Source organism: Carettochelys insculpta, chromosome 1, assembly GCF_033958435.1.
Source record: "Carettochelys insculpta isolate YL-2023 chromosome 1, ASM3395843v1, whole genome shotgun sequence".
Classification (NCBI taxonomy): Eukaryota; Metazoa; Chordata; order Testudines; family Carettochelyidae; genus Carettochelys; species Carettochelys insculpta.
The window spans coordinates 61,775,990-61,897,885 of NC_134137.1; the positions used below are offsets into that span (position 1 = coordinate 61,775,990).

Consider the following 121,896-nt stretch of genomic DNA (forward strand, 5'->3'; position numbering starts at 1 on the left):
AGCCCCGTGCTGCTCCACTGGGTCCTAACCCAGGGCCTTGGCAGTGAGGTAGTAGACAGCTACTCACTCTGCAGGGTATCCCACCGCAACATGCTGAGCTCCCAGGTGGGAGACCACTCTCACCCCTCTTTGGGTCACCTCTGACCCACTCCAGCATGCAGTTGTTTCACTAGGCTCCAGGATCCTCTGCTTCTACAGCACTCATTTCTCTCTCTGTCTCCCCTGTCTCCAGAGGTCCAATGTAGTGATACATGTCTCCAACTCCCATCTCCAGCTGGCCTGCCTCAGGAGCTCCTGCAGCAGGACCTTCCTCTCTGGCTACCAGCCCAGACTGAGCTATACTGCCCCAACATTTGGGGCATTGTCAGTATGGCCAGGAGTGAGATTTCATCTGCCCTCTAGGGATTAACGCCCACCCACAGCCCAATGCAGAGTATGCACGCCCCATCACAGGGCCACACACAGAATCCCAGTGGGCCCCATACAGATAGCTTGGATCCCTCTTTAGCAGTTGACATTATATCACTGGTAAGCTGCAGCCAAAAATAGACTTAGTTAAGAGATTATGGGAGTTGGTAGTTTGACATTTTTATGACAGAGGGATGGGTTAAAAAATGACCAGGGAGGAAACCACAAACTTTATCCAGAGCAGTTGGACAATAACCAGAATGGCTGATGCTATCAATTTATCTCTGAGGTTTTTTTAACAGTTCAACATTTCACAGCATGCTTCAGGCAAAAATTGATTTTCTGTTCAAATAACATCTCTGCAGTATATACACAACTTTAATCTTAAATGCTGCAGCACAATAGTATTATAATATTACAGTTTTATCTTAAATGTCAGAGACAAACAAGTATTATTTCTGATTAATGAGCCACTGCAAGATGTTTGTAAATTTCAAGGCCGTGTTCATTCTAAATGGAAAACAAACTCTACACTCTAAAGTTTCCTTCTAGTAGACACTCTGTCCTGAGCTTTTCTACGCTTTTCCCACTCAGCTGTTATACATAAAGAGATTCCTGTTGCTCCATGAAAACTATTTTTCAGGCTGGATTTCTGAAAACAGGGGTTGGAGCTGATAATCATGTTTCTTTGCATTTACACAGCTCCATCAGATAAATAAGGCAGCCAAAATAACCAAGGTTTGGTCAATAGGTGGCACAACCAAAATGTTAGACCTAATCTGTGGAGCAGTGGTTTTAAAATAAATCGCATAAATCTTTGAAGTATACATGTCCTGTCATGGGGAGAAGACATTATTTGGTATGCTATGGGACAGAGAACTTTTTTCCCATAAATCTTTGAGGTGTAAAGCAGAGGCAGTGGTTGTTGGGCCTGTTCTTTTCTACTTGTTCCCAGGCCCAAAAATTAAACCATTCACCATAGTGTTTAAAAGAGCGGGTGAGAGCTTTCTTTTTAACCTTCAGAATGGCTCTTTCTTTTACATCAACTTCTAAGTGAAGGTCACATGTTATTTTAATTTCCTTCCCTCCCTCTGCAGCAACAGACTTCACTGGACTTCTCAAAACTAAGGGTCTGCTGCATAACCTGTTGAGATCAGTAGAAAAACTGCCTCAGTGAACTTTGGATCAGGCCTTTACATTGGGGTCATTAGGACCAGAACCTGACTTTTGAACTGTATGAACCTCTCAAGATCTTGGCGCTCAGCAGTGGTTCCTGGTTGTTGTGAAAGGCCCAACCCCTCATCAAATTCAGTAAGTGACCTGTGTTGAATTTTTCATCAGTCTATGGACTGCACACAGCCGTCTAGAGTAGACCCAGGGAACGTTGTCAAGCCACCTCCATCCCAACACTCCTAGGGCGCTGTAAGAGCAGTGCTTTTCCTAGAACTTCCCTGGGATTACTGAATAGCTCCCAGATGAGAGGCTGAGAGAGGCTAAGGTGCCTTCTGCATACCCCAGCCATGGCAGGGAAGGGGTTGTGTCAGGGGCGCTGCTAAGGAGTGACAGAACTAAGGAGCAGAGACTTGGTGTTAGACCTTTCCAGCGCAGTGGTTCTCTCCAGCTGCCCCTTCCAAGCTCTTCCCGCTCGCAGCTGCTGGGATCGCTTCGGGTTTCCAGACGCAGGAGGGTATCAAGCGCGGGTCTCGCCTGAGGGGCTTTTCGGGGAAAGGGCTGTCAGCACTTCTGAGGCTGCTTCGCGCACTCCTTGTGCCCACCAGTCAGATCGCACCGGTTGCCGGGCTCCGCAAAACGCCCCGCCTCGGTTTGCCTTCCGCAGGCAGAGCGGTTCTTTCAAATGCAGGCTGCGGGGGTTTGTGCGGGACCTCCCGTCGCGAAACCAGCGGCTCCCATCAGCAACGCTGCAGCCGCTGGGAGGAAGTAAACCAACCACTGGAAAACGCACGGCCAAGGTGCCGCCAGCACCAGAGATCAAGACGCCCTTTGCATCCAAATAGTGCAGCCCCTGCTGGCTTTGACCGGCCAATTATTTTCCTCCTTTCTCAACCCACATGCAACATTCACAGGTCTACAACGCGGAGGGAAGATCCGGCCAAGCTCCCCTCCTCACAAAGAAGTCCAAGGCAAACCGTCGGCTCGGTGTCCTGCCGGATCAGTGGGCTCCCCCCCAGATCGCTTGTACCGCTTTCTTCTCACTCTGCTTCTGAAGGCACGAGAGGAAAGACCTTCCTGGAGCGCCCTGGGGCACCTCCCAGAGATTTTGGAGAATAAGCTCTCGTGGGAAAAGACCCGCTGGGTCCGAGGAAAGACCTTCGTGGCTGGTGCCAAGAAGGGCTGGGGAAAAGGAAGGGCTTTTGACACTAGAAGTCCGTCAGTAAAGGACTCACTCAAGGGCGCTGCGGGCAAATAGCGTGTTCAAAGCTGTTTCCTGTTTAGGTTTTGGCTTCCAGAAAGAGAGCAAGTTTTGTCAAAACTTTGCTGAAGTATTCGGACCCGCTTCGTCAGGAGGTGAAAGCACCGTCCTGGGGTGTCCTGTGGCACCTTATAAACTAACAGATTTTGGAGCATAAGCGGATGGGAGCGGGTCTTTGCCCACAAAGCTGATGCTCCAAAACATCAGGTCGTCTATAAGGTGCCACAGGACTGCTTATTGTTTTTGCAGATTCAGACTCACTCGGCTACCCCTCTGGTACTGCCTGGGGTGCATCCTCGTTCACTCTGAGCACCAGAAGCTGCAGGGAGAGATGGAATTTAAGCCTCGCCACATATCCACATGTTAACTGCAACCCTGGGAAGGCAGGGAAGAGAGAAAAGGCAGGACACTCGGAGCAGGCTCTGCCTGCCTGCCGCACGCCCACTGCTTTCGCTGGGCAGGGTGTCTGCAGAATGGAGATAAGCCGCGGGTGCAAAACCGAAGCGAACATGAATTCTGCAGAGAGAAGCGTTTGCCACTCTGCAAAAGCGATAATGCTATCTGCGGGGCTGAGCTGGAGCGCCGGGCTGGAGGAGCGATGGGAGGTTCTTCTCTCCATCCGTCCTGAGCATTCAGATCTTCAGAGCAAAGAGATGAACTCCGGCCACGCGCTTCCTTTTGGAGCTCCTCTTCCGTATCCCGCATTAAAAGCAACACACCGAAATGACCAAGCACCGAAGCAACGGATGCCTGAGCGCATCCCTCTCGGGCTTTCTATCTCAACTGGGTATGCCAGGCAAGAGGGGAAGAAACAGACTCCGAGCCCCCTGCAAACTAGCTTTCTGCTCCTCAACAAAACTACTTCCTGACGATTCAAATAAACTCGGCTGCCCGGTCGGTATTAATTCAGGCTTGAAGGGAAAGAGCGATTCCCACGGCAGCTCTCTGGCTGTCGAGGAACGCCCTATCAGAATGAAAGTTTGCAATGTCAAAAAGATACATTTCGGTTTTAGTGTTGCAAAAGGAAGAAAACTAAATTATGTCAGGTTAGCTGCTAGAGGTTGAAACTTTCGCTTATTTTTCAGCACGTTACAGATTCATTTCCAAGTTGGTGTCATAATTTTGGCGTGATATTTTGCTCCGCTCGGGAAGTTTTAGCGTTTTGACAAAAATTGCTCTTTTTCGGGAAGCCAAAAGCTAAACAGGAACCAGCTTTGAACACGCTATTTGCCCGCAACGTTCTTGAGTCTGTTATTTGCTGAAGTGCTTTTAGTGGCAAACACCCTTCGTTTTCTCTGTACCTTCTTTGCACCCACCTTGCTGGAGTTATGTTGTTGTCGTCACTAGGAAATCCAAACCTCAAGTAATCGAAACTCTGTTGAAACAGAGTAACTGTCTGGGAGTCTATAAGGTGCCAGCGGACTTCTTGTTGTGTCTGAACAGAGCCATCACCCCGATGAGAGCCAAATTTCTATTTATTCTTTAAAACAAAAGCAGGGAGGCTTCTCTTCCAGCCATACCATCTTTTCTGATTCGCTGAACTTTTTTAATTGGAGTGTTTGACTTCTGGTAAAAGATGAGGCAATTTTGTACCTTACATTAAAAGAAAAGTAACTTTATGTGCCAGGGATAAAATAAGACAGGCTGCCACCTAGTATTCAGATCATTTGGAAGAAGAAATATTTATGTATTCCTCGTGTGCCCCAAAATCTCTTGGGAAAATGTGGCTTCGAGCCAGTAAGACCTAATCAGAGACTCGGTTAGGGACCCTCTTTTATTTAGTCAGATAACTGGCATAAGCCAAAATAAAATCCAGTCCGTTATACCGCACAAGAGGCAGTAGAAACCGCAGTCATTCTGCAAACCAGTACTTGTCCTGCCCTTGGTATTGGTAAACAATTGAATTATTTCGTACTTAACAAAAAGAAACTTAATGTAATTATGCCACTATAGAAACACAACATAGCCCTGCCTCGAAAAATGAGTCAGCATAAAGAGCCATATGAATTCTACATGCAAACCTAGGCAAGATTTAATATGATGGGAACAGGAAACCGGTTACCTCCGAGTCTCATGAAAAAATGCAACCCAAAGTACAGCTTCCATGACATTTCAAAGTGAAAGCTCGTCGGGAAACAGAATGCTAAGAAATCTGACATCAATAGGATGATTTGCATGTTTACCTTCTTTCAAACAAGTTGCCCGTCAACCAGATATTTAGTTGTTCCCAGCAGTCAAATATTTTGACAGGGAGAACCAACAGAGGAGCCAAACAATGTTTCCCTTTGGAAATGAGCATTAAACATACTGTATTGCTAGTTCTTTAGTGCATATGCCCCTGGGGATACACAGCGGTCTCCCGGGATCCATCAACTCATCTGGACACTTGCCTAGCTTTCTAACAGGCTACATAAGAAACACTAGTGCAATATATTCATATTCTATTTGATTCAGCGTATAATAATAGGGGAAACATGAGAAAGTCAGCATTTTTTCCGTGATAATCTGGTGATGCTTTTTATGCTTACGTCTTATTCTGTAAGCAAGTAGTTTCTAAGCGAGTGAAACTTGTGGGTAGATAAAGCAGACTCCTGAAATGGATACGGCAGCCTGGAAAGTTTGAGAGCAACTGCTCCAACCAAAGGTGTCCTCTCCTCTCCCCACGCCCTGGAGCCTCCTCCTTTAAGCAATATTTTTTTTTAAAAATCACGTCCCAGGCTGAGTGTTGTGGCGACTGCTCCAAAATAAGAAAGGGGCAAGGCTTATCAGCAACCAACCCTCTGCCAACAATAATGGACACTTTGCTGACCAAATCCGGAATATTTTATTTCACGATTTAGCGTTATAAACAATGACAAGCACATTTTCAAACACCCGATCGTTTACTTAAGCCAATCATGCAGATCACATTTTGTAAGTACATACACATGTACATTGGGTGGTTTCCCCATTTCTTTTCTTAAAGCTCTTGTAGGAGCCCAGTTCCTGGCACTTACCGTCTCAAAAACTTTATTTTACGTAATTTGGTACCCAGAAACGTAAGAAAAGGTTTGCTTCATTATATTGTACATTCTCACTCCCCCCACTTCGGCATAAACAACTAATCTGAGATTCCTGGCGTTTACGGATGCACTTTGCTGATCACAGAAGTATTATCCAGCACTCGAGTGTAACAAAAGCTTTCCGAGATCCGATGTAATGCGTATATATCACCCAGTCCTTACAAATCTGGTCGGGGATGTTTGAGCTGTGTGGGGATAAAAAATCAGTATGAAATTGGGCTACTCTGGCAACAGAAGTCCGCAGACAAACGTCATCTCGGAGTTCTACCCGAGATGATTAACTGGAAGCTGCCGACGGACTTTGTCCATTTTCTCTGCAGGTTTCCCAAAACCACGTTTTTCAAGTTTTTTTTTTTTTCGTCCTGACTAAATGGATGTCTTGGAAGCGATTCGGTTTTTCCAGCCGTCTGCCCTTATGCGAGCCCCATTCGGGGCTTGGTAACCCTTTCCGTGCTTTGGGATCGCGAGGTAGGTGCTATGTCCGGGGGCTGCCCCAGCTACCTCGCTGAGGATCGAAGGGGAACTCCAGGGCCCCCCGAAAATCCACCCTGTGCAGTAAAACTCTCGGGAATTGATTCAGCTCGTCGAGCAGTATCAGCTTCAGTTTAGACACAGCCCCGGGGTGCCGGATTATGTTGTTAGACATAACGAAAACACCTACCTATCGCCCACCCTCTCTCCTTTAAATAGAGCCGATCCTCTTCCAAAACCGACCCTCGCAAGCCCCTCTAAGCTGTATGTGACATTTAGAAAGAAAAGGAGAAGTTTTTAATGGAGTTTTCCAACAATCTCGCTCCGTGTCAGGGATTTTTTTTTCCTTTTAAGAGTTTACAGCAATTAAATTTGCTGTTTTGTGAAAAGCACTAAACTAGCACGAACCAGATATGGAGGAGTATGAGTGGTGACTTTTCCTATTTTAGGTTTTAGTTTCCCAAAGCATGAGCTAAGAAACGCTGCTTGGACACATGCCATTTCACTGGGGAAAAAAATCTATTTGTTCCTTTCCTACCCTCCCCTTCAGAAATTAGAACTGACGTTTTCTGTTCTCGTTTCAGACCGAGTTGAATAGGTGAGTTTCAGTCGTTATGTAAAAGTCTCGCTGATTTCATACAAAGAAGCGAGGAAGAAATGTAACCACTTCAGGAAACAACGAGCCATTAAAAGGGACTGGTAAACACGGCTTAATCAAATAATCATCGTTGTTCCAAAAGCAGTTTGTAAGGAAAGGAAGGTCCCGAGTCTCAATGGAAGGAAATTGGATTTCGTCTCTTTGACTGATTCTGAAATCTGACATTGCACTTATTGTGTTCGGTTTTTGCCAAGAAAATTCTAAGAGCTTGCAAAAGATGTAAACAAAGGAACACTACAAATTGGTGGCCAGCCATAGCAAATCTCTGTTTAGAATCCCCATGTCTAAGTCTTTGATTTTGGCGTTGCTGTTTGACTGCTCCTTTTAACGACTTGATTACAAAATAATAAACAAACAGAACCACGGAAAGGCTTTCATTCCAAAGGGCGGAGTTTGCCAGGGATTTTCATCCGAACCCCTTTTGTCCTCTTGAATATAAATGGCCACGGAATCTGACTGATTTCCTCAGGCAATATATCTCGGCATGACGGGAGGTGTAGTGTTATATGCACTGATGAAACTGTTAAAACGTGTCTTCTCGCTTCCTTAGTGTACACGTGTGCATTCAATATACAATCTCTTTAAGTACGTCCAACTTCACTTCAAATATGAATAAACTATTCACCTTGATTAATTACCTCGATATTTGATATGCAGCCCTTGCAGAGCCTGTATTAAGGTGTTTTAAACAAGGGATACTTGGTTGTGAACTTTACACACTCCCTTTGGTATTAAGAAAGAAAAACGGCGTGTTTCATGCAATAGCTCTTACCAATATAACGTCTATTATCTGATCAGCTAAGCAACCCGAAGTCCTTCTCAAAATGAAGTGTCACTCTTCTCATTACTTCCTTTCTTAACTCGAAAGTTACGTTTGCTGAAACCCGCTTTCTGCTAAGAAAGTAACTTCAAATAACCTTACACTGCATCTATTCTGACTGTACTGAAACCCACAAGTAGGGAGGCAGTTTTGACAATACACCAGAGGAGAAAGGGTGACTTCGCATGCAGCGTTGTAGCCCCGCCGGTCCCAGGATAGTAGAGAGATAAGATGGATGACGCAATGTCTTTTATTAGGCCAATTTCTGTCGGAGAGAGAAACTTCCCAGCTCCGCAGAGCTCTTCTTCAGATCCCTTATCCAGGACGAGCTCTGGACAGCTCGAAAATTCCTCTCTCACACCAGAAGTTGTTCTAGCACGAGATCGTTTCACCTACCTTCTCTCTCCATCTAACTGTATTTATGTGTAAACAGGGCACGAGCGACCACCGAATAAAGAGCTTACACAAACTGTGGGAAAGACCCCACCCAAAAGATCCGTTGCTGACGGTAAGAATTGGAGGGTGTACAAGTTTGCAGGCTGGCTGTTCAGTGCTGATTCAGAACAGCAATGTAGGTCACAGGTTTCCTAAAGGTGTCTAAATGCGGGAAGAAAAAGCTTTTCTTTAGAGCCTGCTGAAAGGCGGTTGTAACATTTCCAAACGCAAGCCCTTCCACTGCCGGTCAACCTGCAGCTGGGCAATTACCTGCCTTTGGAAGCCAGTGTTTGGAGACTACGCTGCATGCATGCTTCTCGCTAGCCAAACCTTCAACCTCCTGATTGATTCTTCTGTCCATTCCTCTCACCATAATCCATTTCATTTTTTCCTCTCTTCGCCTGTATTGTATTTGTAAAAGTTTTCCAGTGACTCAAGCCTTTTTTTTTCATGACTCCTCAGAAAAGCGTTGAGCACTGGCCATTCAATTCTGGAGTCTTACCAAGCATGTTTATTCATCCTTTACTCATTAGTTTGGCTCTTTATTACTGTCATTAGGTGTTCGCAGAATTAATTGCACGCGTTATTCAGAGAGCTAGCAAAACCCCGCACCTTCTGAAAGGGCTTTCCCCCTACCCCCGGAAGGAAATCCGTTTTGGGGGCGACACCGAACATTGGCTATTTCCAGACTGATTGATTTAATGGATGGATTTATTTTACAATAACACGGCGGGAAAAAATATACCCGCAGGGCTAAGGAAAAGTGCAGCGAGGATGAAGGAACTGTCCGATGCTGCGGAAACAAGCCGCCGCAGCAGCATAAATCGAGGGAGAGGGAGCTCTTACTCCCAGCTGCAAAGTTGTGAAGAAGATAAGCCGGGATCAGGATACAAGATAAGAAAATAACCAAGACATATGCACTGGTGCTACTGCCGTTCAGAGCTTTCTATGCTCATAAAAAGGAGCCACTGTTTCGGATCCCCTCCGCTACTTTGCACTCAGATGAGCGTGTGCTCACGAGGGGGGTGGGTTCAAACTATTGCTTTTTAATAATAAATAATAACACAATAACATTAGTATATGAATAATAATATTCACAGGGAAAGAATCAGTTGTGAGGTGATATGAACAATAGGAAATCGTCCAGCCAAGTACCGCAGGACACGGAAGAAAAAACCTCAACGTCTGTCCCGCTCTACAATTCCTGGTGAGCCGGTTTCTGTCCCCGCATGCCCGTTCCAAATCTGAGAAGAGTCACGTCTCTCGGCGCATTAGTACCAAAACACGGAGGCTCACTGCGCTCCTTCCATTCCTTTCTAACGAGCATCTCTCTCTCGCTCTCTGAGTCGCGCTAGCGGCAAATAGTTCTTCTAAATATAGCACGTTCCCATTCCTGCAGGAGTTTTCACGATTGCGGCGGAGAGGTAACTAGAGGCGGCTCTAGCTTCTCGCTGACCCAAGGTAGGCAGTTAGGCAGCGTTTGGCAGGTTCAGACAAGTCCGGTGCCCAGTTTACGGGGACTCTCGCGCAGGGAGGGACCATCCCATCCAATAGCCCCTAAGAGAGAGGTGACAAGACACTCACTAAAACATACATTCTTTCGGCTTGTTAACACCACAGTTAAGTCCCCGGAAAGATCCTATCTCCCATGTGACTTCACCCGTGTCAACTTATCTTGAGTCAGCCACTCCGCTCACTGCTCTGCTTTACCCACCTACCCCAGGCCACTGAGAACCCAGCTAATTGGATTTCGTTGCACTGGCAGGCCCTCTTGCAATATACCTTGTTTACATGGAGTTCAGAGACGCTGGCCTTAGGCCAGAAAAGGGCAGTTTCACTCCTTGGATAGCGAAGGACTCATAACTTGTTCAAGTTCGGCTCGAAAAGGGAGCAAACGCATTTCCCACCAACCCTCCAGGACCCTGCTCGGACGTGCTCCCTCCCCCTCAGTGAAGAGTGAACTGACTCATTCTCGGTGCACCTGCGGAGAGGCTGCTTCCCTCCTCCTGCGGGCTGATCGCCTGCGGATTTGCACCAGTAGGGTTGTAACAGATTCACTTGAGCACTCTTTTGTACTAACGCAGCCCAGCGCTTTCGACTGTTTAACCACGCGAGGAGCAATGGAGGAGCGCCTAGACATGGCAGCAGCGGGCACTGTGGCGTGCGCTCGGAATAGCTGAGCGGGCGGCACGCAAGGAGATTCATTCCACCACACAGATAAAGCACAACCTGTAGGCGAGCTGCAGAGTCCCTGCAAGCGGGGAGAGTGGCTTCCCTCTGCTGCTGCTGCTGTGCATGGCAAAGCAGCACTAAGCAGGCACTGGGCAGGCTGGTGCTTTCCTCAGACACGTGATTGAATCTGATCTCTGGCGCTGCTCCGCGGGGGGGCGGAGGAGGAGGGAAGGAGGAGGCCGGAGTGTTGTGTACTTAAGGTCGCGTGTGTGCTGGGTTTTCCTCCCTCTCTCCCCTAGGAGTAAGTGCCACTGCTCCGCCTTCTCCTTTTCGCAATGTTGACGCAATCTATAAATAGTGGAACAAAAGGAACAACTTCCTCGCAGCTTTGCTGAAACTGCACAAAAAAGGCAACGGGGGTGTTATTTTTATTTATTTTTTTCTGGTTAAACAGCCGAATCTGGGGCTACTGGAAGATTTTTTCCTTCGCTTTCCCATACTACTGGCAGCGTCTTGCAACTGGCTATTTTGCTTTAAAGTGCGAATGGTGTTCTTCCTCCTCTGACAGCTCAGTAAGTGTAATTCAGTATTTCCTTGGGGGGGGGCCGGAATTCTGCTATTCTATCTACTACATTGCAAAGGCAGAGAGATACCGGGGAACACACGGGATTCAAAGCGAGAGCTAAGCCATAGTGGTTTGTTGTCACTGAACTGCAGGGGCATGCGAGCGGACGTGGTTCTCGTACCCCAGGGTGTACGTGTGTGGGGCGGGGGTAAGGGGCTGGGTCAGTCGGGATATCAGCTGTCAGACTTTGCAATCGGTTATAAAAATAGGGACGGTTACTGCCGCTTACAGTAGAAAAGCTGACGCACTACCCCATGTCAAACAGGCTTTTGTTAGAAGTGTGCGTGCATGTGTGTGTTAGGGGAGCTGCATGAGGCAAGTTGCTCGGTTAGAAAGGCTATTAGGATATTTGTTTACCGCCAGAGCTCGTCGGCGTGTTTACTGCACACACGCCGTACTGGGCGGTATCCACTCTCCTGCAGAAGCTGGAGACGGAGAAGTTCTTCCACGGTTCCACCTCTTCCCAGTCACTCAAGATTAATGGGAGTTCATTTGTGCTTGCTGGGGATAAGAGCCTCCCACAATCTGCACGGCACACTGGGGGCAGCTAATATCCTCCCTCCCCAGTAACTAGGGGATCGGTGCAAACGTAGGCAGCTACTGGCCAGGGAGAGAATTACATCATCCCCCCCTCCAACGATGTTACCTTTTGAGCGCTATACGGTGAGAGATCATGGAGACATGACATTGCTCTCAAGCAAATCGGAGGGGCAGGGGGCATTGTGCTTGAGAGGGTCCGAGGCACATAGAGGCGCGCGCCCCCTCACACACAGAGGTCTAATGACCAGAAGCTAGTGTTTACAGTGCTCACACAGGCGTATTGTGACGTCATGTGATTGACACCCAGTCCCTCCAGCCCGGCTCTGTACAGAGCCTGACAACCGACTCTATATTAAGAAAAGAATGAAGTCACCGCCACCCTGACAACAGCAGGCGGCGGGCCCTTCCGCTGGCTCCCTCCCACCTTTTCCCCTCCCCTGGACCCTGGAGGAAATCGCTGTGCAGCATGAAGGGACGCTGAGGGCTCAGGCTTCCACAGCAACCCAAGAGGAAAGTGCCTAGCGATCTCCGCTTCCTTCTAGGGAGCCAGCGGGAGGGCGGGCGAAAGAGGGAGGAGACACTGACCAACCGGGTGGGGAAGGAGCCTCCTCCCATTGTGCAATAACATTCAGGAGTTACAAGCGGTTTTGTTGAGCTAGGGGAGGGCACCAACACACCACAGTCTTGCACAAGCAAGACAAGGGACTGAGCCTGTAGGCTGACAGTAGCCTCTGGAACTCATGGGTCTATTTCTCTTACCCTGTATCACTTCCACCTTCCATCTGTCTCCATTACATGGCCCCCAAAGCCCAGCAACTGAGTGGCAACAGCTTGGCAGAAGGAATAGTCGGACAATACAGCTATGAAGGGGCATGTTACCCGTAAAACCTGCATCGTTTACTAAACAGCAGCCATCAGCACAAAGACAGAATTCTAGTGTGCTACGATATAGTCCAAACCACTAAACCTACCGCTCTGTGGGGTGATTCCTGTACAACGCTGGAGGTTGGTTTGTTTTTCAGTAAGGGTGGGGTTCTGCTTTCAAATCGATGAGCAAACTTTTGTCAGTCACACAGAAGCTTTTCTGTATTTATAGAAATGGGGATGGGGTCTAACATGGCTCTGTTTTTCTGCGTTTTCTCAGGCTAGCACATGATTGGTAAATAATCTAATTTCAGTCGTTTCACAACAGCAAAATCTCAGATAAGTGGAGCTTTTCATTACACCTTAGTTGGGTTTGTATAGCTTACCTCTGTTATAAGAGAAAGAAACCTGATCACTCAGGCTTTGCACAAATCCTAATAACTATGAGATACAATATTCTGATAGCTCCCAACATGTTTGTCTTTTGATTATATGTTAAAGGCAATGTGAATCACCAAAGTGTATTCAAAAGGCTCCAGAAGGTGTACTAATACAGTTAAAGATTTAGTAATAAACAAGTACAAAATCTATTGTTTTTCCTGTAGATTTAAAAGTATCGCTTACTGAAAGTAGCTCTGTTGTAAAACTAGATTTCTAACATTTGAAATGTTCATCTTAGTATCACAATTAATACCATTTTTGAGTGCTTTACATAGTGATGAATAATTTACACAGGAGGATTGAAACATGTTTATGAAGAAATTTATCGTAACAGATGTGTTTCATTTGTTGACACAGAACAACTAAACAGCTAAATCTGCTGTCTCAAATATTTTATATGAACACATAAGAAAGCATCCTAGTTTTGCAAAACTCCTAGGAATATACTTTTGATCATGTATTACTATACAAATGACAGGAACAATGACTTTTACTAGCCAATCATAGTAGGTAGGTTCATGACCAGAGGACAATAAATGATACACTTCAGTTCAAAAGTTAATCACTGAATAAACTAATTCATAAACTAATAAACTAATTCATAACAATAGAAAAACATGTCTGAATACAGAGTTACAAAATTAAGTCTCATATCTGTCTTATTTTTTCATATTTTAACATTACCAAAATATTGCAATGTATACTTGAGACATGAGAGGGGTTTTTTGTTTATTAAATCTACCAAAATACTGAAGTAGTACTTACCCACTGCAAAGTCAATAAATCCATATCACACTAAAACAACAAAAAGTGTTTTACAGACAGTGGTATTTGTTGGGGGGAAAAAAAAACTTGTTTTCCCTCTAGGGCAGTAAGCTAAAAATATAACTAAATAATAAACATTTACCCAGTGGGAACTCTAAGAATCATGGGCTTCAGTTTAGTGGCACATACAGTTTTTAACTTGTTGATGGTTTTGGTTTCTTCAAAGTAGTGCATTACTTTTTGAAGATTGGGTGTTTCTATTTGTGCAGAAAATAGAAAAACTTTGAGTTCCCTAGAGTTACAAAAGTAGAAAGGAAACAAAGTTTGAGCTGCTAAATTGGCAGTATGGACTGAGCCAATAGTATCTCCTTTGTCATGCTAGCTCTGTCTGTTATATTGTATCTTTGCTCTATTTCCTCTGCACAAGAAGGCAAGCATTCCACATTTAGGAATTCAAATATTAGATATTTTAATAAGGTTACATATTTATTAGATTTGTTGTTTCCACTTGTTTTATTGACAGAATTGGAGTACATAGACCTTTTCAGATGATGGCATATTAATAATAGTAATAAGCAACCAATTACACTACACATACTTTCGTTAACTAAGTAGATAACTTTGTACATTTTCAGCATAAACTTAATTAGGTAAATTATTGTTGTTTTCTTGTTAAAATACCTTCATAAGAAAGCTAATGTGCACTTTTTCAAGAATTTCATAATTTCTGGCTTGATACAAAAATAGGTGAGAATTAGGACAACAGAAGGTAAAAGCTGCCCCTTATCTCACTTGCTGAGAATTCCTTGATGTTGGTAAGTCATATCATATCATATGTTTTAGAACTGGAAGGAACCTCAAGAGGTTATCGAGTCCAGTCCCCTGCACTCATGGAAAGACCAAGCATCATCCCTGATGGATTTTTTTTTAATCTATTTGCCCCAGACCCCTGAATGGCCTCCTCAAGGATCGAACTCACACCCAGGAGGCAAAGAGCCATCCTATGTTACCTTTGTGAAAACATCTTAGGAACCATGTCTAAAGATCACTTGCATTCCTGCTTTCTGCAGCTGATGGACAGTATATGCCCATGGGGGATCAATGTCAATTTAGGTAAATAAGTGCTACCCATAGGATGCTCCAACTTATGCCAGAGACAGGGCTGGGCAGAGACCAGGTAGCTATAACTAATTTTTTGTTGGCTCCCCAACTTTGCTACATTTACCAGAGTTTTGGTGCAGCAGAAAATCTGGGCCTAGAAGAGTTCGTTCTATCCTTGTAAACGGTCTGAATGGTAGCAATGTAAAATAAACTCAAAAGTTTTCAGTGCTTGGAAACAAGAAGTGGTTTAATGACTTAGCTGGTGGGGAGGTCTTACAAAGCTGAAGCAGGAAGTGTGGGGCCATCACTGTCACCATGGGATCAGTTTCTATTTACCTGAAATCCAGTCTGCTCTGAAACTCTTGCCTTTGTATTGGTATTATGCTGTGTGGCAGATCTGTCATTCTCCAGAGAAAATAAACAAATGTCAACAAAAATAGACTGTATGAAGACACTAGTGTTCAGTAAATAAAATATGCACACTTTCTGTATTACACATCCATAGCCATAAAAAATGCACTCAAATTTAGAATAAGCCCTGTAGCTGACACACAGAAGAAAAATAAATTGCAATACAAGTTGAACCTCTCTAGTCTGGCACCCTCAGGACCTAACATTTGTCGAACAACAGAAGGTGAATATTGCCCATGAGCATTACCCATATTTCCACTGCATACTAGGCTCATAGAAGAAATTTAGGGATTAAATTTCAGCTAAATAACAGCACAGAACAGAGAGCCAGACTGGTGACTGTAAATAAACTTTATGGGACCTCGGGAAACTTGGGCACACCCATGACGAGTGCATATTTGGAAAATTAAAATCATGCCATGCTATGGATGTTGCTGGATGGGAGAGTGATGGATTAGAGAGGTTCAACCTGTAATTCATTAAGGGAATCAAACCTTTATTTCCTTATGTACAATGTGTAATTAAGTACTTTTATGTTGAAATATAAAATGTTCATAATTCATGCAAGATCATACTCAGGTGATTTTCTAAAAAATAGAAACTTTTGTTCTTAAATTAGTTACTTTTTTTTCTTTCAGTTACCTTAGCTAAATAAACATAGGTGAGACATTCAGCTCATGTCTAATTTCAAATTAACCTCTCCTTCCCTTCCCCTTTTTAGAATTCTAAAATTTGTGTCAGTGGGCCAATGATCAGCTGCAACATCACAGCTACTGTGATTCTGGTCAACAGTTGTGCCAGTAAGTGGCAGGAATTATTATTATTTAACAATACAGTTTTGCAAAGAAAAAATTAAAAATCATGACATATAATTAAAGTAATGACTTTACATTGGTTGACGATGAGTCTGTGCAATTTTAGACTACCTGAAATAGGAGAGAAAAATATTTGTTAAATTTAATTATTTGTTCAATGCTCCTCCACTCCTTACTATTTGGGGCATCTGACATAAAAACACATTTAGGCCTTTTAAAAATCTATTTATTTCATTTTAGGTATCGCTATAAAGCCTCTCATTTCTAGTACCTACCTATGACACAGAGCCCTACATTTCATCCATTCTTCACTGTCCCCCACCTTTTGTATTTACCTTCTGATATTTCTATTTTGCCGTTTCAAAATCTATTTCTTTAATTTTAGGTAGTGGGTAGCAATATTGTGGGTCATATTTTTCTCATCAATAAGATTTTTGTATTTGAAACCAGCAAAAATGTACCTCTAAATTTTAAAACAAAACCTACATCAAGTTATTTCTATATGTGACTTTTGTTCACTGAAAGAATACATTTAGTCTATTATTGTTATTAATGCAACACTAGCAAAATCTATTCATCCACTTTCCAGATAAGTAAATTTTTTTTCTCTTTAGAGAATAGGGGTTTAAGCCATTAATATCTGTGGCATTCATTTAAAAATAAAGTATTTCTGTTATCTAGTTTGTAAATATTACCATTAGTTCACATTTGCAGAGTTAACTAATGCAGTTAACTTACCCCACTGGGTAAGCAGACAGACAATTCCAGGGCCTGTACTTCTGCTCATCGCTTTGTCAAGTAGTAGCAAAATGATATTAACAAGGCTCTGTAGAGTTAAACTTCTGCAGTACAGAGTCTTATGACTAACTGTGAAATTGACAGTAATGTAGTTAACATCATATTGACATGCTTGTCTGTCAAAATTATTAACAGCAGAGTGAGATACTACTGTTATGGCAGAAGTAAGATATCACAGACCCAACCATCCTCTCATAGAAGCTACAGTGCTCTTTAAAAGTGGAGAAGAGACAGAAACCTTCCTTTGCCTTTCCAGAAAATAGAAAGGAATGAAACTTATGGCTCCTATTGATTGGCAACTATGTAAAAAAATCTTTGTTTGACTCTCTGTAAACCTTCTCATTTCTAGTACCCAGCTATGGCACAGAGCCCCATGTTTCATCCATTCTTCCCTGTCCCTCCTTTTGCATCTACCTTCTGATTTTTTGATTTAGTCACCTGACTAGTACCAGCAAGTATCTAGTACAATTTTGTAGTCCTGCATAAATGCTACATAGTACAGTCATGCAGTTAGTATTTTGAGAATAAAAGCAAATAAAGCTGGCAAGATAAGTACACATTTGCAATTACTTTTAGTAAGGTTTTCTATTATATATACAGAGTAGTTCTTAATCCTGCATATATTACTATACACTACAGGTTGAACCTCTCAAATATGGAGCTCTCTCATCCAGCAACATCCATAATCTAGCATGATTTTAGTTAGCCAGACAACCATTTATTATGGGTATAACCAAGTGTCCTGTGGCTCCATAAAGTTTTCTTCTAGCTACTAATCCTGGCTCTCAGTGTTCTGTGTTGTTGTTTGGCTCTAATTTACCCCTAAATGCCTTCTAAGTGTTGTACATGATATTAGAATTGCAGGATATTAAATAATGCAGTTTTTTTTAAAATGTATAAAAAAAGTATTTAACACAGGCTACAAAGAGGCACATAACGAAGGTCACAAAGTAGGCATTCCAGCATGGGAGACTTAGTTATTTCTTCTATAAAAAATAAACGCTAATAAGGAAAATTCAGAAAGTCTGTCAGGTGAAAGGTATATACATTTTTCTCCTTGCATAAAACACTCTAATAAGAAATATAAATGAAAAAACTTCTAAAAACAATACAATTTAAAACAAACCACAAAACCCAGAATATTCAATAATTGGTAATTAAGATACTGCTTTAAATAACTCTTAGCTTTTAATTTGCCTATTTCTGACTGAATGTTACAGACATGTGAACAAACTTTGCTTCCTAATATCACTAATTTCACCCAAAGTAATCCATTATGTGCTCTTGCATTGCCCCAATTACTGTTGCCTAAATATGAATTTCTGGCAACCTTTCTATGTAAAATGTATGAATTGTTACAGCGTCTCATCCTGTAAGCCTTTCTTACATAAGAAGTCCTATTAAAGTCAATGGGATTATTTGTATGAGTAAGGGCTACCTGTCAATTTGGACTTTACTTCATCTCAGTTTCATAATACTGATCTGTAGATCAAATACTAAGGAAAAATCAAAAGGAAAACTGTTAAATAATTCATACAATTATTTGCGTTGTAAAACTCCTACAGATTTTTATCACTTACAAGCATTAGAATAATGACTCAAATGCCAATAAGGGAATATGGAAAGGTGGGGGAAAGCACATAAACTAGTGTACATGTATATAGATCCTAGTAATACAGGCTAGATTGAGCCTGGGCTTGCTTGTCTGCAAGAGGGCTGAAGGTGCTGTGAAGGGTGGCACACAAGAGTCCTTCCTTAGACTGTGCAGACAGAACTGTAGTCTCTGAATTCAAGGGGAGGGAACCAGCCCCCGAAAGGAAAGGAGGAGGTGGGGCTATGTCCCTCACTGCTCAGCAGAGCTGGCCAGCTGCAGAAAAGTAGCACACCCCACTATGTTAAGAGCATAGTCCCAGCTCGTGCTTTGGGAGAGATTTTCTCTCAGAGCTCCCGCTGAGAAGCTGCTGTGCTCTGCAGCAACCCTTGCTGAAGATTGCCTTAAAGGCATAGGCTGTGTCTACACTACCACCTTCCTTTGAAGGAAGGATGGTAATTAGGGTGTTGGGAGTTTACTAATGAAGTGCTGCCATACATAGGAAGCACTTCATTAAGCAAATTCCACCCCCCTGCAGCAATTTTGAAGTTTTGAACTTCGAAGTACCGGCATGTGTCTAGCCGCAGCTCACCCCTGGGTACTTCAAAGTGCTGGGGCAACTTCGAAGTCGCCTTACTCCTCAAAATTTTTGTCTGTACTACCACCTTCCTTCGAAGGAAGGATGGTAATTAGGGTGTTGGGCGTTTACTAATGAAGTGCTGCAGTTCATAGGCAGCACTTCGTTAAGCAAAGTCCCCCCCACCGCAACTTCGAAGTTTTAAACTTCGAAGTACTGGCACGTGTCTAGCTGCAGTGCACCTGCTGGCACTTAGAAGTGCGGGGGCAACTTCAAAGTCCCCTTACTCCCCCCCAAGGCAATCAGTACTTCGAAGTTTAAAACTTCGAAGTTGCCGTGGAGGGGAATTTGCTTAACGAAGTGCTGCCTATGCACGGCAGCACTTCATTAGTAATCTCCCAACACTCTAATTACCATCCTTCCTTCGAAGGAAGGTGGTAGTGTAGACAAGCCCCTAGATACACAGTTAGATGCTGCATATTTCTCTGTGGGTACAATATTTGTAAGGATGGGTACCAAAAGGAATGTGAATTAACTTACCTTAGATATAGTGTTTGGTAAGCTTCATGCTTATGAGTGCCGTAAGCCATTACATTACTGTATGTATCATCACTGTAGACAAAGATGACCTGAAAATTAAAAAAGTACAAGAATCAAGTAGCTTTAATATGATTTGATGAATATCCTCAAATAAGTAGGGCTAACTGACACATTAGGAATGTAAACCTTGTTCTCCTCACCCCCACTCAGCTGGGTCCAGATTGCTGGCTATTGCTCTGAACTATACTGGTGATATTACATCAACATCAAGATGGAGGAAGGGTGGTCTTGTGGATTGTGACCTGAGATTGGGATCATATTCCTGGTTCCTTCCCAGAATTCTATGTGTGTGTTTTTGGCAAGACACTTGGCCCCCCTGCACTTCAGTTTCCCATACAATAAAATGATGCCAGTTAACACTTCTGGTCCTCACAGGGGAGTTGTGAGGCTAAATTAATAAATATTGGAAGACGTTTACATACTACAGTGACAAGGCCATGAAAAGTCTAAAACACTGTCAAATTTAAAATAATTAGGCACATTTTGTTTAACTGTACATTTGTCTTTTCATAATATAAAACTCAGGTCAGGAAGCACATTGTTGAGTTAACCATGGCCATTAAAGATCACAGAACTAGGTCATCTGGAACAATATAGAATCAAAGCTCCCCCAACCTCATAATGTGTAACCTCTCTAGAAAGACATTTTTGAAGTTACAATGGGTGAGATCCTCACTCCAATGTCTGGTCCTCTATGCTGGGTAAAGAAGGTAGAAAAATGTTAAGAGGCTCTAAAAGCCTCTTGTTTGGCCAGGTTATGATACTCTCTGGCAGAGAAACTGAGGAAGACAGCCATAAGACTGCTTTTTTGAGGATCCCCTTCTAACACAAAGCCCTGGATCAGGAGGGCATGCATGGAGGTGGGAGGGATTTGTCAGGGGTTGAGATTCAACACACCAGAGATTATAGGAAGCATGGTGGCCCACAGGCTGCTTACAGAGATTGTAATATAGGCTTCTGAGGTGCTCTACATTATGCCTGGGGCTGTGAAGCCACCCAAGATTGAGAGGTTGAAAGCCACCTCAGATCAACTGAGGCTGTGAGTAGTATGCTATGTCTCACAGAAGAGCAGCACATAATCTCACCCAGAATGTCAAAGAGAGCTTTGAGACTGCAGTGGATGAAAAGTGCTCTATAAGTGTTAGATATCATTATTATTAAAAGGTAATTACAATCAACAAATTGTATAGTAGCAAACATTTTAACCAAAAGGAAGGATCATCTGTAATGATAGCTTCTGTGTTATAAGAAGGCCAATTAGTAAGTAATAGCAAAATTGTCCTTTTATTTATACATAACAATCTATCAGTTGGGAGGGAGAAGCTGCTGGGAATTAGCAAGCAAAATAGAACAAAAAGAAGGAAAGATAAAGAAGGAAATAAGGCTTCATGGCAGACTGCTGAACTTGGTGACTAAAGGCCCTATCAAGAAGGAAATAATATCCACCTTGTAATTCTTTATAAATGAATGGATCAATGCCCATGTCATTGCTCTTCACACTTTATCACTTACAGGCTACGTCTACACGTGCACACTACATCGAAATAGCTTATTTCAATGTAGCGACATCGAAATAAGCTATTTCGATGAATAACATCTACACATCCTCCGGGGCTGGCAACGTCGACGTTCAACTTCGACGTTGGGCAGCACCACATCGAAACAGGCGCTGCGAGGGAACGTCTACACACCAAAGTAGCACACATTGAAATAAGGGTGCCAGGAACAGCTGCAGACAGGGTCACAGGGCGGACTCAACAGCAAGCCGCTCCCTTAAAGGGCCCCTCCCAGACACAGTTGCACTAAACAACACAAGATCCACAGAGCTGACAACTGGTTGCAGACCCTGTGCATGCAGCATGGATCCCCAGCTGCCGCAGCAGCAGCCAGAAGCCCTAGGCTAAGGGCTGCTGCACACAGTGACCATAGAGCCCCGCAGGGGCTGGAGAGAGAGCATCTCTCAACCTCTCAGCTGATGGCCGCCATGGCGGACCCCACTATTTCAATGTTGTGGGACGCGGATCGGCTACACGTGCCCTACTTCGACGTTCAACTTCGAAGTAGGGCGCTATTCCCATCCCCTCATGGGGTTAGCGACTTCGACATCTCACTGTCTAACGTCGATTTCAACTTCGAAATAGCGCCCAACACGTGTAGCCATGACGGGCACTATTTCGAAGTTGGCGCCGCTACTTCAAAGTAGCGTGCACGTGTAGACACGGCCACACTCTACTTTCCTACTCATCTTTTGAAGAGGTCAACAACCAAGATAAACATGGGTGATCCAGTGGGCACTGTGTATGTGGGCTTTCAGGACGCCTTTGACAAGGTCCCTCACCAAAGGCTCTTATGCAAAGTAAGCAGTCATAGAAGAAGAGGGAGGTCCTCTCATGGATCAGTAACTGGTTAAAAGATAGAAAACAAAGAGTAGGAATAAATTATTAGTTTTCACAATGGAGAGAGATAAATATCAATGTCCCTGGTTGCTGAACTGTGACCAGTTCTGTTCAAAATACTCACAAATGAACTGGAAAAGGGGGTAAACAGTGAAGTGGCAAAATTTGCAAATAAGACAACATTATTCAAGGTAGTTAAGTCCAAAGCAGACTGAAAGTTACAAAGCACTCTCACAAAACTGGGTTTCTGGACAACAAAATGGCACATGAAATTCAGTGTTGATAAATACAAATAATGCACATAGGAAAATATAATCCCTATTACACATACAAAATGATGTGGATGAAATTTTACCACTCAAGAAAGAGATATTGCAGTCATTGTGAACAGTTCTCTGAAAACATCTGCTCATAAACAACAGCAGTCAAAAAGCTAACAGAATGTTTAGAGCTATTAGGAAAGGGATAGTTAAAACACAGAAAATATGACAATCTCACAATATAAATACATAATATGCCCACACCTTGAAAACTGCATGCAGTTCTGTTTGTCCCATCTCAAAAAATACACATTACAATTGCAAAAAGTACCGAGAAGGTAATCAACAATGATTAGGGGACAGAACAGTTTCCACACGAAGAGAGAACTGGAACTGTTCTGCTTGGAAAGAGAGAACTGATGGCTATGATAGAGATCTATAAAATCATAAACGGCATGGAAAAAGTTAATAATATTATTTACCTCTTCACATAACACAAAAACCAGAGGCCACCAAATGAAATTAATAGGTAGCAGGCGTCAAAGAAACAAAAGGAAATACAGTACTAGTTCATACAATACTGTACGCAGTCAACCCATGGAACTTATTGTCAGAGGATGTTGTGAAGGCTAAACTGTAACTGTGCTTAGAAAAGAATTAAATAAGTTCATGTCTAGTAGCCCAGAGGATCAGAAATGAAGTCCCCTACTCAGAGTGTCCTAAGCCTCTGACTGCCAGAAACTGGGATTGACACCCAGATACAGATCACTGCTGCATTATGTTCTTTCTCTTCAAAACATCTGGTATTGACCAATGTCAGAAGACAGGGAACTGGGTGAGATGAAACACTGGTCTGACCTAGTATGGTGATTCTAATGTTCTTATCTCTATCTTCTCTAACCATTTTGTATCTGATTATTTTATATACCCCACTGCCTTTTTAAACCAGTATATACCACGAATAAAGTATCTTATTTTGAAATGGCATCTATAATTTCTAGATTATATTGTATGACCTTTCTCATATCCAGGGAGAGAAACTTCAGTGTCCTTAGGATGAGAAAGGCTTAGATGAATAACAGGATAATAAGAACATAAGAACATAAGAACATAAGAATGGCCATACTGGGTCAGACCAAAGGTCCATCAAGCCCAGCATCCCATCTGCCGACGGTGGCCAATGCCAGGCGCCCCAGAGAAGGAGAACAGAAGACAAGTGATTTATCTCCTGCCATCCATCTCCTGCCCTTGTTATGAAGGCTAGGGCACCATACTTTATCCCTGGCTAATAGCCATTTATGGACCTGACCTGCAAAAATTTATCAAGCTCTTTTTTAAACCCTAATAGAGTCCTGGCCTTCACAGCCGCCTCGGGCAAGGAGTTCCACAGGTTGACTGTGCGCTGTGTGAAGAAAAATTTCCTTTTATTAGTTTTGAACCCACTACCCATCAATTTCATTTGGTGTCCCCTAGTTCTTGTATTATGGGAAAAGGTAAATAATTTTTCTATATTCACTTTAATAGTAAGTGAATAGTGAATAACACGAAAAGGAAGATTATTTTAGTGTGAAGCTCTTGGGCTTTGAAGATTTAAAAGAAAATAAAAAAAAATCCTAAATGGAAACAGTTTCATGTGCTTTCTGAAAATATGACTTTCACTAAAAGTGAAAAAAACCAGCAACTTTACACAGCAGTTCAAATGGAAACTCCATCAACACAGGGAGAAGTAAATTTAAACTCCAGAAAGCCATAGAACATTTAATTGATGGTTGAAACGTTGCTGTGGCCTTGATATATCCTGAGATGTGGAGGTGAATCACTAAACTGTCTGCATCTAGTAAGTTTGAGAGCCTCAGAGGCTGAAGTCTGTGCACGGAGACCACTGATTGTAGATTATGAACATAAATTAATTCTTTGATGAAAGAAAGACACATATTAGTCACAAAGAATTGCTGAACTGAAGGAGGCCCAGACCTTGAAGTTCCACGCTTCTAATTTTAATTTCTCTGGGTGGTGACAAACTGGGAGGTCCACTGGATTGGAAGCCTCCAGGGCAAAGGAAGGCAAATGAAGAAACATCTCTATGATATGATGGACCAATCTTATAAAAATACCTCTATTTTCTATACCTAGAGCAAAAGAGGTTTAATTTCTTGTTGTTGCTCAAGGCAATGTAGTTGTTAGTGAGAATGCCCCTGTTCACAACAATCTCATTCAAGATGATCTGATTTAGCCCAGTTTTCTAACTTGCTCTTAAAACCCTCCAATCATGGGGATTCTGCAGCCTGCCTTGGAAGCTTATTTCAATGCTAAACTACCCTTGAAGTTAGAAAAGTTTTCCTCATATCTAATATAAATTTCTGCTGCTGAAGATAAAGCCAACTGCTTTTAGTCCTACTTTCAGTGGGCATGGAGATCAGTTGATCACAATCCTCTTTATCAAAGTCCTTAATATATTTGAAAACGGTTTTCAGGTCCCCCTTCAGTTGTCTTTTCTCAAGACTAAACATGCGTGATTTTCTAAATGTTTTAACATGTTTGTTTCTCTCCTCCGGATGCTTCCTAGTTTGTCCACATCTTCTCAAAGTGTAGCACCCTGAGCTGGATATAATACTGCAGCTAAAGACTCAAAAGCCTCTCAAATTTTACGTATATTATACCTGTTAATATACACCAGAATATTAGCATTTTTTGCAACTGTATCAATTGTTCACTAACATTCAGTCTGAACCAACACAACCCCCAGATCCTTTTCTGAAGTACAGATTGAACCTCTCTAATTTAGCACCCTCAGGACCTGACCAGTGCCAGATGAGAGAATTTGCTGGACCATGGGAGATCAATATTGTCTAGCAGCATCACAACAATTTTACTGTTTCCTAGGCTCTTAGAAAACATGTGGGGGTATATTATAGCTAAATAACTACACAGAGCACTGATAGCCAGGACTGGTGGCTGTAAACAAAATTTATGGGACCACAGAAAACTTGGCCACAACCATGATAAGTGGTCATCCACCTAACTAAAATCATACTGGCTTATGGATGTTGCTGGACTAGAGTTTCAAATTAGAGAGGTCCAACCACTACTACTTGCCTACCTAGTTTATTCACATTTTGTAGTTCTGCTGTGATTTTCCTTCCTACACCATGTACTCTTCAGTTGTCTTTACTGATTTTCATCATAGTAATTTCAAACAAATTCTACACTGTATGAAGGTACTTTTGAATTCTAATCTTGTCCTACAAATTCCTCACAACTCCCCCCAGCTTGGTGCATCCACAACTTTTATCAGCGTACTTTCCATTCCATTATACAAACAATTAATGAAAATATTGAATAGAACTGGACACAGTGCAAATGCCTGTGCAACTCCACTAAATAAGTCATCCCAGTTTGAAAGCAAACTACTGATCATTATTACTTGAGTACAGTATTTCAGCCAGTTATGGACCCACTTTATAGTAATTTCAGCTGGACCAGTGACTTTCAGATTTTCAAGATTCTGTACCCCTTTCAGAAGTCAAATTTATCTTGTGTACTCTCAAGTTTCACCACACTTAAAAATTACTTACAAAATCAGACATAAAAAATAGAAAAGTGTCTATTATTGAAAAATTGCTTATCTTCTCATTTTACCATAAAATCATAAAACAAACTAAATACAATATAAATATTGTAGACATTTCAGTTTATATTTCAGCAGTATAAACAAGTTGTTGCCTTTATGAAATCTTAGAACTTTACTAGTGCATTTTATGTAGCCTGTTGTAAAACTAAGCAAATGTGTAGACATATCCCATGAAAGACTTCAGCATAACCCCAGGATTATGTGAACCCTTCATTGAGAATCATTGATCTAGACCACATTTCCCTAATTTGCTTATAAGCTGTTATATGGTATTGTTAAAAGCTTTACTATACTCAAGATACAGCAGCACATCAGCTATATTCCTCCATTTCACTAGACCAATGATCCTATGGAAGAAAGATATTGGGGTCCTTTGACATGATTTGTTCTTGACAACTCATTAATGGTCACCTTGTTATCTTCTAATGTATTCCAGTGTTTTTCCAAGTATGAAAGTAAGGTTAACTAGTCTATTTTACCCCAGGTCCTCCTTATTCCTCTTTTTTAAAGATAGGTTCTATGCTCTCTTTGGGACCTCACCTATTATCTATGAGTTTTCAAAGATAACTGCTAATGGCTCTGAGATAAACAGCTGCAGAATATTCCCAAAAGGACCAGGGGGCCAGGACCCCCCACCTCCTCTGCATGAGGCCCAACCCAGCAAGCCAGAAACTGAAGTGGGTCAGAAGCCACAAGTCCTCCACTTGCTTGGGGTGTGGGATGGAGTCAAGAACAGCCTCTACCTTTGTCCCAATCCCCTAAGCCTCCCCATTCAAGGCAGTAGGGTCTGCAGCTTCCCACCACAACCCAAGTGCTCCTCCTGTGGGCCCTTTGCTTGCACATGGTGAGAGGGTCAAGAATGGCCCCCAGCCCATGTCCCCATCCTCTGGGCCCCTCACCTAGGATAGGCTGTGGCCTCACAATGGAGTGAGGTCCATGTAAGAGTTGTGCACAGCATACAGACAATTATGGAGAGTCAAAGACTGCCCTTCTCTCAGTGAAGCAGGGCTGCAAGGATGGGACATGGGCCAGGGGTTAGTCTCGACTCTCTCACCTGGGGTAGGTGGAGAGTCCACAGTGCAGCACTCCACAGCTGCATGGCTCACTGGCTGGGCTCTAGCTGTGGCCCTGACTGGAGGTGTGGGACCCTGGGGAAGAGGAAGAATGGGGACAGGGCCCCTTCCAAAAAGTGGATGGGCCAGGCTGGTGCACTGTCAAAAAGTAGGAGGGCCATAGCTCCCAGGCCCTGGCTATTCCAGCACCTGCTAGTAACTTAAGTATCCTACAACAGTGATGGACGACCTGTGCGTCACATGCAGCCCATCAGGATAATCTGATGGCAGGCCACGAGATATTCTGCTGATGTTGATTGTCTGCAGGCACCACGACCCTGCAGCTCTCAGTTGCCGTGGTTCTCTGTTCCTGACCAATGGGGAATGTAGGATGCAGCATAAATAGCTTAAGGGGCCACAGGTTGTGCTGGCCACTGCTTCTCACAGCTCCCATTGTCCAGGAACAGAGGATCTGTGCAGTGCCTGCAGATGGTCAACATCAGCAGAATGTCTTGTGGCATGCAATGAGATTAACCTGATGGGCCATATACAGCCTATGAGCTGCAGGTTGCCCATCACAGCCCCTAGGTGAATTTCATCAGGCCCTGTTGAGTTCAATGCAACTTACCCAAATATGCTTTAACCTGGTATAGTTTGTGTTCTCCCACCCACTTCCTCCATTAACATTAGGGGTGCGTCTACACTTGCATTCCTCTTTCGAAAGAGGTATGCAAATGAGGTAAATCAAAAATGCAAATGAGGTAAAAATTTGCATATTGAGTGCCTCATTTGCATATTCTAATTTCGAAAGAGCTTCTTTCGAAAGAAGAAAGCCAGTGTAGATGCTGCTCTTTTGAAAGTAAACCCCATCTTCAAAAGAATCCTTCTTTCCATTAAATAAAGAGAAGAAGGATTCTTTTGAAGATGGGGTTTACTTTTGAAAGAGCAGCATCTGCACTGGCTTTCTTCTTTCGAAAGAAGCTCTTTTGACATTAGAATATGCAAATGAGTGCCAAATACGCAAATTTATACCTCATTTACATTTTCAATGTACCTCATTTGCATGCCTCTTTCGAAAGAGGAATGCAAGTATAGACACACCCTAACTGTACAAAGCATCTGGTCACAACTGACTTTTTCAGAAAAAACTGAAGCAAAACGGATATTGAACACCTCAGCTTTCTTGATGTCATCTGTTATTAGTTCTCCTTCCTTGTTATATCATGGACCTACAGTTTCCTTCACCTTTCTCTTGCTCCTAATGTATTTATACAACCTCCCTCTATGACTTCTATGTCCTCTGGGACCTGTAACTCCTTCAGTGCCTTAGCCATCCTGATTTTGTCTCTATCTGCTTGTGTCATTTTTTATACTCCTCCTTAGTAATTTTTCTGTGTTCCCTCTTTTTCTAGGATTCTTTTATGATTTTTGGGTCATTAAAGAGCACCTGATGGGGCCATATTTGCCTGTTAGTACTCTTCCTATCTCTCCTTCACTTCAGCATATTGTGCCATTGTAACTTCACTATTGTTTCTTTACACAAGTGCCTGATCTCCTGAACAGCCTTTTCCCTTAGATTTTCCTCCCATGAGACCTTACCTACTATTTCTCAGTTAACGTCTGCTCTTTCAATCCCACTGTCCTTTTTCTGTTGCTCTCAGGTTTTCCTTTACCAAGAATCACAAAACCTATAATTTCATGATCACTTTTAGCCAAGTCACCTTTCATCTTCAGAGTCACAACCAATTCCACCCTTTTAGTCAAACTCAAATCTAAAATGGCTGCCCCCCTATTATTTCCATAATCTTTATGGTGTCCCCCACCATAGTCCCCATATGTGTCCCCAATACATTCCAAAAACATATTTGATGTTTTATCACCTTACTTTTCCGAGAGTCATCTTAAATTCCCCTACTACTACCAAGTGGCTATTTCTGTTGTTATAGAAATGCCTCATCCAACTTTGCTATATAGTAGATCCCTACCATGACATCATGCTAATTTCCCCCCTTGTATCTTCACTTAGAACCTTTCAATTGGTCTGCCTCTCACCTCTTTCTGACCCCAGAGAAAGTGTATATTCTGACATAAAATGCAACACCCTCTCCCTTTGTCCCTGCCTGTCCTTCCTGAACAAGTTAGACACCTCTATATCAACATTTGAGTTTTATACCACTAAGACTTTGTACTGCCAGTAAAATTGTACTTTCGCTTGTGGTCTCAGATTTCCAGTTAATTCTGTTTATTCCCCATGTTCCCTACATCTGTGTGTAGAAATCTAAGCTGTTGAGCAAAATCCCCCTGGTTTTCCTCTTGTTACTTGTATGACTAATGTAATTTTCTATTCCCCCTCCCCAACTCCCCGCACTCTGTCAAAGTCACATGTTTCATATTTACTTGTGAGGTTTTGTCACCTGTTCCTTTTGAACCTAATTTAAATCCCTCCTCACAAGGTTAGCAAGCTGGTGTCCCAAAAATACTCTTACCCCTTCTCTGTCAGTTGGACCCCATCAATTTCACTTCATCTCATGGTTTTGGAACTATTGCTTAACATTTTATATTCTTTGAGACACATATGATTAATAACTTTGCAAACACTCACAGGCTATGTCTACACTAGCCCCAAACTTCGAAATGGCCATGTAAATGGCCATTTTGAAGTTTACTAATGAAGCGCTGAAATACATATTCAGCGCCTCATTAGCATGCGGGCGGCTGCGGCACTTCAAAATTGGCGCGGCTCGTCCCGACGGGGCTCCTTTTTGAAAGGACCCCGCCTACTTCGAAGTCCCCTTATTCCTGTGAGCAGATGGGAATAAGGGGACTTCAAAATAGGCAGGGTCCTTTCAAAAAGGAGCCCCATTGGGACAAGCCGTGCGGCGGCGAGCCGCGTCAATTTGGAAGTGCCACGGCTGCCCGCATGCTAATGAGGCACTGAATATGTATTTCAGCGCTTCATTAGTAAACTTTGAAATGGCCATTTATATGGCCATTTCGAAGTCTGGGGCTAGTGTAGACACGGCCACAATGTGATAAAATAATTATTTAGGGGCATTGTTCCCCCGAGATCCATGTACAGAAAGATCAGATACCCTTTCTGTATGGATGCAGAGACTAACTCCCGCTAGTCAGAAGTTGCCATACAGCTCCTTTTAAACAACTACATTCATTCAAAGGTGAGAGCATTACAGAGAAAATATATTAAAAATAATAAAAGAACTTGCACACATGCTAAAAAGCTTACCAGAATCAACTCTAACCTCAAGCTCTGGTAGACGTCAGTCTTTCAAAACCTACAAAGGGGTTCTTTCCAAGGATACAAGAACATAACTGTCTCAGGTTCCCAACCGGAATAATCATAAATAGTTCAGTCTTTCCTTTATACAATAAGGGCCTTTGATGTTGGCCTCATATAAAAGGTGATCACCTGACAGAAGGCCCTCTTCTCAGGCATACCTTCAAAACGCTTGATTTTTCCTAATCCAAGGTTAGGAACAGCCTCTCCTTAGATATTTCTCAGGAAATCCACTTCACATGTATTGTCCAACAAGTCTATTCTCATCTGGCACTTTGTTCAATACAGTCCTTTGATTATCCAAATCTTATATCACATCTCCACCTAGAGAGTTTGCATGCCATAACATACCATAGCTCACCATAACACACAAACTTTGCATTTAGTAAAAGGGACCCCAGAGATACCTAAAATTAAATTAACAGAATTTTATAAAGGACATAGCTGGAAATGTTCATATCTGTCACACCAAATGTCTGACAATTGTTGTTCTGGTCTGTCGGAACTAGGACTACTTTTGAGAATCCATGAGTTCAAAAGATGCTTTGTAGGACTGAGCCTTTTAGAGACTACTCGTCAGATAATTCACTGGTGACTTGATCTATCATGATAGTATGAAGGGCAAGAACATGTAGATACACCTGTGTAATTTGAAAGAATCAATTCCATAGTTTGTATGGTCTCCTGACAGTATCAGGATGATTCTGCTCCCCTGTAATTGCTGACTTAATGCATGGTTTTAGAGTCATCTGTGAGCATTTGTACTGTAAGACCCTGTAGAGGGTCTCGCATTCGAGTCAGATGGCCCTGAGCTCTAGGATGTGTCTCTGGAAAATAAGCTTCCTGAGTGGACCACAGGCCCTGAATTTGAAAGCAATGTAGTTGAGATTCCCACACCCACAGATGTCTGAGAGGTATGGGCTGTCACCAGTCTTGGTAGGTAGAAGTATGGAGAAGAGTCTTCTGCTATATACCTAAAGAAGGTCTTTCCACAAGTATAATGAGAAGAGGACTTCTTGTGGGACTGTAACTAACATGTTTGTACAGTATGTTCTGGGTAGATACTGTGATGTCAAATTCTTTTCCATGTAACCCAGGTGAAGTCTGGTATGCTATGTGATATGAAGTGCATAAGGCCTTGTATCCAAGTCTTAAACTTGTTTTTACCGATGAGCTTGAAGTTGATTGATGAGGCTTTTAAACTGTGGGCAGTATACTTTTGAAGAAATTAAATATAACAGTGCTCCTATGAACCCTGTGCTCTGAGTTGGAGTCACTGTGGATTTCTGGTGGTTGACTTTGAGATCTAGTGAGGCAAAGAACTTTAGAATTACTTGAACTGAATCAATAAGCTGTTGGGGAGATCTGCCTCAAATCAGCCAGTTCTTAAAGTAGGGACAGACGGATCCCTGTCTTCCTTAGGAGAGCTGCCACTAATACAAGACCCTTGGTGAATACCCTCAAGGCCAAATAAAGATCAGCGAGCAGGACTAGTAAAGAGATGTTTCTGCCAGGAATCTGAGGTATTTCCTGTCCATTGGGAGGACTGATATATGGAAGTAGGCATTTTGCAGGCTCAGCTACAAACCAGTCCTGAGAATCTAATGAGAGGATTCTGGAGGAAAGAGTCACCATCCTGAATTTGAAAGGGCATTGAAGGTCAAGGATTGGCTGTTAATGCTCCTTCTTCTTTGGGATAAGAAACTAATGCAATAAACGCCTCTGTACCATAACTCCAAGGACACTTTTTTTCACTGCTTTCACTTGTAGACATGTTTGCTTCTCATTTTAATAGTCTATCATAAGAAGGGTCCATAAAAATGAATCAGAGAAGTGCAGGAGTTGGGGATTGAAACTAAACTGGATACCTCTTGCTTAGCAATCTCTAAGATCTACCAATTTAAAGTACAGTAGGGTCTCAACATTCGCAAGGGTTCCGTGTTCAGAACCCTTGCAAATGTTGATTTTTCGCAAACATGGGGGATGGTGCCCGCAGCGTCGGGGGAAGTGGCAGCTGCCAGCACTCCTGACTAGGACCCTGGAGGGAAGCAGTGGCTGCCACCACTCCTGCCTGGGGCTCCAGGGGAAGCAGCGGCTGCTGGCATTCCTGTCCATGGTCCCGGGGGAAGCGGCAGCTGCCGCTACTCCTGCCCAGTTCCTCAGGGAAGCAGCCACTCACGAATAATTGAATCTGTGAACATTAAGTTCATGAATTGTGAGACCCTACTGTAATGCCAGCCCAACAATTTCAAAAATAAAATAGTAACAGAGAGGAAGCCGTGCCAGTCTGTACACTATCAAAACAACAAGCAGTCAAGTAGCACTTTAAAGACTAGCAAAATAGTTTATAAAAATAAAAGTTATATAAATAAAATAAAATAAATAATATAAATATAATATTATATTATATTATTATATGATATTATATAATAAAATAATATAATATAAAATAAATAAAATAAAATAAAATAAAATAGTTTATAAAAATAAAATAGTTGCCAAAGGGTGAGTGTGTGCGTCTGTGTAAATTTGTCCTATCAGGCATTCATCACTAGTGTCAAACCTGCTGCCTTGGTGGACGCCCCAAATTGTTAGGTACCAGAGAATGCAGAGTCATCACTGGGGAATTTCTGTCTCTTCCTTGGTGACCCTGAGGTCCTCTGTAGTTCTCTGTAAAACTGTGTAGAGAAGCACTTTCTAAAAGATGACCATTGGTACAGTGACTTCCTCCTTAAGATTGGGATGCACAGCCCCAAAAAGTGCAGTTGCCCTTGAATCCTTTAGGAAGTGTGAGGATTCACCTATTCCATTGTTGAAAAATTCATTGCCTTCAAATGGTAGGTCAGTGACTGTTGCTTGGACCTCCCATGAGGACTGAAGCAGTGATGATCTCATGATTCTTGCCATGACCCTGGTGCACATATCCAGGGAGCCTGGAGAAAAGACAAGGCAGAAAGTTGTCTTTCTGCCATTATGGATTTCAACTCTTCATGGTGCTCCTTCGGAAGTTTGTCAATGATTTGGGAAAAAAAACATCAGTTTAAAAAAAACATATTTGGGGGAGGCATGTCTGATAGGCACCTTTTCTGCAGGATTGCTGATTGATACACCTTGCAGCTGAAGAGGTCCGTTTTTTAATGTGCTCTTCTCTCAGTATGGATTTAGAAGGCCCCTTCTTACTTTTGCATCTTGTCTACTGCTGCCACTACAAGACAATTAGATGCTGAATACAAACAGTAATACTCAAATCTTTAGCAGTGACCTAGTGCCAACAGGAACTTAGCACCTCCTGTCTGCTCTTTTTGACAAGATAGATGCAGATGTATGCCAGTTGGTTCCACAGGCTCTAGTAGACTTTCATTACTAGGCCTAATGGAGTCTCCCTGTTGTAGAAGTATGCAAAATGTTCAAGAGCTTGTGTTGCTGAACCATTTCTTGGGTATGTCTAAGGCTTCCACTATGTATTTCATCAAGTCTCGAAATACCATAAATTTTTCACCTGAAGCCAATGCGAGTAGATTCACAATCTTATCAGTGTAGTATGAGGATAATCCAGCTAGCATCAAATGTTCTTCTCCTGGTATCTGATGTTCCTCTTTATGTTGCCCCTCTTGCCTCTCAGACAACTGTAGGTGAACTAACTGGCTCAACTGATTATCCTCTCTGGGAACTGCAATCTAATCCTGACACAACAGATGAAGCAGGCTTCTTGCAGTATGTTTGCATACCCCAGAGGGTCCAGTAAGGCCCTGTCTATGTAAGTAGAAGTGTGTGGTGCAATGGAGATGGGTAACAGGGTGATCTCTACAATCCTCAGGCCCCTTTCTATTACTCTTCCATCCCTCCTGACTATCCTATGTGAGAGGAAATTTTCTGTTACGCTCATCTTTGGAACATTGCTCTCTTGGTAACCTTCTTCCCTGTCAGACTTCAACAGTGATGTAGTGGGAGACAAAAGGGCCTCTGAGTAAATGTGGGCTGGGATCTCGAGTGGAATCACGGCTCACTAGGGCACTGACTGAGAAAGACAGAGGCCTGATTATATCACTCCCATCAGGATTTGAGGAGGCTTGCGTCAACTCCTCTAGGAGGAAAAATTTCAGCTTCACCTCAATCTAGAGGTAGGCTGGAGAAAGAGTGACAAACAAAACATTGCTGTATATGTCTGCCTCCAAGATAAAGCAGGCCTGTTGTTAGTGGGCACTGAGACATCACATAAGGACAGGTTTTAAATACAAGTGATTTACGCCATAACTCTAATACCACTACGTAGGAGAGGGGCAGGGGTTGACAACCTGCAGCTCTGTAGCCGTAGCTCTTTCAGGAGTCACAGGTCCAAGTGCTGCCGCTGCAGACTCCTCTTGCACTGCTGGAGGCTGCTGCCACTTAAACAAAAAATGAAATTCAGTTGTTCACTGTTAAACCAAATGAATTTAGGGTTTTTGTTGTTGTTGCTGTTGTTGTTTAGGTGGTGGCAGCCTCCAGAGCCACCGAGCAGTCAGCTGCGACAGGAGCCCTTGAGAAGAAAGACATGGCCGGGCAGGGAGCCCCAGAAGAGTTGCAGGGAGGGGAACTGGGCCTGCCCCTGCCAGATCTGTGCAGCCGCACTGAGAAGGAGGAGGCAGGGTGCAGCAACCAGGGGTGGGGAAGAGACAGTGGTCATGGAGGAGCAGCAGCAGTGCACAGAGATCCTCAGCAGGCAGGTTAATCCGGGGATGTGGTGGGGGGCAGGTTTGGGGCTGAAAGGGATTAAACCTGGGGATGTGGGGGAGGCAGGTTTGGAGCTGAGAGGGGTTAAGCCAGGGGATGGGGGGGTTGTTTGGGTGTGAGAAGGGTTAAACATGGGGATGAGGGGAGTAGTTTGGGGCTGAGAGGGGTTATATCTGGAGATGGGGGGTGCGGTTTGGGGCTGAGAGGAGTTAAACCTCAGGATGGGGTAAAGCTTGGGAATAAGGGGATGGACTTGGGGGCTGAGGCGGGTAACCCCTGGTGATGGGGGTAACAACCTCCTAATTAGTAGAAATCATTGTGTGCACGCTGTTCTTAAAATAGGGGTGACAAAAAGTACAGTTTGATGTTATTATTAAGGACTGTCTCGTATTCATATGCATTGCAGCTCTTGAAGTATTGATTTTATAACTGAATTTGAAAAAATGGCTCTTCTTGCTATTTCAGTTGCAGACCCCTGGGAGTGGGGTACATATAACACACCAGCTACTTCTACACTTCTTCGAAGGGGGCATGGTAATCAGGGCAATGGGAGATTACTAATGGAGTGCTGTGACGCACTACTTTGGAGAGGAAAGTTACTTCGAAGTAGCATGGGCACTTCAAAGTGCCTGCAGCTACACGGCATGCTGGCACTTCGAAGTCTGACACTTCGAAGTTGCCATGGGGGAGATTTTGCCTAATGAAGTGCTACATATACATCACAACACTCCCATTGCCCTGAAGTGTAGACACAGCCACAAAGAGTCAAAATCTGTAGTTAACAGCATACATATTTACCAATGGGCAGGAAAAGACAGAAACTACACTGATCACCCTACATTAACTACACTATATAAACTACACTAGTACGCATAAGGATAATTACTAACAAAGGCCATGTCTACAATGCCTCTCCCTTTTGGCAGGGGCATGTAAATGCAGTGGATCGCAAATGCCAATGAGGCGCTGATATGAATATTCAGCACCACATTTGCATAATGGCAGCCACTTGCTGCGTCAAAAGTACTGCTTTGGAAATGCAAAACAGCTGTGTAGATGGGGTTCCTTCAAAAGGACGCCCCATTTTCAAAAGCACGCTTCTTCCTCATTTGTTTTAGGAAGAAGGGTGCTTTCGAAAGCAGGGCTTCCTTTCAAAGGAACCCCACCTACACAGCTGTTTTGCATTTCAAAAGCAGCACTTTCAACACAGCAAGTGGCTGCCATTATGCAACTGTGGTGCTGAATATTCATATCAGCGCCTCTTTAGCTTTTTCAATCTGCTGTATTTACATATCCCTTCCAAAAGTGGAGAGGAAGTGTAGATGCAGCCATAATGTGCAAAATAAAGAGATACTGGTTATAATACACATTCAATTACTGATAAAATAGACTTCCAAAATCAAATATATCAAACTGAATATATTTTTCTCAATACAGATTTTGGTAACAAACATTTTGAAATCTTCAATAGATACTTTTTCCACCATTAGGTTTGAACAAGATGAATAAATGTCCTCCAATTAAAAACAAATAAAGTTAGATTACGCATTGCATTGTCAAAATGGATACCAAGATTTGAGGTGATCTCTGGGTTTTTACGTATCAAGTTGGCAGGGAATAGAGCTTCCCTGAGGTGAAGTGCGGTACAACTTCACACAGTAACAAATCATTAGATAAGTCTCTCATTTTCACTAACTTCAGAATGAATTTCTTCATATGCAATGAATACACAGACATGTATTAATCAAAACTTTGAACAATTTATGCAGATTATTCTTATTTCTTCAGTAGCCCTGCTCTTATATTCTTCTGTCATATACTTTATGTTCCAGCTCAAGTGAAAGAGTGATTCAGGTTAGAACACATCCCAGGCATGGATGCTGATAACATGCACTACACATATTTTTAATATTGTTTGTGTGTGCCGCAAAATGAAAAATCTGAAAGTTTAGAACAGAAATATGAACTACATTCTTTTCAGTGCAACTAATTAATTTTATTTCATTATTAATTTGTCATGGGATCAGAGGCATAGATATTTTTATTGTATTTAGCTTTTGTTTGTATTACTACCATTATTTACCAAGAAAAAACAAAAGAAAATAGAGGGTGTTAGTGTTTATAGTAAAAGTAACCATAGACCAGATGTAGCTGAGTCACATGGAGATACACATCTTGCACACCTGGAAAGAGACCATGAGAGGTCTTTGAGTCCAATCCCCTACACTCACAGTAGGACCTATCACCATCCCTGATATACAACCTTCCCCAGACCCCTTGGATGCCCCTCTCAAGGATTGAGCTCACACTTACAGTTTTACAAGACCACTCGAACCATGCTGTAACCACTGAGCTATCCCTCCCCCACCACTGTGCTTTAAGGATCACAGATTTTTTTCAGCCTCTCACAGATTTTTTCATCCTCTTAGTCTGGTGTATGCACTGATCTTTAGCGTGAAATATCCTTTTAACTAGCTTTTTGCTGATTCAATGGCTACATCTAGAGAATTTTGTTGACAAACTCACCACACGTCCACACACAAAATGTGTTTTGTCAACAGTCTGTTGACAAAACTCGTCACATCCACCAGCAACATTCTGTCTCTCTCCACAATGAGGAATAACACCTTTGTGGACAGTTTCGGTAGACAAAAAAGCCATGCAGATGCTCCAGAGGGCCCTCTGTTGAGAGACAAGGCTGCCAGTTCACTGGACAGCCTTGTTTGCTGAGCTTCTGGTTGGCCACTCCGTCAAGAGAACGGCCGGGCAGTCTAGCTGCTCTCTGTCAACAGAACAGATTGCTCTTTCAACCTACTTTTGTGTGTGGATGCAATCTGTCAACAGACCTTTTGCCAGAAGATCTCTTTTGACAGTAACTTCTGTCAACAGATCACTGTAATGTAGATATAGCCAACATGTATTTCAAACTGTCTATCATTATATAAAAGAATGAGTAAAGTTACACAACAAAATATGTAAAAAATCAGAGCACGCTCTAGAGCCTTGTCACATGATTATATTTAACCACAAACCAATAATGATATACCAAACTGAGCATACTTTTCAACAGTTTTGGGCTGCAGTATTCCACACTACAGTAAAATATTTCATATCCAGCAGCCTCGGGACTGGCAGGTTGCCAAATATTAAAATATTCTGGATAACAGAGAGGTATGCTTACCAATACATAACAGTAAAGAAAAACTAGATTAGATATTAAGAAACAAGCACAAATGTATGCAAGGTCCTTTATTTACAAAGATAGTATTGCACACTGTAAACTTATACTGTATTTGCTGTATTTATTTGTATTTACTTTCAATATACTGTACTTATGGAAAATGTAACTAAAATTTACTTATGGTTAAAATGCCAGTTATCTGAAAGTTCCAGACGATAGAATGCTGACTGAATAGGAAAGTGTTTACTGTCTACAGAAGAACTGTGAGCAAAGAAAGCCAAAATAGTGTACCAAATGTTGCAGTGGTAGTCTTTCATGACATTTTATTTCTAAATTCATGGTTTTGCAGAAGTCCTCTTTATTCTTACTTGCTTGCTTACCCAAAGTTTCTCTCAAGAATCTCCAAATTATTTACTGTGAAAATCTTAAAGGTCCCAAATAAACATAAGCTAATATGGCTCGGACATTAATTTATCTTAAGTATCTGGTCAAGTCACTTGAGGCTTCCATTGCTCTATTCACTAAAACATAAATCAGGATGGTAAACATATGAAACTTATCTAAGTTTACAGGCTTTGTAATTTAACCCACCTTGCTGGGCAAAGGCCTATGACTACATCTAGTTTTGATTTTTTGCTTCTTTGTCATTCTTCACTTGCATAGACCAACAAGCCATACCCATAGGCATATATGGAAATGTTTTCTAAGATGAGGTTTCTGTAGTTAGGTTTTGGTTTTTAGTATTCATAAATACAGGCTATGCATAGGTTTGTTTAATGTGTTCCTACAAGTTAGTAGTTCTTCTAGCTAATCTAGTCTATTTATCAATATAGCATCCAAACACCAGAGAGATGTAGTTTTAGCATTTGCTAGGATGAAGGATTTTCTAATGCAAAGTTCTGCTACTTACACTTGCAGCTAGTTTTAAGTATTTACATGCTCTGCCATAGCTCCTCCCATTTTTTTCAGGATCTCTGCCCCTGTAGTTCTAAATCTGATTGTTTTTTCCCTGAAAAGAATTATAGGTGCAAACATTTTGAAGCAGGTTTAGATTAATTAGACTGGCATTTTGAGAGAGAAGTAAAATACTTACATACTCTTTAGTTGACTGCCTTATTTTCCCAATCTGTTTATGAGATGTCACACTAAAATTTTATAATGAATAGCCACTTCAGTACCTACCAAGTAAAACACCTTTACAGTTATTGCAAGATTCTTTTTTCTATTTGTTTATGTATAAATTTTTAATTTCTTGTACCATTGACTGTCATAATCCTACATTTTCTGATGCATTTTATAATTGCTGTTGTTTGCAGTGATATACATCTTCTGACACAAGAGCTAATAAAAGTCAAATCATCACAGTGCTATACTGTAGTACTGTTTTGTTCCCCACAGAGCTCTCCATTTTGGTGCATATATGGTAGATGCAAGATACAGTCCAGAAAAGGTCATTTAGCTCATCTAGTCAAACCTCTGGAATTTTTGGAGAACTACTCACCTACATTGTATTCTCCTTAATGTCTTATCTACCTTATTTTTGAATATCTATCTGCCATTATGGTATTTTGCCACTTCCAGTTATGCAGTTGCTTTTACTATTGACACCTGTCTCCTAACATCTGGCCTTGACTTTTCTCTCCTTGACTCTGGACCATGTCTCCTTCACCTTTAGTATTCTGAAAGTGTGAAATATGCTTCCTTCCTTCCTGATTTTGAAGAATAATCGCATTCATTCTAAATCATCTTATTTGTAGATGAGAAATATTTAGCAATTTTTCAGAGATGCTGTTCTAACATTTTCTTGATGTTGCATTTTCTCCCCAAACTATCTACATCATTCGCTATTGGGATCAAAGGTACATGCACTGTTCTAGGTCAGTTACACTAAAATGATGTACAGTAACACTGTTAACTCATTGACTCCCTAGTTTTATATGTTTTACCACACTTTAGCTGTGTCTACACGTGCACGCTACTTCGAAGTAGCGGCACTAACTTCGAAATAGCGCCCGTCGCAGCTACATGCATCGGGCGCTATTTCGAAGTTAACTTCGACGTTAGGCGGCGAGACGTCGAAGTCGCTAACCTCATGAGGGGATCGGAATAGCGCCCTACTTCAACGTTCAACGTCGAAGTAGGGACCGTGTAGACGATCCGCGTCCCGCAACGTCGAAATTGCTGGGTCCTCCATGGCGGCCATCAGCTGGGGGGTTGAGAGATGCTCTCTCTCCAGCCCCTGCGGGGCTCTATGGTCACCGTGGGCAGCAGCCCTTAGCCCAGGGCTTCTGGATGCTGCTGCGGCAGCTGGGGATCCATGCTGCAGGCACAGGGTCTGCAACCAGTTGTCAGCTCTGTGTATCTTGTGTTGTTTAGTGCAACTGTGTCTGGGAGGGGCCCTTTAAGGGAGCGGCTTGCTGTTGAGTCCGCCCTGTGACCCTGTCTGCAGCTGTGCCTGGCACCCTTATTTTGATGTGTGCTACTTTGGCGTGTAGACATACCCTCGCAGCGCCTATTTCGATGTGGTGCCGCGCAACGTCAAAGTTGAACATCGACGTTGCCAGCCCTGGAGGACGTGTAGACGTTGCTACATCGAAATTAGCTATTTCGATGTTGGCTTCACGTGTAGACGTAGCCATAGTATAAGAATGGCTTCTCCCTTCACACACACTATGACATATTTAGTTTGCTACATGTTACTCCAATATCCTTCTTCATCTCACTGCAGGATGAGGTCATTTTTATACTGATGTTTTGTCACTAGCCCTTTAGTACCAGGCCATAGTCATATATACCACATGCAGCCTACAGGCTTTTCTACTCTATGCCAGTTGGTGATGGCCCATAAGGAACCACATGCAGCTGAAAATTGGTGGAGTGCAAGAATCATTTTGTGTCAAGTCCTTAAAGTACCCTTTATGCCTGGGCTGTGGAGGCAACTGCTTTGCAGCAGGAGAATTCTCAAATGGCTAGTTAGATTCAGATTCCAGCCTCTTTGTGCTGCATGCATTGTGCAAAATGGTTAGAACAGGAGGAGGGAATGTCAACCTTAATGTCTCAGATGATTTTCTGTATTTTTCTGATTATCTTTTGATTTATGACCTCACTAGCCACAGTAAAGTCCGTGTTTCCTGCAAAAAAATCTCCTTTTTAAAGTTGGTATACACTACTGAAAACAAAGAAAAAACTGTAAAATTCTGAGTTATTTGAGGAACTCTTACTTGCTTCTTTCTGCTTTCTAGCAGTTCCTTTTTTAAAATGTGTCTGTATTTTGAAGGAAGCTTTTTCTTCTATCACTGGGCATTCCCCACCAGCATAATTTTATTCTTAGTTTTCTTTTTAGTTTTCTTCCTCTTCATATCTGCATTATACAACAGTAATAATAAATTTAATAATTTCAGTCTCTTTTCTTTTGCATTTTGCATTTTTTTATTTAAATAATTTCACTTCTTTCACCATCCATCATTTCAGCCATGCTTTTTTACATCTTTATATTTTGTTGCAGTGTTCTTGTAAAACCATGGTTTCTACTTTTTAAAAAAAAAACTCTTTTGCTTTTCTTCTCCCTCATTTCTTAATACAGTTACACATTTCTATATTTCATCACTTGCAGAAAAAAACAGTCTAAGCTCCAGATCATAAGATCCAAAATTCCTTCCTTTTTCAGAAATATCACCACTTTCTCTTTGTTAGCCAATATCAGATCTGGGATTGCATTGGTCCTCATTGCTTTTTCTGTTTTTAAAATACTGTAAAGATGTGTCTACACTTGCACTCCTCTTTCGGAAGAGGCATGCAAATGAAGGAAAAGCAATGCAAATAAGGCACTGATTTACATTTCTGGTACCTCACTTGCATATTTTCCTTTCAAAAGAGCTTCTTTTGAAAGAAAAAAAGCTGTGTAGATGGGGCTCTTTTGAAAATAAACCCCACCTTCGAAAGAACCCTTCTTCCTATTTTGTTTCAGGAAGAATGGTTCTTTCAAAGATGGGTTTTACTTTCGAAAGACCCCCAAATACACTGCTTTTTTTCTTTCCAAAGAAGCTCGTTTGAAAGGAAAATATGCAAATGAGGTGCTAGATATGTAAATCGGTGCCTCATTTGCATTTTCAAATTTCCTTCATTTGTGTACCTTTTTAAAAGAGTAATGCAAGTGCAGACACAGCTTAAGAAATTATCCTCTTGTAGTCTACTTGAAAAAACCTTAAGTTTCTTATATGTAATTAAAATTCCTCTTTCAATTATTTTTAAATCTTCACATACTTAATATCAGATCCACAAGTATTACCTGTTTCCTAATCCCAGATTAAATAGTATATTACGTGCTTATATCCTAAATCCCCCATGGTTTATGCTTCCTTCATTTTAACTGTTCTTTCTGTATGTGTCACCTATGTGAACTTCAGCATCTGTGCACAGTGAATTTTACAAATTACTTTGCCCTCACCCGATCTTCCTTATATAGAAATGTATCCTTTTATAGTTATAATGTAGTTAAGTCTGTGATGCAAAGCCCATCCAATGGAAATTGTTGCTGCCTGGCATTTGTCAGGATCAGTTCCTGTAATTAAATTGTTTATGAACCTCTATTGTTTCTTGATTATTTTCAAGAGGTTGTTCCATCTCTGAAGGACAGTGTATTATCACAGTCATTTCAATGTACTTGTGTAATCTCTCTATATATAAAAAGAAATTCTTCCAAGGTGACAGAATGACATCATCACACACATGCATCTGTCTGACGGCTGGGAAGGCAGGCAGGAGGTTGTTGTGGGTGGCTCCAGCAGGGCAATAAGGGAGAATGGGTGGAGCTAGGCCACCTTCAGCTGCAGGTGAGGGGAGAAGCTAGGAGCAGACAATACATGGTGGGGAGAGAAGGTACCCTCAGAGCAGAGCTCCATCTGGTACTACTGAGTCCTTCCACCCCAGAGTCAGGCAGCAAGAAGTGGCTCCTCTGTCAGTAGCACCAGTCAGAGCTTGGATCTAAGTGGTGCCTTCCTTCTCCAGCAGAGGAGAGGGGAAGGTTGGCTCAGAGCTGAGTTCTGGCTGCCCCAGCTGATGGCAGCTAGGTCCTGCTGCCTAGCCTAGAGGTGTGGGGAGTCAGTATCGGCAGCTGGAGCTTGACTCTCAGTGGCACCTTCCCTCTCTGCCATGGCCTGGCAGCAGCAGCTGCTCCTAGCTCCTCCCACTTCAAATCATAAATTGTGGTTTTATATTAAATATGTTCATTGGTGAGTGAATACTGCCTATAAACCAAGGCTTTACGCACATTAATTCATATAATTATTTTTCTCTATTTGCTTGCTATTCTGTAGATACTACAGGAGATATTCTGCTACCTTATTCACACTGACTAGTATCATTAGCTATATCTACACTAGAGAGAGAGTTTTGTCAACAAAACTTGCAGAGCATCCACACTAAAAATGTATTGTCAACAGTATGTTGACAGAACTCAGCACTTTTGTTGACAGCCTTCACCCTCTCCCCTATGAGGCAGAACGCACTTCTCGACAGAATCTATCAACAAAAAAAGCCATGTGGATTCTCCAGAGGGCCCTCTGTTGACAGACAGGGCTTCCAGGTCACCAGGACAGCCCTGTCTGCTGTGCCTTGTCTGCTTGACCATTCCATTGAGAGTGGCTGTGCAGTCCAGCCACACTGTGTCAACAGAGTGGATGGACAGAGTGATCCCGCTTTCATGTGTGGCCATGGTCTATCAACAGAAGTTTTGTCGGAAGATATCTTCCAACAGTAACTTCTGTCGAAAGACTGCTTTAGTGTAGATATAGCCTTAGTGAGTAATTTCATTGAAATGACAATAGGACTATTCACCAAATAATGCACTACTCAGCATGAATAAAGATGACAGAAGATCATCTTTCGAAAGAGCATGTCCATACACAAAAAATAAATTGAAACATCGATCTGCTCTTTAGATAGAGAGCATCCACACAGCCCCCGCTTTTTTGAAAGAACAGGCCAGGGACTGAAAAAATCCAGTGCCATGAGGACTGCTCTTTTGAAAAAAGAGCCTGTGGACTCTCTACACATGCTTTTTCTCAAAAGAAGCTTTCAAAAGGAGGCACTCTTTCTGATCTAGGAGCAGAAGAGGGCTTCTGGAAGAAGAGCCGCATTCTTTCAATTTTGGATTAAAAGAGTGCATTTTGTGTGTGGACGCTTCGCATGTTTTTTCAAAAAAGGGCCTGATTTTCTGAAAGACCTTACTCATGTAGACACAGCCTTAGACTGGCAAAGCAACTGCTTTTCTGATGGGCATTAGTACCATACACTCACCTACTAATATTACATTATTAATATCTTTCAGCCAGCATAAAGGAAATTCTCAACCATACCTCCAATTTTCTAATAAGTCAATATTCCATTCTGTTTCTTCAGACATGAGAAGCCACCCTTAATGGCAATATTTTTCACGTCCAAAATATATATGTATAACATAAAAGTTCTGTGCTTGTGCAAATTCATTCTAGATTTTTAAGACACCTGTCATTGTGATAGCTTAGCACCAAATAATTCGAACTGTCTGAAGAACAACAGGGTTAGTAACAAGATATGAAATATACACTTCAGAAAAATCTAATCAAACAGTTCTTTTACAATCATATCTAGAATAAAGACTAATACTATGTCACATATTTTGTTCCATGTAAAGCATTTTGACATATTTCATGGATTTTTATTGTTTTCATGGTAGGTTTTAATAATTCTGTAAAAGCTTCTGAATTACAAGATGGTTAGGCAAGCAATGCATTATACTTCCGTGCAGAAGAATGAAGTCTCTTTATCTTCTTAATGTATGCCCAATGCACCTCTGGTGGCATGTGACTTAGATTCATCAACAAATTTAGTCCGTTGGTTGGATCATTAGCTTCCGTGGATTGGGCAGGGTACTGATGGGAAGTGCAATGTGAATGCTTACTCAACACCCCTCCCCCAATTCTTAATGATTCAATGGATATAAAATTCATTAAAACAACACATTATGCTCTGTCTCTTCTAAAGAGAAACTAATGACACCAACATCAAAGGAAAAGATCTTCCATCTTCCAAATTAGAAGTTATTTCTCTCTACCAGGGAGGAGTGGCAGACACGTAAGCCTGCAACTAGCCAAGAACACAAAAGAGAGGCTTCAAGGAAGAGCGTAGCCAAAGCTCAGAAGAATGGGGAAAACAGAAAAACAAGATGATGAAAAACATTCAGAAAAGAACAGGGGTGAAACAGAGAAAACAGATCAAGTGGCAAGTGTGCCAGGGCATTTAACAATCATTGCAAGGCAAATGCTAACAAATAAACTACTGGCCACAATTCCTGAGTTCAAGAATTAGGCCAAAACCTAATATCTCACTAAATGCCTTCTCAGAGCAGAGTTTTCATTATTTTAGGATTTGTGGTTGTGCCATTATAAGTAGGATTGTTTTATCTCTTCTACAGTACACACACCCAAACCCCAATACCCCCTGTTACTATTTTTAAAATATTCTTTTAACTTTGTTGGGAATATTTCCCTTTGTTTGTTACAAAACGTTTAGCATGGAATTCAATTTTCTGTGGGAAGTAATAAAATCTATGTGGCTATTTTGGAATGCTAAAATTGCTGTTAAAAAGTCCCAAAACTTGTTTCTGAGACATTCATGTTTCACAAAACTCAAAGTCATGTTTTCTAAGATTTTTGAGCCTGATCATTTCAAAATAGGCTGAGATGTCTGATATATTTTATTTTAAAAAGTGAAATTAAAGTGAAATAAATAAATGAGAAATTGCACAAATGCGTATTTGTGAGTTTATACAGTAAAAACCATGTTACCCGGCATCTGGATAACCAGCGAGATCAATACACTGGAATCTGCCTGGAGTGGCAGCAGCGAGGCTCGCTGCCCAGCCGGGAATGGAAGCCATGGGGCGGCTGCTTTGTGGAGCAGTGCTGGCAGCCCTTGCTCGAATAACTAGCACATTTGATTATTCGGAAGACACGCACGCACACACACACACACACACACACACACATTCCCTGATGATGTCGGATAATAAAGCCTGTACTGTAAGGCTTTTAAGTACAAACTCAGCATACATGTGTGCCACTAGTATTTGAGTATTATAATTTGCATTTTAGTTTTTCAACTAAATGTTGATCTCAGTATATATTTTGGTGGTTGGATAGATGTTCTCTTCCAAGGCAAAAAAAAAAAGAAGGGTGGGGGGGAGGAAGGGAGAGCAAGCCTACCCTGGATGACCAAGGGAAGAATAAACTTAGAGCTTAACAAAAAGTATGATAAACTAGTTATTATCCCTTGATTGTATTAGAATATTCTTTCTTCTAAGTTGTAAGTTTTTAATTACTTACATTTATTCTCAGCAATAAATCAGTGAATGAATACTTTAGGTATCCCATGAAATGAAAGTGAAGGGGTAATTATTCTGCCAGGATGATTCTGTAGCTATACTATGGAGAAGTGAGCCTCACAAAGTCATGTTGCTAACTGAATGTTTTTTTAATCCAGGTGTAATGAACAACTTGCAGTTCACTAGGTATTTGCTGATCATAAGCATAGATTTAAAGTGTATTTATTAAGGCATCATATTTTACTTAAAACACAATAATTTAAGAAATAGCATATGTGCCTGAGCAGAGAAAATGTTCTGCAGTTTATGCTACAGCGTGGTTTGTATATGTACGTTACGTATGTTTACTATGCTGAAGTGCACAAAAGTGTTCAGTAAACCAAAACAAGTTGATGCTAGTCAGTAGAAAGGCAGTAACTATTAATAAACTAGTAAGTCTGAAATTATGAATTATTTGCACCATAATATTAAATATATTTAGAGTAAGAATCTTATCATTGTTGGGTTTCTTTATTCTGTAACATTAACAAAGAGGTTAATGTATCTCTCTAGTTGGCACTGGTAAAACACTGATGGAATAAAGTATTTAGTTCTGATTTCCACAGCACAAGGATGTTGACAAATTGGAGAGCATCTACAGAAAAGGCACGAGAATGATTAAAAGATTAGAAAATATGCCATATAGTGATAGACTCAAGGCGCTCAATCTATTTAGCTTAATCAAAAACAATTAAAGGGTAACTTCATTATAGTCTGTAAGAACCTACAAAGGAAACAAATGGGATCTTCAGTGTACTAGAGAAAGGTATATGTTCCAATGGCCAGAAGTTGAAGTTAGACAAAACCAGAGGGGAAATAAAACATATTTTTAACACTGAGGGTAATTAACCACTGAAACAATTTACAAAATGTTGTGACAGATCCTCCATCACAGGCATTTTTTCATCAAGTTTGGATGTTTTTCTAAAAGACACGTTCTGTGAATTATTTGGGGGAAGTTATATAGCCTCGTATACAGGAATCAGATTAGATTATCACAATAGTTCCTTCTGGCCTTGGAAAGTATAAATCTATATAAACATACTCTCCTTTTTTTAAAATTTATCATCCCTGGTGTTTTGAATGTGCCCCATCACCATGGTATCTGAGATTTATAAGAGTCCTACACTAAGAGTTCATCAATTGATATTAAATACAATAGATAATAATGTAGAAAATACATGAAAAAATATGCCCTCTGCGAGTCTTAGAATTAAATTATACAGGATGCTTGTAATTAAATATAATGAAACTCAGGGATTTTTTTCCTCTGAAATTTTAGAAAGGCCAGATTATGTATATCTCCAGTGTGGATACAGGGGCTGTAGGGCCAAAGTGCAGGGACCAGATACAAGAGCTGACACTGTATTGGTGTCAAAAGGGGCTGAACATACTAGCACCTCTTGCAGTGCAAAGCACCCCAGGAGGGATGTGAAGGAGGCATGGCAATAATCCCACCATCTAGCACTCTATGGCACTAGCAGAGCTGCCACATGTCAGCCAAGGAAATCTGGGAGGCACAACCCCTAAGCGGCCTGGTCTACACCTAAGGGCATGTCTGCACTACACCAATCTTTCAAAAAAAGTTCTTCCGGAAGATCTCTTCCAAAAAAAAACTCCTTTTGAAAGAGTGTGTCCACACACAAAAAAGCAGACCAAAAAATCAATCTGCTCTTTCGATAGAGTCCACTCAGCTCCCCGCTCTTTTGAAAGAATGGGCTGGGGATGGAAAAATCAGCCCCATGAGGACTGTTCTTTCAAAGAAAGGGCCTCCAGGGCATCTATGCACATTTTCTTCTGAAAGAATATTTTGGAAAAAGCTGCTCTTCCTCATCTGTGAGAGGAAGGGGGCCACCGGAAAAAGTGCTGTGTTCCTTTCATTTCGGATTGAAAGAGTGCTTTTTGTGTGTAGCTGCTCCAAGGGTTCTTTCAGAAAGGTTCCAGTTTTTTTGAAAAAACTTTGTGTGTAGATGCAGCCCAGATGATCAAATCAGAAGAACTTTGCTCCACCCCTGAAGGCCAATCAGTGTGTTATACGTTCAGTGAGACATACACAATGATACCAAGTGAGAGAGACAAAAGTATGTGCAATTAGCGTGTCTCATGTATCAAACTGAAGCCAGACAATCCTGTCAGTTCCAACATACCTTAGAACAGCAGTGAGCAAACTTTTTATGCTGGGCCACGCTTTTCGTCTCTGCAATTAGGAACACCCCCCATCCCATCCTCAAAACCTGTCCAATGTAATCCAAACGGATGGAAATTTCAGTTAGGTTAATATGAATAAAACAAAACAAAACTTTTGGGATATGTAAGAAGATTAGTCTGTAGAATGTAAGACTTTATTAATCGGTATATAAGAATGAATACACATACATAAAAACAGTAACATAATTCAACATTTCAAATGAGATAGCTGAGAGCTAGCAGCCAATTGTGCTGTGCTCCCCTTTCAAAATTTCATACCCCCGTAAAGAGGCCTGCTCTCCCCTTTGCTCAACCCTGCCTTAGAAGAGACATTCAAAACTCAAAACCTAAATATTGGACTACCTGGACAATGGCTTTACATTGAAGACTTCACATAATCTTAAGAATTACAGCACTATACAACAGGAGAAAAAAAGAGGAAGCAGTTTGGAAGATGCTAATGAGGTGATGATATGAATATGCAGCACCTCATTAGCATAATGGCAGCCACGTGCAATTTGAAAGTGCCACTTTCTGAACGCACACCACCCGTGTAGACAGGGTCTTTCGAAAGACCCCCCTGACTTCAAAAGTCCCTTTTTGCCTATTTGGGGCTATTCCATATGATCTGTTACCCATACGATGAGGGTACCAGAATAGCCGGAGCCTTGCTATTTCGGGTTTCCTTTGCATCTTGAAATAGCACCTGCTGTGTAGTCAGAGCCTTACTTAACATCAAATCCATTTAAAATAATAATTCAGATTGTAGCTGAACTAAACATGTGACTAGAAGGGTCACAGATTAACTTATTTTTACTGTCTTAATATTTTATTATTTTAAATTTTTCTTTTCTCCTTTTTTTATTACAGGTCATGAAAGAAATTTGTACACGGTTGTTCATCCTGTATTGAAAGGTAATTTAATGCTGAGTCTATCCTTTTATAGTTATACTTCGTTTAAATATTCAATATATTTCCGGGCAGGTGAATAGCTCAGTGGTTTAAGCATTGGCTTCCTAAATCCACGTTTGTGAATTCAATCCTTGAGATGGCTATTTAGGGATCTGGGGTTTTTTTTTTAATCTGTTAGGGATGGTGATAGGTCCTGCTGAGGGCAGGGGACTGGACTCAATGATCTCTAAAGGTTACTTCCAGTTCTATGAGATAGGTATATTTCCATAATAGTCCTAATACGACTTGTGATCAGATAATATTTTGTTGTGCAAAGGAAGCACCTTATAATACAGTCCTTTTTTTCACACATATTATTCAAGGACACTGAATTATTTTTATTAACATTAATATTCTTTTATTCCTGGATTAACAAATTTATATTGCAAAATGTTAACACTCTGACAATAAGGTTCGCTAATTGGATTTTGAACAATACTCTATAATAACCTTAGGAAGTAGGACTGAATCCTCTTCCTGTAAAAGGATCTGCCCAAAGAACAAGATATACAGTGACCTTTGCAGGACTGACCTAACACTAGCGCTTCTGCTATTCTTCTTTTATAAGGCTATGGCCACACAGACAAGTTATTTTGAGCTAATAACTCTTATTTCAAAATAATTTTTCTGTCGTCCACACTACGAACACATTATTTCAAAATAATTTTGAAATAGTGAGTGCATTATTTTGAAAACAGCAAAGCTCAGTGCAGGAGGAATACCACCTATTTTGAATAACTATTTCAAAATAGAGAACTACAAGAAGTCCTGTGGCACCTTATAGACTAACAGATATTTTGGAGCATAAGCTTTTGTGGGCAAAGACCTGCTTCATCAGATGCATGTGAAGCGGGTCTTTGCCCATGAAAGCTTATGCTCCAAAATATCTGTTAGTCTATATGGTGCCACAGGGCTTCTTGTTGTTCTTGAAGATACAGACTAACATGGCTGCCTCGCTGATATTTCAAAATAAGTGCTATTCAGACAGGGGAAAGTGCTTACTGCGAAATAGCACCTATTTCAAAAAAGTTATTTCAGAACAGACACTATTTTGAAATAATCGCTATGGCTACATCTACACTAGCATTCCTCTTTCGAAAGAGGTGTGCAAATGAGGGAAATTGAAAATGCAAATGAGGTGCAGATTTACATATCTAGCACTTCATTTGCATATTCTTTCAAAAGAAGAAAAGCAGTGTAGACGCGGCTCTTTCTAAAGTAATCCCCATCTTCAAAAGAACCCTTCCTTCCTATTTTTTTTCAAAAGAGCCATGTCTACACCGCTTTTCTTCTTTCGAAAGAAAATGCAAATGAAGTGCTGGGTATGTAAATTTGCACCCTATTTGCATTTTCAAATTCCCTCATTTGCATGCCTCTTTCAAAAGAGGTATGCTAGTTTAGACACAGCCTAAGGCTACGTCTACACTAGCCCCCACCTTTTGAAAAGGTGATACTAATCAGACACTTCAGCAGATGCTAATGAGGCTCTGCTATGAACATCTAGTGCCTCATTAGCATGTGCTGCTTTCAAATTGCATGCTGCCCGTGTAGATGGAGGTCTTTGAAAGGAGCCCCAGACTTCAAAAGCCCCTTATTCCTAAAACCAAATAGGAATAAGGGGCTTTCAAAGATTGGGGGGGAACCTTTCAAATGACCCCTGTCTACATGGGCGGTGCACAATTCGAAAGTGGTACTTACAAACTGCCATCAACATTTTGCTAATGAGGTGCTGCATTTTCATGGAAGCACCTCATTAGCATCTGCTGAAGTGTCTCATTAGCATCCCCCTTTCAAAAGGTGGGGGCTAGTGTAGACATAGCTATTTCAAAATACATAGTCTGCACATATGGGCTAAGTGCTATTTTCAAATATATTTTGCATGTAGCAGCCCTATTTTGAAATAGCTATTTTGGCATAGCTGTTCTGGAATAGATTATTTTGAAATAAGGATGCTGTCTAGATGTAGCCTAAAAGAATATTTACACATGAAATACAAGTACACTTCTGTCTTTCATAAGCTGTTTTTTAAAAGTACGGTACTCAATCCTGAATCATTTGTGTCTTTAAATATTTTATAAACTGCTCATTGCACAATAACAACTCATTTTACATTAAATAAAATTTAAATAAAATTGTTAAGAGTTAAGGCAAAATCTTGAATAAAAGTGTATGGTATTCCCTTTTCTGTAACAAAACACAGACAACAAAAACATTAATCTTTTGTTACCCGTATCAAGTGATAGAAATTCTCCCTTGCCTTTATGATCACAATGTCCTCCTTTAAAAGATATTATTAAATGTGACACAGTAACTGTCATTTTATAAATAATACTAATGTTTGATACAATACTTACATGATTATATAATTTATTGTGTTTATGAGTTTACTGCACTATTTAGGATAACTGAGTGCAATATACAGTACCTTTGATTAAGTATTTTAACTCAATATTCAATACTCAATAACTCAGTACTGCATGTGCTTCTAGAATATTTAAGATTAACATGACATCTGACAAGCAATAACAGCAGATTCAATTTTTAGAGATTAATACTGGATTCACACTTATTTATTGTAATATGAGGTCTTAAAGGACACTGATATCAAATAACCATTTACCTGAAATTGTAAAGAAGTCATGTAATTGCGTATCTGACTTTAGTCATCCATCTAAGTTTACAAACATAGTGCAAAAAATAAAAATGCAAAGTGATATATAATATAGGACCCACAATCCTATAAAGGAATCCATGTAAGAAAACTACTCTACTTGTGTGGATCCCCTAAAGAATGAGAGCCTAAAAAAGGATATTCTTCAGCTGTTTAATAAGGCAAACATATCACAAAGTACAACATACTTTATCATAAAGAAAACAAATTATCACACATTAAGGTACACTATATAAGATGTAAAGAAAGGAAATAAGGAAAAATAACTATATGAGAAGAAAAATGAGGAAATAGCTTTTTGCACTAGGAAATATGTTGGGAACTAGAAGATATTTTTGAAGCAAAGATACAAAAATGATAAATATGTACTAAGAATAAATAAATAAATATATAATGGATTGTCCCTACTAATGCTCAATTTCAAGGAAGGGCATAACATTCTGAACATATATGCTCAAATTTGAAGTCAACAGGACTTAAGCAAATGTTTAAAGTTAAACACGTTCTTAAATATTTTGCCAACTTGGATCCTAGATTGGAAAAGTTAGCATGTAAGAGGAATATGGAGATGACAAAAAATGAGATATTCTATAGCTAAAGAATAGATGTGGGAAACTTATCACCGTAAGAAGAAAAAAAAGTTTTATGGAAAAGCTCAAGAAAGATATGAAGTGCACAGCTTGGAAAAATGCAAAGAGCAGAAGAGCAGATAACAGATTTTTCAACATGAAAACAATATTTTTCAACATGAAAATATGTACAAATGTTCATTTCCCCTTATGTGTATAAGATACACAAATCAGAAATATAAAAGAAAATTGTTTAGAGAAAAAGGGAATGTACTAACTTCCCAATTTTTTTAAAATTGCCATTGTTTACATTTTATCAAACTTTGTTTTCAGGAATTTGTTTAAACTCCATATAATATGCTAGACTCTAAGATTCTGAGAAACAGATTTTTGTAAAGATAGACGACAATTAATACCACTTATAATAATATCTGTAAAATATTAATCATTCATTAACATATTTGGTAACACAAATAACTCAAATTACTCCTAGCACATAGATGTGTAATACTTTGTTTTGAAAAGGACAGAATTCCCAAGCTTAGTGGCACATAGAAACAAAGTACAGATTGAACCTCTCTAATCCAGAACTCTCTCACCAGGCAAAATCCATAATTTAGCATGATTTTAATTAGCCGGACAACCACTTATCATTGGTGTGACCAAGTTTCCCGTGGTCCATAATGTTTGTTTCCAGCCACCAGTCCTGGCTCTCAGTGTTCAGTGCTGTTATTTAGCTGTAATTTATGCCTATATGTCTTCTAAGAACTCAGTAAGCCGTGGAAGTGTTGGTAATGTGCTGGTAATGTGGTCTAGCAAATTCTCTCATCCAGCACCATTCAGGTCCTGCGGGTGCTGGATGAGAAAGGTTCAACCTCTATGGGAAATACTTCCCACAGTAAAAAGTTACAGACAGCCTTATATCAGAATTAAATAATTTTAATGCATGCTTACCATTTGTGAAATTTGAACAAAATATACATAAGCTAATGACAAGAGGTTCACAAATAACAAATTGAACAGCAAAAATTTGGCACTTTAAAGACTAACAAGATGATTTATTCAGTGATGAGCTTTCGTGGGACAGACCCAAAGTTCATCACTGAATAAATCATTTTGCCAGTCTTCAAAGTGCTACATATATGCTATTTTGTTTTGTTGAGTACAGACTAACAGAGCTACCTCTCTGTTACTTAATAACAACTCGATCTTTTAAAGGGTACAGGTTATGATTAAAATTTGTTAGTACTTGTATAGACAATTTATGCATGTTAATAATGACAAAATTAAAAGTATTAAAATACGTCATTTATTTAAAATCTAGTATGTGGCAACATGAACTGGTATATTACATTCACAAGCCTGATACATTTTCCAGCGAGTGCAGCTGATATGTTTTATCTTTTCATTCCTGGGTGGTCAGAGCGAGAAAACCAGATGGTTAGAAAACTAAAGCTCATAATCAAGAGGTAGATCTGAAAGATAAGAGTGTGGGGACTTCATCCGTGAGGTTTAGGAGCAGTGCTGTCATAAGAATGCCATTTCCTCTACCATCAGCTTCTAGGAAAATCAAAGGTACCTTTCTACCGGAATGCTTTTCCTGGACTATGTTTAGAGACTACCAGTAGCTAGTTAGTAGGCATCTTATAAATTTGAAGGTCCACCCCCATATAACTTCTGAAAAGGGTAAGGAACATTCTATCTCCTCTCCCACAGGCTACAACATTCTGGCTGCTACAAGGGTATTTAGATCTCCATTCCTCTATCCCTCCTCAAGTCATCTGGTGGCTGTAAAATGCTGAAGGAAGAGCACTCTCCTACTCTCCTCAATATCTGAGGTTCTCTTCCCCTGTAAATAGCTTCAGTGTCTGCATCTGCTCACGATCTTCCAGGACAGCAGCAGCGAACTGACATTTCTGGCAGTCACCATTGCCTACTGGTTTCTGAATAGCAATGTGAAACTGATTAGACTTTCACTAATACTGCTGCTATTTGACAAATCTACAAGCAGAGGCACTAAAACTGTCTGCTGAGTAAAGAAGGTGACACGACAGTTTACATTTGATTCATACTGGAAAGGTTATCTTTGTAAGAAGAAGGGCTATAAACTTAGCTTATTTTTAAATGAAAATATTGATTTTTTACAAGTTAGTAGTATAATACCCTGACTTGCCCAGGCATTTGCCCATGGTAAGCTGATTTTCCAAATCCTTTATATGACTGTCTTTGTACATCTAATACAGCATTCCCCAAACTGGTGTGGAGCATGTAATTTTGTGAATCCTGCTAGTAACAACTGAATCTGCCCCTGAGGAGCACCCAATGGTACTGCAGATCAGTGTCCAACTGAAACATGTAGCTCTGTAATGTAGTGAGGGCAACCAGTAACCAGGAGCTAATTTATCCTTTCAAGTAAATTGTACCATCTGTTTTTCTCTCTTTTACCAATATTTCTACTTTATTTTCTTCTGGTTTGCTTGATTTCTTCATTTTTTGCTGGCTTTTTTCTTCTATTAACTTTCACTTCTCCAGTACTGGTTCTGTCACATACCTATTCCTGGCTTCTCTACTCTTGGGGCAACTCATGCTGCTTTCACATATGCTTTTCCTTAGACCATCTCACCCCCATCCCTTCTCTACCATCATTCACAAATATCATAGAATCTTCTTGTACCATGGCAGCCAACTCCCGATTACCTCCTTGTGGCTAGCAGAAACTCTGCTATGGCCTTCTAATCTCCCTCTTTAGGGCCTCTTAAGACTTCCACATAGCCTTTATCATGGTTAACACTGTTCTCCTATCTGGCATTAGTTAAATAATATAAACAGTTCAAAACAATCCTCATAATCCTCAAAATAAAATCCTTTACCATAGCCCAAAAGTTCACATTTAGCTCAAGCTCTTCTACCACACTTGCATCTCTTCTTCCCCAGTCTGATCTTCAAAAAGCTGCCACTCCTGGCCCTCCCCAGTGGAAACTCAGCCTTCTTGATTTGGCTTTCTTCTCCTATCAGCAGCCCCTGTTCCCAGAGAGACGGCAACATATATACTCCTCTCTTACATAGAAAGAGATCCTCACATTTGCTGTGAAAGAGAAGTGCCTGACCCCATGCCACATTACAGAACTACAAATCCTGTGCCCTTAAAGGGACAGTGTCCTGGGTTTCTTACCCCCATCCAGCTACTAATTCCCCAGAAACACTTCCTCTCTTCCAGCTTCTGCCATTTCCTGACATTATTGTTTATTCCAGTGTTCCTGGAACAGGGCTTTCAGGCCTTCATCTAAGTTTAAAGGGCCAGTATAGTTAATTAAATGTCTAATTACAATACTCTGTCACTTGTTCCCTCTCTTCTCTGATTGAATGAGACCTCTTTCACAACATTCTGCTGGCTGTCTGGATAGCAAAAGGGAAATAAAGAATTTCACAAGAGGTGCATAGTGTTACAATATCACAACAATTACACAGAGAGAACACTCATACAGAACTTCGGCTCTTTTAAACATAAAAGCAGGAGTGTTGGTAGTGATTGTACTCATAATTACAGGGTATGTGCATTGCAGATATAGGTATCTGTAATCACTCTATGTGAACACAATGGCATATGACATTGTAAGTATTATTAGTTATTAAGCACTAAGTGTGTGATGGACGCCATAAAAATACAATTCCTGCACCAAGTAGTTTACAGTTTAATCAGTATACCTGATGGAATTCACTCAGAATTCTGGATTAGTTTTGTTTACTTTAACCAAGTTTCACAAAGATACATAGTGCAAGTGCACATTTATTAACATTCCTGCATACAAACCAACAGAAAACAATTACATTAGCAAATTTTGACACTATAAATACACAAATACTGGTGTCTAGAAGGAGCAATAGATTTAATATTTATGAAAAGTGCAGAGAGAAACAAATTCACATTTCCAAATCTAGGAGCAATTCTTCTATATCCCACATTTAGACAGTAAATTACCAGAGAATAATAAGCTCTCTAGTAGATGTGCCAGATATATTTTCTAACAGTAAGTGAAATGAGGATCTTTTGGATACATAACTCAAATTTCCCAATTCACATTTTTACTCATAGTCCTTTTAAAATATTGCCATATTAGTAACCACTGGAAAATTCAATAATTTCAGTGTACATTTTTTTGATTTTGTGACCCAATATCTACAAAATCCTAATGCCATTAAGAATGACATGTTTTGAGAGAAGTAATATATAATTTACCAAACGTACTGCAAAGAAAACGCAGTTAGAAATGTATGTATAAATGAGATTAACTCCAAAGTCACAGTTTTAGCACAAAGTTTAAACTATTCGAAGCAAAATATTCTAATGTTTTAGTAGTCTTATTTCATGCCCGTTAGCACATAAAAGAAAAAAAAATCTGGGAAAAAATAGGACTTACATTATCTCTGTAAGCAGGCTCCAAAATACACTTTGTAGAGTCACACTAGATCCCCCATCATTCAACTGACTTCTCACTGGTAGAACCCAGACTCAGTGAGGTGCCTCACTGACTTCAAGATGGTCCCACCCAGGCAGAGTCAACTGCAGGATCTGGGCTTTTGTGGAAATGACAAGAAAGAGGGGGTTGTGCTCATTCACACACCTGCAAAAATAGGTAGGAAAATTTTTAAAAATATATATTTATGTGCCCTTATGTATTCTCAGAGTCTTTTATGTGTAGTATTTAGGATCTTTTAATTTGCATGTCAGTATTTGTCTTTTATTTAATTCCTTTTTAAAATATGAGTTTGAAAAATATCTTAAGGACATGTTCATTAACTAATACAATATTTTGTGACATCAAGGGAATTTTTACTGTTATATCGTACAAATATATATTTAAACACATTTTAACACATTTCATAATTGTTAATGACTCCAGTTTCTTTGATTTATTCTGCAAGTACCGATCCATGCGCTGAGCCTAGAAGCTGAACTATGCTGGCATCTCTCTGAGCCAGCCTGGAGTCCCAAAGAAGTCAATGGGCTGCATGCTTGTGTAGGGGTCTGAGGCTACAACTACACTTGCATTCCTCTTTCAAAAGAGGAATGCAAATTATGTAAATCAAATATGCTAATGAGGCACTGATTTACATATCTCATATTTCATTTGCATAATCTCTTTTCCAAAGAGATTCTTTTGAAAGAAAAAAAGCAGTGTAGACACAGATCTTTCGAAATTAAAGCCTGTCTTCAAAAGAACCCTTCTTCCTGAAACAAAATAGGAAAAAGGGCTCTTTCGAAGATGGGGTTTATTTGCGAAAGAGCCCCATCAAAACTGTTTCTTTTCTTTCGAAAGAACCTCTTTTGAAAAGAGATTATGCAAGTGATACACAAGATATGTAAATCAGTGCCTCATTTGAATTTTTGATTTCCCTCATTTGCATTCCTCTTTCGATAGAGAAATGCAAGTGTAGACACAGCCTGACTGTGTTAAGCAGCTTCCAAGCTCAGGGCCTTAAAAAGTAGGTAATAAAAACTGTCATGAAAATCAGTTTAGCACAAGCCACTTTTTAAAATTAAATTTGTTGGCCTTTTTAAACAAAAAATAGATAAAAACAAAAATCTGTTGATTATTTGCTAAAATTAATCTTTTAAATCAAAGATGTTTTAAGATACAGGAAGTGCAAAAAGTCATTTTAAACAAATAAACATCTTTCATTCCCTGTTCACACAGAACTTACATTCAGTTTTTTAAAAAAAGAACATTTCTAGGTTGAGTCTTTTCAGGGGAACGTCAACAGTGATCATGTTTTCATATATAAACTACAAACTCTTTAAAAACAGGTTTGTAATGGACACCATAAAATAAATTTAACTGGTGGCACTAGACAAGGGACACTGTCAATAGAATCATGAATGTAGCCTTCCAAGCTGATACACGCCTAGAAACTTTCAGAAGTTTCTCCATGCCCTTTTTGAACATGCACACAAATACAGAAGTAACTAGCAGTTCTCAAAAACAAAGACTATAAGACTTATGAAACCAGCTGATGCACTAGAACCAAATATAAATATAGGGCTGTACTGGAATCACAGATACCATACTATCTGTTCGTTTGCTGACTCCAGTCTTCTGAGCAGGCAAAAAACAAACAAACAAACAAACTTTAAAAATAACTGACAAGAATCCTGGTTCTACAGAGATCAGAGTCCAAAGTTATCAACTTTTTTATTCCGACATCTCTCCTGTGAGTGAGCTGTGAAGCAGGTAAAATGTGTGCCCACTTTCACAATCCCAGTGAATTCAGTATCCTGGATTTAAGGCAGTTAAGCACCTACTTGGGACTTGAAGACTTAAAACTCTAGTTTTGAAAAGTGGATAAGTTTTTCAATTGGTGCAGGAAGGCAAATATAAAAAAAATTAAAATACGCATAGCAGGAAGTATGTGCTAAATTTGAGACCCATTGCCTTGACAGTGAGGCTTATTTTGAATTTAGTAACATGTTCTGTGCAGGGTACTCTGTAATTCCATGGCTGAGAAATTCATGCCTTTCTGCAGAATTGTGCTGCAGAACCTAAACTTTAATTTTAAAAAAGCTTTGGGTGAAATCTTGGATTTATTTCTAAACCTTATGGTTGGAGAGGCAACTTCCAAAACATCAAATGAATGTAAACCATTGCAACGTCTCCTCTCTGTATCTGTGAAGAATCTGAAACAATAGTTCTGAGAGGTGTGATATGCCCCATTCCTTGAAATCAGGGCCCCTTATGAATCTGCAGCCACAGAATTTAGCATTTTCCCAGACAACAAGGAATTTGGCATATTGCTGTAGATAGCCACTCAAAATTTTGTTGCCTGTCTCATGGCCCTGCTGCCTGCAGTTAATTCTTGCTCTCCATTTTTCCCTAAAAGAGGAGATTAAGTGGATTATAGGATATGCTTCCTATACTACTTCACTGACCAAGGCAGCAGAGTGTGTCAAAGAGCTGAAGTCCAGTTTGCCATTCAGTAAATGGACAGAGCCAAATGTGTAGCTGGGTGATCTTGACAGCGTAGAGAATAGCACTGCAGTTGAAGCCTAGGGAACTAGGCAGATAAGACGTTGAAACTGGCCACAAACTCTCCTTCTCTGACGCAGATGGAAAGAAGGTGGTTTCAAGCCAGGCTGCTAAGAAAATATCATGGGAGCTAATACCTAGGATTGAAGCTGACCCATCTGGAAACCCTAACAAAAAACAAAACAAAACACCAACCCACCAGCCTCAAAAATAATTGTAAAATGAATCAGTCAATTTTATGTCAATTACTGTTTTTAGTGATCCATGGATGTGTATGTCTGTGGTATGGCAGAGGGATTAGAGTGCAAGATATTCTATACTGATAGGATACACTAATCCAAAGCCTTTAGGGGCTGTTTCTGCAGAATTTGGTTCTTTTGTACAGCACAGTATACAGGGTCCTAATTATATGCCCCTTCATGAAGGTGCGAAATAATGAAAGTGCATCTTAGATTACCTTTTTTTGATACTCGCCAAGACTGCAGTAAACAGGCCTATATGATGAACTGCACTTCACCTCTTGCTCTGTTACTTCTAGCTTCTCTTCCATCCCCATTTAACCTCTCCCCAGACCTAAAAAAGTTCAGTGATACACATTCATTCACTGAAATATTTTCAAAGTGCTTTTTAAGAAGCTACTGGATATTAAACAACCACCAGAAACTTCTGTCACTATCCAGAAACAGCATGTATGTGAAATAACTTTTTGTATATTTCATGTCCTGATTCATCCTCCTTACAGTTTACACATGCATTGATATCCTTTCTCCTCACTATTCCACACTGTTCTGCTATAGCAGAACATTTTTGGCTTGTGCTTTTTTAGCAGAAGAGAACAGGGTTGAAATCAAAAGGTTCTGTGGCAGATGGATTCAGGCAACTAGTGAAAAAGACAGCAACTGAAAAGAGTACACACAACTCCCATAAAGGGAAGAAAGGCAGGGGACAGTCAGTAAGGAAAGGTTAATATGAAGCTGAGCAAAAGAGGAAAAGATAGTAGGAAACAGGTTGTGTGAGAAGTGTGAAGGAATTGAAAGTGAGTGAAAGAGAGAAAAAGGCATAGAACAAAAAAGGAAACAAAGGCCCTAATTCAGCAAAGCATTTGGGGAGGGATTTTCAAAAGCACTCAGCACTGACCTAACAGCTCATACTGCAGTGAAAGAGGGAGGTCAAGTCCATGAGCTTTTGAAAATCCTACCCTCAAGCATGTGCTTAATTTTAAGCACATAAGAAATTCCACCTCTATGCTTAAGTCCAACTGACTTGACTTGAGCATAACTTAAGTGCTTTCCTGAACCAGGATGTGATTACTTATGTGCTTAAGGTTATGCATGTATTTAAGAATTGCTCTGAATCTGGACTCATGAAAACCAGAGAAAAGGCGACTAAAAAAGAAAAAAGAAACAAACTGAAATCCACATTAAAAAATAAATGAGTTTCTGATTATTTCTGTATGTTCTTAGTATAAAGGTTGAATTGCTGCATATTCTTTCTTTGGTTTAAATATAAAAACAAAAACTTCTTTTTAATACAGTGAATATACTGTAATTCAGCAATTGCCGCTAGTGAAAGATAATTTAATTCAGTAAGTGATATCATTAATACTAAAGTAATTATTGACACAAGGTTGCAGCCTTAGCTATTAAACTAGAGGACTCATAGTCCTCTATGCCTGCTTGCACTTCCAAAACAGATCATGTAATTAGCTGGGAGAGGGTTAATCTTTCCAATATTGCTATCTCTATGGTAACAGGACCACATAGATAGAAGGAGCTGTGGAAATCATGAAAGCAGCCAAGAAGGCGGTGCTCTCCATTACGCCTCACTCTATGATATTGCTACCATAGAGAAAGAGAAGACACAGAGACAATATTTCAAGTATACAAAAAATCATCTGGAACACTGTCAGCAAGCCACAGGTTACTTGTTATCTCTCTCTGTCACCTGGATTGGAGCCTATGGAACAAATTTTGCATACGACTGTTTAAAACTGTTGTTTACTAGAAAGACAAAGAACAAAGAACATCTTTATGTAAGAATTGAATTATACTCCAAAAAATCATGAAATGTACAGCATGCTGCTCCTTATTTTTCAGACTCTGGACATCATTTTTGCACCTTTCCTGGTCAATTTAAAACTGTGGAGTAGCACCATGCTTACTGCTGAAGGCATGCTATTCTGGAGCAATGCGAAAAAAAAAAGAATGAAACATTCTGAAACATATCCAGAAAACTGAAAAAATAGATGCTTATTAGTTTGATAAATAAATAGTTAAATAAGTAAATAAAACCCAGAATATTCTTAAAAAATGCAAAAATACAAAAGACCTACATTTAGATTTCAATATTTTACAAAGATTAATGGGGAGAGAGAAGGATTAATTCACAAATTCTACTCCTAATCTGCCCCTTTCTTATAATCTTGGGCAATTCACTTAATCTTTCTATGCCTTGTTTCACCCATCAGTAAAATAAATATAATAAAATAATATTCTATACTTCACAGAGATATTGTGTGGTGCTTAACAAAAGTTGATGCATGCTCTTGAGGTCCTACAGGCTGCATATCAGACATGAAAAATGAGAGAAGCAGTTGAACTTCAAACTAAACCAGGCTTGCAGGAAACAGATTAGGTGGCAAATAAGCAAATGAGTAAATGCAAGACAAAGATTTTACATTATTGGTGCCCAATCCTGTATTAATTTCAGTGGCATTCCATTCAGATGGAGGGACTTACCCATACAGAGTTCAAGGGCCCAGTGCTTTTAACAATTGCACTTATGTTCAACTTTACTCATGTGAGTCATTCTACTGATGAAACTACTCATGCAAAAGGTTAAGCACATGCATAAGTGTCTACAGGATCAGGGCCTAAAGCTGTTATTAAGGGATTTATCTAAGGAAGTTATTGTATCACTGCCAATTATTTTTTCAAAGCCATAGACAGCTGGGCAAGTAACAAAAGACTAAGAAAAATAATTATGATAGCTATTGAAAAAATGTCCTGAAGATTATCATTCTGTACATCTGTGGTGCACAAACTTTTCCTGTTGTGTCCCCCCTTTACCAGTAATGAACTAAGTCTGTATGCCCCTTCCCTCCTCCATTGCTACACATAGTTATCTTAGCTGAGGAATTTGTGCTTAAGGCAGAGATGGGGTTAGAGGCAAAGTTCACATAAGGGAAGAGCTGGCCTTGGCCTGACCATGTACCCACAGTTTGGAGACAACTGCAGGAATATCAGAACAGTGAAGGAAGGATTGACCCCACCACTTTTAAAAATTGGAGATAGGTCCTTCCATTTTTTAATAGACACAAGGGCAAGGAACAGGAAAGATGTGGAAGAGAACAGCAAACAAGGGTAGAGTGCCAGAGTGAAGAGATGGCACAGGAGTCCATGGGGGAAAGGGTCCATCCCGGAGCTGGGCCACACAGCTTAAATGCTGGTGGCCCACTCAATTTTAAAGAGCTTCAGCTGCTCCTGGACCACCGTTGTACATGTAAGTTTTATCACTGCTAAAAAGCACTGAATAGACATGGAGAGTAAACTATGTTCTCACCATTACATGTTTTTCCTTCAGTTCAGGGTTGAAATTCATTGGCAGAACACTGTGAAGTTTGCTATGCCATTGGCCCTCTGAGACTAGTATGAATAAATACAGGGCTTCAATTTCAACAAAAACCAAACTGATACCTTTCAGGAGTGCTATATTAATAAAAACACTAAAACACCAAGTGTATTGATATTTAAACACTAGCAATATTTGAACAGGTTTATTAGTGAGCTTCTATGAAATCAAACCTCAGCAACATCTTGCTTCTTAGTCATGGCAAAAGACATTGTGCTTGTTTAATCTGTGGAGACTTCGTGGTTATTTCAGGATCAGTGTTAGGGATTTTGAAGGAAATATATTACATCCAGCTTTTCTTGCCCATAAATCTCATAGTTATCTTAAGATAATCATGACAGTAGCAGGACTAAAAAGTGAAATTGAGGGTTGATTATTCAGAGTTCAGAGATGGGACATGGTAAAAAGGTGCCACAATATTTTAAACAAAACATTTGTAATATCTACAAAACAGATATACTGCTCAGTCCCACAAACACCTTTTTACTTTGTGTACTGTGTATTATCATGACACCAGGTGTAGAGGGGAGGGATAGCTCAGTAGGTTGAGCACTGACCTGCTAAACCCAGGGTTGTGAGGTTAAGCCTTGAGGGGGCTATTTGGGGACAGAGGACAAAACAGATTTAAAAAAAAATCTATTAAGGATGGTGATAGGTCCTGCTGTGAGTGCAGGGGACTAGACTTGATGACCTCTGAAGATCCCCTCTAGCTCTATGAGGCAGGAGAACACACAGCAAGCTGAAGCTACTAGACTTGAACTTCCACTTACATTACCAAATCTGAAGGAGGACTGGCAGGAGAGTAAATCCAGAGAGAGGTATATACTGTGAATTGCATTGAGGTTGGAGGTTTAGAATGAAGCACCAGAGGGAGAAGCTGGGCAAGGCAAGGCTCAAATGGGAGGAAGGGAATCATCCATGTACCACCCACAACCCAAGTTCTGCCCATTTGGGATACCAAAATGAGATGCCACTCACAACAGACTTTGTAGGTGTTCAAAGTTGATCATACATGCTCTGCTGGGCACCTCAGGCTTGGTACCCCACAGGGGGATTTTAGATACACCCACGGGATTATCAAAGTGCAGGAACAAAAGGCAAGTGTCTTAGGGCCCTGTGATAATGACAGAATATGAATGTTCATTACAAACAAAAACCTCTACCCATCATGTTTATGAAAAAAAATCTTAAAAACATAAACCAAGGGTAACCAGTTTAATTGCTGAAATGTGCATCTGAATCTGGAGACAGTATCCAGTAAAGGCAGTCATTACAGACAGAGAGGAAACTACTTGGCCCCATGGTCAGCACTCAGAGTAAATTAGGCCCCTGCTGATCTGGGGAGATCTGGGCTGGTCAAGGGGAGGATTTGTGAATTGGCTGTCTCTTGGCAGAGATCAGAGCCCTTCCCCCCAGGCTCTTTTCTTCCCTCTGACCTTTTGCTTCTCCGCTCAGAGTGAGGAGGGGAAAAGTGGTGATAGTCTCTCAAATGCCTCCAACTTGTTACACCAAGAACATCATACACTGTAGAGTGCACAGATCTTTATAATATGGTCATCCCTTTCCTTTTGTATATGCCGTATCAGTAGTTAAGTAGTTAGCAATTTTAATATTTAAATCATTGTAATTGTATATTTGACTCAATACCTTAATTGAGATTAAGGAAAGTAATTAAGAAATCAAGATCTCTTCCATTGGTTTCTATTTGTGCAGATCTGTTCAATTATAAGCAATAATGAAAATAACTTTTTAAAAATGTAAATTTCACTAGTTAGCTTAAATTTTGAGATACAGTGAGATACTAGTGAATGACTGTACTTTTAAATGTCTTGGAGATCTAAATGCTGTGCTAGAAAGAGCCAAAAAAAGCCAAAGAGAGCAAAATTTCAGGAAGTGTTTATTTTTCTAAAAGTTTCAAATGTAACTTTCTGACTTTATATGAAATAATCTAGAAAATTCAAGTAGTATATTAGTGTATATTAATATTAGTCCATTAGTATACATCAATAACCTTAAAATATCTATATAACTGAATCATTTATTTTAGTATTCATAAAATTTTCATCACTTTTGATTTGAGGGAGTCACCTTCAAAAACTTTCAGCTGAATCAGTTATTTTTGCATTTATAATTTAAACAGTTTTGAAGAATATATCATTATAAATATATTTTTCAAGATATTCTATTTGAAAAAAAGGTTGATCAAAGATAAATAAATGTTGGATTTGGATACTGCTCTCTCTACCAGCTAAAAAAGCACTTCAGCATGAAACAAATACTTATCGTCCTCGCCTGTTGAACACATGCTGTCAAATATACTAAAATCAGTTTCAGATACTACAGCCCTCCTGAATGCTTCTATGGCCCTGATTGTGCAAAAGCTTATATACAAAATATCTTAACATTCAAGTCAATGGGACTCCTCACAATGCAAAAAGTTAGCTATGTGCATAAAAACTGACATGATATGGCCTAAGTGTGTTAAATATGGACTCTAAATTCGAGGGTAACGATTAGACATGGAAGGATCAAAATCTCCAGTTAGTTATAACCTTGGTGAAACCTTAACTCGGAAGTTTTGATTGACAATGCCATAATTCACACTACAGACCATAGCAATTATAAGCTGTTGTGTAGGCTGTCAGAGCTCCATGATACACCTTTTCCTTATATACTGTTTTTCCATTATAGTTAAAAAAGGTTATCGGTAGAAAAATGTCAAGTATGTTTTGACAGATGCGTATAACTAAATACATACAAATGGTATAGCTATTTTCAAGTGCCTTTGTGACTTCTAGTACATGCTCATAACTTTGAAAAAAAAATTAACTGAAATTCCTGATACTTTATCTCAATTCAAGAGCAATGTTTCAAAGTTTGAACTTTCACTAATCTTTTTAGCAAATTAACACTGAATATACACATTTTTCTGCTATTAAATGATTATTTAATTTTTGGACACACAATTTAAAATATTAAAGTCTTTACAAGTTTAACAGTATCAGAGGGGTAGCCGTGTTAGTCTGTATCTGCTAAAACAACAAGAAGTCCTGTGGCACCTTATAGACTAATAAATTTTTGGTGCATAAGCTTTCGTGGGCAAAGACCCGCTTTGTCAGGTGTTTTGGTAAGCTGAAGTTTTTCAGGTGGCTAGTTCTTATTGAGAACTTGCTTCAAAGCTAATTTTTGAGGGAAAGATTATAAAATTTTAAAAATCACTTTCACAATGTACTGTATAATATTTCCAGTTTTACTGACAATGTAATAAATTAAACAAATAATAACAAAGTATGCAATATTGTAGTTATGTTGGTCCCACAATATTAGAGAGACAACGTAAGAGAGGTAATATCTTTTATTGGTGAAAAAAATGGGTTTACAAAGAGGTGTTCTGCAGGTCTCTCTACATCATGGGCAAGTAAAATATGGCCAATGGACCAGATAAAGTCCACCAAACCTTCCAATTCAGCCTAACATACTTCTCTAAGCTACAAAAATCCCACGGCTAAACAAGACCCTCAAGCAGGCTCTCTGCCAGCCACACCCTCACATGCTGCTCAAAGCAACTAGCTGCTGGAACTGTGTGTGTCTCTGTGCTGCAAATCCCATGGGAGGGGAATCTGTATGCTGTCCCTGCTCCCAGCACAATATCGCAGTTCCCACTGGCCAGAAATCTGCCAATGGGAGCTGCCTGGACTATGTTTGCAGGCACCTGCAGCATGCAAATTCCTCCCTCCCCAGGCGCACACAACACAGAGATGCAAATGGCCCCAGCAGCTGGCTCCTTTGATTGGCGAGCAGGAGGGTGGGTAAGCATGTCAGGCAGGGAGCCTACCCAAGAGTCCCACTGGACTGTTGGCTAGGAGGTGCCAAAGGTAAATGCCTCACAGTCAGAGCCTGCACCTGGCACCCCCATTCCCTCCCTCCCTCCTCCAAATTTCTGTCCCAGGTAACAACCCAAATGCCTGCACCTCCTCCTGCTCCCCCACCTCTGGTCACAACTTCCTCTGAGACCCTGCATCTGCCCTCTACCTTTCCCCCATGTCAGAATCCTTTCCTGGACCCATATCTCTTCCTGGATCTTGCACCCCCTCCATCACCCTAATTCTCTGCCCTAGTTCACAACCTCTTCTTTCATCCAAACTCCATCTCTGTCTCCACATCTGCTCCTGCAACCCAGTACCCTTCCTTGAGCTCCCTTCTGCACCCAAGCTCCATCCCAGACTATGCACCTTCTCTATTAACATAGAAGAATGTGAACCTTGACCACTAACCATGTTCTTGGACTGCCCCCCCCATCAAAATTATTGCCCACCCCTGTTCTAAATAATGGTAAAGTTCATTATGTGATTATTTGTGTATTAATCTTCCACTGCTATTTCACTCTGAAGTTTCAGAATTGCATCGTTTTGACCATACAGCTCTAGATGTGAGCAGTGAAACCAGTAGAAATATTAGGCCCTGAGCCTACAAGACTTCATGCTTGTGAGCAGTGAGTATGCCTGCTGAACTTCATAGACTCACCCACGCACTTGAATGGTCAGATTTTCAAAGATTACAAATGAGGGTATGAAACCTAGCTCCCATTTGTGCCTTTGAAAATCTGCCCCCAGGTTAGGTAAGTAAAAATGTTTGCAGGATCAGGGCCTTGTTTACTTAATCTTTTTCTTTCTTCAAGAAAAGTTATATAATAGTCTCACAACAATAATTTTACATTAAGATTGTAATTTTAGGCCCGGACCCTGACCCTGCAAGCTACTCCATACTGATACAACATATTCTGGGCAAGCCCAGGGGTCTCTCATAGCAGAGAGTGCTTAAACAGTTAAAAGCCAAGTCCCAAGTGTATTCTCTAGTAGTTTGAACAGGGAACTAAAACTCAAGCATGCTTTACTTATCTTTTCTCCACAGCCTTATGTCACAGCAGCCATCTCAGTTTCCTCATCTGTAAAATGGGGAGAGTGACACCAGACTAGCAGGTGGGTTACATGTTTATGAAGTGGTCTGATGATGGAAGAGTCTATAAAGGTACCACAGTGAACACTTTCAAAGGGACCGGTAATGTGCCCGCACTGCAGGTGGGTAGTCTGTCCAGAGCTAGTCACTCTGACTAGACGCTTGGCCCACGGGTGCCCTGGGAGGCGCCCACGCAGCTGGCCGCCACTGCAGGGAGAGTTGCCTCGCTGTGTCTGAGGGCCAAATACAGCGCTGGTGTAAAATGACTTCTGGCAGCTGCTGTGGCCAAGGCAGAATCGGGCCCCGCAGCTGCAGCCGTGCCATGTGGGCGAGCGGCTCGGAGAGCCTCAAACTTCTGCGTGGCCTGGCTGGGGGCTGAGGTGGGGGGAGAGCGGCGGCGGTAACGCGAGCGCGGCATTGGCAACGGACTTGGGGGTGGACTAGTTATTATCGGGTTCGCTTAAGTTTCTCCAGGTCGCTCCCCCGCCTTTTCCTCTGAGTGTCCCTCTTCCCCCCCACCCCCCGCCGCCCCAGACCCCCCCTTTACCTTGACAAGTCCAAGGGGCTGGTGGTGACTGACTGTCTCTCTCCCCCGAGTCTAGGGCTCTGGGTGACATTCCCCCCTCCCCCCCTCATGAGCGGCGGTTGGGTTGCTAGCGCGGGAGCGCGCGCTAGCGGGGAGGGGGTGGAGCGCGCGCCAGCGGGGAGGGGGAGGGGCGGTATTGACAGCAGCGCGGTGTCTGTAGCGCTGCCTCAGCGCGAGCGGCTCTCCCCCTCCGCCCCCCCTCCCCTCATTCCCGGCATGCCCCAGGGCAGCGGGGCTGGCTCTAACGAATTTGAATGAAGAGCCCTGCGCTTTCGGCGCCATTTTCGAGTGATGCCCGATCGCATCGCTGCTGCGGGGGAGCCGGAGCTGGCGGGGCCGCTGAGCTGGGCGCAGACCGCCGCCAAAAGTAGCCGCTGCCCCCAGGAGGCGCCCGCCCGAGCGGTAAGCGGCCGTTGAGAGGTGTTGTCCGGTGAAGCGGGGCAAAGCTGTGTTCCGCCTGCGGGAAATATCCCCCCGAAGCCCTGTCGGGGAGCGAGCGCTGGGGATCCCGGCCCCGGAGGCTGCGGTGGGAATGATCGAGGCGGCGGGAGCGGCGTCCCCTCGGTGGGTCCGTCACTGTCCGCCTCTCCCCAGCTTGGGAGGCTCGGGGCTGCGGCTCTCTCAGGTAACTCCCCCCCCTCGGGCGTCTGAAGGGAGCATCTCCCGGGCAGTGACCCTGTCTGCGATCGCGCCCCCCGCCCCCCCTCCCCCGCCTTCGGGAGCGGCGCAGCCCCCAGCAGAGCTGGGCAGGGAAGTTAGAGCAGCAGGCGGGGCCCCGGCGCACCCTGAGCGGAGGGCGCCCTCCCAGCCCCACTTGGGGGCTGCCTCTCCCGTGACGTGACATGACAGGCTGTGTCCCCCGTGGCGGTGGGCATGGCGCGGCGGACCGGAGAGCGCTCGGGATACAGCGATTGCTGGTCCCTTTGCTCCGCAGCAGCCAGCCGGGCTTCCCTCCCGCCCCCCGCAGGGCTTCTAAACCGGGGTAGGGCCCCCGGGCAGCCCCTGTCCTCCCCCCCCTCCCGTCTCCTTTCGCTGAAAACAGGTTGACTCCTCTGCCTCGGAGCTCGCAGCCTCCCACTTTTTAAGATCGTAATTTCCCGTGCCACGATCTCGAAGCCGCCTTTAGCAGAGACGGTTGTGCGGCCGCTCGTTATCGCATTTTATCATCTGCGCCCTTTTGGCTCATAATGAAGGACCAACGGGCTTTTAATTGTCTGTCAGCCAGGGCTGGGTGTTTTTAGCATTAACCCCCGAGTTTCTTTCCTGAGCTCAAAGGGAGAACGTAATTTGAGGCCGTTTGAATTGTCAGTTATTTGTAGGTGCTTTTCGTCTTCTCCTCCCCCCTCTTCCCCCACCCCCCAACATGGGTGATTGTCGTCCCCGGAGGCAGCGGAGCCTAATACTGTGATTAGAAGTGGCCATTCACCATCTCTTCTCCGCCTACTAAATTCTCCGTCTCTGTCACCCGGGTCGCTATTTGTCATTGGCTTATCTATTTTTTGGAGGCTGTTTCTATGTCAATTTTCCGTGGCCAGCAATTCTCGGTCTCCCCTAGGTTATGAGTATTTGTGCTTATGGTGATCTGCAGTGTGCTCACTCGCGCAGCCTATGTGATGAGCGATTACCCCGCTGCATACACATAATATGTGACACTCTGTGCCTTTCCCTCCACGACGCTGTTTAACCCTGTCGGGACTGGATTTGCCGTGAGCGCTCACTTCATAGTTGTGCAGACACCAGAAAGACATTTTTGCTGCAGCAATTATTTGGTGAGAGTGAGTAGGGGGATAATAATGCACAGGGCGCAGACAAGTTAACGCACTGCAAGCTCAGAAACAGGCAGACCTTCTGGCTCCATTCCAGATACAATTTCTAGCGCTACTTTTACTCCTCTGCCTACTTCCCTATTCGCTTTCCGCCGCCTGAACCTTTCTCATATGCGGAAAGACGTATGAATATTTTCCCGTATACTGCTAGATCCCTAGGCACCAATCCGCTTTCTTTGAGTACGTAGAACTCACAGGGAATCCCTGGGGATGGCGTGTGCGCAGTGAATTCCGGATCGGGCCCTCGTTTATGTGCACTTCAGAAAATACTGGACCAGAGTATGCATTTCCACTGATTGGCTGCATGAATGCATTACTGGGCTTGAAGGTTGGATCGTAGGATTTCTCAGCTTCTCTCTCTAACGCCCCCTCCCTTCCCCTCCCTGCCCCCCCCCGCGCATCCATCCACTCTCTGGTTAACGCCAAGAGTGTGCGTTTTGCTTAGCACCCTCTGCACCGAAAATAATGAGTTAACCTAGGAGGGACGTACAGAAGAGTTGGGGTGCAGAAGTGGTGTACAAAGGATTTCTGTGTACATAGCTGAAGGCTTGTAGCCTTAAAGACAAACACAAATCTTTGAATGTTGGCTGGATTCTAGGCATTTTCTATGTAAGGCAGAAATACAATAGTTTAAGAATACATTCTTACTGTGAACTGTGTGCGTTTCTTAGTTTTTAAATCCAGAATACAAATAAGACTATTCAGTCTGTCTATTCAGGCACAATTATTGTTAGTTTGTCTCTAATTTATCTTTTCAGTCTTCACAGCTAGAAATTTAAATTTCATCTGTTAAATTGGAATACTAATACTACCTTGTAACACTTCAGCACTTATTTCTTTGGGGGTACGTGATTACTAGTTAACTGTTTTAAGAAACATTTTTGATGTGTTGTGTAGGAATGTACATAAAGCTGTTTCTTTGCAGCTGAGTGAATACTTTTAAAAATATCAGTATTTGAAGAGATTTACAATATTTAGCAATGGACGTAAGCTTGTAAATACTGACTTTCGCTTTCAAGGAAATAACTGTCCTGCCTCATAGCTAATTTAGAAAACAGAACAGGTAAGTATTGTACAGGTGCGTATGCTTTATTTCATTCTCTGACATTCAAGTACATAGCATACATAGTATGCTTTATTTTAGTCTTCTATAATTAAAATATGTGTAATTATTAGGTATTTAACTACATAAAACAATGGTTACTCTTTAGCTTCATTTTTATTTCAGAAGTTTATTGTTTCCATTTTTTAATAATGATATAAAAGTGGGTGTGGCCAAAAAGAAAGCAGCAAGCAATCTGATACTAGAATACAGTGCACTTTTATGTAATTTATATAGCTTTCCTGATACTTGATTTAGTCATTTGGTGTATTTGAGAAATTCACTTAGTTTCAATTGAACCTCATAGGACTGCTTGTATTTTTCACCTTAGTTAAAATGTCAAACATTAACTGAGGTTTACTTGGCCTTATAAGAGTTTAATTTGTTATTTTCTCTAAATATTTTTGTAGCTCTAATAAATATGTATTTATATTAGACCCATAAATTTAAGGTTATAGTTATGCACTTGTGATCAGATTACCACTTATAATTTTGTCTTTAAACATAATCAGTATCATCTTTATAAGTATGTTTCTGTTAAGCCTGTTCAGTTATTTTGTGTCTTAGAAAAACTTTTCAGATAGGCTACAGTTGTCCTATTAAAAGCTAATGTTGCACTGAAACTTCACAAGAGGTACAGGGTGTTTTTAGTGTTGTGTTTTTGTCTCTCTTTTTGAAGTGTAAATCTGCTGAAGATTGAAGAAACTTTTAATAAATAAAAAGGACTATCTCTTAGTAATTTGGCACATAGATAGCTATTACTGATACTGTGTGATATGGTATTGAAAATTTATTGTAGTAACACTTTAAGACAGACTATTGTAGTTAACTTGTTAGCTAAATATTAAAGTTAAAGTATGCCATCTGTGGTCTTTTTATTTTTTAAGGTTAATAGAATCAAGACATTCTTACCATTCCATGTGAAACACAAAGCTACAAAGGAAACTTATTTCTAAACTTACTAATTTCAATTTCTAAGTTAATTGTTACTGTCTCAGTATATATTACAATTTGTAGTTACATATTCCTTGAACTGCAGACACACTACCTACCTATAGGTATATTCCTCAGGGGGAATTTATGTAACCCATATTTGGATGTCATAAGGCAGTCCTAACAGGTGTATCAAAAATTCGGGGGAGTTTTGTGTGTATATACACACACTTCCTATTTTTATATACAGAATAGTGATGTAACAGTCTGTGTATGTAGCAACTTACTATTTTTTAATATTTGAAGTAGGAAATGTTAAACTATACTTAAAAGGAACTGGGAGACTTAAATTATGGTCTCTGCATATTCTGGAAGTATTTGTTTTCTTAGGTGCAGGTTTTTTCCCCAAAGTCAGTTACTTGTCATTCCAGCAATTACATTCATTACTCATTTCGTCATAAATTATCAAATGTAGAGCATCTTTAGACTTATTTTGATTATCTGTGAAAGCTGTAGCGAATAAAATATAGGATTTTTTGTAATAAAATTTTTAAAAACAGAAAATTGTTTTTAAAGTATGTAAATATATTTGGGGAATATTTTGAGTATATATTTGCAACTTTTAAATAGCTAATAATCTAGTACTAGAATAAGTGGTCAGAAAAAATTCTACCGTTGTTATTAATCATATTTTTTGTGTGGGCCAAGCTGAACAAAATCACTTTATTTTGCATAGGTAGTGTGTTACTTTTCTGTGGCTTTTTACACACTAGTTTAGAGGTAAGTTATTTAATTTTTGTCTTTGGTAATAATATATATTTTAAAGTAGAAATAATAGCAATGTACAGTATCTACAAATATTGAAGAAAAGATGAGACAACAGGGATATGGAAGTTGTATAAATTTTAACGTAAATGAAAAAGTTGGTTTGCAGTTTTATTTATTTTGTGAATTATTGGCGCTTGCACTATAAAATTGCTGATTACTCACTGTTTTAATACCTATCAAACTGGAATGTTTATTCTTTTTAACTCTAAATTATCATGAATATTTTTTCTTAATTTTGTGTGGTACACTATATTTCTGAGATGGTAAGAATTGGCCTCATTTAAACTTTCTGTCTTTGTTTAATATAACTTAAATCAATGCCTGTATTGATTTCTTTAACCCTTTATTGTAATTTTTTGAAAAGGCCTAATTCTGCTAAAATATTTCATTTGTGCAAGTCTACACATTAGAGATTTAATGGGTCTGTAATTCTGACAAATAATTTAGTTCTCAGCTTCATTTATTTTTGTGTAACTGCTTCCATCTGTTCTGCATGAAGACTGGAGGTGGATAATGTAACTTCACCTTTAATGCAGTTATGCTGTAAATTTTACTATTTTTAATTGTCTAATATTTGTGTCTGAGAGTTCATTGTCTCTGTACTTTTAAAAGCTAGTTTTTATTTGCGGAAAGTAATAGACTTCAAGATCTTTCATTCTGAACAATTTTAAAAATTTCAGTAGTTCATCTTATCTAGAATACAAGTATTATTGTGTATATATACAGAATGTTGTATAAATACGAATGTATAGCCATTATTTTACGAAAGAATTTCTAAGAAAACTTTTTCAGAATCAAGCTATGGTCTCCGTTTTACCTGAAACTGAAAAAACCAGCAGTGACTCTCAGTCATCTTTATTAATGTCTAAAGGAAACCACTATTGAAAGTAGCAAATATATATACATATAAGATACATTTATATATGTATATATATGTTCAAGATACACATATATATATCTCCCCTGTAAATATAGATTATTAATAAATGTTGAGAATTAGGTCAAATTGACTCAGAAATCCACTATTTGTTCATCAAGTAAGTTGTCCAATTGTGTTAAGATTTGCACTTGATCATTATTTTAAATTTTTTGTGATAATATGAATGTGTATCTTCAAACTTCACATTTAACATACAAAAAGATTATATGACTATTTTTTTATAAAAAATAGTGAACAAAAGAAATGGTTTATTGGCTAGATATTTTTTCCAAGTTCTTTGTTTCTAAATGGGTGGGAGTGGAGAAGTTGTACTGGGGAAGCTAAAGAAAAATATACTTTTACAATAAAAGTAAGTTAGCCTTATTTAATACGCTGCTTTTTGTTTTAATAAAACTTGAAAATACAGTTAATGAGTAAAGAGCAAATATACTGAAAATATTTGCAAACAGGTGACCAGCTCTAGTCATCTGCTGCTTGTTTATTAGACATAATTGGGGATGTATCTTGTCATAGCATCAATAGTTCAAAAGCTAAATAAATCTGAACATTTGGCTATGTTAATTCCTGGTTTCTTCCTGTAAATATTTGAAATGACCATCTTTATTAGGTTTTTGCCCTATTTTTTTCTAATTAATTTCATGATCATACTCCCCGCCCCCCCTCCTTTAAATTGTGTGTGACTGCAAAACTATACCATTCCATTAGATGTTTTAGAGTAACCTATTATGTTTATATAATTCTTCCCTTCTTAAAAATGATCGTACTGCTGGTGTATTGATTGGATTGCTGGTGTATTGAGAAAAGAGGACTAAAACTGTTTTAAAGAAAACACTACATGCTAAACATTTGTTGATAAAAGTCAGTAGTGGATTTTAGGAAATACCTCAGTGCACACATTAATTGTTAAATGTTTACAGTGAACTGTTTAATTTTTTTCTCCCCCTTACTTCCCACAAGAATACACTATAGGGAGAATGAAAGCAGAAACATGCTAATCTGATTTGTTTCAGGAGGCTACTGATAATAGAGAAGCATATCACAGGTGTTCCTAATAAAGTCAGATTGTTTTTTTTAAAAAAGGTGTTTTTAAAATTAGGATTTTCCTTAACATAGACAAAATGAGGGTCAACTTGATGACCTACATCTATGTTTGGGGATCAGCCATGAAACTGTGGGTGTCAGAAATATGTTATAGTACATGACATTTTTATTGCAGGTTTTGACCTTTCAATAGAGAGCTGATTCTGGAGAACAACTTACTTCTGTGATTGAAAAATTCGCCCTGGAAAGCTGATGCAGCATGAGAATGGTATAGATGATATTAACATTTCACGTATTTCATATGCTCTTTATTTTTAAAAAATGCACATAGTAATAGTATTTCTTTGGTTTGGACATAATAACAGTGTTATACTGAGTTAAAGATTTTCTGTTTGCTGAAGTTATTCTTCACATTCACTCCGTAAAGTTTTAAAACTAAATAAAAAAACAGTCTCCATTTCCCTCTGAAGACAGTCTGTGTGTTGTGGCCAAAATATGTACAAAAAGCTGAGCTTGCAACAGCCTTGCTCATTGGAGTTACATAAATTCTCCATATAGTGTTGTTCTCATATTCTTGTATAGGGAATTACTACTGCTAAGGCAAAATAATTATAGTAATGGATGATGCAGCAGTTATTTTTAAGTAATTTTATTCTGTTGCCAGTAGTGTGTGTGTGTGAAAGAGAAGAAAGGAGAAAATAGCTGAGTGCATTTCAATGTACTGTCGAAAAATTAATTTTTAAAGTTACTAATAACTAGCAATTTCACAATTAAAGCAATATAGAATTTGCAAAATCAATTTTTCAAACCTCACCTATATGAAGAGTTGTAAAAAATTAAATTTATCTTGGTGTGTACAAAAATATTTAAGTATTCTACATTAACACAATGCATAATTTAAGAATAATAAACATGGAATATACAATACTCATCTTGTAAGTCCTGCTTTGCACTAAGTGGTAATTTGGTTGAAACTGAGAAATCCATTCAAAGTAATCAAGACCGCTCTACTTGTATATGAATAATCTCAACTAACTGTTAAAATAAACAACTGAAATTTAAAAAGTAATTGCACCAAGATCAAACAAATTTATGTTTAAACACTAAACATAGCAAGATACATTTTGAAGACTTTATTTCTGTGATAAAATGCATTGTGGCAACAACTAATTTTATGAACATACTGTAACATTAGCAACTGGAGTATTCAGCTTGCATAGAGATTTTAGCTTTAATCAAATCTTACTGCCTTTTTAAATATATGTCTTTGCAGAAAATAATTGTACCAAAATGTATAATATAAACTTTGCTTTTAAAAGCTGTAATAAGCCCATTCAGTTGTTGACTATACCTAAAAATCCTCCAGCAAATCCACCGATGTGTAAAATGTATCTCTCCTTACTCCAGGAGCTAACTTCAAATCTGATTGAAAGATTGCAAGTGGTCAGCAATGACGCACAGTATATTGTAATAGTATTTTAGTTAAAAATAAATAGTTTTTTTCTTACAGAATGTATAGGAACTATTCTATATAGTATGACAATTTTGTAGCTACTGTAATCCTTTTACATAAAATTTACATCTGAAAGCCAAAACTTCAAATACACACAATATAAAATGTAAAATACATTTGGACTAGAGCATAACTTTATATTTTGAGAAATCTTATACCTTTTCTTTATTTTATTGTAAATGGGCAGTGAAATTTTTTAAATCTTTATTAGAATAAAACAAAGTTATTATTTTATTGGGATTTTATTAATAGTCTTGTTTAGGGTAATTTGCATACCATGCAAAGTTTTTACACTTTAGAAGCTGTTATGAACCTCTGTTCTTGATTCAATAGATAATATTGAGTTATAAATAATTTGCTTTTCCAGTTGCCCTAAGAATATAAAGACTTTGTATTAATGTTAATTATTTTGTTTGTGCTCGTTTTTTCTGTGAAAAAGTTACAATCTTTTTAATGAAAATCAGAATTACACTGGTAGGCGAAAGTATCTAAAATCCTCTTGTTACAAATTCAGAAGATGAAAATTTGATGAGGTATTCTTCAGTCTGACTAAAGTTGAGGCTATGTCTCATGTAATATTTGAAAGAAAATATGCTGTCTATAGTTTAAATAAAAATCCAGAGGATTATTGTAAATTTATGGTCTAATGCTGCAAACTCTTAAATACACAAATAGTGCTAAAGACTGCTATGAGTAAGAATTAGCAGGATAATGGCCTTAGTATTTGCAATCCCTTGATTTTTTTTAAAAAGATTTTTTTTTCATAACACTTGGTATCCTTAAATGGATAGTTTTGAAATATAGTAATATTTTGCAGGAGTTATCTCAAAATGAGGAATTAAAAATGTGTACCAACACAGTTACTCAAAAGGCTTATTAACTGACAAGCTCAAATATCACAACGGAGTGCTACTGTAAATAAACTTGTAAATTTTCGTTATAAAGTGAACTTTTTTCATCTGTTGATTTTCTTATAGAAATTTGTCATACTGAAACCCCTTCTATATAATTCACAACCCAAAATAAAGTATAGTGACTTTCTAGAGGGATGTAAGAGCATGTGTGTGTATGTTTTCTTCTCACACTTAAGCTGAATTGCTGCAATCCTTATTTAGGTAAAACTGTTGACTGCAGTGGGAGTTTTCCTGAATAAGCACTGCAATGTGGGGCCCCTAAAAAGAATTGGTGTGGATATTTAAACATTACAATTGAAAATTTCTTTTTTTTAAATTAGTCTTCATTATCTAAGAGTAATTGACAGTGAATGGGATAAAAATGCACACAATTTACTTTTTTACAGAGCTACGTATGTGTAATGTTTTGTGACCATTTTTATTATTTCTTCTTTAGGTGCGTACACAGAACTATACAGAGTGGTTGGCTAAATAATAGTTTTAAGAGCTGGCAACACGTGCTTATATAATAGAGCATAAGTCTCTAAAAGTGCTGTTGCAGATTATGTTGTCAGTTTTCCTATGTTTTCTTTAAAGTCTTAAGTCAATTGAAATGGATAGCTCCATATCTATTTCATTAAAATTATTTAACTTGTGCCTAGTTATTACAACACATGTAAAATCACCCATTGTTTTGAAAACTCATATCTTAGGCAAGTCAGTTTAAAATTTGGAATCCTTTACAACTTCATTGCCTGGCTTTTGTTGATTTAAACTGGATCCAGCCTTAATATAAAAACCCTTCATTAAAAATGTTAACAGATTTTTTTTTAAAAAATCACTTTTATTCTGCCAATCATTTAGTAACACATATGTGTAACAAGGCTTTGAGACTAGTCCACTTAAATTTTCCTTGCCTATGCACAAAACATAGTGCCTATCAATAAATAATAAACATGGAATGAGTTGAGTTCATGCAGATCATCTTTAGCAATAATGATTAAAACTAAAGGATATTTTCTTTTACCCAAACACATACGTCTAGATGTGGATGAAAATGTTGCCTCATCTTGATTTTTTTTTTAACCATTTGAACAAAAAGCTAGGCAGAATTGCCCCCAAATAAGTGAATTAAAACTGCATTTGAGATTTTCTGTAATCAGAGTTTACTTATTCAACTGGTCAACTTAGTGCACTGATATTTTGTTAAATCTACTTTGTTTTGAATTAGCTGTCTTGTCAAGTGTTCACACAATATTTTGGGGGAGAAGCAGTATGTTTGAAAATGTGATTGCTCATTGACTGGTGTATTTAATGTCTGAGTAATCCACTATTACCAAACATGTTAACTTCTGTGTTTGTTTTAAATAATATTTGGGTATTCACTCCAAGTATTTTCTGAAGTGAAAAATCAGAATAAGTTGCATATTCTCAGGGGGGAACTGCAGTCTGCTCTATTTTTCTAATGTTTTTATGGCAGTATTTTCTGAGAAAACAGTTTTACAATTCAAGTATTGCAGAAGGGGAATGTCTTATTCTGTTAGGTACACTATTTTTAAAAAAATTCAGCTTTTCTGTGAAATGCAATTTACCATTTATTAATATGTAAAATATCTATACTGTTTCATTTATGCATTAATCTTTGGGTTTGCCTTTATTTCTTTTTGGTAATAAATGAATGTTTTAAAATATTCATAACTAAGTCTTATTTCTTCACCCTGCTGCTCACACGATGGCTATATCTACACTAGAAGCATCTGTCTACAGAAGTTACTGTTGAAAGAGATGTTCCAACAAAACTTCTGTCAACAGATCGCATCTACACATAGAAGCAGATTGATCTTTTGATCTCATCTGTTGATGAAAGGGCCCCCGGAGTGTCTGCATGCTTTTTTTGTTGACACAAGTGTCTGTCAACAAAACTCATTTTGTGTGTAGATGCTCTGCAAGTTTTGTTGACAAAACCCTCTAGTGTAGACATAGCTGAAGTCCTCCTCCCTTCTTTTTGTATTAAAGATGGTTTTAGTTTAGGGGAAAATGATTGAGTCTAACTAATGACAATTAATATGAATTTAAAGAGATTTTCTGTGAAAATTATGTTACATTAAGCATTTTATGTTCAGTACACCTTTATTAAATTGACTTTAAGCATTTTTTAAAAAGTTTGCATATAACATCTAAAATTAATTAAATTATCCCCTCTGTGGGGAAATTTTCAATATATCTGAGCAATCCTCAGTTATGACTTGAAATATCAGCTCATCAGCTCCTGGGGAGAAGGTGTCCCTGGATAGATTGGATTAGGGGTGTGATCTCCAAGCTGTTAGTACAAAGAGAGTAGGACAGCACTCCCAAACACGCAAAATGGAAGATATCCCAAACATTTGCCGGGAGTGTAGAATTAGAAGAAGGCCTGCTGTCCCTTATGGCACCATTTCTTCCTCATAAAAACCCTTTCCTGTAACTGACTCAGAACACACATGTAGAGAATACATATCACAGAAGAGGCAACGTAATGTTTACTCTGTCAGTATTCTCATGGTCAGCTGAATCCATGATGGACAGAAAGATTCTCCTTTTCATGTCCCCAAACATGTAGAGGGTGGTCTTCTGATTTCAGAAGATGGGAGAATGATGCTTCTCTACCATTGCCTGCTTTTAGTGCAGATCCTTTCCATGGGACCATCCTAACAATATGTTTTTGCCCAAGGGTGGGAAGAATATTGATTCAGAGACATAATCTTGGGTCACACAGCTGCTTTTTAAACAAAGGGCCACTTTCTAATCTTCATTATTTGTGCATGTAGCTCTATTTAATGTGGATAGTGTGCAGGGATTATTAAATATATGTTCTCCCTACTTTAATTAGTAAAACTGTAGATTTGGTTCCAAAATGGAATTTAAATCTTTGCTCACCTCAATAGGATACAAATATAATTTGAAATACGACCCTGGGGAAATGCCTGTTTTTTCCTCAATGTCATAATATAGCCTAAAATCTGTGTCTTAGTTTCCAAGAGCTCTTGTTTTGCATCCACTTTATAAGGTAACTTGGAGACTTTTGAGCTAGTAGTTGGGGAATATTTTTTTCTAGAGCATTATGTTCTGGAAGATGGCTCTGTATGTCTTTTAAAGCAGTAGCTTTCCCTAGATTTGTAATTAAGGTCTTGATATTAACTATGATCTTACAATCATAATGACTTATTTATCAGTAGTGTATATCTACTTTTAAAATTGATACCTTTGCTGATTCAATATACAAAATGTATGCCAATGCTAAATACTTCATTCCACAAGTAGAAGAACCTTCACAAAATATTTTCTTTTTAAAAATCCAGTTTAGAAAATGGAATCATTCTTTGTGTTTTTATTTGTAGCATGCAGTGCGTTGATCCCTCTGAGGTTTTAGTTATGAAAATGTGACTGTACAACATTATGAGAATTTTTCTTGCCTAAATTTCAGGCTGCAAAGTAACTTTGCTTAACCTACGTGGGTGACCCATTTTCTGTTCTGTAGGAAACTACCAAACTAGTCACTCAGACCTTAAGTTCAGTGTACCCTCCCTACTTAGCAAAATACTTCAGCACATGTTTGAGTGCTGAATAGAGAGGAAGTTAAGCAAGTTCTTATGCTTCATTAAATTGGAGTCCAAGGAACCCTGTCTTCCACAGTGGCTCTGCCACCTACTTCTTCACCCACTATAATAAACATAACATGTTCTCAATGTGGTGGTGTTTTGTTTTGTTTTTCTTTTGTTCCTGCATTCTGCACGATACCCTCCAAATAACTTTGGAAAGACACCACTTTTTGAGATGGCAGGGTGCCAGCACTGAGAGACTTAGGTTTAGTGCTTCTCCCCCCACTCCCCCCACCACTTAAATGTTAAAGAAAACAGAGCATGATGAGGGTAAGCATATTTTGAATCAGCAGAAAGCCATCAGTAGCCTAGAATCAATTGTTTTCCTAATTCTAACTTATTTCAAGTAGTTACACTTAGTAGGAGACTCCTTGCAAAATTATCTAATTACATCAGTTAGGCAGTGTGGTCAGCTAGCTATAATAATCAATGATAATGCATCATAAGGTACAATTCTGTATATATTCACAATAACTTACTTCATAATAAGATAGGACTAATGTGGTTGAGACTAATTGTACATCGGTTACATAAACAGTCTAGTAACAAGAGCCTTCATGGCTGTATTTTGATATTAAATCTTTGAGAATTGGAGAAAGATAAAAAATTAGTGGCTTATGTTCTACTATTTTACTGCATAATCATCTGTTACATAATTTGCTTAGAGGATGGTGTAGTTTCTGTGTGGTTATAATGCTCATTAAAGAATATCCTTACATGCTTTACAATTCTTTTAAATACTTTAATATATGCATGCAGTATGTAGTTTAATAAATATCTCTAAAATATTCCCTTTTAATTACCTTTCTAAATGTCATCTGCAAAAGTAGTAATTCTAAAATAATATCAATGGCCCAAATAGAATGAAGTATATTTGATACATAGTTATGATGAAACTTAAGTCTATCTTCTTCAGAGGAGCCTTCAGAATACAGATTGGATTGTCACTGAGAATAAAATACAACAATAACTAGCTTTCATGAAACCTCAAAAGAATAAAACAAATTTTGACTTGTTAATGTGCCAACTGTCCCAGTTATGTTTTATTTTTTCCTGGGTGTTTGGCATTTACCCCTTCTAAAGTGGTTAGGTTTCTGCTTCCAGGTGTCATCTCTCATATCGTATAATGTGCATAGTGGTCTGATTTACTTTCTGTTAGCATCAACTGATAGGTTAGGGCCCAGTCTTGCAAGCTTAACTTTAAGTGTGTGAGTATTCCCACTGAAGCCAGTTGGACTATTTATGTGCTTAAAGATAAGCATGTGTGTAACTGTTTGCAGTATCAGATCCATTGTGTTTTCTTTACAGCCGAGCAAGAAGCCTAGAATGGAAAGAACAAGCAGTTTCATGCCACATGCTTCAGAATAACTCTTCCCCTTCCTTTTGCTACCATTGTGATTCCTACCTTTGAATCAGGCATGTGGAGAGCTTGATCAAAAATTCTTAAGCTTATTTTTAGGGGTTTATTTGTTCTGTATTTTCTTAGGAAATATTTAATACAAGAAAATTATGGAAACAAGCATGTAGTAGCACTCTACAGACATAGGGTACAGGGATTGTTCTGTCTGAACAGGTGGCTCCAAGTGGCACTCAGGAGGAGAAATTCTCTTGGCAGTGTCTTCCCAGCCTTTGACAAAAGAGATGACACCTCTTATTCAGAATCAGAAGGGTAAATCTGCCAGTTAGCATAAGCCTCTTAATTTATGGATGTTCCTTAGTGTGTGGGTTGCTCTTCACTACAAAGAATCTGGTATATCCATGCCAGTAATTTATGGAATATGGTGAAGAACTGTCATCTCCTTCTGAAGGAATTTGAGGTGCCTCATAGGTTAGAAGTAGGCCTTTTATCTTACAAGAAAAAATATATATAATGGAAAATACTTGCCACTTCATCTAAATCTAAGAAGAGAACACAATTTATCTTAAGACAATTGTCTTAAATATCCTATCTAAATCTTAAAACACAGAACAGCTTTCTTAATAGCTTGATGCAGAATAGGCTTAAATTATGTTTCCATATGAAGGTACTAGAAATTCTGATTTGAAGGCTTTGGAGATGTACAGGGCTTTTAAGGATTACATTGTTGTAAGATAAGTTCAGTTTTTCACACATCTGAATCTGAGTTCTTGGGGCCTTCAAGCTGAGTTCATCATTTCAGTCCTGCACTGACAGTAGACTTCCTGCTAGGTAATTTAGAAAGGCAGAAAATGTTTATTTTTGGAAATTTGTTTTTGAACATTGTTTACTAAATAATTACTTTTTGAACTGTTAAAATAAATTGAAAATATTTTCTTTAGCACTGCAGTTTCCCTGAGGTAGATACATATTAGCTTCATTTTTCATGTGTGAAAAAATGATTCCCTACTTTCCCACTACTGGAATAAGAAAAATAATCCATAATTCAGTGATGATTCCAAAAATGACACCATGTTCTCAGAGAAGAATGCATCCAAAGGAAAGGCTACCATTTACTTGAATGAATCTTGTGAACTGTTAAATATGTTTGTTTTTTGAAACAAATCAGCTGTTAGTTGTCAAGAGGAAGATTCATGACCATTCTGATGTTCGGGATTGTAGATATTTATTAGACAATATTGGGTAGAGTTAGGTTAAATCCTCCTGACTTCTAGTTCTGTGCTTTAGGTACTAGTTCATACTTCCTTTCCTGATTTTTTGGTATTCAGACTAATTGTTGGAGATTTTATTTATAGTGCAGGTTGAATCTCTTTTGTCCAGACCCTGAGGACCTGATTGGTGCTGGATGAGAGAATTTGTCAGATGACGGGAGGTTGGTATTTTCTAGCACATTACCAACACTTTCACTGCTTACTGGGTTCTTAGAAGATATTTAGGGATAAATTATAGCTAAAAAACTGCACAGAGCACTGAGAACCAGGGCTGGTAGCTGTAAACCAACTTTATGGGACTGCAGGAAACTTGGCCACACCTGTGATAAGTGAGTGTCATGCTAACTAAAATCATGCCAGATTACAGATGTTGATGAATGAGAGAGTTCCTGATTAAATAGGTTCAACCTGTACTGAATAATGAGCCTAAAGTAGAGCAGCAGGAGGAACTTACCATTGTTGTGCTCTTTGCATTGTAGAGAGAATAATGAATTTCCTTTCATTTGACAAATCTACTAGGAAATTTGTGGACTTTGCCTGGATGACTGTAGCTTCAAAGGTGACCTTCTCTAATTAAATAACAATCAATACCGTCTGCTACAGGATATGCAGGAATAGTGAGTGACTGTTTCTATAACTGAACTGATGGCTGTTTCATGAACCAATGCTTATACACATTTTAGAATGTAATCTTTCCCACATATGTTCAACTACAATACAAAGGGGTTTGCAATCAGAAATATTTTAGCTGAGTATTTCTATATCTCCACAGCCAACATCATATGGATTACAAAAATCCAAAATGGATTAAGGATTCTGCTTTCTATGGAACATCTGAAACTTCTGTTCATGTCCAATTAGGGCACTATAATAATGCAGTAATATTATATAGTGACAGAGAGAGATCCACGTTAGTCTGTGTTCGATCAAAACAAAAAAGTAGTCAAGTAGCTCTTCAAAGACTAACAAAATAATTTATTAGGTGATGAGCTTTCGTGGGACAGACCCACTTCTTCAGATCATAGCCATACCAGAACAGACTCAATATATAAAGCACAGAGGTCCAAAAATTGTTATCAAGGTTGACAGATCAGAAAAATTGTTATCAATTTTTGGACTTCTGTGCTTTATATTTTAAGTCTGTTCTGGTATGGCTGTAATCTGAAAAAGTGGCTCTGTCCCATGAAAGCTCATCACCTAATAAACTATTTCGTTAGTCTTTAAAGTGCTGCTTGACTGCTTTTTTGCAGCAATATCATGTCCATGGCTGCACATATTAGGTGTTCCTCTGTTTTTTTTACTAGAAAACTTCCTTATCTGTGCACTGGATCAGTGATCCTGTAGATACAAATAATGCATGTCCTTTCCCTTCAAGCCTTTGTGTTTCTTGAATGCTTATGAAAATTCTGACAGTAGTGATATCAGGTCATTAAAAATATAGTACATTGTCTCAGCTCTGAATGACCAGCTCATAAAAACGATCTGCTTTCAGGACACACAAAGAGAAATACATAAGGTAAAGACATTATTCTAGGGGGCTGGGAGTTAACAAGAAGTCACCCAGTCCTTTTGTGCTTTCTGGCTCCAACTTCATGGAATTTTCTTTGGAAATCACACCCAGCTGTGAGGATTAAGTTTGCTGGGGTTCATTGTTCTATGCTAAGGTCCAGTGTTTGGCTTTTCACCAATTGCATGTTATACCTATGTATCAGTTGTCTACAAAATGACCATTTGAAGAGGCTTAGGCTTGTACACTATGAAAGCCCATCTCTAATCTAGAAAAGTAGTATATCCTGAAAGATTACTTTCTTCAGGATTTTTACTAGATACAGACAACATACCAGTCTAAGAGGAGTGTATGCAAATCAGTGAGAATGGCTAAGAACAAAGCAAATTAGAAGGGCAGTCTGATTAATTTTGGTTATCTTACTTGCCAGCTTCCCGGTGGTGCTGTGGTCATATGTTTTAGTACCAGGGAGCCTCCAAAGCAGGGTGTCACACAAGCGATGAGTTATTCATTAGGACAGAAAGAGCCTTCACTCAGGGTTTCGCATATCAGTTGTAAAGAGTGTAAGGCATATTGACACAACACAGAGTTATTGCATATGGGTAGAAAGAACCTCAGCAAATAACACTTTGAATGAACTATGCCCAAGCTTGCAGTCCTTGAATAAAGAAGTCAATCCTCTGGATGTTTTCTTGATATGATCACTATCTGATATTTAGTGGGTGAGAGAGGCAAACAAACTTCTTGAATCGACAGTTTGATTTAAGCAGCCATGGTCTTCAGATATAAAGTAAACTAGAGTCCTGTGCCCAACCCTGATCACTTAAGTGTATACTAAAAGGCTCATGGATGTCCAACAAAGTACTGTCTGTGTTACTGTTTTCTAAAGAGAAAAGTAGGATTTAGAACATATATATCAATTACTGTATGTGAAAGTATCTAATAAGTCTACTCTACTATGCATTCCTGAATTTTTGTACAATGAATTTGAGACAGGGCAGTAGGTTGCTCCCATCGCATACCAGACTTAAAGTGTAGCGATTACAGTAAAACCACTATTTACGCAATTTTGACTTGTGTGTTAATTGGATTAATGTGAGTTGAAATTGTGAGTGGTGGGGAGCTGGGAACTAGGTGGCTCCCAGCTCCCTTCTGCTTATGGAAGGTGGGAAGCTGACCAGTGCTGCTGTGCTGGGCAGTTTTCTGGCTCCCAGAAGTGGCAGAGAGCTGGCTCTCCTTTGTTCCCAGCTCACTGGTCAGTTTCCTAGCTCCCACAAGGAGGGGAACCAGGGGTCAGTCAGTTAGGGTGTACTGTACAGTACTTTACCATCAATATGGATGGAGATCCTTCAGGTTCATTTCCTCGGAAGGGGGAAAAAAATCTAAAAGTTTTGATCTGTGGTTCTTCCCTGGAATAAGTTTATCTGCTTAAGATGCCTCCTACTCCTTTCTGCAAACTGCAAACAAGGTGGGAGAGGTTATGTTGAGTTCTGGCCCTATTAAGAAGTCACAATGTGATCATTGTAGAATAGTTCAGAAGGGGTGTGAAAGAAATTATTTACTGTATTTAATCTTTATATTCCTAATTTTAAATTGAAGTAATATTTTTATTGGATCGTTTCTGTTGGTGAGAGAGGGGGGCAAGCTTTTGAGCTAACACTGACAAGAGTTCTTCCATTGACCTAGTTATTGCCTCGTGGAGTGTTGGCCTAACTACAGTGATGGAAAAGCTACTTGCATTACAGTAGTGTCTATATTGCACTGACACAGCTGCAGTGCTGTAGCACTTCTAGAGTGGGCATATCCCAACACTTTAGCTTCCACTGGTTTACCATTCTAAACTGAAAAACAGACCACCTCTCTAAATGCATGGCATCAAGAGCATATCTAGCAACGTGTTTATTAGTCATACTTCTCCAGGATGGGGTCAGCAGATGTAAGGGCTTAGTTTGGGTACCTCTGACTTCCAGCAGATCTCACAGACTTGAAGTTTCTGGAGCTAGTACCTCCAGGTGGTTCTTGTACTGTGCAATGCACTCTTGTTCCTCAACTCTCCCCACCAAGAAAAAAAAATTCAAGGAAGTATTATTGTACACACACACATCCTAGAACCAGAAGGGGCCTCAGGGGGTCATCTAGTCCAGTCCACTGCCTTCTTGGCAGGACCAAGTAGCATCCCTGACATCTATTTACTCCAATCCCTAAATGGCCTCCTCAAGGATTGAGCTCACAACCCTGGATTTAGTAGGCCAATGCTCAAACTATCAAATTTTTGATAGTATATAGACTAGCACGGCTCCCTCTCTGTTACTAAGTAGATGAAAGCTTTCTTTCCTTTCAGTTGATGATGTTGGCCTATGTTGGAAAAATTTTAACTTACCAGTTCTCAGGCAAAAACGTGCTTTGAGAAAATATAAAGGTTCTGCTGAGACATTGTTTTGAAGAGTGTAGTGTGACTTTAGAGTTGAGTAAATACTTAAGGCAGCAAAACCCTTCAAAAGTCTAAGAACACGGCAATTGAATTGAGTTTGGCCAGTACATATTGATTAGTAAGAAATAAATTAAATATTGGCCAGTATTTAGCTACATTGAATGTTTCTTTTCATCTTTTAAATACATAAGTAGCCAATGGGCATGAGTTTATTTGGTTTACCTTTGGCTCATTTATTTTGTGAGTGATCCATGCCCTAATTAGTATCAACACTTTTACTACTAGGGTGAAGGAATTCTATTTTCCCTTCTTTACTCATGATTAACCCAACTTCTTTAGATAAAAATGTACTGCCATGGCACAGTTTTGCAGTTGGGTGCATTTTGATTTTATTTTTAGAGAGAGACTGTGTAGTCAGACCTCCTGTATAATCTAGCATTAGTCACTATAACAGCATAACTGAGTAGGTGCACACTGGTCCTCCTTAGTATGACAAATTTTGGGACTCCCTTTTTTAAATACTAGAAAATAATGGAAACAGTGTAAACTAAGCCTTTGTTAGGAGGGCTTTGCTGATTTAACTATACCAATGGAGGTAAACTAGTAAAACATACACCTTTTACTTGTATCAGTTTCCTGATCAGTGTAAGAATTTTATACAGGTATGTGTGCCTTTCCTAGGGCTTTTACCAATATAGCTGCGTTGACCAAAACCCCACACACTCCTAGCAAACATAGCTATGCCAGCAAAGCCTTCTAGTGTTGGCCTGCTATGATGTTTCTAGGAGGAAAATGGGTAAGGGAAAATTACACGAACACAAATATTTTCTGCAAATAAAAATGGAAGAATTTATCTAAACTGTATCTCCTTTGTCAGTGATTCTGTTCTATATGAGGCATCATGGTCTTGTTTTTTCCTCCCTGCCTTCAGTCTGTAGTCATGAACCATTCCATCTCAAATTACGGAAGTCCAGGTCTACATCATAAACTCTTGCTAGTATAGTAACATCAATTAGAGATGGTATTTTTCCCCTACATTTCTGTACCTGCAAAGACCCTAGTATAGACTCACAAAGTACTATTGCTAGCATGGCTTATTTGGGGAATTGCTATTACTAAGCCATGAAAAACTCTTCTGCTAGTATAAGCAATGTCTGGAAACTCTAAAGCAGGAGAGTTTCCTTTTCCAGCATGGACTAGGCTTGAGTGAGAGCCAGCATTCTTATTTAATCTTGTAGGTTTTTCCTAAAGGAGTGGAGCATCTCTTTCAAATATGAGATGTGAACACCAGTGTTCCTTGCTGACCTCAAACTGACAGTTGTACTTAACCTAGAGTTTGACTTCTGGTATTTTGTTAAAAGGTGACACTGAAATCATAGCAATGTCAAAAATATTTCCATTCACGTGCAAGCTAGAATGGAACAAACATATGTTTGAGGGATTTTTTAAAATTTTATTTTAATGTCAATATGAAATGAAGTTTGCACGTTAGAGACCCCAACCTTCTATTAAGAGAACTATTCACAGCACTTAGTTAATTTGACAAAGATCTGAAATTGGGACCATAAACTTATTGTGTGCTAATTTGACAGGAAAAAATCTAAAGCTTACTTGTAAGTGGGATATAGGCCCACTACTAAAACGTAGATGTTAATGAAGGCTTTGTAAAGTATTAAAATAGCAGATGTCAATACTGTAAAATTAATGTTAAACAAGAAAGTGTGGGGTTTGGATTTACAGTTTATGGTGTCATTCCCTTGATGTTTTGTAGACACCTTGGGCTAACGTAGCAGCACATAATGGTTTGTGGGTTTTGAAAAGGTGCAGGCCATATTGTGCTGCCTCAAAAATACAAGGATTTCATCTTCCTGAAGAGCAATGTAACTTACAAATTAACATGATCCTGATGTCAACAGTACATTAGCAGCACGTAAATATTGGAGTTAACTCTGTAAATATCTCCAGTATTAACTGTGCTGCTGAAGTAAAGTTGGCCATTTGCTGCAAATGATCCTGAGGAAGTACATTGATGTCATCCAACTTATCTCCTGAACGTGTAATTCATGTTGTGGAAGGAAAAAAAGGAGCTTTAATAAATTTTACTGTTTGTTCTATATTTTGATCAGTTCAGTATGGATTTTTAGAACTACATAGAATCTGGCAGTAAATCTAGAACATTTGAGTATTTCAGTGTCCTTGAACACTGAATTTATGATAGGAACTGCCTTCTTCATGAACTTTTTTGTCTGCATGGTTATTGTACTAACTTAAATTAGCTTAAATATTTGCATTATTTTAATAAGTAATAAGGTTAAAATTGTTTTGTTGTATTTCACAGCACTTCCTATGCAATACAAATCTAAAATATATGTTGTCACCTGTTCTGCAAATTCATCTACAGCTAGAAAGACTTCAAAAGCTTTTGAACAAGAGTAGTAATGACAAGTTAATTGTGCTAAAATTATTTCTCATGTTATGTAGTCTCTAAATATGCAAACAAAAAATTAGTTTTAAAAGTATATTCTGTACAATTGATTTCAAGATATTTTCTCATTTTCTACTAAATGATTTTTTCTGTAGAGTAGTATTGTATTGAGACAACTGAATCTGCCACAGTAAGAATGGAAAATGCATGGGTTTCTTTCCTTTTCTTACATGCAGCTTTTAACTGTGGTGAGTCAAATGTAAACTTTATTGGTTATGTAAATGTCACTAATTTTAGATACAGTTAAGATCTGAAAGAAAGTGTTTCCTTTATGATCTTTTCTTCACTATCATGACTCAGTATCGCTTGCTAGATATAAGTGCATTAGCTTTATTACATTTTACAATTATAAACCATACTTGTCCTCAAACCATACTGCCTTACATTTACTTATGTCCACTGCCAGATTTGCTTTGATTCAGACCTCAGTGACCAGCCACCAGTGTGGCTGAACAGATGCAAACCTCTAGTGTAGACAGGCAAAGCTGTTAAGCTATCATTTTTTTTTCCCACCACATACAATTTCAAGGTAGGGTCTGCTGTATGATTCCAGATCATAACTTTGCTTGTCTGCACTATGAGCTTCCACTGGTGGACCTTACTGAAGGGGCTGTTCACTACTGGCTGAAATCTTCAATTTCAGTCACACTGGATGGTCGTAAGGAATTGTCTTTTGCTATCAGGAAACACTCGGTATGGTTGCCTATTCAGTGTTTCGATGTAAGCTTTTAGTATATCAGGTTTACAGAAATAAAAGAACTGCTAGCTAATGGGTGTGACACTGAGGTAATCAACCCCATTTGAAATTAACTCAGCTTTAGAATAAAAAACTCAACCCTTTGAGTGTTGGCGTGTCTATAATGTGTGCCATTTTGCCAAAGTGAAACTCACTGGTGTATGTTAGGTACTGATTTAGAACTATACAGTTTTTCTATTGGGGCATCTAGCAGCACTGAGCAGCAACATTTACCTTAAGAGACTTTACACCTGCATTCCAACAGTCAGAGACTTTTGTATGGATCCCTTCCTAAGAAGTTCACTCTCAAGCTTCTCTTTTGGAAACTCTCTGCAAAAGTTACTAATATACCACAAGCAATGCTGTATACAAAAGACTATCAGGATGGTTAACTTGTAGGCCCAGTACCTTAATATTTTTGACTTCTGCTGTATATCAGCTGATGTGAACATATAAAACTCATCACAGGCACTGCATGTGGTATCTTCTCTGAGTGATTTGCATGATGTTTACACCCAAACTTGAGAATTCAGAAAGATATTTTTTCCCTCTCACAACTGGATATTGGTCTCCTCCATAGGTTGCTATCCTGCTCATTTCTACAAATTATGCACATATTATTTTCTTTCAGCTGAACTAAAACTATGAAAAACTCCTGCCAATTTGTGGTGTTTCTTTGGTTTTTTGTTGTTTTGTTGTTTGTTTGTTTGTTTTTGGTTTTGTTTTTTTTTTTCGTTTTCTACACTAGTTTTCATCCTCTGCATAGGCTCTGTAATGGAAATGTCACTGACACTTCCCTTTATAATCAGTTGCTTAGATCTTTGCCAAACTTTAACTTTGGGTTGCAATTTTTCACTCAGGGTCCTTGCCACAGGTGAATTTTATTTTTCCCTACCAGCTGTTTCAGAGAACACTAGGGGAAAAACACATTGTTTGGCCTATGCTTTTAAAAAAAAATTGCTATCAACCTTTTCTTTGAAAACAATTTCTAGCACCCCATGTGTTGGACTAGGGGCTTCAAATTTAGGTGAGTGATTAGTCTTTGGCTATGTCTACACTACAACCATCTGTCGACAGAAGTGATTGTCGGAAGATACCTTCTGGCAAAGCATCTGTGGACAGGTCACATCCACACACACACACAAGCACATTGAAAGAGCAATCCACTCTGTCAGAGCGAGGCCAGAGTGCTTGGCCGCACTCTCAACAGAACCGCCAACTGCAAGCAGAGGGGATCCAGGAGCCAAGCTGTGGACTGGTTCCCAGCTCCCCACTGCTTGTGGGCCCAGGAAACTGACTAGCCCATCAGGACCCACCAGGGCTGGTCAGTTTCTTGGTTCTTTCTCCCTGCCTTCCCCCAACTGCATTAGTGTCAGCCTGACAGCCCTGCTGCTGGGGAAAGGCAGAAAGAAGGCTTCTCACAGCTGGGGAAAGACAGGAAGAAGGGGCTGTTAACCTGCCTAGCTACCTGCAGCTGCTATGCAGGCTGACAGCTGCAGAGCAGCTTCAAGTTGTGCTTAATTTGTGTTAAAGCGAGTTACATGCAACTTGAAGCCCTGTATTTTGAGGGTTTACTGTAGTGTGGACGTAGCCTTTAGAGTTTAACAGCTAACTTCCCCATAGATTTTGTCTGAGTTTGGCATTCTCCAGCCCATAGCTGAGAAGGGCTTTCCCTGAAAGTTCAGCTCTGGCACAGCTGGACTGCGAGTAGGGAGCTTATCGCTCCTGTGCTTTCGAGGACACCCCCTTTCTGTTCTGAGGCAGACTGAAGGAAGCTGCCTCATTCAAATGCAGAGGGGATAAGAGCCAACCCGACAGGGAGTAGATGGAGAGATGCAGGAGAGGGGACAAGAGACTGGAAAAAAGGAGCAAAATAGTGGAGGGACTGAGACACAGCAGCTGAGATTGGCTGGGCAAGGAGCTGCAAGGAGTCCCCAAATTTTCATCTGCCAGGGCCATATCACTCACCTTTGCTCTGATGGTGGACTGGAACAGGTCAGTTGTAGAAAATACTACATTTTGTACATAACTCTAAAAGTTTAAAACTATTCATACCCTGAAGAGTTTACAGTTAGTATAGGAGGACAGCAGAAGGTGAAAGGAAGTTGATATGTGTGGATAGTCATTTTGTCTTATGAGTGTGCACTAAATTAGGTAGGAGCTGCGGAAAAAACAAGAAGAGGAGGCAGTGGAATGGTGAGAAAGTAGCAAGGGAAGGGTAGATGAGGTGGGAAATAACATGGAGCCAGGACAAAGACTGTAGAAGAGTCCCTCTTACAAATTTAGTTTTATCTTTGTTACATCATGTCCTGAGGTGTGCTTTTCTGTAGAGGTGTGGGCATGCTTGTTTTGTTTAAGTTCTTTGTGGGAACCTCATTTTCTACCACTGCATTTGTACAGGACAATGAAAGCAGTGTTTGCACCAGGAGTAAATATATCCTGAAAAGCAAGTGGTGCAGTGCTTAAAAGTTGCATTAAATGCCCAGGTGTTTTTAAATTGGGGTTCTGTTAAGTTTCATGTCCAAAAAGCAGTCATGGCTTGCACAAGCTCTATTTCTGAGTCTCTGGAGCACATCAAGTCCAAAACTCTTAAGACCACTCATTCACATGAACTGCATCCTTGAATGTCCTCAAACACTGTTGTCCACAGCTCCCAGGGGCCATGCCTCACCATTCCTGGCCACTGGGATCTGTGGGAAGCAGTAATAAGCCCATACCTGCAGCCTGCAGCAGATCCTGCAGCTCCCATTGGCCAGTAATGGTGAACCATGGACACTAAATGTAAACAGACTCATGGCCCTCCAGCAGATTAGCCTTATGAGCCACACATACTTGTAATGCCACTGGATTCAGCGGGCTGATCAGAATTTGTCAGTGACCCAGATGTGGCCCCTGGGCCATAGTTTGGGGAACTCTGGGCTAGTGGGAGGAACAAGCATAAGGAGGGGAGGAAGGTGAGACTATCATTTGCAGAACTATGATACAAGATCTGGAATAACAAGCCTGCCGTGTTGGGACTGGGACAGAATGAAGAGTGGCTCCTTGTCCCAGCCACAGGAGCAGAGAAGATCCAGGTCAGGGACAGGTTGGAGTGGATAGGCATAAGGCAGGATGGGAAGAGAAGAAGAGTCTGTGCCTATTAGAAAACATTCCCTTCCAGATCCTGGAATGAAACCCAAGATTTAAGTCTCTGCTGTAACCAAATATCTGTGAAACCTACTTGCAAATATTGCATTCATTCTTGTGCAGGCCCGCACAGAAAATGTAAAACTGCTTTTGCCGTCTGTTACTCCATTAGTTCAAGTGGCAGAGTATGGGAAGTGGAGCTAAAGTTTCCAACTCTACTGGTGGCCTGCATGGGTGCTCATGTCACATGAGGAATTTCGGTTTTGTTGAAAAACTAAAATTCCAGATTTAATTGTGCCTATGCTCATTTGTTTCAGAAGGTGACACGTGTAACATTTGTAGTACTGAAACAGACAGTGCTAAGCTTGCCTATAACTAAAGCTCTTCCCCCTCTCCATCCAAACACGCCTAGTTATAGGGGGAGGAACCACTAAGTCTTAACTGCAGTTGTTCATTGGGGACAACAGAAGAGGAAGAGGAGCGAGCTAAAGTTGAAAATCAGGGAACAGATCACGGAATCCCAAAGAAGCTCTTCCTGGAGAAGTGAAAGGTCCAAGGATCAGTAAAAAAGCCCCACAGTTGCTGAGTACTCCCCATCCAACCTTCTTCTCTTGAAGCTGGCCATCTGGGTCAGTGTAAGGAGAATGTTGGCAAGGAAGTCCCATAATAGTGGGTTAAAGTATACAAAATGGATGTAATTGACAAAATCAGGAGGTGTGGAGGAAAGCAACAACCAGAACCTCACAGTAAAAGCTGCAACCTGATGCAGTCCACATAGATTTCTTTGTGTCTCTACTGCTACTAAAGGAACATGTACCAGGAGCGTTTGTGAACCACACCACTACATACCTGTGATCACAACTTCATATTGACGCTGCCTATTAATATCTCGATTGGGACATGGAACTATATTAGAATATAGCTCATTCACCAGGGTTCCTCCCTTTCCACAAGTAGCAACAGATTCTTTCACTTGACATTGGATGGAACGTAAGTACAAAGAAGTATGGTATGAAGTATGAGGCATAGATATTTTGGAGGCAGACCAACTGGATTTCATTCATCTGACTTAAGGGGCACATTGAGGGCAGCGGGGTAGGCTTGTAGAGGAGGGTCATGAACTCTGGAGGGTCAGAGACAAGGAATGAGCGGAGGGGACTCTCCCATGGGACCAGCTTAAGTAAAGTCAGAGAATCAGGAGCCAAAAAATGTTCTCACCTCCCAGAACACACAGCAGTGGATACAGGGTGGGTAGCCCCAGGCACTTCCCGAGCACTACAGCATCTACCACATATGACTGACCAGTGCACGTGGCATCAACCAGGACCATCCTCTGATGCAACAAGGGTGATACCACCACCTGACAAAGATGGGAGCTGAATAGCAGTTCTTCAGCACACTACCAAGTTTTTAGTGCATGGTATCCAAGCCCACATGGTCATTTTTTATGCTATAGATTTATCGTCCAGCTTACCTTGTACTGTTAGGCTATGTCTGCACAGCAATGTTGTTTTGGAATAAGCTATTCTGAAAGGCTGTGGCCACACTTGGCCAAAACTACAAAATGGCCGTGCAAATGGCCATTTTGAACATTACTAATGAGGCACTGAATTGCATCGCTTTCGAACGTTCTCGGCGTGGCTATGTGCAGGTCCTTTTTGAAAGGACCCTGCACCTTTCAAAATCCCCTTATTCCCCTCCACTGAGAGGAATAATGGGATTTTGAAAGGTGTGGGGTTCTTTCGAAAAGGACCCCTGTGTAGCCGCTCTGAGCTGCAAGCATTTGAAAGTGACACTTTCAAAGTGCCGTGGCCAGAAGTGTCCTAATGCTAATGAATATTCAGCACCTCATTAGTAATCTTCGAAATGGCCATTTCGAAGATGGGGTTTACTTTCAAAAGAGCAGCATCTACACTGGCTTTCTTCTTTTGAAAGAAGCATTTTTGAAATTAGAATATGCAAATTTAAACCTCATTTGCATTTTCTATTTACCTTATTTGCATACCTCTTTCAAAAGAGGAATGCAAGTGGAGACACACCCTCAGTTATTTTGGAATAGCAACCTTTATTCCAAATAACTTTGTGTAGACACACCCTAAACTCCCTACATGATGCATATCCTGGGTGTTGAACACAGCGTGGCAGTTACCTGGTGTAGAGGTATAGGGAGAATTTGTGTTAACTTGAGTATCCTTTTACTACTTTGAGGCATCCTCAGTCAAAATGCTGATCAAAACCCCCATACAACAGTTGAGTGATTGCTGGTCTTTTGGGCTTATTTTGCCATTTACTCATTCTTTATTAGCTAGTTATCATAAATAGAAATTGTAAGCATAAATTAGTTAAATGTTTTGAAATGCTATGCCAAAGAGAAGCTCAAATATGAACATTGCCTTTTTAAAAAATATACACTGTATGGCAGGTGTTCTTCATACAATGTTCTACAAATAGATGCATGACAAAATGAAATGGGCAAGTTAAGAAATAAATAGTAGTATTTCAGTTTACATATAACAGTATTGTAGCAATGTATTTAAAGGTGAAAAATGTCTTCCATTCATGTATGCAGAGTTTGATAGACTTGGTTTCCATTAAATTCTACCCAACTAAGTGCTTCCTCTTTTAATGCTCTGTTACAATGGCTACGTCTACACGTGCCCCAAACTTCAAAATGGCCACACAAATGGCCATTTCGAAGTTTACTAATGAAGCGCTGAAATGCATATTCAGCGCTTCTTTAGCATGCGGGCGGCCGCGGCACTTCGAAATTGACGCGCCTCGCTGCCGCGCGTCTCGTCCAGACAGGGCTCCTTTTCGAAAGGACCCCACCTACTTCGAAGTCCCCTTATTCCCATGAGCTGATGTATGATTCCCATGATCAGCTCATGGGAATAAGGGGACTTCGAAGTAGGCGGGGTCCTTTTGAAAAGGAGCCCTGTCTGGACGAGACGCGAGGCGCGTCAATTTCGAAGTGCCGCAGCTGCCCGCATGCTAATGAAGCGCTGAATATGCATTTCAGCGCTTCATTAGTAAACTTCGAAATGGCCATTTGCGTGGCCATTTTGAAGTTTGGGGCATGTGTAGACACGGCCAATGGCTGCACTGTTTTGACTTTTTACAATACTTTCCTCATTTCCAGATAGAAGGAGTGAGCCAGGAAATGCTGCAGATGGGGTCACATAGCCAGAAAGCCCTTCCAGGGACACCAGCCACATGCTGCTTTAAAGGGCACTTCTCAAACAGCTCTTCCCTGCACAAGTTGCTGAGGCCTGCCAAGCCATTCACAACTAAGCTGAGCCTTTACCTATTTCTGATTCTCACTTGTGAGAGCCATGGACCCACAGCAGCTGCACACCCTCAGGATTGTCCTTGCTTGCCTGCTGGCAGCCATCCTCTGCCTCCTGTAGTGCTGGAGACCCAGCCCACCATGGCCCCTGCTGCACCCTCCTCAGACCATCCAGCGTGTGTGTGAACACACTCTGCAAGCTCCGACTGGTGGGACTGGATCGTCCTGACTGAGTGGGATGATGCATGCTGGCTGCAGAAGATTAGAATGAAGGACACTTTTGTGGAGCTCTGCAGCTAGCTTGCCTCCCTCCTCCAATGCCAGGACATCCAGATGCAGCCAGCCCTCTATGGCCATGTGAAAGTTCGTCGCCCTGGACAGCTACTGCTCCATCAGGCAGCCGTTCAGGGTGGGCAAGTCCCCCATCAGGGCTATTGTCCTTGGAAGTAAGGCACGCTTTGCTCACTGGCTCAGCAGGGGAAGTTGAGAGGTGACTGTTAGGCAAGGGGGATCCTCAGGGACCAGGGCTGGGGGTGGGTGGGACAGGGAGGTCTAACCCCAGGAGACCATGATGCCTCATCTATACACAGGCCTGCTGCTGGAGCAGCAGCCCTGTTGCTGGAGGGGCAGCTCTGTGAGGGGGCTTCCCAGAGGGCCCAAGGTTGAGTCTGGGCAGGGGCATCCCAGTTCAATTGATGCAACTGATGGCATGCATATTATCATCAGACCCCTGGACCACAGCGCCGGATGCTATGTCAACTGCAAGGGATACTACGCTGTCATGCTTCAGGCATTTGTGGCCCATTGGGGGATGCTTCATGGGGGTATTTGTGGGCTGGCTAGGCCAGGTACACCATGCATCCATTTTCAGGAACTATTCCCTGTACCATAGAATGGAGGCTGGGACTTCTATCCCCCAGTGACAGTGGGCCATTGGGGGATGTCAGCATGCCCCTCTGCATGCTGAGTGACCATTTCTGTGCCCCTTCAGTCCTGGCTTATGCAGCTGTACATGGGCCACCTCACCCCATTCCAAGAGGTCTTCAACGGCTGGCTCACACACATATGCTACCCACTGAGTGCGTCTTTGGCCACTTGAAGGCAAGATTTAGTTGCCTCCTCACACACTTCAACGTCAGGGTGAAGAACATCCCCCAAGTAGTGGGGGGCCCTGCTGTACTCTCCACAACCTGGTTGAGGCAAGGGAGGAGAACTTCCCACAGGGCTTTCTCACCAAGGCAAGCCCTGGATTCAACCTGTCTACCAAAGCCCCTGACCACCAGGTCCACCATAATGGCTCCACATGTGGGAAGCCCTCTGGGAGGCTTTTGCCCACAGGCAGGAGTGACCCCCCAACCAGGCACCCCCTGCAGGCACCTCCTGACCATCCACCCCTCACCATTCTCCTCTCCTAATAATGGGGGACATGGGGTTGTTGCAACTGTTAACTTTACTCAAACATAAGAACATTAAAAAAATAAAAACTGTGCATTGAACTATATACACATCCTTGAACAGAGGTAACTATATACAGTGAGGTGAGCTTGGGAGGGGGAGTGGCATGCCAATATTGGTGGGGGAGATGCAAGGGCACTATTACAGGAAGGGGGTGGAGAGTTGTGAGCCCCAGTGGCCATGAGAGCCCCTCTCCACCTTGGGTGTGGGGTCCCCCCAACCGCTGGGGCATGGAGAGGGCTGGGAACATGGGGAGGTGGAGGTCCACAGGCTCAGCCTTGGTGAGGGGGCTACAATGCTGGAGTTCACTCTGGCCATTAGCCAGGCCTCAAGGCCCTGGAGAGTGGCAGGTGAGAGGTCTGCCAGCAGGTGGGCAATTAAGGCCCCAGGGCGTCAGGGTAGGCAGGTGCAGGGGTGGCTGGAGGCACAAGGAGGCTAGGCCAGCAGCTCGGTGAGGGTCCCACACAGTGCAGAGCACACCCACCACCTCCACCGATGTGTCCTGCTGCCAAGTCATCTCAGCATTGTTGAGCACCAGCCACTGCTCTGCAAGGGTGTTTTGGTGGTGGAGGGTGGCTGTGTAAGCAGCAGCCTCGGGCCCTGAAGGACACTGGTGGTGGGGCTGGTCTGGCCCTCTCAGCCCTCACTACCTGGCTCCGTGATCTGCCAGCCTGGATGGGGCTAGTTGGCCCCTGGGGTGTGCTGGGGCTCTTCTGGTCTTCAGATGACACAGCTGTAAAGGATGTGGTGGGGGAGGGTCAGTCCCCCTTCTTGGCCATGGTTGCTGTGCTCTGTGCCTCCTGTGGGCAACTGTCCCCCAACCCCCTACCTGAGGGGCAGGCATGTCCCATGGATGTCCCCATAGCAGTGTCACATATTCTCTGTACAGTGGTCTGTGCCATGCATGACCTCCATGATGCCTTAGAGATGGTGCTGGCTGTGGCAGGCCCCTCCACCAGTAACAGGCTAGGGAGCAAAGGGGTTGTCTGGGCCAGCGGGAGTCCCTTCTCAGGTGGCAGGTGGTATGGGTGCAGCCTGGCCCTTCTCAAGCCCCCTCCACAAACATTCAGCTCACAGCGCTATCCACTAGGATGGGTGCTCAGTGTCACCTGTGGGTGTGCCCGCATGCCAGGGGTGCACTCCAGTGTGGGATATCTGGGGCTGCGTTCGGGTGTGGGTGCCACCCCAGGGTATGTGATGTGCTGCATGCTCACCAGACAGTCCCTCAAAGAGATTGGGGATACCTGGGGGAGGCTGAGAGCGCCTCAATCACCAGGGACGCATCTGAGGGCTCATCCCCGGCTGTGACCTCCAGCTCTGGGTCCAGTGCGCTGGCTTGACTGGCAGGTCCAGGCTGGTCCTTGCCCAGACCTAGCTCCCCTTCTGGTGTGTCAGGGAGATCCGGAGCTGCAGTGTTCAGGGTGCCACAGGGTGGGGAGCAGTCCTTGCCCATGAGGAGCTCATGTAGCTCCATAGAATCACAGAGTCATAGGGCTGGGAGGGACCTCAGGAGGTCATCTAGTCCAGCCCCCTGCTTCAAGCAGGATCAACCCCCCCGTGACTGGAGCCTGCCCCAAGTGTCTGGTGCTGTTCCAGGCCTACGTATACCTCTGTTGCAGCTCATTTACTTTGCACCAGACCTGGTCAGCAGTCCAGGAAGGGGGGCCTTGGGTGGCCAAGCCACTGGCCAGCCAGGCATACACAGGGAAATTCTGCTGGTGGTCTGTGTTGTCCTGAAGGAGGTTCTGGAGCTCTGGCTTTGTCTATGAGGGGGTCCTCTGCTTCATGCCTTGGGTGGGCTGCTGGGACCCCTCAGCCTGCTCCCTTGGGGTGCCCTGCATGTCCCAGGATGGCTTCCTGCAGACCACGGTGGCTGGAGAGCCTGTGGTGCAGCAGCACATGTGCTTGCTGCCTCCAAGTTCTCAGCCTCCTGCCACAGGGTTTCTAGGTCCTTTCAGCTTTAAGAGTGGCTGGACACAGAGACCCTAGAGCCCTGATGTTGCTGGGAGGGGCATCTCTGCGCTCCAGCTGACTGCTACCATGCAGGACTGCTCTTTTGAAAGAAGGGCTTGCAGAGTGTCTATACACACTTCCAAAAGATTCTTTTGAAAGTAGGCATTCTTCCTGCTCCAGGAGTAGAATAGGACCTGCAGAAGAAGTGCTGTGTTCTTTCGAAAGGATTTTGAAAGAACACATTTAGTGTGTGGATGCTCTGCATGTTCTTCTGAAACAGCCCTGGTTAGACCAAAAGAGCTTGCTAGCATAGAGGCAGCCAATGTGTTTTAATGCCTCATGTTCTTTGATGTCACTACCTTTATTATCTCAGTGCACAGGCAGCAGAGCAGATATGGTAATAGTTGAAAAGTGAGCAGTTGCCAGCTGCTACATTTCCACAGTTTAACTGGAAGTAAAACAATGATCTTTTGCCAAAAGGTTTGCTATCTCCCAACATATGTAAGACCAAATCACTTCTTTCCAATTTGCAGTGGGGTTCTTTATGTGTATCCAAAGGACATATTTGGTCTATAAGTAGATACAAGAATGAACTGGGGAAAAAAACATTAGGACATAAATACCACTGTTACCACTATTTGAGGGAGGGGGAAATTTTCTGTCTAGCAGTTTATTTCAGTAGGAAGTTTATTGGCAATTTTGACGTTCTTTTGATCGCTTTATATTAATGAGGTTAATGAGAAATGTGTTGACTCTGTTGATTCCATCTCTTAGGCTCCAGCCACACTACAGAGGTCTTTTGAAGTAAGATATTTTGAAACAGCTATTTTGACATAACACAGCTACATACAAAATGCATTTTGAAATAGCACCCAGCTATTTTGAAATTTGTTTCGGGACACATAGCACTATTTCAAAATGGTGCCGTTGGGTACAATTATGGCTTATTTCAAAATAGCCATATTCTGTGTGTTCATGTCTATTTAGAAATAACTGTTTCAAACTATCGGAGGGGTAGCCGTGTTAGTCTGGATCTGTAACAGCAACGAAGGGTCTTGTGGTACCTTATAGACTAACAGAAAAGTTTTGAGCGTGAGCTTTCGTGAGCACAGACTCACTTCATCAGATGCGTCAGATGCATCTGATGAAGTGAGTCTGTGCTCACGAAAGCTCACGCTCAAAACTTTTCTGTTAGTCAATAAGGTGCCACAAGACCCTTTGTTGCTGTTTCAAACTAGGCATTGTTCCTCCAGCAATGAGCATTACCAATTTTGAAATAATGCAACATAAGGCTATTTATTTCAAAATAGCACGTGCGTAGTGTATATGCTAGCAAAGATATTTAAAAAATGACTCTTCTCAGAATAACTCTGTAGTTTGTATGTAGCCTTAATGTGCACCTTGGAGAATTATTTTGTAAACAATGAAAAGAGTGAAATTGGCAGTACAATAGAAACTCAGCGTTAAAAAACACTTCAAGAATGAAAATTATGAATAACTCTGAAATGTTCATAATGCTGAACAAAGTGTTATGGTTGTCTTCAAAAGTTCATAACTGAACATTGATTAAGTACAGCTTTGAAACTTCACTATGCAGAAGAAAAATGCTGCTTTTAACCACCAGAATTTAAATGGGAGGGAGCTACTTCCTTACCTGGTCAAATCTCTTTCTAGACTTTCGCCTTTTTAGTAGTTTACATTTAATACAGTACTGTACTATACAGTGTTTTTTGTTTGGTGGGGTTTTTTTTTGTTTTGTTTTGTTTTGTTTTGTCTTTGCTGCCTAAATGCATACTTTTGGTTCCAAACAGTGTGTATAGTTGATGGGTCAATTTGTAACCCTGGTGTTCAAAACTCTGATTTTCTACTGCATTAGCAGCTTAAATGGTTGGGGGGGGGTGTGGCTTGAGTGACAGGAGGTTTTACTAAATGTGAAATTTCTTCCTAACTTAAATCCTTCTGGAACATAAATAACGACATTCTTTAATCTTTTATTCCAAAGGGTCTCTAGCCATTGGTGACACACACAAATACTTCAGAGTCTTCTAAGAGTTCTCGGTTTTGCGGGGAGAAGCTGAGATTGTTTTGGTGGTGGCATGTAAGTATGGATGGGAAATTCTCATTTTTTCCAAATAGATCCAACTTTCTATTTTTTAAAAAAATGATGTTTCTGGACTTCTTAAAAGTTTCCAAAACTTTGAGTAATAAAAAGATGAATTTTCAATTGTTACATTTTCAACAATGTAATTTGATATTCTGCTAATCAAGTATTGTATAACTGTTTCCAGGGGGGACAAAAACACCATCAAAGATATGTTAAACATCTGAGTGAGGTTAGTTGTACTGGAGTAAACTGCAAGCATTATTAGGACAGCTTAAATTGAACAAGATGAACCTCCAACACTCAGAATCCTATATTTAGACGTGCAAGGTGGCTTAGGTAACATATAAGGTGACCATCCATCCTATTTTTGGTGGGACGTCCTGACTTTTTTTTTTCTTGGTTTTTTTTATGAAAGGGACTAATTGTTCCATATTTGCTGCTCAGGTGCAGCTGCCTGCCAGAGAGTATGTACTGTACGTCAGTGGTCTCCACAATAGAGGGAGCCAGCCATTTAGCTACTTTCCCCTTCCCTGAGGCTCAGGGGAGGGGGAGTGCCCTGGTTGCTCTGTCCCTGCTGCTTCCTCGAGGCTCAGAGAAGGGGAAAGGGGAGCGCCCCCCGTCCCATATATGGCCATGGGTGATATGGTCACCCTCATAATATATTTTACTGTATCAATTCCTGTTGGTGAAACAGACAATATTATGAGCTTACACAAAGCTCTGGTGCACACGTAGGAAAGGGTAGTCGGATTCACAGCTAGATTCAAGGTAGGACAGATTGTCCAATATGAGGACCTACTATGTTACAAGAGACCATTCCAGGAGAAGTAGGCAGCTAACAGCTGCAGTCAAAGGACAAAGCAGAGTCAGTGGGTTATGCAGCACATCAATCAAGTCTACTCCTACCCAAAGCCCAGAAACATCCTACTCCATAATCTCCAAGGGACAGAATTTTCACTTTGGCAAACTAGAATTATTTTTTTATTAATGTCACCTCAGTTCTTTCACAATGATGACTCCACTGACAAATCCACATCACCCAGCTGTCACAGAAAAAAAATCATCTGACTGGACTCTCCACAGCAGATGAATCCACACATTTGAATCCAGTGGTTGGTTCATGGGGTAAAGGGAGTGGGAAGAGGGGAAGAACTGTGAAATCCTTAATAACATAGCCTAATAAACATTACACCCTCTTCACAACCAGGCAGGTTCATATGTAGTACCTGAAATCTGGCCACCCTATTATCAAGCCAGCAAACAAGAGCTGTCATTGTAATGCTCAACTATGAAGACTTACATCCAGGGGTGACTGGTGAAGCAGGGGATGGAGGGTGCACTGGCCATGTGACACACAAGGACTGAGACAACCCCCTTCCACTCCAGACCCTGTGCCTGCTCCAGTCATGCCACCTCTTCCAAACAATGTGAACCAGAGGACTAATGGGGCCAGGGGCAGTACCAGCAGCAGGGGGTGTGGCGCACACATACACACACTCATCCACAGCAGCTCCGTCTCACTCTGCTTCCTCAGCCATGTCACTCCACTTCTTGCTGGTAAGTGCTGAGGCAGTACTGCTCCTTTCCCAAGTGCCAAAGCTGGAGGAACAGAGCAAGCTGGGGCTGCCTTTCTCCACCCACCGCTGCTGTTGGTGAGTGGGGAAGAAGTGGGGTCTGGACCCCTCTTCCTGTGAGCACCAGGTCCCGCTGATGGCCAGCCCCTAGCCCCTCCCCCCAGTGTTTGGTGGGGGGAACCTGACTCCTCATGCTCTCCTCCTATATCACTTATGACTACAACACTGAGGCCAACTAACAGCTCTCCAGTGTCACTCTGCACTTCACCCAGGAATTTAAGGATATCAGTCACTTTGCAAAACAACTCAAGAAAAACTCTGTAATCTCAATCCCTTCAGAAGACCCCACCAGTGACCTGCAGGCTTCCTAAACGAAGGGAACCAGGCAGACTCATCAAATCTGGTCAAGGCACTGTTACTGAAGGAGTATCAGGAGTCTTAGAAACCATCTTCAAATTGCTCCTCCAAGACACAATTGACTTCTTCCAGAAACTGCAGCATTAACAACCTCCATAAAACACCATCCTTGTCACCATGGATGTCACCTCTGTATGCAGCAACATACCTTATAATGACTGTATTACTACCTGTTTCTAATATCTCGAAGACTATGGCAACACCCTGATATCCCCTCCAAATACGTTGCCAAACTCAGCCATTTCATCCTCACCCATAACAATTTTACATTCAACAGCAAATACTTCTGCAAGGAATGTGCCAGCAGGAACTCAATACTGCTGAAGGAATGGAAGAATATGTGTCTCAGAGGTCATTTGCATGAGAATGCAAAGGTGTGCATGTGTGATACCTTGCAACCAAAGCCTGATGGGTAGCAAGGAAGCAATGTGATTTTGTTTATTGTAAATATATTGTTGTAAAATCACAATTTATGCTGATACTCAGTATAAGATGTAAGGAATGTGCCAGCAGGAGCTCAATAATGCTGGCACATTCCTTAAACTTCCTACAAACTGTGGGAACAGCTCTGGGTATTAGGACAAATCCCCAGTATGGCCAACTTATTCACAGGCTACCTCAAAGTAGTATGTCTGGAAAAATGAACAAAAAAACTAGTGATTTATCTGAACTACATCAATAATATTTTAATTCTTTGGACAGATAGCCTGAACTCCCTCATAGGCTTCCACCACAGTGACAACCACCACCCATTGTGTGGGTGCACATTCTGGGTTGCAATCCAGAACGGTATCAACTCTTATTTTGTAACCCCAAATGCATCATAATGCCTTCCCAATGTGGGTCTCTGGCCTGTGATGTGCCTACAGCCAGCAACAAACCTGCAATACATGTATGTATTGGGTAGTCCAGTTCCAATGCTTTGGGTCCTGAAGCCTGCCTGCAAAGCCACAGATTTCCACGGTCTTCCACCAGGCTTGATTAACAACTAGTATAGTGATACCACCTTTTCCCACCCCCACATATTTTCAAAAATATTGTTCTGAAATGTTTGTTCCAGGACAGGAATGATTATATATGTAATGTTTGTTGCCCTTTTCAGAAGGCATTATTCAACAGTTTGCTACTTTATTTGGGCTACACAAGCAGTTCTGTTTACACGCATCACTGGTTTGGTTTAGATTAAAAATGAAGTTTATTAACAAAAGATAAGATTAAGGGAATTAAAGAGCTAAAATTAGAAATGGCTACCAGCAAATACAAGTGAAGACATCTAAAACTTAACAAGTTTTGGTTCTAGGCTTTTTTACTATGGTCTTTCTAATCCACTGTCTTCCAACAAGATGATGACTGACCCTCTCTTCAGTCATAATCTCTCTCCCCCAAAAGTGCTGCTGTCTGCTTATGTCAGTGAAGAAGGCAACATAGAGTTTTGTAACCGAGCACATAGCTTTCTTCTTCTTCCCTATGTGTGTTTGCTGAAATGCAAATATTCTGTTTCTCACTACCATCTCCTCCCCCTGCTGTCTTAAAGATCTCGTGTACTACTTGTACATAAGTTGAGGTAAATGCACATTCCTTAGTTTAGGATTGACCTGTTTAAAACTCTTATCTAGACTGGGCTGTCTGATTTTGCACATGTGCTAATAACCTCGTATGAGGGAAGTAATTACAGACAGTACCTTTAAAAACCCAGGTTCTCTGGTCCAGCAACATCTGGGCCATATTTACACTAGAGAGATATTGCAACAAAAAATTCTGTCAGCAGATTACAGCCCCTCACAAAAGTGGGTCGCTCTGCCGATCTGCTCGGTCGACAAGGAGTAGCCAGACTGCCCAGCCACTCTCTCGACAGAATGCCAACAGGAAGCACAGCAGACAGTCCTTCCAGGTCACTGTCAACAGAGGGCCCTGCGGAGCATCTACATGACTTTTTTATCAACAGATTCTGTGGGTAAAGGTGTTCTGCCTCTTGAGAGAGAGACAGAAGGCTGTTGACAAAAGAGCTGAGTTCTGGTGACAGAACACATTTTAGTATGGATGCTCCACAGGTTTTGTCAACAAAATGCCTGTTTTGTCAACAAAATCCTGTAGTGTAGGTGTAACCCTGTAGTCCTATGTACTGGTGTCCAGCAGCTTGGCTGGGGCTGGAGCTGGAGCTGGTGGCAGCAGGGCTGGGGGTGTCATCCAGCAGGAGTGGGGCCAGAGCAGCCAGCCACAGCTGTTGCCAGAGCCTTCAGCCAGCAGCAGTGGGGTCAGCAGCAGGAGGCTGCAGTGGGCAGCAATGAGGCTGGGGCTGGTGGTAGGGGGGCCAGCAGGGGCTGGAACTGGGGTGGAGGTGGGCTGGGGACCAGTGGCAGAGGATCTCCCTGGGTCCAGCAAATCCCCTTGTTTGGGACCAGTGAGGTCTCAAGGGTACTACATACACTATGGCATCATTGACTACTAACAAGGCATATTTTATACAAAAGATTATTACACTAACGTATAGGGTGTGAATACATGGGTGCTTTCGATTACATCTATCCATCAGACTCTTTCTAGAGCTCTCCTACCCCACTGACATCCTTTTCAATCATGAAACTCTACAGACAACTATATAGAAGACACCCATGGACTTTGCTCTCCTTCACAGAAGCAGTAACCACCTCAAATCACACCAAGAAATTTGAAAAGTCAGGTACTCAGGTACCATAGAATTTTCTCCAATAAGAAAGTCCAGGATATGTACCTTAACACACTTAAAACTGCCTATACCAAACAAGGATGCTCTACCATAGTAGAAGATCTCAGTGTGGAATAAGCCACCCGAAGTGCCCTGTGAGAGCCTACTTAAATATGCCCCAAAGGGAGGGGGAGAAAAAGTAAAAATAAAACACAAGATCTGAGCCTACACTCCTAATTGTCACCTACCACCCAGCCTGGAACCTACATGGATTATCACTAAACAATTATAACCCGTACTTGAGGGGGACCACATCCTGAAATAACTCTTTCCAGAACCCCATCTGCTGGCCTTAAATAGCTCTCCAACCTTGCCAAGTTCTTAAGAAGCAAGTTCCCCACAGCCCAGGACTCACTAACTCAAAGCAGTACCAGATATTGTCACATATAAGCTGCGTCTACACGTGCACGCTACTTTGACGTTAGGCGGCGAGACGTCGAAGTCGCTAACCTCATGAGGGGATCGGAATAGCGCCCTACTTCGACGTTCAACGTCGAAGTAGGGACCGTGTAGACAATCCGCGTCCCGCAACGTCGAAATTGTGGGGTCCTCCATGGCAGCCATCAGCTGGGGGGTTGAGAGATGCTGTCTCTCCAGCCCGTGCGGGGCTCTATGGTCACTGTGGGCAGCAGCCTTTAGCCCAGGGCTTCTGGCTGCTGCTGCTGCAGCGGGGGATTCATGCTGCATGCACAGGGTCTGCAACTCGTTGTCGGCTCTGTGTATCTTGTGCTGTTTAGTGCAAGTGTGTCTGGGAGGGGCCCTTTAAGGGAGCGGCTGGCTGTTGCGTCCGCCCTGTGACCCTGTCTGCAGCTGTGCCTGGCACCCTTATTTCGATGTGTGCTACTGTGGTGTGTAGACGTTCCCTCGCAGCGCCTATTTCGATGTGGTGCTGCGCAACTTCGATGTTGAACATCGACGTTGCCAGCCCTGGAGGATGTGTAGACGTTATTCATCGAAATAGCCTATTTCGATGTCGCCACATCGAAATAGGCTACTTCGATGTAGGCTTCACGTGTAGACGTAGCCATATTGCTGTAACAGGTACAAAACCTCCAACCATATCCCTATTACTACAACGATCAGTACACGTGACAACATACATTTCAATATCCATGGGTCCTACACATGTGTATTGCAACATGTGATGTACCTCACCCAGGGCACTAAATACTCCATTGGCAACTGTGTGGGTGAAATGAGACAATCACTACTCTCCCAAATAGACTTTCAGAAAACTGATAGAAGACAAAAATGCAAGATCATCTGTGGCAAACACTTTTAAATTCAACAGTCACTCCACATTTCACTTTTCAGTCCTTATCCTCAAAGGAAATCTGTGTGACCACTTCACAAGATAAGCTTGGGGATTTAAATCTATGAGTGTGCTAGGCATTAAAAATCATGACTCAATAAAGGCACTAGATTTATTGTTCATTGCAACAAGCTACTTACCATCCTTTTGTCCTATGACTTCAGAGGTGTTAACTGCCTATTTCTTCTTCAACCAGTGAGGGTAAACTGAGGCTAGTGAATGGGTTGTACAAGTGGCACACCTTCATCTTAGTGGTCTACAAGATTGTCCAAAACAGTCTCTTGAGATAGGGTAGCCTTGTAACTGTGCTTGGGTGCCTAGAATTTGTGGGGTGTGCCATCTGAACCATAGCAGCACTTTGATTGGATGAAGAGGGAGCACATGGCTCTCACAATAGTACAATCAGCACACGCTTCCTTCACATGCCTTTGCTTTACATGCTTGCCATTAATATCAGTAGGAAAAAAAACTGTGCAGATGAAAACTTGTAGAATCTGGCAACCCTGTGCAAGGGTAAACAAAAAGTCTTGTGAGCCACATGCAGCCCTTGGACTGCAGGTAGCCCACCCATGCTTTAAATCAAGTGAGAGCAAAATGGGGGGCAGGCATGAAATTTTTAAAGGGAGAGGGTGTAGTATGATTTGTGTCACGTGTCAGGCTCATCCATCTCATTTAAAATGATGAAATAGGTTACTGGTTTTATGTATGTGTATTCTCTTACATACTGATTTATAAAGTTTTTGCATTCTACAAACTTACACATTCCAAAAGAAGGTTTTTTTCATATGAACATAACCAACATTTCTGTCAGTTTGGATTACATTAGACAGGTTGGCGAGGGCAGGGGGAACCCTGCTAATTGCAGGGATTAAAAGTGGGGCCCTCCGTTGAAAGTTTGCTCACCCCTGCCTTAAATGATCTTTGCAGCATGAGTTAACTCTTTATGCTTAACAATCTGTTCCACCTGGTGTTTCTCTCTAACACTCTGAGTACCTTTCTCAGGCCAGGAAAACTGTTCAGTGTAAGTTTGAAAACTTCTCTTTTGACCAAATGCTGCTGGTAAATAAGAGGTATTACCTGATTCAATTTGTCAGTCGAATGTCCTGGGACCAACACAACTAAAGCTACTCTCCTCAGCGGCCAAATACCTTGTTTTGTCATGATTAAGCTAATTCAATGCATGTACAAGTCATTGATAGTTAAATCTGTGCATATGCAATAACAGAAGTGTACATTTTTGACAGGAGTCATGGCTAGGGATTCTTGCCCAATTTTACCTACTCAGCTTTCCCATTACAGTAACCGACTGCAACTCTAAAGAACAAGTGAAGTGCATAACAGGGTTTAAATTCAGACAAAGCCAGACAGAGTGGATCTCCAGGAAATACTTTCAAACCTACAGGAGCCGCAGCACCTCTGATAGGGCTTCTGCCCCAAGCTCTGATGCACTCCATGGGGCTTCTGCCCCAGTGGTTTGGGAAATATTTAGGAAGAATTTAAGCCAGGGTGGGCAATAATTTTGATGGGGATGGGGAGTCACAACAAGATTTTGAGAACAACAAGAAGTCTTGTGCCATCTTATAGACTAACACATATTTTGGTGCATAAGCTCCATAAGCCACAGGACTTCTCGTTGTTTTCAAAACTACAAACTAACACAGCTACCTCTCTGATACTTGTCACCAAACAAGATTTTGGTAAGTGGGCAAGGAGAAGTGGTAGGGTCTGGGGTGGCAGTTGATGCAGAATGGAACTTGGGGAAGGGGAGTGGGGTGCAGGAGAAGGTGTGGGGTCTGCGAGGGAGTTAGTTGAAGGAGGGGGGTTGTGACCTGGGGTAGGGTATTGGGGTGCAGGGTCCAGGAGAGGATTCTGGCTTGAGGGAGGCTGTAGGAGCGGGTGTAGGGTCTTAGAGGGAGTTGCGGGTGTAAGGTTCCAGAAGTATGCTCTGGCAGGGAGGGGCAGCTCTTGGCCAGCACCACTCTCAGGCTGGCTTCCCTGCCTGCCAGCAGGCCTGGCCCACTCACCATTCCATGTGGCTCTCTGGGCTGGGAAGGGAAGGCCTCTCAGGCTGTCTCCATCCCCAGCAAAATCAGTTCTTATTGACCAGAAAACAACCCATGGGAGCTGAGAAATTGTGCTGCACTGTTTCCAAACCCAGCAAAATCTCTCAGGTCCCATTAGTCTGTTTTGCTGGGGGCTAGGGCCAACATCTGAAGCTCTCCTCCTCTGCAGCCTTAGGGCTGGCCCTGGGCCAGATTAAAAAGCTTGGTGAGCCGAATCTAGCACTCAGGCCTTATCTTGCCTGATTTGTAAAGCCTTCTTGTGGGTCATGAGCAAGTTATTATAGGGCCACAGCAAATTTGAGCAAACAATCTGGGTCTGAGTCATGTGTTCTAATAGCCAAAAGTCACTTCACCTGCTTTTGCAAGCAGGCCAATGTGGCTGGACTCTGTAGGGTGGTGAGATGGGCCAGGACCCCACGGAGCAGAGTGGCCAGAATAAGGAGACCCAGGACTTCTCCCTGTCTACCGGGTCCAAATCCAGGGCCCTGTCAGTGACAGGATTACCAGCCACCAGTTTAGTGGGGATCTGACCCAAACACACCAAGCTAGTCTCCAGGTCACCAACCACCTCACTGCAGAGCCTCCCCCGGTTACTTCCTATCTGCTTCTCTGCAACTTGTGGTCTCTTGATCCTCCTGGTCTCTCCTGCTGTGAGACCTACAGGTCATGAGTCACTGCTGGCTGGCTGGTCTCCATGTAGTGAAGTGTTGGCAGTCCTTCAGCAGGAGTCTGCAACACACCTCCTTCCCCTCTAGTGATGAACTCTTAATAAGCTGGGCTGTTCCCTTTTATACCTGGCTTCCAGCTGGAGTAGACCCAGCAGAGCCAAGGAGGCCTGGTCTCCTCAGCCCAGAGAGAGGAATTAACCCCTATAGTCTCAGTGCCCTGCAGGCATGCCTCATCACATGCTCCAATTTTGCTGCAACATAAAAACCATTACAGTTAATGATGGTGTGTACAAACACCATTGCCCTGAATGTACTAGTTCGCAAGAGTAAAATGTAAGAGTTCTGTAAAGCTGAAAATTTTCTCTTATTTTTTCTTTCCATGTAAAAATTAAAATTAATGAAAATAAATAATGTGAACCAGTTTTGAGCCGCTCAGCTTCAAGTAGATTTGTCATATCTCTAAGTGATGTCACTAGACTGACTTAACTTTTTAGTGTAGACCAGTCCTCATTTATACTGGCTATCTTAGCTCAATAGAACTGGTATTGATAAGCTTTTATAGGACAGACCCACTTCTTCTGTCCTACGAAAGATCATCACCTAATAAATCATTTTGTTAGTCTTTAAAATGCTACCTAACTGCTGCTTTGTTTTGTGAGAATACAGACTAACACAGCTACCTCTCTGTTACTTAGCAGTGTTAAAGCAGAGCTAACACACATATCCCAAGCTGGGAAGCACACTGCCAGGTTCAGCGTGGATGCAGAAATATTATGTGAAATTAAAAAAAAAAAGAAAGAAAACTTTTCTCACTTCTTGAATAAGCCATTTTTCTTGTGTCTTCTGACATACAGTGTTCAGAAACAAATAATATACACAAGGTGTTACGAAGCAAAGATGGTGAAAAATTGCAGTAATGGGACTATCTGCTAATTTACTTCTGGAAGTAACAATTACTTTGAGAGTGTCTGAAACCCATAATGTGCCTCAGTGACATGTTGTACCTTTGTTATTCACTTCTTTAGCTAAAAGATGCATGAAATCATGTACCCAGACAGCCCCCTGTTGGCTGCAGTGTTGTGGAGGCTCCAAAAAGAATTCTAGTTTAATTCAGCATTTGCTTGCCTTCCCTAAGTTGCTTTTAGATTCACCTGTATCCAGTGGTTACAAATAAAAAAGCCATTTTGTTTGTTGTATCGTCTACCAATTTAAGTTCAACGTTTGTCCCTTTTATCTCTAAGATAATACATATAGAAAGCTGAGAGTTAACCACAAAGCCTTCTGTCAGTTCCCAGAAGGCTCAACTGAAGCACGGTTCCAAAGGTCCATAGTGAAGACAAGTGTTTGGTTCTTCTAGTACAAATTAAGACCACCTCATCAACATAGTAGACTTGTATTCTGTGACAATGTAAATGAGTCAGATATAATTTTGGGGTAATATTACCATCCCCAAAATCTGAGGAAAACAACATATGCGAAAAGATGGGATGGGGGTGGGGAAGAATGTATGAGAGTTCAAATTCATCACATGTAGGCTTCAGTCTTATTTTCAGACTATTCTGATTAGGCCATAGGGATCTCTACAGCAGCTTCTGCCTTTTAACCAATTAGAAGTCTGACACCTGTCTTTTCTGAATAAATGTGTCATCAGCTTTTGCTTTAATAAGATACAACACTATCAGGGAGAGCCATTTTTTTCCTGTGTTGCTTCTTATCTTTTCTAAAACTCTTCTTTCTCTTTTATGAGTGTTAAGTAATTAACTATTGAAAAAGCTATTCTAAACTGGCTGTTGTCCATCTGAATGCTCCTTAGTGCAAGATATCAAAGAGATCCAAGCCTGAACTTTCAAAAGGAGCTAGGGATTTGGGGGTGCCTCAATTTTTGAGTACCTAAGTTCAGACACCTTTAAAAAGGCTTCAGTTTGAGGGAAGCAAAGGTTCACTGCTTTCTGAAAAGCAGACTGCTTAAGAGGTCTGTGTCTACACTTACCAAAAACTTCAAAATGGTCATGCTAATAGCCAGGTTGAAGAACACTAAGGTGGGGCTGAAATACATATTCACTGCCTCGTTAGCATGCCACCGGCCGCAGCATTTCAAAATTGCCACTTTTCTCTCTCGCGCGGCTCATCTACATGGGGGTCCTTTTCGCAAGGACCCCACAAATATCAAAATTCCCTTATTCCTAGGAGCTCATAGGAATAAGGGGATTTCGATGTTGGTGGGGTCCCTTCGAAAAGGAGCCCAGTGTAGACGAGCTGCACAGGAGTGAAACACCACAATTTCGAAGTGCCGCAGCCAGCGGGATGCTAACGGGGTGCTGAATATGCATTTCAGCGCCTTTTTAGTATTCTTCAATCTGGCTATTAGCATGATCATTTCCAAGTGTTTGGCAAGTGTAGACGTAGCCCAGATTTCACAAGCTGAGTACCTTAATAATGAGGTATGGTCACTAGTCACTTACAAATAGACATCTTCTTTAAAGGACTGTTACAGTACTTTTAACTGTTGCAGTTAATCTATTTGGTACCCTCATCACTGCAGACAACAAACCTTCCCAGAAGTGTAATCACAAAGCTCTCTTGTGCCTCCTCGGGACAGTGTAAGCTGGCAGAATGTGGCAGTCCATCACTCAAAGGACTTTCCAGGACTCCTACTTCCATCAGAGACAGTCTCCTGATACATAGTAACAGAGAGGGAGCCGTGCTAATCTATATATTATCAAAACAAAAAAGTAGTCAAGTAGCACTTTAAAGACTAACAAAATAATTTATTAGGTGATGAGCTTTCGGGGGACATTCCCACTTTTTCCAATTCTTCCACTTTCACGGGACACACACACTATAGCCATGCCAGAACAGACTCAATATTGGGTCTCTCCCACGAAAGCTCACCTAATAAATTATTTTGTTAGTCTTTAAAGTGCTACTTGACTGCTTTTCTCCTGATACATGACTTGGGTTTGTCTTCAGTTTGCTTCAGATGTTTTATAGGTTTTTAAAAACACTCATTGACTTCAAGGGAAGCGGTTAGACTAATGCTAAGCACTTTGGAAAATCCCACCCATAAGCAACAAAGTAAATTCTGTGTCCTCACCTAATAAAGTAGGCACATGGGGAACACACAAATTCTGAACACAGGGGCACTGGCATGATTGTGGTATTGACCCATAAATCAGGAAACATGGCTTTAATTCCTAATAGCGCCACAGTAGGACGTTGGGTAAGTTACTTAGGACCAGGTTTTTTACACAAATAGTACCTAGCTCCTGGAATCAATTGCCTAAATACCTCTGACAATCTGATTAACCTCTCTGTGCCTTAGTTTGCTATCTATGAAGTGGAACAATCCTTCCCTATATCACCAAAGTATTGCGAAGACAAATTCAATTATGTTGTTAGACCCTGAGACAGTGTAGTGATAAACATCATAGTAAACGTTATAAAGAAATAGTAGATTCCATCTTAATCTTGAATTTCAGTTGTCCAAAATTAGCAACATAAGTCCTTACACTTTAGACCAAAAATCTGATTTTTTTTTTTAGTTTCTATCCAAAACTTCAACACACAATTACTTGAGGAAATGAGGACTAACGTACATCTATCTATCTACCTGACTGCAGTTGCAGTGTTTAGTTAGGCATCTACATATCATATTTCTAACTGTAACTCAATATGTGGTGTAGGAGGGATAGCTCAGGGGGTTGAACACTGGCCTCCTAAACTCAGGCTTGTGAGCTCAATCCTTGAGGGGGCCACTTAGGGATCTGGGATAAATAGATTAAAAAAGGAATGGCTCTTGGCCCCACCAAAAGAACAGGGGACTGTACTCAACAAGGTCCCTTCCAGGTCTATGAGGCATAGACTTGGGATCCTTTCTATAATTTGAGGTGTCTTTAAAACTGTCACCCACACTGCACTTGCTAATTTTCCAGAATCACAGCAGAAATGTGAAACAACAGCAAAGTTTTAAAATGTTTGTTTCAGGAGAATACATTTGTATTCTGTTCCATTATTTTCATACCAGTCTTAGAACAGCACCAATGAAGCAGCTAGCATCTCTTTTGCCAGCAGAGAGATTGTGTAGAACCTTGTGGGGACAGAAGGCGAGGGAAGTTGAATGTTAACTCTGTAAAGGAGCTTTCTGACTTCAGCCTCTCAGTGGAAATTCAAAAGAATAAAGGATACAACTATTTTTAATATTTTGTTTGCCTTATTGATCCAGTTCTACATTCCAATTCAAGATGCATGCTTTTTCTCTAAGATCATAGAATCATAGAACTGGAAGAGACCGCATGAGGTTTTATAGCCCAGTCTTCATACTCAAGGAAGGAGTAGGCATTAGCTCTACATTTATTGAAATCAGGAAAAAAAGACAAATTAAAAATAGCTTTTACAGGCATATATATAATTGACAGGTAGTCATTAAAACAAGCTATTGTTATACTTTCCTACTACTTATAATTGAAGACTGAAGTAGCTAAATATATTTACAAATCATGGCCCAGATTCTCACTGTGCCAGGTTTTGCTTGACATAGCAGAAAAGAGTGGAGGCAAAGATGGCTTTAAATCTCCCACTGTTCTTGGATCTGCTGTGGGGCTGACCAGTCTCCAGGAAAAATTTAGAACAGCCTCTTGGCCACTTTAAATTTTGATCAGCAATTGACTACCAACAGGCTGTTTGGTAGCCAGACATCACTGGGGTACAACATATTCTGGCCATACCCTGTCCCCACCACACCCTCCGTCATGCTTCAGCATGCTTTCTGCACCAGTTGGGACTTTCAATCTTCCTCCCCAAACAGTGCTGCAGTACATTAATGCAGGTTATTGTGGGCAAAGCAAATGCCAAACAGCCAAATGTGGACAAGGATTACAATGCCTTTCTACTCTGAGGAATAGCTAAGTACTCTGTTTCATTATGTCCTAATCTGTGATTAGATTACTCCATAACTCATGTCGGGGTAGCCACGTTAGTCTGTAACTTCAAAAACAAAAGCAGTACTGTGACACCTTAAAGACTAACAAATTTATTAGGTCATGAGCTTTAGAACTTGTGGTTATTTATTTTCCTTAATCTTATTGAAAATTGAAGTAATTTGTGCTTCTTTCAAATATTTCAAAGAGGTTAGAAAGCATAATTTACTCTGGAAGCTATGATGCTATTACCCCATCCATTTACATATTCTGGGTGCTCACACTATTGTTAAAAATATTCCCAATGAATTTCCTCAGAAAATGTGGTGTGACCCTTGTCTATAATGAAGGAGACCTTTCACCCTTTTCTGAGGATGGTTAAGTATGAGCAATTATTCCAATCTTGAGGAATATTTGGTGTTCTTAGGAGTAAGTGTCAAATCCTTATCACAGTCTCCACATTGTCACATTTTATTTCTTTCAGAGCACTTGGATAATCAGCATGTACTCCTGGAGATTTACTGCACTTGAGTTACTCAAGCTACCCATAACCTCTTCCTTAGAGACCTCCTGGTCTGTTAAAGCTATACTCTACTTTCCTGTAAAACATGCCCTTGGGATATTACTTTCTGTTGCCTTCTATATGAAAAACAAATGAATTATTTGCATTAAACTTCTCTATAACTTTTCTGTCCTTTTTTATTTTTCCTTTGGTACTTTATGGGGCATAAAGATACACAAAAAAGCCTTATTGAATCAAATGTCTTAAAGAATCTAATATTTTCTTTAATGTCTTTGGTTGTTTTTCATATTGTATATTTGTTCTTTTAATTCCTGGGTCCAATATCAAGCTTTGACTATGGCAAAAAGAAACAATGTAACCTGATGTAGATGAAAATTATTCATATAGCAGCTGTTATTAAATGTTGAATGGGTAACTGAGTAAAGGTAAGGGCACCTGATACTTCCCATTCCAAGATTACCCTTATTTTAGGTGTTTTAATGTTGTAAAGCTTTAACTAGGTGGCCTGAAGTTTCCCATGTCAGGTGTCTGCCTCAACTGAATTTTTATTTTAAAGTTTCTACAAAACTGTTCAGCCATTAATGATAAGAAGATTAGAGGAAAATGTTTTGTTTTGCCTGCCAGAGTTACTGAGCTAACTACATCTCTGATGCCTCCTGATCTTGTTAGAAACAATCTTTCTTGTTCATATTAATCACATCCAGACTGTTAAGGTACAAATTAGTGTATTAGTTTGTCATGTTGCCGATTCACAATTTTGTTCTGGGTAAAACAACTACAAGTCCTCCATCTCTTATAGGTTCTTGTTCCCCTGGGAGGAAAAGAACAGGAAAGCATAACAGTATGGCTACACAGCATAATTTTGGCAACAAAATTAATGTGGACATGCAAAAGAAAGTTCCCAAAAAGAAAGTCACCAAAGCATGTTTACACTGCTTTCATCCATTGGCATAGTATGGCCACGTTTTTACCTCCCCTGTTGGCAGAAAGAGCAATGCGCAATAAGAATGCTTCCCACAGTGCATGGTGACACCTTCTGTTCTAGGCACTATGGGAATGCAAAACAGCACACACAGCATCTTGGGAATGTGGAAAAAGTCCCATCAAGGACCACTTTGTTTCCCAGCCCTCATGGGCTTCCAGCTCCCTTTTGCACCATTTGTGAAACTGCTAGACATTGCTGCGTGCTCCATAATCTGCAGTGAGAAATCATGGATCCCACACTTCTCTCCTGTTTTGCATTGAGTGTCATGAGGACACCATGCTTTGCAGCACAGTTACTGACAGAGGAAGATGTGTTGTAGGCAGATGTTACTGTGAGGGACATGGACAGCAGCAATCTGTCATTGCATTTGGCTGCCACAGAGCACATGTACAGATGATCACTTTTGGACTAGGAAAACCAATGTCTTGTAAATGTGTGTTGAAGAGCAACAGCTACAAAACTTTCGGATGTGCAAAGCAACCTTCTTGGAACTGTGTGCTGAGCTGGCCCCCAAACTGCAGTGCAAGAACACCAGCCTGAGAGCTGCCCTCGCAGTAGAGAAGCATGTGGCAATTGCTTTGTAGAAGCTGGCGACACCTGGTTGGTACCATTTAGTTGCAAATCAGTTTGGAGTGGGGAAGGCTACCACTGAGGCTGCACTTCTGCAAGTGCGCAGGACAATAAATTGCATTTTGTTGTCCAGGACTGTGACTCTGGGAAATGTGGATGACACAGTTACTGGCTTTGCAGAGATGGGCTTTCCAACTGTGGTGGGGCAATTGATGGCACACATTCCAACTGTTGCATCAGCCAACCTTTCCACAGTGTACATCAATTGGTAGTAGGTACTTCTCAGTGGTGCTTCAGGCGCTTTTGGTTCACTATGAACGTTTCACAAATATAAAAGCCGGGTGGTCTGGAAAGGTGCATGATGCACTCATCTTCAGGAACACTGGCCTTTACAGAAAGCTGCAGGCATTGACTTTCTTTCCAGACCACAGTGGACCCCTAGTGATCCTGGGTGATCTGGCTTACCCTTTACAGCCGTGGCTCATGAAACCTACGTGGCAACTGGACAACATAAGGAGCAGTTCACCAACAGGCTGGGCCAAAGCTGCATGGTAGTTGAATGCGCATTTAGCAGATTGAAAGAGAGATGGAGGTGTTTTGGGCAGGCCAGACCTTATGGATGATCATATTCTTGTGGTTATAGGCATATGCTATTGCTTACACAAATCCATGTGAAAATGAGGGTGAAGTGTTTGCTTATGAGTGGCGGCCTGAGGCCCAGCACTTGGGCACAGAATTTGAGCAGCCAGACATTAGGGCTGTCAGAGGAGCATGTTACCATCAGCGAGGCTTTGAGGAAGAGCTTCGACAATGAGGGGCACCAAAATGTGTCTCTTTTGGGGGTTGCTTCCCTAATGCATCTCACCAGTCAACCTGAGTAACACATTCTCTTCGCAAGAAATACATCAGCCTTCAAGCGGGGCCTGAGCAACTGGTATGTATTGTGGAACAGCAAATACATTGACCCCTCAACAGTTTTGCCTTTATTGATCATGATCACACCAAGGATGAACATTTGCTGAGAAGGGATGGTTAGGGTTAGGGTGGGGGTGGCAACCTACAGCTCTGGAGCCTCACGCGGCTCTTTGAGAAGTCAGTTGCGGCTCGGGATGCTGTAATTAGGCTTACCATGCGTCCGGTTAACTCTCTGTCCAGCCAGGTTTTTACAAAATCCAAAAATGTCCAGGATTTTGCTCAGCTCGTGCAAACTCTTTCTGCAGCCCTGGAGCTTCCCTCTCCCCACCAGCCATTTGCCTCTGCTCAAGTTACAGATGTTCCAACTAGTTGGCAGGGAGCAAAGTCAGAAACGGAATGGACAGAAGTGGAGCCATGCCAGGAGATAGTAGGAGGGGAGTTCCCCCCTCCCTTTTTGTTTGGGGAAATAAGATCTGTGGGGTGCAGGGGTGGAGTTAAAGCTGGGAGCTCAGTCCCTCCAGCCAGCAGTGTGTTTGCAGCCAGGCAGCCCAGGCATTGCCACCCACTGGCAAGGTAAGCACTCTCCTTGTAGGGGGTGGACACAGGCTGGGCGCACAGCCCAGCAGGCTGAGTGCTTGCAGCCCAGCTGTGAATGGATCCAGTCCAGGGCTGGGGACAAGCAGCTCCCAGGGAGGCTGCATTGCTAGTTACCACATAGCGCTACCCTGGCCTGATTGCTGTACAGTTACTGTCAGAGTTTTGGACATTGTACTCAAGTTAATTAATACTGAGATTTTCCCAAGCTATGTACTCAGGGGAGCAGGAGAGAAGAAAAAAAGCGTTCAGCTTGGATGGCAAAAGGGTGCTCACATTCACCATCGGCTATTGGAGTCTCTTCCACCTTCTTCCCTAGGTCTGTGATGATCTAAAGGCTCAGGGCCTGCCCACCCTGATGGGCTTTCAGCTTCCCTTCTTGCTCTGGGCTGTAGGTCCCAGCAACTAGGATGCTTCAAGAGCAAGTTTGCCATTGGTTGCAAATGGGGATCAACCAGATAGGTTTTGGTTCATTCTCCCAACATCTCTGTGAGACAGGAATTATTAAACCTATTTCACAGGTGGGGCAACTAAGGCTGAGAGAGACCCAGGCCTCACAAGTGCTGCAAACCTCTGTCTGAAAAACAGGCCTGGGCTAACTCTGGTTTGCTGCCAGTGTGCTTTGAAAGCCACTCTCAATCTCAGTGGGCCATTTATGGTCTTCTGCTTAAGTTGAACCAATGAAATGTTGGAAAAAGAATTCATCTCCAGATGTCTCAGTTTCTGCTCTAAACACAAAGCAGGGGGCATGAAATTTCACAATGGGGGCTCAGTGCAATCAGCCTCCTCCCTGCGGCCTCTGCTGGCTCCCCTCCCTCCCTTGCCATTGCCAATAGAGTATGGCACATAACTTATGGGAGACTGATGCTCACTTCTGGGGCGTTGGACAGGCTAGAGAAGGGGCCCTGCTAATTGCAGGGACAAAAGGTAGGACCCATCATAAAAAAGTTTGCTGACCCCTGCTATATTGCCTGTTCCTCAGCTGAGCCCTTTTGGATTGCCAATTAACTTCTGGTAGTCATTGCCACTAGCTAAGACTGAGCTTGGAGCTTACTAGGACTTAGAAAAGGGTTAAATATTTACATGGATCACATTACAAATCATTGTGTGTGTGCTGTTCTTAACA

The 121,896-nt window shown here is 41.1% G+C and overlaps 2 long non-coding RNA genes across 8 annotated transcripts; one reads left to right on the forward strand and one right to left on the reverse strand.

Moving 5' to 3' along the window:
• Positions 1-5,659: 5,659 nt before the first annotated feature.
• On the reverse strand, positions 5,660-69,233 carry LOC142009464 (uncharacterized). 7 transcript variants are annotated; one of them, XR_012644485.1, is made up of 9 exons: positions 64,520-67,807; positions 60,369-60,484; positions 57,308-57,511; positions 41,332-41,471; positions 19,526-19,614; positions 18,256-18,313; positions 15,130-15,198; positions 13,693-13,722; positions 5,660-9,842 (listed from the first exon to the last, which is right to left on the reverse strand). It is a non-coding gene; the product is annotated as an uncharacterized LOC142009464 (long non-coding RNA). The 7 variants fall into 7 exon arrangements; XR_012644478.1 differs by lacking the exons at positions 41,332-41,471; positions 64,520-67,807 and adding an exon at positions 69,045-69,233; XR_012644477.1 differs by lacking the exon at positions 41,332-41,471.
• On the forward strand, positions 10,260-117,871 carry LOC142009458 (uncharacterized). Its single transcript, XR_012644474.1, has 5 exons — positions 10,260-11,029; positions 49,569-49,613; positions 75,929-76,021; positions 103,407-103,502; positions 117,668-117,871. It is a non-coding gene; the product is annotated as an uncharacterized LOC142009458 (long non-coding RNA).
• Positions 117,872-121,896: the final 4,025 nt, after the last annotated feature.